The 121,896-nt window shown below is 42.5% G+C and overlaps 1 protein-coding gene and 1 long non-coding RNA gene across 7 annotated transcripts; both read left to right on the top strand.

The window, feature by feature from the left end:
- The first annotated feature begins 676 nt into the window (after positions 1–676).
- Positions 677–99,877, top strand: VCAN (versican). Of its 6 annotated transcripts, XM_064405738.1 has the most exons (16): positions 3,172–3,207; positions 8,858–8,933; positions 13,654–14,025; positions 24,664–24,838; positions 25,377–25,504; positions 34,660–34,953; positions 45,522–45,932; positions 47,439–48,437; positions 66,349–71,847; positions 73,979–74,092; positions 75,536–75,649; positions 82,858–83,016; positions 84,431–84,513; positions 96,925–97,069; positions 97,557–97,739; positions 98,583–99,877. In XM_064405738.1, the coding sequence occupies exons 2-16, from the start codon at positions 8,864–8,866 to the stop codon at positions 98,711–98,713; spliced, it is 8,877 nt and encodes a 2,958-aa protein (XP_064261808.1). In that variant the 5' UTR covers positions 3,172–3,207; positions 8,858–8,863; the 3' UTR covers positions 98,714–99,877. The 6 variants fall into 6 exon arrangements, with proteins under 6 accessions (XP_064261805.1, XP_064261804.1, XP_064261808.1 ...); XM_064405735.1 differs by lacking the exon at positions 3,172–3,207 and adding an exon at positions 677–1,003 and having other exon boundaries at positions 45,522–48,437; XM_064405734.1 differs by having other exon boundaries at positions 3,163–3,207; positions 45,522–48,437.
- Positions 99,878–105,947: 6,070 nt separating this feature from the next.
- LOC135290403 (uncharacterized) lies at positions 105,948–114,198 on the top strand. The gene is made up of 3 exons (XR_010353178.1): positions 105,948–106,108; positions 111,564–111,758; positions 112,697–114,198. It is a non-coding gene; the product is annotated as an uncharacterized LOC135290403 (long non-coding RNA).
- The last annotated feature ends 7,698 nt before the right edge of the window (positions 114,199–121,896 follow it).

The following is a 121,896-nucleotide window of genomic DNA, read 5'->3' as shown; positions in this document are numbered from 1 at the left end:
AGCACACCAGACCCTTTATTAACTGGTGAACATCCCTTGTAAAAGGGTGGTTTAGAGTTCCACTTATGACTTCATCTCTGAGAGGTTTGGACAGCAAATGCAGAGTCTAATCTTAAAAAAAAAAAAAAAAAAAGGCAGAAAAGGGAAAAAAAAGAAAAAGAAAGTGGCTGGAGATGCATGGGTGGAGAAGCTTGGCTCGGGCGGCTGCCGATGTGAGGCTGCCTGTGAATTGGCATCGGCGGGGGAAGTTTGGAACCAGCACCGATTTATTCTTTCATTGCAACCTCCGCTGAGACTGGGGAGGCAAAAGGGGGAAAAAAGGCATTTCGGTCCCAGTCACTTTCCCCATTTCAACCGGCCTCGGGAGCCAGGGGTGGAGGAGGTCCCTGCATTCTCTTCCCGGTTAATTGTCTAATTGGGGAACAATGCGCCTCTCGCACCCGCCTGCCCCTCTGCGGAGGGCTCCGGGCGAGCTCGCAGGGACCCGTCCCGCCGCACCGGGCTGCGGGTCCCCGCTCCGGGTCTGGGGGCCGCAGGGAGCCCCGAGGGGGCGGCCGGGGGCGGGGGGGCCCCGCTCGGCGGAGGCAGGCGCTGGGGGCTCTCCTGCGCCCAGCAGCTGCGGGAGCTTTGGAAATTGCAAGGAGGCTCTCGCAGAGCTTGTGAACCCTCCTCTCCCCGAGCCAGCGCCCCTCCTTCTGCAGCGCTGACGGTACAACGATATAATAATGATGGGTGGCTGAGGCTCGCATTTGAACTTGCAGGCTTCGCTGCCTTTGCCCACAGCTCGGTCCCGGCTCCGCCGCTCCGAGTCAGGTGCTCGCCGGCGGGAAGCGAGCGAAGGAGGGGACACGGAGCTCCGGCACAAGGGGACAGCCCGGAACCACCGGCTCCTTCCAGCACTAACGAGGGGATTTACTCTTTCATGCGGCCACTGGGATCTCTGGACTAGCCCAGCCACCACGTTGTGATTTTTTGCTATCTCTGCAATACGCTACCTTTTAAGGTAACTATAACTGTTTTATTGCGGGTTGGTTTGTAGTGATTTTTTTTTTTTTAATTCCCCTCCTTTTTTTTTCTGTGATATGACTGCCAGCAAACACCTAGTCTAAGATTTAAAACAATTGTTTCACTGCTTGCACCAACAAAGAGTTTGAACTGCAAATCTTAAGCGGGAGGGAGTAGCGATGATTGGTGAATTTAAACAACCTGGGGTAAGTTCAACGACACGCGGGGGAAGAGGAGAAGGAGGGATGCTCGGGCACCCACCAAAAAAGAAAAAAAAAAGAGAGAGAAGAAAAAAAAAACCGGTGCAAAGAGGAGAACAAAGAAAACTAGGGAATAGAAGACTTTGGGGTGGGAGCCCCGACAAGGGTGCTCGGTGCTGGTGGTTTGGATGGCTGGGAAGGCAGAGCCGCACCTTGGCGTGCGGCGGGGCTCCGCAGGGAGACCGGAGGACGCTGCTCCTCACGGGTGTGAAGTACACAAAGCGCCCGTGTGTGGCAGGAGCGACGCGAGCGGACCTTTCCCCCCGGCCACCAGTTTTCTAGCGCTGGGAAAAGCGTGAGCTCTGTGTCCTCCACTCCTGTGTGCTCCCCATATCCCCCTTTTTTTTTTTTTTTTTTTTTTTTTTTTCCCCTCCAATCCCTTCCCCTGATGTTCCTGGAAAGCTGCTCGCAGGGCAGAGCAGCTCTGAGGTGCTCAGCATCTCTCCGGAGGAGCCGGAGAGCAGCGTGCCCCGAACCACATTTTCTCTGCGGGAAAGGGGGGCAGTGGGTGAGGAGGAGGAGGATCGCAAGGTCAGTGGAGCAAAACGCCCCCTCATACACCCACGTCCACTTTCTGGGGCACGGGCTGTGCCTTCCCCCGCTCCGCTGCCAGGGCTTTCGCCTTTGTGTCACAAAGGAAAAGTGAGAGCGCGGTGGAGGGCGAGCGGCGAGTTCCGACGGCGGGAAGGAGCGGGGGCGTGTGTGGGGACGGCAGCGGGGCCGCGGGCAGCCTCGGCCGGGCCCGTCCCCACACAAAGGGGCGGCGGGCAGCGGGCGGGGGCCGGCCCCTCATTGTCCCCCTGGTCACGTCCTCCCGGCCACCCCCTTTCCCTCCCTCACTGCACCGGCTCTCGGGATTAAGCCCCCATTGCTTCTTCTTCTTCTTTTAAATTTTTTAATTTTTTTTTTCTTTTTTTCTTCTCCCTTCTTATCACCCGCTTCCCTCGGTTTTTCTCCCTTTCCCCCATTCCCTTCCTTCCTCCTTTTTCTTCATCTCCTTTCTCTTTCCTCCCCTCTCCCCCACCTTCCTTTTCCTTTCCCCCCTTTTCTTCTCTCTTTACCCGCTTTTCCTCTTTTCCCGTCTTTTTACTTCCTCCCCCCTCCTCTTTCTTCCTCTTCCCTACCCGTTTTTGCCTCCCTTTTTGCCCTGTCCCTCCCTTTTTCCTCCCTTCCTTTTTTTTTTTTCCTTTTCCCTCCCTTTTCCCCCTTTCCTTCCCCTTTCCCCCCTTTTTCTCCTCCTCCCTCCACCTTCCCCTCCCCTTTTCTTTCCCTTTTTTTTTTTTGGTTGAGGCGTGAGCGTCGAAACGCGGTGAAAAAAAAAAGGCAACCAAAAAACCAAAACCCCCCAAAAAACAGAAACCAAACCAAAAACCCATCCCGGGTGGCTTCAGGGATTGCCTTTATTTCCGTGCCTTTTAAAAAATTTAATCCTTTTCTCTTCTTTTTTGGCCTCTCGGTCTGAGCGAAAAGGGGAAGTTTCCTCCCCCACACGGAGCGAGCCCGGGACGGGGCGGGCGCGGTCCCGCGCTGCCGGGGCGGGGGGAGGCTGTGCCAGGGCTGGCCTTTGGGGGAATCTCCGTGTCCGCCGGGGGTCACGGGGGTGGAGTGCCGGTTTTGGGGCGGCGGGCTCGGCACCGTGTTGGTCCCGCGGGCTCGGTCCCGGTTCGGGGTCGTGGGCCCGGTGCTGGCCCGGGGGCGCGGCCGCTGTCGAGGAACGGGGCGGGCGCGGCGGCCCCGCGGCGCCCCCGGGCGGCGAGCGGCGGCATGGCGGCTCCCGCGGCCGCCGGTTTCCCGCCAGAGGGCTCCGGGCCCGTCAGCGTGAGGGGGGAAAAAAGGCCAAACCCCACAAACCACCGCCGTAATAAAATAATTTAAAACACGCAACACCCCCTCGATGAGAGCCGCTGTCGCCGCTGTTCCTCGCACTCCCCATCCTAGCCATGTGAGTCTTCTGCACAAGAAGTGGGTACAGAGGAGGCAGAGCACGGAGCAGCTCTGCTGGCAGCAAAGGCTGGCACAGCTGCCATTGCTCAGCCGGGCAGGAGAAGCTTTGGGCTGAGCTCAGGGCGGCCTTGCAGGGCCTGCAGGGGCTGCAGGGAAGATGGACACAGACAATTGCCAAGGGCTGCAGGGACAGCACCCAGGGAATGGCTGCCAGGGCCAGAGGGCAGGGCTGGCTGGCATCTTGGCAATGGGAATTGTTCCCTGGCAGGGTGGGCAGGGCTGGCACAGGGTGCCCAGAGCAGCTGGGGCTGCCCCTGGATCCCTGGCAGTGCCCAAGGCCAGGCTGGACACTGGGGCTGGAGCAGCCTGGCACAGGGGAAGGTGTCCCTGACATGGCTGGGGTGGCACTGGGTGATAATTAAGGCCTCTTCCAGCCCAAACCAGTCTGTGATTCTGTGGCACAGGAGCAGGCAGTGCCCGATGGGCAGTGCTGGACAGCACGGTGTGACTGGCACGTTTCCTTCTCTAGGCATCCCTCAGTGCCTGGGCTTGAGGTGGCACCAGGGCTGTGGGGATGGCAGAGCGAGCTGAGGGCACCCACAGCCACCCTTGTGCCCAGCAGCAGCACTGGGCTGAAGAACCCCTCTTGGAGCCCACAGGGCTGCCGTGGTGCCAAAACCCACAATGGCAGTGCGGGGTACCATAGTGACACCTTCAGATTGTTTCCACCTCTTGCTCCCTTCAGCAGTGCAGGTGCTTGAGAGAGTTGGGCACCAGAGATCCTCAGCTGGAATCAAGCCTGGCAGAGGTCAGTGTGGCTGGGCAATGCTCTCAGGCACGGGGTAGGATTGTCAGAGTATCCTGTGCAGGGCTAGCAGCTGGACTTGCTGATCCCTGCGTGTCCAGCTTGGGACATTCCATGTTTCTGGAAGGCAGGAGTGACAAGGTGGAGCTGGGATGATGCAGAAGGAGCAGGGTGTGCTCGCTGCTCCTCCACGGGCTGCCTCTGGCACTTTGCCACTGTGTCTCTGCGTGGCTGTCCCAGAGCCTGGAGCTGCTCCTGGCAGACAAGCACAGAGCTGTGAGGGATGTCCCGAGGCAGCAGAACACGCTGTGCTCTGGTCACTGCTCCTGTCTGTGCTCCAGCCTGGAAGATTTTCCCCCCACAGCTGCGGGAGGTGATGAGGAAGAGGTGATGCAGACACCCCAAAAACCTCCAAGGCCTTGGGGGGGGGAGGCCTTTCCAAGGGATTACGGGCCAAGCAAGGGCTTGGTGAGCTGGATGCAGGCTGATGTGCCATGTGTCGGCACAGTGTGCTAATTAATCACGTGGCAGGGAGGCGGTGGGGCTGGCAAAGTTAATTAGGCAGTGCTGATGGTGAGGTGGATGGGTGGCAGCAATTAACAGATCAAAGGACTGCAGAAGTAAAGCAAAGTGCAGAATGTGTGCCTTTGAGGAGGGATGGTACCTGTGAAGCTTTCAGAGCCTGGAAGGTAGCAAGGGATGTGCTGTGACTGGGACTGGTGATTTCCTCCTTTTTGGGGTTCCATTGGAAACTGTAATTTACTGTTTTACTACCCATTAGAATGAGCAGCCTTCCTTCTCTTCTCTAGTGCCTTGTTCTGTTTGGTCCCACCCTCTTTTTTTTTTTTTTTTTCCTTCTTTTAATCTTTTATGTCATTCTGACTGTCACTCTGAGGGTCAGATGAGCAGAGGCTGCTTTGTACGTGTTTAAGGAACACATCCAGATTTCACAATGCAGCTGTAGAGCATGTGCAGAACCAATCTCAGTGTGACCTGAGAAGTTGTAGGTTTTACAGACATTGCTACCTCTATGAAAATGACTAATATGGCAAATTCCTCATTGTCTCAGCTTCAGAGAAACCAGGAGTATTTTTGGATTGTAAGCTTTAGTCTCTTCCACACCAGAACAATTTGCTTTCTGAACCTGAAGTTTTAAACAGAAAGGGAGACATGATGTTCTCTCATCTGGTTAAATTAAAATAGCATTGGTGTGAGATCAAGCTTACAGTGCAAACTAAACACAAGCTGGAATTTGGTCAGAACTTACTGCTCCTATGAGTTTTTGCTGTATTGAGGGAAGGTAGCAGTGCCTGCAAAAATAGGAGAGTTCTCTCTTTCCCCACAGGGAGAACCCCAACTGCTAATTTTTAAAGAAGTGAAGCTTGCCCAGGAGTTTTGCATCTGTTGGTTAAAAGATGCTGCACTCAGGGCTGCATCCCATTTAGAAATGTAACACGAATTCCTACTGTAGATCCATCCGCCTGTAGTAGCTCCTAATGAAATGGATCAGCCCAGTTGGAAACCAGCCAAGCAGGCAGCCCAAGTTTGGTCACGTCAAGTGAGGTACTTTTTTAGCAGAAGGTGGAAATTAAACACTTACTCAAGTCTTGCAGCTTGAGTTGGCAAGATTTGCTCGCTGTGTTATGGATTTCTTTTACTATAGGTGTAGTGACACCAAGGGGGAAAAAAAAGATCTTGTGGAAAAAGGTAGAGTTAGATGGATTTTGGCTAATTGCAGTGGAGTTAGGGGCAGTACAGCAGCCAGACAGCAGACTTCTGTGAGCTGTAGGGTGCAGAAATGGTAAACACAAACGTGTTTTGGAGCAGGGATTAGCTCTGGGGACTACAGGAGAGCACAGTCCTCTGCAATCACATCCAAGAGCCTGGAAATGTGGGTGGGAATTGGGGCAAGGTGTAAGCAGAAACCTCTGTGGGTCCTGAGGAGGATTTTTGGCACTGGGTCTGCAGAGCTCTGTCTCCTCCTGAGCCAGGCTGCCCTGTGGGGCTGAGCAAGGTGCTGCTGCTATGGTCTGCTTGTTTGGAGAGGGTGGCAGGGGTAATTGCACATTTAATTCTGGCAGCTTGAGTGGAGCACCACTGGGCAACACTTGGGAACCCACCAAAGCCTGGAGCATAAAACCAACCCTCAGGTGTGGAGGGTTGTGTGGGAGTCACACTCCTGACCCTTAGGGCTGAAAATCAGACCATTCTCCCCAGGGTTTTCATTGCTTGAGTGAGCATTTCAGGATAAAGATTTATAAAAAGTCAGGAGGTGGTTTTCTGAGAGTCAGGTAGGGATTTTTGGTGAATGTGTCATATTAAGCTTTGTGCTCAAACAGTGCAGTTTTTTTGAGCTATCCAAGCCCTTGGTACAGCAGGTGTAATCCCTGCCCTACTCCTTAAAAGGCTAGGAGCCATCACATCCGGGAATGTTCTCTTCTGTTCCCATGGATACGTTGAAAATTGCCCTTCCACAGTTGCCTTTCTGTTTTCATCTGTCCCTGTGGGTGTGTGTGTTTTGTTTGGTGACTGGAAGCGTAGCAGCAGGGTTTGTGTTCTTACCAAACATGGAAGCACTTGTGTTATGACAGCAATTGCAGTGAACTTCCAAGGGCAACATGCTTCCACTGACACGTGCCAGGCACCCAGGTACGCCAGGTCAGAGCCAGGGAAGTGGGCCAGGTGCAAAATGCAACCAGCTCTGTTTAGGTGCAACACCCCCGTTGTCGGGAAAAAGAAAATACTTTGTTCATTCCCTTGTCAGGTTCCTTTGATTCCCTTGGTTCTGGTCCCAAAAGGCAAGGTTGCCTTCAGGGGAAGGAGGGAGATAAAACTTACGGGTAAACATGGGGAGCTGAACTTGTAAACATTCTGTTCTGGACCTTGGCTTCGCTGTGGATGCAGCCAGTGTGTGACGCAGGGGAGCACATGTGGGCAGAACATCTCAGAAGGTCTGGAGCCACTCAGCTCTCACAGGGGCCAGAACTTTGTCTGGCAGGCAGGTCCTTCACTCAGCACCTTGGAAGGTGGAGAATTCTTCCAGTCAGTCTTCTTTTCATGCTCTCCTCAGAGCTCTTGTGTTACCAAAGGAGCTTCATTGCAGTGGTTTTGGTTCTTGAGGCTTCCAGCATTCTTGGGATACAAGGGTTGCTTCAAGGTCCTTCTGCACATCTGTAGGCTCAGGCTGACATCACATTTCCTTTTAATTGTTGGGTAATAATGAGGATCATTTAAGTGTTTATCTAAGCAAGCATGTGACTGTATTCCAGAGCGAATCCATTGCATTCAGAGGTCTGGGGTGTCTGCAGCTCTGATCTTGTGCAACCTCCTCACTCATAACAGCCTTCTACAGAGAGTTTGCACCAGGGCACAGTATGGAATTTTAAAGTTAGCTAATAAATAGTCACCTCTGTTTTCTTCACGTGCAGCTTGGCTTGTGTAAATGTAGGAAGAGATAAAAGTCTGAGTGGTTTTGGGTGGAGGTGTTAGGGTCTTCCTAAGAAGTTTTATGGCATCTAGGGCTTAAATTGAATGAAGTCCTGGTTCCAGTTTGGGACTCAGTTGTGAAAAGTGAAAATTCCATGAAGTTCATGTTGCAAAATAAGTGATATCACACTCCACACTCAGCTGTCCTGAATGGCTGCAGCAGAGATGGGGCGTCCTTGGCAGCGCGCAGCCCACTCTGTGGAAAGCAGCTGCATTTCTCCCTCCACGCCCAGGGAATAGGTTGTAGCACATGTTTCCCTGTGCAACCAGCTGGCTCGGGCCATCCATGTAGAGGGAATGAAGGGCTCTGGGGTTTTCAGCCCTGTTGGGTGGGAATTCTTCGCTTGCCTCACTGGAAAGGCTTGGTTGGAGATGTTTTGCGTCTTTCCCGTGCTGCTCAGACGTTACAGGATGTGTGCCAGTTCACACAGACTCCTGTGGAGTTTGGGCTGCAGCTGTGAGCTGTGCAGAGAGCTGTCCTGAGGTTGAACACGTCACCAGGAGTTTTCTGAAGTTGCCTCTCTGTGTGTCTTTGCTGTCACGTTCAGTGCAGCCTGTGGAGTTTTTAACAGTGGAAATTTCAAATTGTACACGTATGGAGTGCAGGTTCCATGGTTATAACACAGGTACATATCTATTAAATCTCTCCTTCACTGATCCTTAAGGCAGTTCAACTGCAAGCTCTATTGAACAGGAGAAAAACGGTCAGCTTGGTTACTTGCCCTGGTGAAGAGCTCAGGCAGCAGATTTTGCAGCAATATCAGGAAAATACTGTTATTGAAAAAAAAGGTAGTGATAAAAATTTGTCAGCGTTTTGACAAACTGCTGCTGAAGGTAATTTATTATGTTGGGGTGTTCATAGCACATATATGTAACTGTATGGATGAGGGACTATTTGTAAACCCTTTGTAGTCATTGGTGTTTTTGTGTCTTGCAATGCTTTTGTAGCTTTGGGGATATTTACAGGTTCAGCATGTGTAACTATGAACGGAAATGAAAACTGAGAAATAATGTTGTGAACATGCAATTTATTATTGTGTATGTATGAAACATGTGAAGAACTTTTCCAGCTGTTGGAAGGTGGAGCCTGTAGAGGAAAGTGAGAGACAAACCCAAAGGGAACTGACATGTCAGAGAATCACTCAGATCTCAACAACCTGAAACCCATTACAGATCTGTATTCCATGGAGGGTCATGGTCATTATAACAACTCTCTACCATAAATTGCTAAATGAAGATGCCTTGAAAGCAGGAAGGACTGCTTCTGACACCAGTGGCAAATACTGATGTGCTAAGTTACATTTGCTAAGGACACAGTGCAATACTAACCACTTACTCTTTTGTTCTTCATTTCTAGGTCAAGATGTTGTTAAGTATAAAAAGTATCTTATGGATGTACTCTACGTTAGTTATAACATATATGCTACCTAAAGGTAAGTCTTCTGTACACAGAACATTTCATTAAAATGAATTTAGTGATCTAATTGGTAGGGCATTTCACAGGACTGAGGAAACAGCCCAAACTTGGGAAACTATCTTTGTCCCTGCAATGCTGCACCATGTCACCAATTTTATTTCTGTGTCTTCCTCAAGGCAATAATGATTTATTTCTTTTGTGCTTGGGCTGCCATGAGCTAAGCTGGGGCAGATCCCTTGGCTGCTGGGGTCTTTAGCAAAGAGGTGTTAGAGCAGCTGCAGGTTTGGGTGGAAAGGAAGGAGCCCTTACTACCTCTCTTGGTGATTGCATGCCAAGACTGAAGTATGTATCCATGTGTGGTTGCCCTGGTTATTTGAAAGTTTGGGTCATGTCTTCAGTATGGAAAATATCCCAACAGCTGCTGCAAGCTGAAAAAATTGGGAAAGCAGGTTTGCCAAGTCTCAAAGGAAGATTTTTTAAAATTTTCTTTCCCTCTTATTTCCAGGTACTCCTCAAACTGATTTTAGCCTTTGGGAAAATCGCATTTACTACCTTTTTTTTTTTTCCCACCTATCTGGAACACTATTGCTAGTAACATGTTTAGGTAGTCTTAATGATAATGACAAGGACTGGTTCATTAGTGGAACCAATTTAAAAAAAAAGGATAATAGATTTAGATTAGCTATGAGGAGGGAAGGTCTGGATCAAACCACAGACCTGACTCACTGCCTTGCACAAATGCAGAATTCAGGGATACAGGGATTGAGAGGGCAGCACTCTTAAGTGCGAGGAGTTGCATGGATCATTGGAGTTATAGAGTGTGGGATGGCATCTTTACATGTCCTCTCACTTACTCCACCTTTTATTGCACCATAAATGGCTCATTTATCTCCAGAGAGGAATTTTTGGTACTCGGGAGATTTTTATGAATGTCTCATTCTTTCGAATGTAGATCAGGCTCTGACCCATCCTTATTTGTCCAAATTTTTTCAAAGACATTCAGAAAGACCCTGATGTTGAACAAAAAAAGTAAACTTACGAAGTTCACATTGTTCACATTTAAGTCAGGGGCCATTCTTTTGGCCTACAGACTACTAACCATTTTCAAACTATGGCCATGGTGAGGAGGACAAGGATGAAAACATTTTCGTTTTTCATGAATTGATCTACTTCATGATCCCAAAGAATCTGTGGGATCAACTCATGTCCTTATCTTTTGTAGAAAAGACAGTTGGTGCAATAATATTTTTAAGAATGAGTGTTGGAAGACTACACACAATCTTTATAAGTACAGCTTTTATTTAAAAATACTCTAAAAATGCTGTATCTCAGCATTCTGAAAGATAGACATTTTCTTTTTCAATCCTTAGTTTGGATTTAAAATTAAATCTTTTGTGACACACCAATTCCCAAGTTATCACTGTTGTGGTTTACAAGCTGGGCTTTGTGGTTATAATCAACACTGGAGTTTTTCCTACCTGTTTTGGGTAGGAAACACATTTGTGGTGTTGAGCTCTGCAGCTGAGATTTACATTTGCCTGGCTCCTTGTGAGTGTCTTGTAGACTATAAAATTAATTCTTCATCACTCCATATGTCCTTCTCTTATTCTGCTTGCTCAGACCACAAACCACCTAGTAAAGGACTCAGGTTGTTGTTGGGTCTCAGTCCATTACCTTTCAGTGTTTCCTACAAGTTTCACTCATTTTAATTCATTATCTTCACTAAAAGAGTGGTTGATAATGGGAAAGCTTCTCCTAGGCTCAGTGCTAGCAGCTAGATTGACAAAACACACAATTTCAGTGATCCTTTCTATTTCTGCTGCTAGACAGGGCAATATACCATATGTCTCAGCAGGTTGTTGATGAACTGAAAAATGAGATGCAACATTTTTCTTTTTTTTTTTTTTTTCCCCTCATAAATTTAGCTAAAAATAAATAGAATATTTTATTCTTTAAGCATGTGGGATTTGTCTGCATAGTCACTAGCAACATTCTGTTCAGCTGAACTCAGTTATGTGGCAAATTCACTCCTCTAAGCAGTGCCACACCATGCAGGGCACTCTTTTCTTCAGACTCCTTGTCCACTGCAGACCTCTTGGCCTGGTCATTGTGGTTAATGTCATACAGAAGGGCAGAATTCTGCCCTTTTAAAAAATTATCTAGACTTCTGCTTTAAGGATTTTGTACACATTTGCCACAGAACAAGTGTACACATTTTGGAGAAAGAGACTTTGTTCTCAAGCAAGAATTCCTTTCTTCCCACCTCAAAAGGAAGACATCCAGCTGTCTTCCTTTGAAAACATCCCATTGATAGGGGCTGACATGGAATATGAGCTTAGCAAAAATGCTAAAGGGGATAAAAAAAGGGTTATATGGATTAATATGAGATACTGATAGCTTCTGCATTGGTCAGTAAATTCTGCTACACTAGCTAATTTGTTGTGCTGCAAGAAATCAAGCTTTTTGGACCTGTGCAGGAACATCACTTAATCTTGTATTTCAGATATTATGTCAGCCAAATATTGTCTTTTTCTGTAGGAAAAAACTTCCTCCTCCTCCTTTCTACTTCTCCTCTTCCTTTCCTTCTTCTTGTCTTCTCTTTCTTCCCTCACCTCGCCACAACAAAGTTTTTTATAAAGTGTGGTATAATGCTTTCTAAAGTTGGGCAGAACTGCAGCTCCACAGAATCTCCTGCTCTGGGAAGTAGCACAGTTTAAGCTGGATCTAGTTTTCATATCAGGATGAACTGTGTTGTTTGCCAAGGCTTCCAGCTGGCTGATGTGAAGACACAAATTTTAAAGGGAGGAAATTTCCTCGGGGTTCAGCGCTGATATTCCAGATCACTCTTAATCATAAAGAGTGTTCTTACAAAGTTTTTTAAAGTTCTGTCAGTCAGTATAATTATAATTTAGTCATTCTTCAATTAAGAAGAAAGTTCCTGTAAGGTGTATAGATGACGAGAGATCATAATAAATTCTAAATATTTTGAAACTGATTTTAATCTCCCACCTGTGCAATTTGGCAGTAATTCCATCACAACTGATAGAACTCAGAATTCATTCTATTTCTTTATCTCTAACCACTGTAGCTCTGTGAAGTTTCAACAAAATAAAGGTGATATAAAAGATCTCTGGTTTCATCAGCTTTGATACCATCATTTTGACTCTATTTGAATTGTGTGAACAAGGAATTCTAGTTGGTAGGTATGGATGAAAAGGACCCAAGAACTTAATTCAGAATTCTGTGTCTTCTCTGTCAGCCTATTTTTCTCTTTTTCTGGCTAGTACTTTATTATTAAAATGCTTGGGCATTAAGCTGATGACTCTTGTATTGAACCTGTTTAGATAATACCATTAAGACTTTGTTCTGTGGAAAATCATCTGCCTATTAAAAACAATCAGGTTAATGAGCAACTTTTGTTCTTCCTTCCACTTTCCTTTTTTCCCGTTTCCTTTTTCTGTTTCCTTTCTTCTTTTCTTCTTTTTTTTTTCTTTTTCTCCCTCCTCTTTTTTCTCTTCCCTTTTTGCTTCTCTTTAATTCTCTCCCTCTACTCACCCTTCCATCTTACCCTCCAATCTTCTACTCTTTATGGAGAGATCATACTTTTTATCATAGATAAACAGATAATTTTCATATGCTGGTGTTTCTTGTTTCATGTATCATTCTGTTGATGGCTATTATTAAGTTATTATGTTTTTAAACTTTATAAATCCCAGCTCCCTTCAAGATAATGACGACCATGCTCTACCTTTCAAAAATGTTAGAGAGGACTGTGAAAGAGGTAAAATACTGGCTGTTGAGCATCAGCTTTTAATCTTCATTGAGCCATTGCGTGTGATGAAATAACATCACATAAAAAAGGCAAATCCATCAGAAACCCTCTCTTCAGTCACAGTGTGCAGCTTGGATGAACAGTAGTCAATTTCCCCCTCAGGATATTGTCAGATGGAAGGATTTCACTCTGAAATATTTGCAGCTGGAGATGACATAAAAAATGATAAAAGTCCTGATCATGTCAAGTCTGAGCCAAGTAGGGACTTTCTGCCTGCTTTACTTCTTCCTTTGCTTTTACATCCTGAAATATTTCATTTCTGGGATGTGTTAAAGGCCCGGAGGCTACAAGGAAACAGCTTTGAAAGAGTGGCTATTTGGGAGACTCTCACTGGAAAGGCTTTTGTTTCAGCACGTGTGCAATAAAAAGATTTAACCCCTGAGAGAAGAGTGGGGTCAGGGGTGACAGGGGTGCAAAGCCATGGGCTGTGTTTCCCTCTGAGGACAGGAACAGCTGCCATCAGGAGAGGCAAGGTGTGAACTCCAGCAGCTCCCCTGCACTCAGGGTTTTGGCCAGTGAGGTAGCTCATAATTTTTCACTCAGAGTGGTCTTCCTCCTGTGAATTTAAGAAATAGCTCTTACAGTTCATCTGTCACCTAAAATTTCAGACCAGCTCCCAAAGGTTAATTACTTGGTGACCATAACAAATGGAGAAAATAAGTCAGAATGAAAGTTTTCCAAAGAGAAACGTCCCCCATCATCAGCCTAAGATGTACCAAGATTGATACAAACTGTTTTTCAGCTTGTACTCCCTAGTCCTGTTAGAAATCAAGTAAGGTTCATGGATTTTAGTATTTGGATTAGTGAATCGTTAATTAACAATGAAATATATCTGTTTCTGATTTTGCTGTTACACTAACGTGATTTCTCCTTGCTCTCTCCTCGCTCTCTCCCCTTTTTCTAGTTAAAGCAGAGAAAAAAACCCTGGTCAAGGGATCTCTCTCTGGAACTTCAGTCCTGCCATGCTTCTTCTCAACCACACCCACCATATCCTCCAGCTACGCCGCCGAGTACCTCCGGATCAAATGGTCCAAGGTGGAACTGGACAAAAGCGGCAAGGACGCCAAGGAAACCACGGTCCTGGTGGCCCAAAACGGCAACATCAAAATAGGCCAGAGCTACAAGGACAGGGTGTCTGTCCCCAGCCACTCCGAGGAGAGCGGGGACGCCTCGCTGACCTTCTCCAAGCTGCGCGCCAGCGACGCCGGGGTCTATCGCTGCGACGTCATGTACGGGGTGGAGGACACGCAGGGCATCGTCTCTCTGGCTGTTGAGGGTAAGGATTTGTCTCTGTGGTTCCTAGCCAGCAGTGGTTCCAGCTGAAGCAGCGAAACTTGGGTGATTAGCACAAAACCAGAGAGGATTTACAGCGGTAAATCTTTAGTGGTGCGCCCTTTGAGTGGGGTGAAAAGAGGCAGCTTATGATGGAAAGGATGAAAATTTAGGAGCCGAAGGCCAACCACCACTGAAGCTGTGGTTGGCCTATCTTGATGTCCCAAACTATGCCACCAAAAGTGGGAGCCGCTCTTTCTGGGAAAGGATCATCAAGCATGAAGATGTTTTTCTTTTCGCCCAGTAATAAATTTTGGATGGGCGAAAGAAAAACTCATCTGTGAGAAGCTGCAAGAAAAGAAGTAGGGGAGGTGTTTGCTAAATGTGGAGCAGGCAGTGATAACAGTTTGCTTGCCATCTCTGTTAGGAAATAGTCTCCAAAATTGTAAGAGGGAGAAGTCTATGTGTTGAGAGAGAGAAGAGGCAGGAGTTTCAGAAGAGTTCAGGTTGGAGAAGACATCTAAGATTATCAAGACCAAGCATTAACCCAGCACTGCCATGTTCACTACTAACCCAGGTCCCCAAATGCCACATTCATGCATTTTTGGAACTCTCTTAGGGCTGATGACGTCCCTACTTCCCTGGGAAGTGTATTTCAATGTCTGATCACCCTTTCAGTGAAGTTCATAAATTCCTGCTGTGCCCACCCTGAGCCTGCCCTGGCCCAGCCTGAGGCCGTTCCCTCTGCTCCTGTCCCTGTTCCTGGGAGCACAGCCCGACCCCCCGGCTGTCCCCTCCTGGCAGGAGCTGTGCAGAGCCACAAGGGCCCCCCTGAGCCTCCTTTGCTCCAGGCTCAGCCCCTTCCCAGCTCCCTCAGCCTCTCTTGGGGGCTCCAGCCTCTCAATTTGTTGCTGTGGGTGTCCCAGAGCTGCCCCTGGGATCTGAGATGCTCCCTCAGCAGGGCCAGCACAGGGACAGTCACTGCCCCGTGGCTGGCACAGCCCAGGGGCCACTGGCTCTTGGCCACCTGGGCACCCCTGGGCTCTGTCCCAGCCTCTCTGCTCCAGCCTGGAGTGCTCCATGAGTTTAAGCAAAGCCAAAGAGTGAGTGGCCAAAGCAGGATGTGATCTGTGGGTGTTTCTGCCCTTGGAACCTGCTCGTGGATGGTGGCACAGAGGCTGCTCCGGTGCCCGTCGGGCTGGCACTGAGCCTGACCCAACAGGCTGTGCTGAAAGGCAGGGCATTAACCCAGGCTCTGTGCCAAGCACAGGCACGTTCTGGACCCAGGCTTCTGCCTGTGCTTAGAACAGCACTGAGCTGTGTGGATGGATCTCCTCATAGGAGCCTTGCTTTGGGCCCTGCCTTGCTCACCCCTTTGCAGCTCGGTGTTTTTTGGCAGTTCAGTATTTACTCAGGTGAATGAATCCCAAAACAAACATTAATATCTGCTGCTGGAAATCATGGCTTTGTCTAGGGCTTTTTTGGTGAGCTTAATACTGTATTGTTCTTCCAATCTGCCTAACCTAATGTGAACAGTCTGTTGGCGTTGATTCAACAGAAGGATTTGAAGGTGTGGCCTTAACTTGGAAATGCAATAAATCAGTGTAGCCATTAATGTCTGCATAACTTCATAAACTGTTAGGTCCTAATGACAAAAGCAAAAGAAATCCTGGTTTGAACATTACTTTTCATAACGAGTGTACCTGGCATTCCTTACCCCTTTTCAAGTGTTCCCTTGACTACATATCTATATCCAGGAGCTGCAGATGTTTATGACAATAAAATATCAGATGATTTATGGTGATACTGTAGCTTTTGTAGTTGCTGCTCCTGCAAAAACACTGCAAAGTGTTGATCTGATTAGATTTATGATTTTACCTCAGTGAAAACTTCACAGGCTCCATTTACTTTCTGCAACTGTTCTTTTCCATGACTGCTTTAATGTCAGAATTTCAGGAGAGGAAAAAAGCTAAGTCTTGATCCAAGTGGAAAATTGGTTTGGTAGACTGTCATTTGTGCCATCCATTCTCAGTTTTCTCCATTATGTAAACAAATGGCATTTATTAGACTCATAAGAACTTCATGTGAATGTTGCTGCTCAAATCTTCTGCTCTATTCTTTATGGTTTCTTGTGATTTCAGCTTTTGTTAATAAACCAAAAAAATCCCATTAGTCCCAAACACAAATTATCTCTGCTGTTTCTTTTTGAACCTGCACCCCAGAGTGACACCACTTAAGGAGACTGTTCTCCCACTTTGTTCATCCTGTCCTGATTGGGGTGCAGGGAGATATTTCCATGTTAACTGAGCTGATTCCAGAGCTGAGGGATAGCCTGGTTCAGCACTGCGCTTTGGTCAGCTCTCCTGGGTGGAGCTGGGGCTGCTGAAGCTCTGGTAAAATTATCACCAGTTTTTTTATTCTTCTCATTTTATGCTCAAATTAAGTAGGCCAAAACTTTTTGGGAGAGTTCTAGTGAAGCAGGTGTAATTTCACTTTTGCCATTATGATAAATTTACGGTTTGATATTTTTTTATGCTTCTTTGGGTATTTTTAAACCAATTCAGGACTTTTGTTCTAGGTATTTTCAGGGTCTCTATTTGTTTTATGGACATTACCTAATTTTAAACTTTCAAACAAAAAAGCATAATGCAGCATCAATGAAGCCAGGAAGATAAGATTAGACAGCTGGCCTGCTTGTTTTTCAAATTAACCTTTGTAGTGTAATAGATAGCTGGGAAAGATAACTTGAATAAAATTACTGTAATTGCCATTTCTCTCCTTTAGGTATGCTGGGAATACAAAACTGCTATTCAACACACTGTGCATCAAATGTGAATGTATTTTACCAGTGATGGAATGTATTGTGAACAAAAAGTGGGATTTCTGAGAGAGGAAAATTTTCTCAGTAGCATACAGATTTCCCCAGGTTAAACTGAATAGTGAATATTCGTCATTGAAAGTAGAACTTCTAATGCCTAATTATTTCTTTTGGCTGGGTCTCAAGCCCAAGACTGTACAAAAGTTGTAACTGTGAACCTATTTTTTTTTTTTCTGTTTAGCTATCACAACAGACAAATTTGATAACTTGTGTACAAATATCCAGTTAATTTGCTATTTTAGATGCCAAATGAACTTCTGAAGTCAGATTCATATGTTATTAGCAACAAACTGTTCAGACAAAAGATCTGGCTGTCCCAGAGTCGTATTCCAATGAAAGTAGCTGATATCAAAGAGCAAACTGAAACACTCAACCCTGTTGCTGTCAGAGACACGTCACCCGTGGAATTACCCACACAGAGACTTTTGTTATTCTATGCTGAACAATATGGCTTTGGTTTTTCCCATTTGTTTTTTGAATGTCTGTAGATTTTCATTATCCATGGGTGGACTCCTGGTTAAGCCATGACTTAAGACATGGATATCTTAGTTATCCTTCATGGGAAGACACGTTTCATCACACACATTGCCTTTGTCTCTGCAGTGCATATTTCTGCTGCATCATTTTTTGACAGGTGAAAGTTTTCTAAACAATGACAGGATCTTGGGAATTGATGTAATTCTCTGGCCTTCCTGTGCCTTGGTTATAGGAATTAACGATGCCAGCTACTTGGGTATCAGCAGCTGCTTATATTTGGAAATAGATGATCTTTAAGGTTCCTTCCATCCCAAACCACTTCATGATTCTGTCTCAGAGACACCATCAAGACACTGTGAGTTCACATGGGATGTTTCATCTGCTGAGCAGTTCTTGGCTGTGTGTGCATCAAACAGAGATCAAATATTTTGATCTGAGTATCTGTTTAAATGTCTCATCTTAGATCAAAAAACCTGAATTGTCTCTTTTAATTCTAGGGGAGTGAGCAGTTGTGTTCTGGCTGGGGTGGCTCTGTGTGCACAGCCCTGGGGATCTGGGGAAGTCACAGCTAAGTGTAGGAGGAGCATGGCACGTTGGGTTACTTGATCCAGTTTTCCTTTGGCATTGCAAATCTCCACGTTAGGTGCTGAGCCTTGTGCCCAAACCCAGGAGAGGACACCCATCCACAGGGGCCAGGTGCTCTCCACACTTCACCCCTGAGATCAGGGTTACTGTTTGGCATTTTGCACTTGGTGAGGGTGTAAGAGGGAGGAGGGAAACAATTTTAGCCCACGCAGGAAGTTTGGGGCAGGCAGGTGCCTGCCTTACTCATTATTCAGGCCTGAAGGGCTGTCCTTGGGGCAGGCAGCTCTGCAGGATCACTGGAGGGGCACTTTCCTCACACTGGATACCCCCTTTCCTGTTATTAGTCATGGAGAATGCTTTCCTGACACCCTGGTTGGTGCTATAATTACACTGACCTCCCAGACAGGGATAGTTTGTGTTCAAAATGGATCTAACAACATGGCAGTAAAACATGCTTCAGTTTCTCACAAGGACAGGAATGAAGAATCTTAGAATGTTTTGACTTGGAAGGCATCCACTAGGATCATCCAAGTCCAATCCTGGATATGCAGAACAAATAATTCATACTCATTTTCAGTTCCATGTGTTTTCTTCTCTGCCTGCTGTGCATGTTCCTCCAAAATTTTCCCTTTATCTCAGAAGCAACTCTTCCTTTGTAAGATTCTGTAATTTCATCTCTCTATAGTGTTTCTTGCTTTTCTACTAACCTTCCTTGCTGTTACTAAGCCCACAATTCAGCCTGCCTCACACTGGGAGTCCTTGGCCTCTCAGCTTTTGGATATTCCTGGGTGAGGTAAGCTCTCTGCATTAAATATCCCTGGTCACCAGTTAGGGAGATTTATAGATGACTCTTTTAGACTCAACTTGTAACCTTTAGGCAAAGCTACCTTGGGTGAGATGAATTCCAGGAAGGATTTTAAAAAAAGTATTGCTGCACGTCTCAGTGTCCACATTTATTCCTTCTCTCTAGTTGCAATGAAGCCCACTTTTATAAAATGCCTTTGAGCTACCTTGTAAAAATCTGACCTAGAAATGAAATGACACAGTACTTTTCCTTCTGGAACATTTCTGAATATTCAGTGAAATACTTGTTCTGTGTGGTGCTATGGTATTGGGCAATTAAGAGGAACATGTATCACCCAATGTATCCAATATTAAGAAGTCAGAACAAACCACTCATTTGAGCTGATTTTTGCTCTCCTCCTTGGAGATAATTGGATTTAAAGGGATCAAAGTGGCAAACGGGATCCTTCTGGTTTACTTACTCTTTTGTTATAGTTCCTCAGTGAATATTTTTCTGCCAAAAGTGAGAACACTTTATTCTTTTCTAACTGATATTTTGGGAATTCATTCTTTTCATGGGCCTCATTTTCTCAGTTTCTGTTTGATTCTACTGCAAATCTGAAAGACTTCTTTTTTTCCCCCCGATTTTTTTTTTGTGTATTTTCTTTTTAAAGCCTGTAAAGACAATCCCAGGCTTAAGATACTGATCTTTTTAATGGAAAGAAACAAGAATTAGGGAGGCAGAAGTAGAGGGGAATTCACATTTTCATTTTTATGCAAACTTGTCTTTCCTGCAAGCATTATAATGATAATAAATGAAAGTTGTTTCTGAGTGGGAACGCTGCCACTCAGAGATTGTGTGCTGACAACCTAATTGATCCATTCTCTCTGCAGCAGAAATCCCCTTCTTTATCTCTTAAGTAGGCATTTGAAGAGGTGCTTTTACCTAATCTTTCAGACTTACCTGTCTAGGAACCTTACCACCTCTTGATGTTGAACTTCCGTGTAAATTATCATGGGCTGCTGCATTTTCCAGCTGTTTTTTTACTCTCCTGCCTGATGGATCCTGGGGAATCTTCATGGTAAGGGAAGAGCACAGTTGGTATGGGCCATCAAAGGATGGCAAAGGGAAATTTATTTCTGAGTGGTAAAGACCCAGGGTCTACATGCAGGGCGTGCCAGGAAGAGGGAAGGAAATGTTCCGGCCAAGCTGCTGTCATGTTTGGGATGCATGGCAGCCTCTGGATGGACAGGCTGGGGTGGTCCTGGATGCAGGAGCTGTGGTGGGAGAGAAATAAAGGCTAAAACCACAGGTGAAGTTCAACACTGATAATTTCTCTCGTTATCTGGAGCTGTTAAAGGAGTCCCTGTGCCCTGTGAGGATGGGCACAGACATCCTGCGCCTGTGAGCTGGTGCCTGATCCTGCAGAGCCCTGGCAGGGCGAGGGGAAGGCACTTTCTCTCTCCACCCTGAGTGCCCTGAGGCGTTTGGCAAGGCGAGCCTCTGCTTCTCAGGTTGCCAAAGCCCAAGACAGGCGTCAGAAGATGGGTGGAAAGCCTAGAGAGAGAGACACAAACGAATTGTTCATGCAGAGAACTGAAAATGCTGCCGTGTTCCCTCCTTTCATACAGTGCTCAGCCCTGTAACCCGTGTTTTTGGGGCGTGTTTGTAATGTAAATTGCCTTCTGCATTGAGCCCAGGGAGGATGTGAGATGTGATCTGAAATGTGTGGTAGCTCTGGCGCTGGGCTGGTTATTTCAGGGGTCTGCACCACAGTGCCCAAGGTCTGAAGACAAAAATTAACAGGATAACAAGCGCTGCCACCACAATCTTTTCCCTTTAGGTGTTTGCTGTGTGAGGCAGCTTCAGGGTTTGTGCTGCCACATCCAGCACTGCATGAGGCAGCAGCGTGAGCTCACTAGTGAAAGTGAACTATAATGTATTAGCCATACCAGGAGCTAATAAACTAGCTTCCCCTGCAGTTCCGCAGGGTTCTGATGCATGATACACAATAAAGCTGCAACCCAAAGGGGTGTAACCACGGAACCAGGCTCTTACCCATGGAAAATCCTTGTTTGATTAAATGCTTCACATTTTTATTTTCTGGCCTCAGACATGAGATAAACGAGTAAAGACGTTCACCCTTGCTCTGACAGAAGTGAATTTTGGATGCTACAAATTGCTTTCCTGTGAGTGCTCTTTCTTGCTGCTGCTCCTTCCTGTAATTACACTGACTTTGTTTGCCAGATGTTCAGTGACAACATTATACCGCTGTAGTCTGTTTTCCAGTTGCTTTATTTGTTCCAAGGACAACTCCTTTCTTGCCTTTTCTTTCGGGGAGGAAATAGACAAAGGGCGGGGGGGGAAAAAAAATCCTTTACAAATGTTTTAAAGTGCAAAGACCGGGACAATGGGTTTTCCCCCTCTCTCTGTCTAACTGAAACAATGAAAGTCCTGCACTTTAATCTTCTTAGCCCCAGGGGTCTTCTAATTATTGCAGCTGTTGCACAGGCTTATGCATAGTGAGTCCTCCTTCCCATTCATCTCGGAGGCTCTTTCATGTCCATTAGCTCCTCGCTGGAAATGGAGGAGCCTCCAGCTCTGAGAATAGGTGAAGTTTACCTTGTGGATCAGGGCGAGGAGAACAAAGCATTCCCCGAGTTCCTTTCCAGGATTTACAAATGACCAAAGGCTCTTCTTTGCCTCGGCGAAATCCACTTTAAATTGGCTGGGGTTTTAACTCTTTGGTCCTGCCTCGTTCAGGTGTCACACCGCCTCTACCAGGAAGGAATGAGAGGTGAAATAGCTCGTTGTGGAAAATGAACTCATATGTTTAAGCAGCAGGAAGCTTTAAAAAAAATACAGCTTTAGAGATATATGTTGCCATCCCCTCTAAGGTAACAAACCTTTTGGTGGCTGCACTGAGAAACAGAAACTCCTGTGCTGAGTTTAAAGTCATATACTGTCACTTAAGCAACTTTGAAAAACAATTATAAAAAAGACAATTAATCCAAATTCACACAAAATACAATTCAATTAGGATTAAAACAACAAACTGAACTAACAAATTTCTTCATGTAATTGGACATTTATGACTCGGCATCAAATATGCTTTATTACAGAAATGTCAATGTTATAAAAAAGAGTTTTAAAATGTTTGTATATGTTAAAAAAATAACAGAGTAGCCAGATGCAGAGCTTGTGACTATTATTATGGGTTCACAGTTGTGAAACAGGGTAAATATTCTATCTGCTTCTGTTGGGAGCTCTGTAAAAGTTGCCCATTTTTAAATTTTAGGTCCAGAACACCAAGCAGGCCTCCTGAAGTCCTGTCTTTATTTACTACTGTGCTACTAATATAGCAATCCTCATTTATACCAGCAGGTGTTCTGCTCACAGTTTCAACCACTGCTACTAAATTCCAAATATATTAAAATCAATATTTTTATGCATACTGCATGCTAAATATAAATATATTATTTATATATATATATTTATATATATAAATAATATATAATATATTTATATTATCTGTATATCTCCAGATGATACTTTTTGTGATTTTGAGGTTTAAATGCTGATGTTGGCCAACTCTTTGTGCTGGGGTGTGAGGCTGTGGGGGACAGGGTGTCCCCCATCCCCACTCAAGCACTCCTTTGGCTCCCAGCACAGGATGAGGATGCCCTTTGGAAGCTGTCCCTGTTCCCTTCTTGTTCTTGAAATCTGCCCAGGAATTGTTTGGAACGGTGTTGTGGGGCCTGAGCCAAATAATGCAGTGAAATAACCTAACAATTTAACACCCTTAATGACTGAGTTTCAGGCACCTGGAAAGTTTAATGTAATGATACAAACACAGACATAATTTCCCGGGGTGTATTCTTCACTTGTCACTGTTGCCAAACAACACTTGGATCCATTTGGAGCTGAAATTACACTGTTGCTTGGAAGAAGCTGTTTGTGATGGGTTTTGTCAGTTCTGAAAGGCATTTTATGGGGATGCTGGTGGTCTGCAGGCTTCCAGTTAGAGGCTGCAGCTGGTGTGTGACTCCCTATTAAATGATGAAATATGGGGATTCCCAGCCTTTCCACTTTTTGTTTCTCTGCGAGTGGCTTTTGCTAAAAAAAAAAAATGATGGCTGATGGCTGAGTAGTTTTCACATAATATTTTCTGTATTAATTTCTTAGTGAATCACGACAAGAAGAAAAATGGCCATATGGAGATTTTTGATCACTGGCAAGACTTTGTCCTCATGAGAAAAGGATTTCTAAATACATTGGCAATTCTTGCATCAACAATTTGCTAAGTGACCTGTATTTCTGTTTGCTTCTGAGCTAGCAGATTTTCTTTATCTTTCAACAATACTCTAACAGCAAAGACTTGTAAAATTGGTTATTGCTACAATATTACCATTTTCCCAAACTATATTACAGTATGCTGTTTCCTCATCACGAAGTACTCCAGTAAAACCATCAGAGAAAAGGGACATTTAATGGTTTTGGGTCTTGTTTTGTTATGTTTTGTTTCCATTCTCTGCATGTTTTATGGTGTTGAAATGCTTCTGAGGGTTTTAGAGTGCAATTAGGTATTGCAAGGGATGTGCCTTTGATGCTGAACTGTGAAAGACAGTGGTAATAGGGGGAAATGATTTTGTAAGGTGGGATGGCTGTTTTCTGCCACTTCAGTGCCCTTTGTGGTTTGTTCTGGCTGTTGTCAGATTCAGTGGGAATTGTGTGTGTGTAGAAAACAAAATGTGGCTTCTAGACAGATCCTGCTCTAAACAAAACCATCCTCACACCAGGCCTCCCTCTCCAAAGGCCTGACATGCTCCAGAAGCTGCTGAAATTGTCAAGGTCCTTTTCAGAACCAGAAAAAACCCAAATAAAATCATGCTTTGTTTTGTTTGTGCCTTTTGCGGAGTGTGCAGGAAAATATGGCTATGGAAAATTGACCAAAATCCATATAGTATTAAATGATATATTTGTAGTGATCTTTGATGTGTAGAAAGAGACACCAGGCCCATCATTGCTTAGAAAATCTGCTTCAAAAAACCAGATTTTTGGGGGTATTTTGTCATTACTGGTAGCAGCCACTAGAGGGGGAACATAATTTATACCGTAATATCTCAACTTTTTGTACTATATTTCATTCTGCCCATCTGTTTTCAGCATTGTGACAGCACCTAGGTGAGGAGATGGCTGCAGAAACAATCCAAAATGTGCCAGTGATGGCGTTTTTTGGGTTACAGAGTGGTGATGGTTGTGGAAATAGCCCAAAATGTGTCACTGATGGGGTTTTTGGGTTATAGAGTGGTGATGGCTTCAGAAACAACGAAAAATGTGCCACTGGCAAGGGTTTTTGGGTTTCAGAGTGGTGATGGTTGTGCAAACAACCCAAAAAGTGCCACTAACAGGTTTTTGGGTTTCAGAGTGGTGATGGCTGTGGAAACAACCCAAAATGTGCCACTAACAGGGGGTTTTGGGTTACAGAGTGGTGATGGCTGCAGAAACAACCCAAAATGTGTCACTGATGGGGTTTTTGGGTTACAGAGTGGTGATGGTTGTGGAAACAAACCAAAATATGCCACTAACTGGGGATTTTTGGGTTTTGGAGTGGTGATGACTGTAGAAAGAACCCAAAATGTGCCACTGATGGGGTTTTTTTAAGTTACAGAGTGGTGGTACCTGCAGAAACAACCCAAAATGTGTCACTGATGGGGTTTTTGGGTTATAGAGTGGTGATGGCTTCAGAAACAACCCAGAATGTGTCACTGATGGGCTTTTTGAGTTTCAGAGTGGTGATGGTTGTGGAAATAGCCCAAAAAGTGCCACTGACAGGGATTTTTTGAGTTACAGAGAGGTGGTAGCTGCAGAAACAACCCAAAATGTGCCACTGATGGGGTTTTTTTTTTGCCTTCCAGGTGTTGTGTTTCACTACCGGGCTGCCACGAGCAGGTACACCCTGAATTTCACACAGGCCCACCAGACCTGCCGGGACAACGGCGCCGTCATGGCCAGCCCAGAGCAGCTGAAAGCAGCCTACGAGGATGGCTTTGAGCAGTGTGATGCTGGATGGGTGTCTGACCAGACTGTCAGGTGAGGCTTTCAAAATGCCCCTTCGCGTTTTCACCCGAAATTTCTGTGCCTGGCCTGTGCAGACCTAAACTGTTGTTTTGACATAATTGATGCCTTGGAGAGGCTGCCGAGAGCAGAGGCTGGATAAGATTAAGAGGATAAAGTAGGAATTTATTAAAAGCCTTCAATAGGTGCAGCTTGGGCAGCCAGGAGCCTCCTAGAGGCTGCACCCAAAATGGACAATGGTCAAGAGTTTTTCACACAATTATAAGTTTGGTCCGTTTACATTTCAGGGGTTAATCCTCCAATTCCAGCTTTGGGTAATGAAGTCATTTACCTCCCGTTTGCTCCCCTCAATTCACTTTTGTTTATACTTCCAGGGCCTGAGGCTGTAGGGTGCCCTTGAGTTTCAGGGGATTGTGTTGTCTGACCCAAATGTGAAGACACTAACTAACACTCTATTTGGAGTTTAGAGTTATACCCTAAAGTTGTACAGGATTTGAAAAATAGAAAATATGAAATCCTAAGAGTCATAATGCTAAATTTTCTGCATTTCCAGGTATCCAATTAGACACCCAAGAGTTGGCTGCTTTGGAGATAAGATGGGAAAGAAAGGAGTCAGGACGTACGGGCGCCGCTTCCCTAACGAGACTTACGATGTTTACTGCTACGTGGAGCACATGGAAGGTGAGATGGGTCTGCAGAGCACTGCAAGGCTTAAAAAGTGACTTGGGAGCCTGATGTGGAAGAGCAGAGGGAGAAAATTCCATTTAAAATAGGTTTTGGCTGCTCTGGATCTGAAGGGAATTGCCAAGTGGAGGGAAACTACAGTTTGTGGTCTTGCAGGTCCTAATTAAAGGCTAGTGTGGAGTCTACAGAGAGGCAGTCAGGGTTCAAGCTGCCTATAATTAGAGAAGTAGATCTCACAAAAGTTGATGTTGAAGTGTCTTATTTTTTGAAAGTTATATAAAAGTATTTTCAAATAAATGTATTTAATGTTTGAGAAACTATCTATGCTATATATAAGTATATACAAAGATAGATGTAGGATATATGCTAACTGTATTACAGTTCATAAAATATGTAATTAAGTCTTTTTATATGTGTATGGCATAAAATTAGACAGATATCTTTTTAATAATGGGTCATCTCAGATTCAGAAAGAAACAGATCAGAAAAAACATTATAGTTTCTGGGCCTAGTTTAGTAAAATTATTACAGAGATACTTTGCAACCAGGACTAAAGTCTATTTTCCACTTACTACAGTGTCACAATGCTGTCTGACAGTTTTTTATTCCATGCCAGTTCCATGGTTCCTTTCTAAATAAATCCCTGATAATTCCTAACTAAACATCCTCAGGATGGTCCTTGGCTGTTACACATTTAATTTAGTGCTCTTAAAGTCAGCAAGCAGAACAGTGAATTAGCCTTGGCCCTGAGCAAGCCTGCCTTTGTAGGTGTACATATATTTTTTAAAAGCAACTGCAAAATGCAGGTGCTCAGTGCTTGTTTGTAATCTGTTTTAGATAAGACATAGATGAGGTCATGCAAATTTTTCTCCTGCTGGTGACTTACAGAGATTTTAGTTATTGAAATCAGTAAGTGTTTTATTTCTAGTAGCTGAAGTTCTATCCTAGACAACTTGGAGATTTATGCAATACAAGCAACACAGGTGTTGCAAAGCCTCCAGAAAATATATATGCTTGAGAATTTGTAACTTGAACTTGAAAATTAGGTGACAGAATTTTGGTAGTGCTTTTCATTGTCTTAATTTTAGTTATGTCCCGTTTACATCTGTCAGTGATCAGCACCTGTGGACATCTACAATTCATGACATTTGATCCTCCATCAGTCCTTGATGGGATTGGATTCTGAATCTCCTGGAAATCAATGCTTTTTAATTCAGTTTGTGTCTTTCCCAGCTTAAAAAAAGAAGGTTTAGTCAAAAACCTAATCTGTGTAATTCCTGGGTGAAGAACAATCTCTTGCTCTTTTCCCCCTTCTAGAACAGAGAAGTGTAATTAATACAGAGCAGATTGTCCTGGGTGCATGTGAGCCAGCAGTTTCTCAGGGTCAAAATATATCACTAAACTTTCAGGAATAGAACTTAAGTCAAAACTGAAGCATTTTTCACTGAGGCTGATGGTCTCTGCTTGGAACAACCTGGAACCAGACTGGTGTATGGTTCAAAGAAGCTGCAGTGACTTTGCAGTCCTCATGGACAAAAATGCACAGCTCCTCAATTTCTCATGGACATGAATTGGTTTTTTGTTATAAAATTTAATTTTCCAAGATTTATGACCTGGTTTCCCTCTCGGGATGCATCCACACTTCTGTCCTACTGTTATGGCCTCTCAGCTGGACTGTGGTGACATGATCTGCTTGTATATGAAAAACACCCAGATTTTAACAAATATATAAGGTAGAGCACAGTATTGTAGAGATTTTGGTTCATTATATTGCATTCATTACATTGAACAAGTTTTATGTGTGATTATTATAATAGCTAGCCAAACACACTCCCCAACTTTTCCTTTTTGTTGTTTTGGGTTTTTTTTTGTTTGGTTTGTTTGGGTTCCTTTTGTTTGTTTTGTTTGCTTTATTTCAGTTTGAGTATTTTTGGTTGGTTGTTTGGTTGTCTTGTTTGTTGGTTTTTGTGTGTGTGTGTGAGAGAAATTTTATTATTTTCTCATTCTCTCAGAAGTTTTTTAAATGATCAGGAGTGTGACAACAATTTCTACGACCTCCTGGAGGAGTTTATGGGTACAGGGCATAGAAACAGTGTGGGTAGGTTCTGCTGACATGCAGAGGAGTTAAATCACTCGTCTTGGATGAGTTAAATTACTCTGTTTTGATGATTACTCTGCACATGCTGAGGAAAACACACCGTGCCACATCCTGGTGTAGTGCAGGATAAACCTCAGTGCCTTCGCAGAAAACTCGAGCCTCTGAGCCAGACTCTCTTTTCCAGGTGGGGCCAAGGAGCCAAGGTGGCTTTGTCTGTGTAACAGGAGCAGTTTCTGTTAGGACAGAGGTTAATTTCGAGTGAGGAGGAGCTTGTTAGAAGATACACAGCATCTGTGAGTTTATACTTCAGAGCAACTCACCCGCAGAAATGAAAATTTAGAATGTCAGTGGAGCTATTGGAAAGTTGAACCAAACTAGATTGCTGTGTTGGTGTGAAACTTACAGGTTAAGAGCTAAAATTGTGCCAGATTTCTGAAGGCCCTGTTCACCAAAGGTTGATCCTGCAAGGTGTGACCTTCAGCTTAAGTCATGGCAAAATGAATCCATTTAGGGTGTGCTTAAATACAACTTTTTCCATGTGAATTTTAAATATCTGTGTACCCTGCCCTGCTTCAATGCCAAATCTATTAGACTTGCTTGCACTAAAGAGGTCCTTATTTGGAGGGTCTGTGTCAGTGGAATGACTATTCATGGCACAAGCCTGACTAATGATATCAAAATTTGGGCTATAATGAGGGTGTCACCATGGAAGTCATTGAACACTTATTGGTCTGCTGGCTGCTCTTGGTGTGTTACCCCAGAAGGCCATAAATGGTGGTGGGAATCCTTGCAATACATTTTAAAATAAATGTGCATTGAATTTGCAGTACTAATTTGGGTATTTGCACTGAGGATTTGTAGGAGCAGCTCCATCTCGATTTTATTCCTTTTTGGCTGTGTGGAACCAGGAAGTTAGCCAGAGACATGGATTTCTCCTTAAATCACAAACTATTAGCTTAAATTGAAACCAGTTATCTAGGCTAACTCTTGCCATTTCCTTGTTCTGAGGAAAGCCAGAGAGATTAAAGAGTGCACAATTCTAATTTAAATAGTATGAGTTTTGCTGCAATAGTCAGAAGAATAACTGTGGGAAGGATTGAAAATTTCTGAGCTCCTGGAGATAAAAATGAGAACCTGGAGTCAAACTATCATTAAAAAGGTACTAGGCATGGTGTTTTATTACAAACTGTTTTACATTCCTCATGTTTCATCACTTATTTCAGCGTACCAAGCACAAACAGAAACATTTGGGTACTTTTAGCTGCAGGAAGAGGTTTATGAGTAAAGATTTTAAAGTGATTGAGCGGCAAAGGTTTGGGTGAGGATCCCTTAACGCGTCTCCTGTGGTGTAATCCCTTGGATGGAGGCGGGTGGTGGGTGAGGAAGAGATTGAATTCTTCAGACAAGCAGTGTGTGGTTAATTTTGGCAGCGCTGTGGTGTCCGAGATGGAGATAGAGCCACCACCAAAGCCCAGTGGTGGAGTGAGTTTGTGCTGAGCCAAAGCACAAACCACCCCATCATGATTTTCTCCTGGCCAGAACCCATCACAGCCTTTGTATGCCTGACAAGCCCCCCTCATGTGCAGATGGGGCCCTCGTGCTAGCAGAGTTATTTCTGGGGTGTCTGTGGGGAAGATTGTACAGCCCTCCTTCCATGCACCACCTCCCCCCCACAGTGAGCGCAGGGAAGAAGGATAAAAACCAAAACCAGATGTTCTTGGAATACTTTCCACCTACTCTCATGCGGTTTTGCTGTTGTCATGGAAATTTCTGTGAGAATGATAGTCATAATTGGAGGAGTCTTAGTCTGAAATGTGGCCTCAGGTGAGAAGTTTCTTCTGTGTTTTGGGCAGCTAAATGTCTTCTCTGGGGTCTATTCTGATTCTGGAGCAAGTAGATTAGGTTTCAAAACTGGATATAGAGAAAATAATGTTTTTTCTCTAGTTTAGGGCCTGTGGTAGAATTATGAGCCTTTCCATTAAACTGGACTCTTATCCAGCCTTGGATTGTGTGATATCATGCAGGGTTAGGTTCTCAAGAGGATTCCTGTTCAGCCAAGGGGTCTGCACAGAATAGACTCAAGACATTCAGGAAAGTTTAGTTAAATCATTGCTGCTGTGCATCAAAAGGAGTCAACCAACTTGTTCTCACGTGCAAGAGAAAATGACTTCTTCATCTTGTCCAGCCTTCTGCTTTAAAGTTGAACCAAGCTGCTTAGATGTTTGTGGTTTTCCAGCCCTGCAGAGTGGTTTTGGTAATTAGTGACTTTGTTAAGGACTCCTCTTTATTACCCTGGTGTGTCAGAAAACCAGCCCTGAGCAGCAAAGAAAGAGAGGAAGGGCATGAGGATGTTTGTGGTCCTGAAGACACAAGGGTAAATGTTGTAGTCCTCAAAGTGGTCATGGTACTCCTGCTTCTTTGCACACTTGACCGTGTCCTAGGAATGAAGTTTTGAACAGATCCCACATTTTTGAGGAAAAGAAAGTTGTGGTGGCAGTGCCACATGGTTGCCTGGCTTTGACATGGTGAGGAATGCCACATGGCTGGCTGTGTCCAGGTGAGGAGCAGAAACCACAGGTTACAGGTGCAGGTGAGAAAATGCCCTCAGAATGCTCTTTATAGCATCAGAAAAAATGACATTTTGCCACTCTTAGCCAGCTTTTGTCTCTGACCCAGGGTTTTGCCTCTACCCAGCTGTAGTCACAGAATCCAGGAGATCTAACACTCCCAAAGGACACCTCTGCTTGATGAACTTGATTGGTTCTAACTCTCAGAAACAAATGAATAAATGAATAGGTTGGAGTTCACCACAGGCCCATTATGCTAAAAAAAAAGGAAAAAAAAAAAAAGAAAAAGTGAGCTCCCAAATTCTTAGTGGGAGATAGCGTTTCTTCTCAAACAAAACTACTAAAGAGGAGCTAAAATGAAAAGGCATTGGAAAGTTTTTTACTTGGCTGTATTTTTGTTTTCCAGAGGGTTTTTTGGAGGATTTTTTTTTAATTGTGAGAGTTAAGCATTTCCTTCTATGGGAATGATTAACTTTTCATACAATTAATGTCCCTCTGCATTTTCTAACGCCTGGCTTTGGATGACTGTGAAGGTTGTAGAATCTGAGCACCTGACCACAAGGTAAAGCTTGTGAGCACCAAATTCTGGATGGGACAGTAATGATTACAGAATCATAGAATCATTAAGGCTGGGTAAGAAGAATTTTGAGATCATTAAGTCCAAACAACAACCCAGCACCACTACTTTAGTCAACACAGGTTGTGTGTTGACCCCTGGCTTTGGTTCTAGCCTGCACTTCTTCCCACCTTGCTTTTAAGTTGTGTGATTCATGATATTCACATCCACCAGTGTGCCCAGCTCAACCAGACATCTCCTGAGGGGAGCAAGTGAATCAAAGCAATGAAACTTGCTATAAAACCAGCTGATAAGATTTAAAACACTGATTCTTGTGGAACTTAAACTTTTTCCTCAGGGACTGCAGGTGAGCCGGCTTTTGTCTTCAAGAGAAAAATCTGACTTTTTCATCTGCCCTGATATTTTGTAAAGAGATGGAAAAAGCCTGACTTTCATCAGGTATCTCTTTTGACCAAGCAAAACAAACACATGTAAGGGGAAAATCCTGGGGATTCTTGGAGTGCAGTGACCGCTGAGGCTGCTCCATCAGCCCGAGGCTTGGTTTGGAACAGGAGCCAGCAATAACACACATTACATTATTGTCTGCAGCCTAAACACTGTCACGTTCTCCACCCCACCCCCTGGTACTGCAGAACCAGTTTTTCTTCATCTGCTGGCCTAAGCCCTGGGCTTTGCCTCCACAGTATTGCTGAGTTACTCAGAGTGTGCTCCAGCTATAAAAACAGTGCATATGTGGCTGTTTAACACACACAGAATTGAATTTGCCCTGCCTGGTGTTGGTGGCTATGTCATTTGTTTGTCAAGCAGATGAGTTTTCCCTCTTAATTTCCTTGTTTCCAGGGTTTTGGCTGGGAAATTGAGGGGCTTCCAGTCATCTTAATAAAAACACTGTAAGAGTGTGGTGGGATCTGTCCTCCTGTAAAATATGGAAGCTGTTGTGCTTTCAAAAACAGGAGTTAATTGCGGAGACTGCATGGATAAATACATTTCATTAACTTCAGAATTACTTTTCTGGCTTTTTAGAAGAAGATTCTGTGCAAGGCTTGAGTCCTTTTTTCTTTGATACTTTGAAGGAGTCAGGATGTTTCAGCCACATGGTAGAAGTGAAGGAGATCAAGAAACCCCAGGAAAACCCCCATATTTTAACTTTTTTTGTAAGGCAGTTTGAGAAGCTTGCAGAAGCAGAACAGACTTTCAAGTGTTTCTGGATGCACATATCAAGCAAGACCTTTATTAAACTCTTTCTTTGTTTTTCACATTTCATCTCAAAAATTATTAAGCGCATTAAGTGCACATTTAATCACAGAGAATTTTAATCTATTTTCAAACTGGAGAGACCAATTGAGGAGTCATAGCTCCAAATTTACTGCTATTTGCAATATGACTTTTGCCCATTACTTGATTTTTTAAAAATAACAATTGTGGAATCATAGAAAAATGCTCTCTAACTAGAGCAGTTACAAGATGATATGTTTTAACATCTCTTCCCTTTATCTTATCACTAGCATTCCTGCAATAAATGCACATTTACTTGCTATATGATAGAATTTTGCTGGTTGCCCTGCTGCCTTTTTGCCCTCTTTGTGAGGTTATTGTCACAAATTCTTGAATATACCAATTAGGTGTCAAATACTTTTAATTTCACTTATTGAATTGTTTTGGTTAAAATGGGGTTTTCCTTAAATATGCGCTGGTTTTCTTTTCTTTTTTTTTTTTTTTAAATTGTGTTGGTTTGGTTTGGTTTTCTTTTGTAAAACAATCCTTGACAAAGATGGTGTTTTTTTGACTGCAGCTGATTTTAACAGATGAACAAAATAAGCCCATGTGGAGTTAGTAGAATATATTCAGTGCAGAGAAAGGTATGACACTCATCTTTTAAGTGTGCAGGATTATCACTGTTGCAGACACAGGCACACTCCAAGGCAAACTTGAGGCAGACTTCTGCCTAGAAAGTGCAGCTTGGGTAAGTCAGTTCTCTGCAAAGTGACCTCTCTTAAAGAAGAACCCTGCATGCTGAAATCTTACACCAAGACTTAACCCCTCACTAAGTTTCTCTGTCTTAACTTGAGTGCAGATGACAGCTCAGAGGAATACATAGCGCTAACTTTTAATGATGTGGTGTACAAGCTCCATTTGGAGTTAGTGATCCAAATCACCTGATGGAAAAATTGCATTTCTAGTAATCTTGCACTGTTTACCCATTTTCATTCTATAGTTTATCTCATAACAAGTGTTGTGGGGTTGTCTGCAATTATTTTTTTTTTAACAGAAGTCACACAAATTCATTGTTCCTCTTCACTTTTCTCACTCATCTAAATGGAATGATATCTGCTGTATAATTGCAATTAAATTGCATTTTAACTACAAATTTTCATATACATCATGGCTGCTGTGAGAGGATCAGTGAACAGCTCTCAGAGCAGAGAGGGCTGCTCTGGAGAGGCCTTTCTTTGCTCCCCTAATTCATCGTACTGCTTTTGGGACAGGACTGTGGGATAACTGCACCCATCACTGTGCAGGACATGGCAGCAGAACTGCCAGGCAGATGCAGAAGGATGTAACAGAAAAAATGCTCATTTTCTGTGTGGTCTGAGGAGCTGAATGAGCCATTCTGGACGAATGGCTTTTTGCTTCCCTTATCTGTCCCTCTACCTCCAAGGAGCTGCACACAAAGCAAGTTACACTATGGGATTGGTGCTACAGCTGTAATAACAAATCAGAGCCCCTACCTAGGAGGAAAGAGAAGGCTGGCACCTTGCCTCCTTTCACACTTGCATTCCTTTCAGGCCCCAAACAAGCGTAATATTGATGTGAATGAAACTGCTCGGGGTGATGTAGTTTCTGTCTGCATTTTTCTGTGCTCCCTTCAGACCTGTGCAAGGGTAAGACAGATTGGCTGGCGTGGAAAAGCAGTGCTTTTCTGCAACAGTGGCTGCTGTGTCCTGGCCTGCTGTGGCTGAGGGAGGCATTGCTGCCTTGCAACAAATATTTTGATTTTGCCCTGCCGGTTTGTACACCAGCATCTCATTTTAGGTCTGGCTGGTTTCATCTGAAGTGTAAGCAAAAACTGGAAAAGGGTCAGTTTATTGCTTCATTCCCAGGACATGAACATGAGAGGCTTGACTTTTCTTTAGAGTGTTTGTGTGAATGTGGCAACCAAGACAACTGCACGATGGTGGTTTACCTTGGAAGCACAATATTAGATGTGCTCTTTGCTTTGTTTTAGTGTCCAACTGGATGGCTGTTCCTTACAAACTGTTATTCCTTGGAAGCTGAACTATGCTATCAACATTGTAGACTAATTCAGCTTCTCCACACAAAGAGGGCTTTGTGCATGCAACATGTCTTGTGCATTTCCTCACCTTTGTTTCCAAATTTCCATCAGTCTTTCCTCTTGGACAAGAGGAAGACTGATGGAAATCCAACATTAGAGGCTGCTCTAGAGCAGCCAGTGAAGAATATTTCCTGTTTTTTGATTGTTTGAAGTGAGGTTCCAGCAATGCCTAAAAGTACCAGGTAGGAGGCTTGCAGAGATAGAATATTTGCTTTATGGGAAAAGTGAATTGTGATGGACTGGATTTAATTAACTCAGTTGAGCTGCAAATTCTACTCTAACAGGGTCACAGTAGAGCCTCAGGGCTTACTAGAGACCAAGGAAGGGACTCACTGTCCAGCCACAGTGTACTTCATGGCATAAAATTTGCTTATAAATGCTCATGCTTTGTGGCAGTTTAACTTTCAAATTCGGCCCTGGAACATTTGGTTTACAGATATCTGATTATTTTTCTCTTAAAGAAAAAACACTCATGTTTTGGGAAGAAATCCCCAGCCTTGCAGGACTCTGGAACTGACTGATGGTGGAACATGCTACTCAGCCTTTGCTCCTTTTTCTTTTTGTTTCCTCCTGCAGACGAAGTGGTCCACGTCTCATCCCCCCAGAAGTTCACCTTCGAGGAAGCCAGGGAGCTGTGTGAGGAGCGAGGCGGTGTCCTGGCTTCCGTGGGGAACCTCTATGTGGCCTGGAGGAACGGCTTTGACCAGTGTGACTACGGGTGGCTGGCGGACGGCAGCGTCCGCTACCCGGCCTCTGTGGCGCGGCCCCAGTGCGGTGGGGGTTTGCTTGGGGTGAGGACCCTGTATCGCTATGAGAACCAGACAGGCTTCCCTTACCCCGATAGCAAGTTTGATGCCTACTGCTATGAACGTAAGCATTTGTTGTTTTTCTTTTCTGGGGTGGTGGTTTGCAGCCTGCTTGCCGCAAGGAGCGGGTCCTTTATCGCGCGCTTTGTGTCGGTTCTTGCGGCGCACGCGGGTTTTTAGAAACTAAAACATTGTTGTCTTAAAGTAACATTGCCAGTGTCTTAAAGTAACATTGGCAGGTGAAGACAGGCAGAGTTTCAAGGTAAGATTTCAGCCTGAGCAGTGTTTTGACTGTGAGTCTGTGGGTGCTCTGTGTTTTGGTGCCTGAGCACACCTTGGTATCTTTGTGTCTTGTCAAGGACAGACATTCAAAGATCACCTGGGCATGTCACCTCCTCCAGGTGACTCTGCCTTGGCAGGGGGCTGGACTAGATGTTCTCCAGAGGTCCTTTCCAACTACATTTATTCTGTGGTTCTGTGATAAATGTCCTAAAGTTCAACAGTGGATATTCTCTGTCTGATGATTGGCAGCAAGAGAAGCTGTTCACGGGCTGTGAACAAGGCTGGCCACTTTCAGGTCTCTCAGGTGCCAGTAATTTGGGGGCTATCTCTGGATCCTAGGCACGTTGTCCCATCACTTTCTTTCTCTTTCTTACTCAGTGTTTCATGGGCCGGTGGGTGGTCTAAATCGCCTTTCTTACTGCTGCTTGTTTCCCTCCTGGTATTTTCACAGGCACTTCAAGCGCTTGCCACATTCACATGGTAGACTTCACCAATCTAAACCAGATGTCCTCCACACCCGTCAGCCTTCTTTTGGGGTCAAATATTGCCCTGTAAGCTCATCTATCTTCAGTGCCAGCCACTTGGCTGCGTTATGGTGCAACCTCTCCTTGAATAGGTTCCTGTTCCACCAAAAGGTTCTCCAGCTTCACAGCTGAATATCCTGCTTCCCTGAGACTTGCAGCCTCAGCACAAGGGGGTTGGACAGCTCAGCTGTTTCCCTGTAGGCCTCTCTGTCCAAGGAAGTTCCTTGTTGAAAATAGCATGACTGACATTAACGTTGTGTTGAGTTAAAAGTTCAGAACTTGGTCATTAACTATGAATATTTAGGTTTTTTGGACTCAGTCCAGTGACTGTAACTCAGAACTACTTGAAATGTGCAGTTTGTACTGTCCCCATTTTTGTGGATAATGAACTTACTGCAGCTGCAGCTCAGGCACTGAAGACCCATTTATGAGCAAATCTTACTCTTTGAGAACAAATCCCGACATCTGCTGCAACATTATGGTCTGGCTGTTCTCAGACACTGTTGGTTTGTTGTTTTAATTTTCCTTTATAGTTTGTGGGTATGATGTTCCAAAACTTTGCATGTGGAAATAGTCCTAATGGAACTGGTTACAGGAAAAAGGACTTAAGTTCAGGAGTCTGTGCTCTAATCTGCAGAGCAGCATTTTGTCATATCACTCCTTCTGTTCCTACTCCAAATTGTTTATGACCTGTTTAAAGTGTTGTGGATAAAAAAGACTTTAATGAGGGTGTATTTCATAAGTCCCTCTAAAAGACTGGGGTAAGAACTGAACATTTTGCCTGTAATCTAGTCTTTAGTTAGGACAAATTCCAACCTGCTGTTTGTTTTTGTGAATTTTGCCGCTTTCAAGCAAGATGTGCCTTTACAATGTTCTTTCCAGAAGTTTTAGTTAGCACAGTTTGTGGTAACATACCATTTGTTCTAAAAGTGACCTTGGTAGATATTGGGTTGTTGCCTTTTATATAAAAAGTTTTCCTGAGAAGTCTTGCCCTTGGTATATAAAGAATAAATATTTCATCACTTTGCAACCCAAGAATAGGCAGTTCAGGACTATCAAAGTTTTTACAAGAGAAAATAAGACTAAACAGAACCAAAACAATTTGGTAGAGACTGAACGGCTCTCCAGCACTTTTAATTACAAACAACAGAATATCAGAATTAATTAAACACTGCTGGCTGGAGGACTCAGGTTTTGCCAGATGCATCTGCCTTTGTGTAGGGAAATGCAGGGGTGTCATGCTCTACCCTCCTTCAGGGTGCCACAAATTTCAGAAGTTACTGAAAGCTCTCTCTCCCTCTCAGAAGGTGCTTGGGATCTCACAGGAACCAGCTGTGACTCCTCACTGCTTTTGCTAAAAGATTTATGCAAGTGGTGAGTAATGAGACTCCCTGCCCAGCATCTTGGTCCTCCACATCTCAAGCAGCTGCCTGGTGCAGTGGCTTTGGAGTGAGTCACTCTCTCCCACTGGGGCCTTGGAGCCAGTCCCTTCTTTGGGGCAGAAAAAGGGAGAGGATTAAAAAAAAAAATGCTCTGCATGAGAGCAGAAGGCTTGAATTTAAGCCTTTTGTTTCAATCTGTCCTTTGTCTGGAAGTTTCTTCCGACATTTCCCATTATCTCAGTTTCAGAGTTTCAGTCCACCACAAAATCTGTTGTCCCCCAGCTCTGCCTGTGCTGGGGTTGGCATTAAGCTCTCACACAGTGAATCCCACAGTGCCTGACAACAAAACTTTCCTGCCCAGGACCTGGGCTCTCAGTGTAACACAGCTCTCACTGTGTGTCTCCCTCCTCACCTGGACATGCAGCCACACCACAGCACCTCTGTGCTTATTCAAGCTTTTCCAGTCTTCACAAACTGTGCATTTGAGAAAGGAGAGATCTCCTCCTTCATCCTGCTCAGTCTCCCCATTCCTGTTTCGTGATTATGAGTCTCTCTGCTGGAAAGTCTCAAAATGTTAATTTTAATTTGTGGTTTTAAGAAACCTCAATCCGTATTTCGGGCATTTTGCTTGCTTTTAAAGAGGAATCATATTTATTGAAATACATGAAAAGCACAGGGAGTAAATTCAATTTTAAAATTATATTCACTAGTTTCAGTAGAGCAGCCAACCTGGACAGCTTTTAAAGTACAGTTAAGTTCAGGATTTTAACTTCATCAATGTTATGGGTACAAAATTACATTGTATGAAGTGTCTGACTTTATGAAAATAAGAGTGGCCCAGACTAATAATACATGATTTAAAATCTAAAAGCCTTGTTAAAAACCCTGAAACTTTCTCCCCTTTGATCACAAGTGCTTTTCACTCTTCAAAAACCACATGGGTCTAAGTTTCTGAAACATTATCTGTGTGTTTCATTTCATACCTCCAAGGCTTTTGCCAGACCTTTTCTTTCTTCTTCTTTTTTTTTTTTTTTTTCCTCTGAGAGATACCTAATCATGTATCTGATGGGCCTGAAAAGGTTTCAGGTTAGACACATGATTAAGTACTTGCAGCTCCTTGGAGGCCATCATCAGAGGGAAAGTTTTTCAACTGTTAACATATAGGACTTATATTAACATGTTTAAATAAAAAAAAAATAGAACAGCTGTTGTTGAACACTTATGCTAATTTGTAAGACATGAAAACATTTCATCATTAAGAAAATTGTAAGTATCATTTCAATAATTTAAAATATATCTTTTTAATAGATGTATATGTAATGATTAATTCTTTCAGAGAGCTATAGGGGATTTACTTAATCCTGTACTTCAGCCTCTCAGTCTCTCCAGGCCTAATTCACTGGAATTTGGTAGAAATACTGTCACAGACTTCAGCTGATTTTGGATGGGCCTTTTTATACCACAGCACCTGTAGAACAAATTGCATTCCAAAAATGCATTAATCAAAATGTATTCAGGTTTTTAGCTCTCATACCTGCAACAAAGCTGAACTTGATGAGCTCTGTACATAGAGGTAGTTGGATTTTTTGAAACATAAATCCCCTTTTTGCTGAGAAACATTGATTTATTAAAACTGAATTCTTTCATAGACCTGTATTGGTTTTGGCGAATCTTTCAGCAAAACATTTTTTACTTTGACTCAAAACATGTGTTGACTGTTTCACTCTGGATTTGCCCATTCTCTTTCCCATTTTCCTCTCTCATTTTAACTTTGTTTCATGCACCTTTATTGCTTCTCTTTTGTTACACCACTTTGGTTTGGCATCGCGGCTTAATTTTAGCTGGAGATTGGAAAATTCCAGTTCTGGGATGGTGTTGCTGTGTGTGTTCTTCAGGAATGGCTTTGATTGTTCCAATATAGCCCCGTCAAGAGCAGATCCAAGTCTGCCACTTGCTTTGATGCTTCATCCATCCACAGCTCAAAATCACAGCTCTGTTTTGTAGCAGAAATATAGGAAATTGTGGCCTCCACAGGGCTTTGAGGCATCCTCCAGCACGAGCCACCTCGATGGCAGGCTGAGCCTCAGGGAAGCATCCACAGTGCTCCTCTGTGGATAGGAAGGATAAAGGAAGGAGGAAGGATAAAGGCTGCTAAGCACGGCTCGAAAGCTGGCAGGAGAAACGCTGTCTTCCCCTTCTGCTGCATGTGACTTAGCTTGGAAAACCTCAAATAGCTGGGCAGCTCTGTCCTTCTCCACAGCAACCGCCGGTAGCTGCGTGTCCCAGCTATTTCCTGGATGAGGGAATTATTTCCAGCCTGATGTCAGGGGCTGTGCTATGGGAGATCTGTGGATTTCTGATCAGTTTGGGAGCGGACGCAGAATAAGGAAGACATCGGGCGTGGCGATGCACGAGGAGCAGAATTGCCAATCTGAAAGGGAAAAAAACCTCCAAAAAGGAATTTTTCTCTGAAGAAGCGCAGCACAGTGCTGGGCATAATAAACACAGTATGCTCCAACATTTCAGAGTCCAGTATCAGAATGGGGAAATGCCCTTGGGCAGAAGAGGATCCTGAAGTCAGGGCACTGACCACAGCCTGTGCAGGGTTTGCTGGCTCTGCTCAGGCTGCCTCTCTGTGAAGCTGTGCAAAGAGATTGCCCCCAGACAACCATTCTCCAGCCTTTTATTATTTTCCTAGGAAAGTGGATTTATGTTCTTCTCTCAGATGTGCCATTTATCAATTACCCTGGTAATTTCTTGGCCCAAGTGTGGCTGTAGTAAACCCCTGCCTCTCTCTGCTGGGCTCATGGTGAGCAACACACCAACAGCTCCTTGCAGCTTCCTCACCCCACTCTTCCTCAGGGGTTTGAGAGGTCAGTTGGACCATGCTGAAAACTGCAAGAAGACCTCAATTCACTCCAAACCAGCCTGTGCTGTTCATCTCAGCAGTGTCTCACCCTGAGAAGGAAGTGGTGGCTGGGTGCAGCTCAACCTTTTTAAATGCTGCATAAGGTGGGAACAGAGATTTATCAACCTGACTGATGTATGAGGAGCAGCTGTTTGGAGCACCAGGAGATGCTTCTTTTGCCTGAGCAAGTGAACTTGCATTTACCTGAGTGATTCAAAACTGGGTGCTCTAAGAACAACCTCTAAGTACAAACATTGTGGCCAGGAGGAGAGAAGAAAGAGAAGAAGAAACAGCTGGTGACGTTTTCTTTCATTGCCTCAGGTCACTGGATAGGTCAGGTAACAAGGATAGCATGAGGAGCAGCTATGTGAAGAAGGGAAGGTCCACTCCTTTAAGTGTCCAAGTGCAGAAAACATTAATTTATTTTGCTCTTTGTCACCTTTGCTCCACTACAGCTGTGGGGTCTGGGCATCACCCATGGCACACAGGGGTGATTTCCCTCCTTTCACACCAGGTGAGGGGAGCAGAGCACCAGGAATTCTGCTGTCAGTTCTTACCCAAATGACAACCTTGGCCCTTTTTGTTCTTCAATTGTTTTTTTGCGGTCGCAAAGCAAAGATTATTGCTTTTATTTGGTGCTGGGTTACAGATTTAATTAGGAAGAGCTGACTAAAGAGGCTTGCTGATTTTTTTTTTTTTTTTTGTCCTCTTTGGCAGTTTCATAATAAATAATGTGGAAAGAGAAATGCTTTCTGCTATTGTTCTTTTGTGGATAGATTGGCAGGTTATAATTTGCTCACAGAGCTACACTTGCATGTGGGGAAACCAGGAGATAACATATCTTTCCCCCTTCAACCATCTGACTTCAGAAGTTATGAAATAGCAAGTGGTTTTACTTAAGAGTGTTTGTGTTCACAGAGCTAAAAGAGCTGCTGCCTCTGCTGTTTTTTTAGCTGGAAGAAAAGACTTTGGGCAGTGGTGTGAAGAGGATGCAAAACTTTTCATTATAATTTTTTCTTGCAAATAAAACAGCCTGATAGCTTTAAAATTTCTGAGTATTTTTTAAGAATCCCACTAGTTTTCTCTGATATGGCACATGCTTTGTAAGCAGGACTGGATCCTGCACTTAAATTTTCATATTTTTCTCATTATATTTGACTTTTGATTTTGACGTCAAAACAGAATGTAGGTGAGTGGGAGTATACACCTGGAGCTGCAGAGAAATTCTCACAGCTGCACTGTCAGATTTTGAGTTCTGCTACCAAAAGTCTCATTATTTATGAACAAAATCCCATATGCCCTGTGCACCACTGCTTCTGGAAAAGTGTGAATGAGCAGGTGCTGGATCAGTGCCATGATCAGAGGCTTCTTGCTCAGTCTGTAACTCAGACCACCAATTTTTTTCCTTTCTTTTTTTTTTATTTTCTTTTTTATTCTCTTTTCTTTTTTTTTTTTTATTATCTGTTCTTAATCTTAGACTTGTTCAGCTTGGAAAGCTCTGCCAGTAATTTAAACTCCAGCTGGCAAAACTTTCGGACTCAGGGGAACATTCAAGGCTGTCCTCTCTGCCAGGGTTGGTAGCAGGGAAGGAAGAGACACCAAGAAGAAATGTAACAAATTAACATAAAAAATATGTAAAAATTAAGCAAGGCAGCTCTCTGCACTGGCATCATGCTCAAATTGGGCTCAAAGAATTCAAACGTTAATTTTGATTGTCTCAACATTATTTATATTTTGTAATAATTTATTTTGGCTGTAATTCACAGAAAGAATTCACTATTTCCAACTTTTGTTCCAACTTAAAGCAAATTTTTGTTGTTTTGGCTGTTAGCAATGACCTAAAACAATCTCTGTCTATAGGGTCTATGTCCTTCCAGGTTCTTAAGTACATACCTAAATGTAAACAGATAAACAGTATCTGTGAAAAATTTTTGCAGAAAAATTGCTCTAGTGGTTCCAGTTAGGTACATGGGTAGATCTGGTCATGTTGAAAAACTAAATATATAAATTATAATATATACCATTTTTAAAATTAGCATTTAACCCTCAATGAAGTAAACTAATACTAATCTCAAATTAAACAGCACAGAACATGATGAAATACTCATCTGGTAATTGCAAAGTTGAGCCATGTCTGAGGTTGTGCAGTTTGATTTCCTTGAAAAAATAGTAAGTTTCAATATGGCTCCATAATTTTGAATCCTTGTTTAAGTCATGGTGGAAAAGAAGAAGAAAATGCTGTACAGTAAAAACATAAAATAAATAAATAGAGTGAAAAAGTATAACATCTCTGCAGAGTCTTACAGCCCTTCCAAAATCAACTTCATGCATGTTGTTTAGTGTAGAAGGAATCGATTAAAACAAAACAAAACAAAAAATAGATAGTCTTTGATATGAGCAGCTGTTGGTGAGATAATTTGCTTTCTTGCTGCTAATATGTTCATGCATTTTATTAGGAAAATCTGTCTCATGTCCTGAACCAGAAGGAGGACAAAGGAGATAGCATATTGCATGCATGATGCAAGGAGTACAGTAATGCAAAACATCTGGGTGGAGTGGAGGACAGCTCAAACTGGTGTTGTCTATTAAAAAAGCAACCTTCCCTTTGTTTATTCTTTTTTTCTTTTCACACAGAGAAAAAAAAAAAACATGGATGTATTTCTCATTGAAGAAGCACTGTCAGGTTTTTTTTTAATCCACTCAAATAAGTTTGCACTCCTGCATGATGTGAGTGAAAAAACTTGCATATAATTGTTTAGATAAAGTGACTTTAGAGTCACTCTAGCTGATTTTAACCAGAGCTGAATTGCACACAATTTCCATGGAAGAAAATCTGTGTGTTTATTGATAAACTCTTAGAAAATATGGACTCCACTTATAACACTCTATAAAGGTAATATTTATTGATTCAGTTATTAATATAAGCAAACCAAATATGCTTGGTGTTTTTTCAGGTTGGCATAATAAATGTGTACCTATTCTGTCAAGTCATTAGCAGATAATAAGTCACGAATAATAAATATCTGCATCCCAGGCATAAATATGTGAACTCCTGGGACTTCCAAGCATTTCTTGGAAATCTGGGAGCTGCGTAAGTGGTTGTGAGTAAGTGTACACAACTTCCCAGCAGCGATGAAATAAACTTACCTTCTTTTTTTTCCACAGATTAAAAAAAAAATATCCACATTGCCCTCATTTTTGTCTAGCTGTGTTAGAGGGTATTAATGGTTTCATGTTTGTTCAGAGGGTGATCCTTATGGTCACTCAAAGTATGGCAGCTGGGGCCTGGGTGAGTGTTTTTGTTGGCTGCAAAACCAATTCCATCCACATTAAGGAAGCTGATCCTGTCATTAGAAGGGAGAGATTGAGATTTTGCTGCCTCCTTTCCGTTTTGCCATTAAAAAAAAAAATAGCTGTTGAGGAAAATTGATGAATTCTTTGGTAGAGATTCAACAGCTACACACTACTTTTGTGCATCCTTCATTTCCCAAGTCATGAAGCAAAACTTGTGTGGTTCAAACCATGCAAGCAGAGAGGGGAGGAAAAAACTTTTTCACTGAAAAGAAATAAATAAAAACCATTATATATATGTATACACACACATATATATGTGTGTATATATATATATATACACACATATATAATGTATATATGTGTATATATATACACATATATATCTACATGCATATATATGTATGTGTGTATATATATGTGTGTATGTATATATATGTAGCTAAATCTTCTTTGTAAAACCACAAAAAAAATTAATTTGTGGCAGGGAAAGGAATCTACTCCTTTTTTTCTGCTGGCAAAGGACACCACCACTTCTAAACACAGCGATGTCATATTTTCTTGCCCTCACAATTTCCTTTTCACTTTCACTTCTCGTTCAGGAGGGCTGAAATATCAACCCTTTTGCTTCATTTTCCTAGTCTGTAATTCCACATGTTCTTCTAGAAATTTTGAGCTGTCAACTTCTGGCCAGTCCCTCCTGCTTCAGGGTGAATCAAACAGGTCTTTTGCAAAGGTGGCGTTTTCAAAGCTGAGCATGTGAAACTGAACAAATATTTGTGTCACCCTGAGTTGCACATGCAGAATTCATGTCTGCAGCTATCAAAGGGGCATCCAATTAGCCATGGGTGTGTGAAAAAAAACATTATTTGTGCATGCACGTTGCTTATGCGTGAATATAAACTGTAAAATAATGTAACTGTTTTGGTTTCTGTGTGCAAGGGGAAGAGACTTATTTGATCTATTACATGCTAAGCAAGATTTTATTTTGCAAGAAGTTCTAGGTGTAGTCATGTCTGTCTGGTAAAGAGTGAGTCCTCATAAGCACAGACTGTTTAATGCATTCTTCATATGCTTAGTGTGATTTAAAAGCTGTATTTTGCTCTTTATTTGCATCCTTATAAGGCTTTTGACTCTCAGTCATGTAGCAGTTAACAGCATTGGTTTAAGACATTCACGTCTTCCACCCATCTGCTCCCATTGCCCTTCTGAAGATTACTGACCTGCAAAAACTAGCAGAAGGGAAGATGGCTCCAACCTGGGCTTTTCCTGAGGAAATGCTCTTTTCTGAGCACGCACTTTTCCCAGGAATTTAAAGTCTGCTGACACGCCTTGCAGTGCTGGCACACATTTCCTCCTCAGATGGCGTGGAAATGTGGGCTAAAGGGAGTAGACAAGCAGCAAGGCCACCAGGTTGTTTAAAATATTTAAAACAATTTGGTTCACTGGAAGGACTTTTCTTTGTGCCTCCTGTTCATCTAGGATAGCAACTCTCTCACCTTTTCCATCATCCAGAGGATTCAGCACTCTGCCTTTGCATGCTCAGCGCTGCCATGGAAGCATTTCTTGTGTGTGGAGGAGTTTCAGATGTGCATCTTTGAAGTGTTTTCAAAAGACCAACATAATTTTAGTAGCATTAAGTTTGTGATCTTATGGTTCAACATTCTCACCTTTCCCCACAATAAATTTCTCCCAGCATAATTTAAAGGCAGGGCAGCAGCAGCATTTTCTGGTGGCATGCTTGATCCTGCTGCTTGAGCACACTCTCACTGCAGTGAGGATTCTTTTTTTGCAGTTTGTAATTATGTGCTGAAAATAAACTAAAGCATTATTTCACTCCCTGCATACATCTGAGTTGGGCGCTGCAGCAAGCTTTGAAGAAAACCCACAGCTCTCCTCATTTGTCACATCTTGAAATAAACTTTTATGTCCCCAGATCAGTATCTGGCAGGCTGGTGGTCACTCATGTAACACAAGGAACTTCTGGGGGTAATTATATAAACCACAAATATGAAGAATATTGCTATTTTTTTCACTTCATCTGACTTTAAGTTAGGCATTCTTCAGCTTTACAGTGTTTTATTGCATGTCATTCAGTGCTCTAAAGAACTACCTAAGCCTTTGAACTTTACACTTATTTTTCAGTGTGGCATTTACTTTTTGTTTGGGACATTCAAACTAATGAGCTAAATTACCTTGTGTACTGACTGTAGCTTTTTTTTTTTGTTTTGCTTTTTTTTTAAAGCTAAAAAAGTCACAACCGAGCCTACAACCATTGAGCCTGTGACATCCCTGAGAACTGACAGCGTGAAATCGTCGCCGGCTGGAGCTCCTCTCGAACCTCCCATCTCTGAGACCCCGCTCACCGAAGTGCCTGCCACCCAAATGGTTTCTTTGGAGGAAACAACCCCAGAGTCTGAGGAAGACACAGACATGACTACTGAAGTGGCTGAGGAGAAAAGAGAGATGGAGGTGCTCATGGAGAATATTCCATTAACCACCCTTCTACCTCAGACTGTCACCGACGGCGAAACATTCACTTATGAGACACTGGGAAGGACTGAATACGATGTCTCACCCAGCCTAACAGACACCACGGCCCCAGATTTGGAGCTGGATCACACTTACTCTGAAGCAGAGCTGCCCGAGGAACAAGGTAGGTCTGAAAGCATTGAGGACGCTTTCTTGACCTCTGTAATTTTTCAGGATAGCACAGCTGTAGCTAAGAGTTCCACTGGTTTTTGGGAAGATGCTGAAACGGGAGATGCACAAAGGCATGATGCTGATAATCAGACTGAGCAAATAGAAGTGGGTCCTCTGAGGACAGCTACAGATAGCTTCTTACAGACTTCTCGGAGAGAGGCTGCCAGGACAGGGACTTCAGATTCACTAACAAAAGAGAATGTGTCTCGCGGTGCCCACCTCACAAATGCACCCACGGAAAAATCACTGGAGGCAAAATCCGATGAGAAACTTACAACTGTTGTAATCCCTAAGGCTTTGCTCACAGCTGAGTCTGCAGAGAGGGAGGGCAGTGAGAGCCTGCACACCGCTGTGTCTGGCACAGATTCTGGGCTGGCTACTGGCCATGCCCCAAGGTCACAAGTGCCTGCTGCATCAGAGACACTCCTAGATGAGCAAGCAGTAACCACTGGACAGTTTTCTGCAGTGAAAGAGTCAACTCCCTGGGTTAAATTTAGCTCTGCAACAGCATTTGACAGCGAGGCCTCTGCTCAAGGGAGCAGAGAGGACCTGAGGGATGCGCAGCCCACTGTGGCATCTGGAACACCTGTATCCTTTTCTGTGTCAGCTGCTGATCAAACAGAATCTGAGGCCATCTCAGGAAGCACCGATGCCCTGCCAGTCTTTGGAGAAGGCACCGTGTCTCTTATCCCCTCATCTCAGCAGACAGAAGCATCAGCTGTCCTAGAGGAGGAAACAAAACAGCCAGAAATGAGGACAACAGATGTGCAGGTCCCTCTTTCCACAGCTGCCATTCCTCCGTGTGTTGCAGCAGAATCTGAGGGATGTTCTGCAAGGGAGAAGATCACACAGGCCCCTGGGTGGCTGCCAACAGATAAAGAGGAGGGGTATATGACAGAAGAGTCATCTCACACTGGAAGGGTGATTGAGTTAGCTACAGAGGATGGCTTCTCTGGAATGGAGCCCACATCATCTCCAGGGCACATTGTGGAATCCACAGTGCATCCAGGAGCTCCAATTTCAGCAGCTACAGATGCAGCTGAGACAAGCAGGGAGCCAGCAGAGGCCACGAGGCATGAAGAAGTGGTATCAGCTGATTCTGGTCAGAGTAGAGACACTGCAAGTGTATCCCACACGAGCAGCTCCTTGGATTTGGAAGTGACCACAGTATCCAAAATACCAGTGGAAGAAAGTAGTGCAACCATAGGGTTTTTTAGCTCCCCAAGTGTAACTGTATTGCCAAGTGCTGTGCCCACAGCTGTGGGGGTAACTGAGCGTGAAGGAGATGAGACATCAGGGACAGAGGGAACTTTTAAATTTACAGGTGTAACAAAGGTAGATACTGCAGTTCCACAGAAGGAGTATGATGCTTCCCTAGTTCCAGTTACTGTAGAGAGTGAGGTCACTAGAGATGTGCCAATTACTGATCAGACTCCTTTTGATGATGTCTTTCATACAGAAGCAACAGAAACAACTGCAAAACATAGCAAGGTGTTCCCAGAGCTCTCCACACTGGACCAAGGTTTGGAACCAAGAACTGCCACGCTTTCTGTGACATCTGCCCACACACACGAGCCAGAGGTGTCACCAGGACCTGAGTGGCCTCAAACAGCAGTTCAGGAGACACAGGATGAGACAGGCTCAGCTTATGAGGAGATGTACCCAACCACAGAGGCACCTGTGCCTGCAGTGACATCCACAGACCACAGAGGGGTTCTGGCACCTGAGGAAACCAGCACCTGGTTGCACCTCACGGTGACTCCAGCAGCTGGAACTGGTCCTGACCAGGATGAGGAGGTCACTGAGGTGATGCCCATAACTGCTGGAACTGAAGCAAAGACACAGGACAGCCCAGGAACCCCCACCAGGGAGGGGGATGATGCAGTGAGCTGGGATTCTGTGCCACCCTCCCATACGATGCCAGCAACACGTTCCACTGTGGAAAGCATTACTGACCTGACTCTGGGAGCTTCTCCAAGCCTGGCTACGGAAGGCTCAGGAATGACTACAGAACCTGAGGAAACCAGGCCAGCTGTGTTTGCAGCTACTGCAACAGATAAGGCAACAACTCTCAGCAGCGTGACAACACCTTCCCTTGGTGCTGTGGACAAAATTCAGCCTACGTCTGCAACCAAGCCTTTTGTAACTCCAAAGTCTCCACGCATCATTCCTGAGGAAGAAGAGGAGGTAACAAGCCATGACATCATCATCATTGATGAATCTGTTTCTCCCAGCAAAGCCACCGCTGAGGATGACCTGCCAGGAAAGATGCTGGAGCCAGAAATCGATAAGGAATATTTCACAGCATCCACTGCCACAGCAGTGGCACGACCTACTGCTCCACCCCAAGTGAAGGAGGCCACAGAGGCCTTGCAACCTCAGGAGGTGTCTCCTTCTGCTTCACACCCTGATAAGGACATAAGATTGTATGTTATTCAAATCACAGGCAATGACACAGGTAAGATTTTGCCTTTTAGACCCGCAGTCCATCAGAGTGGACAGTTTGTCATGACAAACAGGTGTGCTTTAGGATATGCTGGAGATGGTTCTTGGATCACTGAAGGATGCAAAGTGCCACTTTTGTCTAGACAGCAACTTACTGAATATTGGTAGGTCTATTTTTCTGTCCATTAAAAGCCCCTCAGAAATGTATTTTATATTTCCTGTGTGGTAAGAATTATTTTTACGTAAGAATGAATATGAAACTATTTTATTTCTTTTTAAAAGTCATGATGGCTACAGTCCAGTTTTCTTTTTTAATGTTGTCAAGTCACCAATTTAACTCCAGCTGTCTGTGAAACAAGCATTTTAATTTCACAGCTTCCATTCCATGCATTACTAGTCCTAAACGAAGCACTAGATTAATTTAACATTCCATTGGTCTGTAGCAATTAACAATGCCATGTACAGTGTAGTCAGCTAAAAAATGGTTAAAGCACTCTACTGCCTCCTGTGGTTTGGAGGAATGGGCTTTTTTTCTTTTTTTTTAAATACCATCTCATAGCATTTTTTAAATCCATCTTAGGGAATATGTGGTGCAAATTGATGCAATGTTTAATTCTGCCACATTTTTTAGCTGACGGTTCTGTACATGTGTATGTAGCTTCAATTCCATGGGTATCCAGAACAGAAACTTCTAAAGTAGCAATGAGCTGTTGGGGTTGATGATGAATATGTCTCCATAATGCAAATGTTGAAGGGTGTGCAGTTTTATATCAAAGAATCCTGTCAACTGAGTATTATTTAGGATGTCATAGTAAAACATTATCTTTTAAAACAAAAGGTAAAGGAACTGACAAGCAGTACAAAGCACAGAATTTCTGTTAGGTTCAATGTTTTATTGTGTTTAATTGTCTTATGGTTGTATAATAATTATTTTATTTTTTTGAAGGAACACAGTCAAAATGGATTTTTTTTTGGTCATATATACCTTAACTACATGCATGTCTTTTGAATAGTTGTGTCAGAAACTGTTTTCTCTTTGGTTCTTGGCCATAACCTCCGTGCCTCTGAAGAACTCATCCAGCAGAATTCATAATTTATGGATTATGGTTTTGGATGGTTTTTTCAGGTTTGTTCTTGGTAGGGTTCCATTCAAAAATCAAAAACCAGTAGTGGTTTTTTCCTTGAGATGTTCCATATCCTGTTTGGACATGTAATACCTTGGCTTGGTATGTTTTTACACATTGTGCTTATTATCCTACTTTATGTTTACAGGGTGCAAATCTGCACAAGTTATAGCAATAGTAGCTTAGCCTTCTATTTCAGAAAATGATAGTTCTGAAACGTTTGTTTCTGTGGTATATTATCATTATTTTGTCTTTATATGTTGCCAGTGCCTTGAGAGTCTCCATTAAATGATACAAGTCCAGTAAGTCAGAGCAGAAGGGTAATTTCTGAAGACAAGATTTAACCCACATACTAAGTCCTTTTGTACCTGTGGAAATTCACTTAATTTCCTTAATAATTAGTAGCTGGACTAAGTAATAGTGACCTTTTTTTTCCTGTTAGATTTTTGAGTTGTGCTGCAGTTTATTTCCTACAGGAGAGTGGGTTGTGCTGCGTGTTCCAGGTGATGGAAAGATGTAGGATGGTTTGGAAGGGTGTGGGTGTAGGATTCCTCTGCATCTACATCAAGAAGAGCCTCATTTTTTTTTTCTTTTCAGAATAGTGTGGGTACTGTGTTTCATTACATTAGGATTTGGTTCGAAGTGGATTATCTGAAGGACAAAGTGTGCAGATGCTCTTCACAGCTGCTCTTTCTCACTCTGCCTTGGGTGATCAGGTCTTTAGGATAAACTTTCTTCAGGGCTTGTCTTCTTCATCTTCACAACCTTTCAAAGCTGTGCATGCATTTCCCAGGTATAGATGTGCATATGTGTCAGGGTGTCTGTAAGCAGACATAAAGTTATAAATCCTTAAAAACCTGCCTTTAAGAATTATTTAGTCTGTGATGAGAGGAAAAAGTTTATTTTCTTAAAATAGTATTAAATTCTTCATATGGCACTGTCTGTGCTCTCTTTGAACACAGAGAGCCTCATCATGTGTCTAGTGCAAGGTTAAAAAGGAGTTTTCTTCATTTTTCTGTTTCCAGGCCCTGGCAGTAGGAATTCCTCCACTTAGCTGTCCACAGACTAAAAGCACCCTCTACCTACTGACCCCAAATTCAGTTAGAACTGCCAAAGATTTATTCTCTCTGAGGGTTTGGATTGGTTTCTTTTATTGCTACAGAAATGAAAGACTACATCTGAAAAATCCTGTCAGGCCCAGTTTCCCTTCATTGTTTCTCAGTCCATAAACTTTTCTTTGTGCTGAAGAAAATGCGTATAGGGAGTAATGAAGAGGAATGAATTTGGCAAATACTACCAGCATATGCCTTTCACTAGGATGTAGTTTAACTTCTTATTCTATCACTCCTTATTTGAGAATTTATCCACTATCATAAAGAACTACATAAACTGTACTTCTGGCTTTTTATTCTTAGCTGATCGGAAGCTGTAAATGCAGTTTACATCATTACATCTCTGATAAAACAAAGGTTTTTCCTCCACTGGCATGTTTTCAAGGTAATGCAGTTTAGCATTTTTAGATAAAGTTAATCTGTGAGGGTTATAAACAAAGGCCTTCACTGATTTTCAAGTCAAGAGTCCAAAAGTGCCTCCTAAGAAAGGACAGCTTGCTTACCAAAGCCCTTCAAGAAATAACTGTTTCAAACAGGAATTATAATGAGAGGTTATATATAGATGGCATTGTCTATAAACGAATATATTTTCCTTTTTGTGTTTGCAGAAGTGCTGGAACTATTTATGAGATTATTCTTTCCCCCTCATTCTTCACCTCCTTGTTATTCAGCTTTTGCCAGAAGCAACAGTTTAACAGCGAGGCAGGGCTCAGCAGAAATTCAGCACCATGTTTTGTTTCCTATCACTCAATTACAATAAAAACCTTGCTATTACACAGCTGAATATTGCTCCCTGCAGCTCCATTTGCCATCCACAGCGTGGGCACACTAATATTTAAGTGCTCCATGGAGGTGCCATTAGGCTTTGTTAGGCAGGAGCAGTCTTTTACATTCCACGTGGAAGAGGAAGGCTGTGCTAAATGTGTGAATTCTTGAGATTTTGAGATATTTCTAGCAGTTTCCATCAAGCAGGGCAGAGAGCCTGTGGTGGTGAGCTCACCTGTGGCCAAGCACAGGTGGAAGGAGAGGCAGGAAGGATTCCTTGTGCCTTTCTCCTCCTTCTCAAACCCTCACCAGATTGGCACCAACTTCTCTGAAGAGCTTTGAAGTCTTTGGGCTGGAATGTGCTGTTGATGTATGGAATTTCAGGGGATATTATTCTTCATTATTATTGCAGGCTGAAGCTGCACTCGAAAGGTGTGGAGTTAAATTCAGTTAAATGAAGTGGCAAGGATATTTTTCTGTCTCATGCACACATTCCCCCTTAATATGAAGTAGTACAGTAACTGGAAGTTGATATTAAATATTGTAATTTCTAAGACTTTACATTTATTAGACCAGAAGAAGGTTCTCCTAGAGGACTTCTTTTCTTATCCTAGAGATAAATAGCTTTACTCCTAGCTTTTAAAATGCATACTTACAGTCAATGAAAACTCTCACAAAGGAAGTTTACTTTTAGATTGAAAAAAAAACCCCAAAACAAGGCATGGAAACAGAGGTAATTTGGAGGCCTGGTGGAAGGTCAAGCTCAATTTGAATCCTGGAGGACGTGTTCTAGGGCTGATAAGAAAGAACACAGAGCTGAACAGATAAAGCTGTTCATTTGTGTAGGAATACAGCAGTTTTCATTGGGAAAATGTACAAACAATCCACACACTCCTGTGTGGGCAAACATGGGGCAGGTGCAGAAATTAATCCGGGTAGTAAGGCTTGTTTTTTCTCACAGCCCATGGGCAGATCTCAGGGAGGTATTGCAATTAATGAGGAAAATATCCTTGCACACCAGGAAGCATCCCTTTTTATGCTACAAAAAGGGCCACACACATTTTTCAGAATGGAAGGAGCCTGGGACCTTCATCCACTGGAGTGGAACCAGGAGCTTTTCCCCAGGAATCACGAGAGTGAGGAAGCCAAATACACCTGCAGTGTGGGGTGTTACCATGTGCACAGCTTCCCATGGCATCAGATGGGACACAGGATTTTGTCTTTCTCTATGAGGATGCAGAATTTGCCAGCTTGTGCCTTGTTGTGTCCTCACAGCTCTGATGTTTCCTGGTGGTGAGGGCTGGTGCTGGAAGGTCATGGATAAGCAGCTGGGAAAAAAAACAAAAAACAAAAAAAAAAAACAAAAAAAAAACAAACAAAAAAAAAAAAAACACCTAAACCTGAAGGAACTTTTCAGCTCATAAAGCTTTTATGAGCTGAAAAATGCTTGTGGGGGTGTTGTTTAACAGTGGTTGAGGGGATGCTGGAAACATAACTCCTGCCTGAATCAGGAGTAATTTGCACACCTGCGTTTTTTGGAGACATTTAAAAGTCTTTATTTAGTGAATATGTTTCAAAGTGTTTGTTGGACCCTGGGACTCGCACCAGCTCTGTCTGGTTTCTTGTCCCCTCCAGCTTTGAAGAGAGCAAAATTGCAGGAACTTGTGCTTTGTGGATGTGGATTTTTATGGCGGGAGGTTGCAAACCTTTGTGTTTCAACATGTAATTCTCTGACATGCATATTTCTGCCTTAGCAGTGTGAGAGGGCAAGTGAAATTTGAATGAAATGCAGGATGGTAATGAGTCATAGTCATAAACCTTAACAAAGGAGGCAGAATAGAGTCTTTTCAGGTCCATCTTAGGCCTTGCCTTAAGATTCATTTAATCTTCTTGTCTTCACAGCTCCTTCTGGAGGGCTGTCAAAGATCGTCATGGCTCTGTTTAAGCCTGATTCTAATATCTAGCCTGAATTGCTCCTTGGCCAGTTTATACCCATGTTTATTCTTGCCAGCATTGTCTTTAGCCTGAATAGGTCTTTTTTCTTCCTGACACTTATCCCCTGATACTTTTTATTTCTCTGCTGAGTCTCAGAGAATGACCACGTCCCCTTGTTCAGCCCCCGATTTTGGCGACTCCTGAGGGGGGTGAGTGTGTGGGAGAGTGGGAACGTGCTGGTGCTCTGCAGAGAGGGAAGATGCTGCCTCTGCCCCAGGGGCTGGGGGTGTTGGGGTGACCAGAGCAGAGGAGGGAAGCCTCACACTGCCTCTTCCAGGCATTGCAAGAGGCAGCCTAAAAGTTTGCAGCGTCCAGGTTTGCGTCTCCCTTCATCTGTACCCACGCTGTTCTCCTTTAAGAAGTTTTATTTGTGCTCGCTGGCAAATAATCTCTCTGGACACCATTATTTGTGTCATACACACATGAGCTAGATGCAATTTTTTGCTAATTACTGTGTTAGAGAAACTTCTGCTGAAGGGGAAGAGACTTTGTCTTTTGTGTGCTGAAATCACCATTTGGTTTTTCCCCAAATGAAGGGAATATGCTACTGAAAGCCATGGTTTCTGTACAGGACCCATTTCAAACCAAGGTTTACTGTAAGGAAAGCTGCTGTCTTGCAGCTAGGCTGACCTGAATTAATTTCTGGGATCTTGAAGCAACAGCAAAAGTGGCCTCACATGGGCAGGACCAATTTCCCACCTTATTAAACGCAAAATCTCCTTTTATTTATTTAATTTTTTTTTCCTTAATGGAGGGCTGGGCTCAGCTCTTTATCAATTGTCATGTTCTAAACTTCATTTCCCAGGGAGGCAGGTCTGACTGGAGTAATTTTCACTGAATTTTGGTCATCCTGAATGACCAAACTCTCTGTTTTATTCATAAAACCTGCTGTAGAGTTGGCCACGTTCTTCCTGTGCCTGGAGTAACTGAAGTGTTAAATGCTGAGCAACGTGGCCAGATCCTGATATCATCTTCCCCAGTGTAATTACACCACAGCAATTCCAATGAGGTGATTGAGAGCAGAACTGTGGTGGGGATGTGAGGATAGTAGGTATCACAATGTTCTTCATAACACTTTGCAGATTCTGGGTCATTGTATAATTAGGTGATTATTTTTCTTCAGAACACGTTTGAGTTCAAACTGGTAGATCTGTTGTTAACTAAACCAGTTGGGTTTTTTCTATATTCAAATAGTCTTTTTTTAAAAAAGATATGGATATCACCTCCTGGTGATATGGAGGGCATTTTAAAATAGGTTGTACACTATCCCATATAAATTGTATTTTACACAGAACAGCAGTGATGCCTTGTATGAAAGCAAAAATAATAGCCAAGTAATTTTAAGAAATTCAGGCTTTTTTGTGCACTTCTCCTTTTCTCAAAACAAAGGAAAAACAAAAACAGACCAATCCCACCAGCCCCATATCCAGCAGAGCTGAAACTTGATATTTTTTCACAGGAAGCCGAAACTGAATTAACAAGTGGTCTTCATGCCACTACTGCTGGCTCTTCCTGAAGAAAGACTTATTATAGAACAATAATTTCTCTTTCCACATTCCTTTCTAGACTTCCATAGATACAAGGAACACTGCCCTCACACTAAATACTGTGCAGAGGATGCCTACACATTCCCTGCTGTTTTTGCATTGTATCCAAGGAGACGTCTCAGATCTAGACATAGGGATTACACATTTCCAGCTTTCTTATAGCTCTTTGTTTATTCATGAGAGAAATGAAGGAATTTTATTCATAGGTACAATGTAGTTTTTCATACTTCTGTTGTGAAGAACAGGAATCCTTTTAGAGGTTTTGTTTACATGTGGAGAAAGCCTTAAGTCCTACTGCAGAAAAGATGAGCTTTATTTACATCAAAAGTGATGCAATATGACTTAATTCTTTTTTTTGAGGAAAGTGTTTTTCTGCACCAAATTTTGCTGAATGTGTCCAGATTGTAACTTTTTTTGGTATGGAATATGCAATGGTCTTTTTTTGCAGTTGTTTTTGCACATTTTCAATTTAATCACTGGATTAATCCTTGCTAATCCAGTCTTTTAAATCATCCTCATTTTTTGAAGTGATTAAGTGATAAATTTGATCAATAATATACAAAATACCCACTGGTGTCTTTCAGAATGTTTTCCTGCCACAAGTGAGGATGTGTGCAGAGTGGCTGGTGCATATTTTATGTTTTCTTTGGGAGCATGTTGCTGGAGTTATCATTCTTTCTTTATAATTTTTTCCCCCAAGCTGCTCAGCTCATTAGGAATTTTCTGACAAGCCTTGTATTACTGCTTTTCTTAAATGAGGAGAATTCAGTATGAAAACTTTCTACTTCCTGAGGAGGAGAAAAGCAGTTGGGATTTCATTCCTGGTCAGGAGTGTCTCCCAGTAGTCCCTGCCTAGGTATTACCTCTGCTATACTTCATTACCTTTTTGTTACCCATCATTAGCTCAAAGAGTGCACAAGAAATATTAGTTTTAACTTTAAACCGTACTCTTGGATTTTACTTGTAGCACCTCATCAAGCAGGAATCCCATAGTTTCAGTAGGAGGTTTCTTGGCATTAGAAAAGGAATTTCCACATATTTGATGTAATTTTTTTGTCGCTTTTTGCCAAAATAGCAGCAAAGAATGTGCCTATATGTATACAGAGTAGCACTGAGATTTTGATTGCATTTCATTGTGGGATTTTTTCCTAAACCTTTGCTTTTTTTGTGAAAGTGGTGAGTGAAATGATTCTGGGCTTATATTTTCACTACACTGGCTTGTAGTGAGTTTCCAGTCACAATATTGAATTGTTAAATTCATGAGTCTTTGGAAAATGCTGTGGACACTTGGTCCAACTGACAGGACCAAGGATTAACCCAAAATGTTCTTCAGCTCACACTTTAATTGAATTGTTTGTCTTCTTGACCTATATATAATATTTTTTCCAGTTTATTCTGACCACATACAGAGCCTGCCAGGTGTGAGCTAATTATACAGCAATATTACCATGCTAGCACAGGATGGGGTTTGTGGAAGTACCTTATAGTCAAAAATATGTCTCCCTCTGCTGATTTTTAGTGGTGCAGTAAGATTACCACAGCAAGGCATCTATTTTTAGCTGCAGTAGGTTTAAAACCTTTGTTCTCAAGTGCTGTCCAACAGAAGTGTCTTTTCCAAAAAACCCCCAAGTGTTTCTGAAAACAAATTAATATTTTTCCAGAGCAAATGATCCAGTTTAGCCAGGGAAAAACAAAACAAAGCAGAAAAGAAAGCTGAGATGAAAAAAAGTTGCTGAAAGAAAAAAATGTGTGATTCTATGGTTAAACAAACACTCATGTTCTGTATGCACTGTTTGAAATTGTGTCTGGTAGAGAGACTCATTTGTGTCACTCCAGCTGCAGCAGACTTATGCTGATTTAACTGAGAACCTCTGGTTTATCCCTAGGCTGCTTCAGGTGCTTCATAACCAAAACAATTTCATTAACACCTGTAGATAAATTTATAAAATTTTCACCTTTTTTTTTTCAGAAGTAGAGGGGTGATACTGAGAATAATCAATTAAAGTTTTGCAGAATCCACTCTCTATCTCCTGGGTAATATTTGCAAAGTAAAAGACTCAGATCTATAAGCAAAAATCCTTGTGTCACACATGTCAATATCTACTTATGTAATCACTCTAATTATGTATTCTAAAACTCACTTGCATTTAAGAAGTTTTGAAGATACTGCAGTACCTTGAGCTATCACTGCCACTTCTGTAGCAACTCAATTACTTCTGCACATGCAGAAGGGTCCAGAACAAACTGATTTTCCCCAAACAAAATTTTAGTCATATTTCAATAGAGAAAAATGAAACTTAAAAAATATATTTGCCATGGGAAAAAGATTGTGCATTGCCATATGACTAATAGCTCAAAATAATGCCCCAAAAGAGCAGGGACTGCAGCTAAAAAATGTGATTTTGGATCACATTCTACATGACCAGTTGGCTTGTGCAGGCATTAAATTAAAAGTGTGCTTATGAGGTACTTGAGAAATAGTAGGAGATAAAATGCCAGGAAATCATCATGATAAGTGGAATAAACTTCTCCAGATAGCTGTAAAAAGAGCATTTTGGGTTAGAGCAGGTGGGGTAATTGTCATCACAGCTTCAGTTCTTAGAAAAAAAGATATTCTGTAACTTCCTTCCTTCCTTCCTTCCTTCCTTCCTTCCTTCCTTCCTTCCTTCCTTCCTTCCTTCCTTCCTTCCTTCCTTCCTTCCTTCCTTCCTTCCTTCCTTCCTTCCTTCCTTCCTTCCTTCCTTCCTTCCTTCCTTCCTTCCTTCCTTCCTTCCTTCCTTCCTTCCTTCCTTCCTTCCTTCCTTCCTTCCTTCCTTCCTTCCTTCCTTCCTTCCTTCCTTCCTTCCTTCCTTCCTTCCTTCCTTCCTTCCTTCCTTCCTTCCTTCCTTCCTTCCTTCCTTCCTTCCTTCCTTCCTTCCTTCCTTCCTTCCTTCCTTCCTTCCTTCCTTCCTTCCTTCCTTCCTTCCTTCCTTCCTTCCTTCCTTCCTTCCTTCCTCCCTTCCTCCCTCCCTCCCTCCCTCCCTCCCTCCCTCCCTCCCTCCCTCCCTCCCTCCCTCCCTCCCTCCCTCCCTCCCTCCCTCCCTCCCTCCCTCCCTCTCTTCCTTCTGCTTTTCTTGCTGTTTTCCTATCTTTCTCCTCTCATACACTCACATGTGCAAACACCACTGTCTGTTTTAGAGCTTGAACTGTAAAATAATCTCTGGCTTTATTTTTGCCACATAAAATTCCTCTCGTGAGACAAATCAAGAAAGAAAAATTCAATACATGCCTTGTACATAAACCAACCTTTATTGCTCCTAAAATAATATGATGTCAATCTATTTTTTCCCCCAAACTGTCACATTAAGGAGTATACTGTAAATTTTTTTATTTCCTAATGCCAAGTATTTCGGTATTACTGGAAAAAGGAAGAGGGGAAAGAATATTCCTTTCAGCCCTGAGCAGCCACAGGTGCAGCCAAAGGGTGGGCAAAATGCTTTTTGATTCTGAGCGTAGTATTCTGACTTTTGCTCAAATTTATGTTGTGCTAAGGCAATTTTTGATTCTTCTTGGAGGGGACACTCTCTCCCCATACTGGTAGGGCCAGAACTGGCTCTTTCTTGTGCCAGCTGTGTCATGGCAGAAGCATTTGAGGCTCTCCCAATTAGCAGGATGTAAATGTAACGAAGGGATGGTGGTGAAGTGGGACAGGAAAGCCCAAAATTCATTGATACCTCAGTCATGGAATATCACGCATGAAATAATGGATGAAGTAATTCTGGTGAGCAGTTGCTCTTTCCCAGCTTTTCCTGCAGAGCTGGACTTCCCTTTGCACACACCCAGACACGCCAGCTAAATCAGATACAGTCTGACTCCTCGCTTTGTTTTGGGTTCCATCTGGAGAAAAATGCTTTATTGCACGGCAGCTGTTTGGGTTTGGGTTGTTTAGCCCTGCAGAGCTTTAGAATTGTCTTCTCTGTGGGCAGTGAGAGAAATGTTGTCATTGGAAGGATGCTCACGCCCAGCACGGCTCAGGAGGAGGCTCCACGGGCTGGAGTCGTGTTTTGTTAGTGACACACTGGAGCGGAAAGGAAGTGGGAATGACTGCCCTCGGAATGCTGCGTGACAAACATCCAGGAATGATCCAGGGAGCTGCACCCTGCCCGTGCTGGGGCTCGGCCTCGGCACGGCAAAGCTGCCGTTTTTAACAACTTGACATTTCACTCAGTCTGCTGCTTTTTAACAAATTTATTGTCGGGTGGGGGAGAAGAACAAAGTAAACGCCAGGAACTGCCAGAGGGCTCCGTGATATGCTTTTATAATAAAACAGTTCCTTTCTTTCTGACATGGGTTCTGCATCATCCTGTCTGCTGCTTTGGAGTTTGGCAGGGCTGAGCAAGCCCAGAGCCCTGTGCAGAGCAGATGTCCACGTAAGTGACATCCCCTTTCCACAGGTGCCTCTGGCTCCGGCCAGCAGCTCCAGCCTGGGGTCCTGCTGTAAAAAGGCTGCAGGGCAGGAACATGCCAGAAAGTGATACTCATGGATTTTACATGAAAAACCCCCCAAAATGGTAAAGCAGACAGACTGGATAAGTGAATTTCAGTAGGCAAGACTGACCACCCACCTTGAATTGCTTTCAACTCCTACCCAGCCAGCTGTGCAGAAGTCACTCCTTACAATTGCTTTCTCCCAGGAGTTTACCTGAATCATTCAGACTTTTATGCAAGGTAAATTTATATATAGGTGTGTAATGTAATAATCTCTTTTGACTCTAACAGCAATAACAAAACGTAAATTTTGATAAAATTTAGAAGGTTAAAAAAAAACAAACCACAAAACAATCCAAACCTCAAATTATTGAAACCTGCCCTACCTCCTTGAGGATTTCTAAAGGGAGCCAAAGTTAACAAAATTTTAGAAATGTATATGTCCAGCTGGGAAACATTTTAAAGTGAACTAAATGAAACCTTTTGTTTACTTAGAGAAAACAGTAATCAAGACCTGGATTTTACTAGACCTCATCATGTGTAGTAGTTATGTTAATGTGAGGTAGAAGGATTAAAAGCATCAAACATTTAATTATTTCTGGATTTTTTTTTTAACTTTTTTGGCTTAGGTGTGTGTAATAGTAACCATGTTTCTTTAATGCTTCAGACCAGTTCCTTGGCATTATTCCTACTTTTTCCTGAAGACGAGAAGGGGTATGCCTGGAGCACTGTTGCTCTTTGACCATGCTTAGGTGGGATAATGATACTACAAGATGGCACAGGTTAGAGAAATTGCCTATTCCAAAGGCTGACACTTGGAATTTTGGTTCACCAGGAAATATCTGTATTTCAAAATATTTTATTTATTTTTAAAAAAAATATATTAAAAGAACAATGTACATTTTAAAAAAACCAACACAACCAAACTTCTTCTGTGAAGCAAAACAGCCCAAAATATGTTATCAGATTGATTTATTTCTGTGAAATTGAATGGTTTTGTTCCATTTTAATGTAATATCTAAAAGGGAAAGAACACCCTACTCAATAGAAAGGTTTTGATTTTTTTTTTTTTTTTTTGTACTGGGGACAGCTTTTCAAATCCCTTTTTTATTTCCTCACCATGCTTTTAAAACAGAATATATTCAATGAAACTGACACATTCCTGTGGAATTGGCTGAGGTTTTGGATTTTTTCTTGCTGGAAGAGTTTCAGCAAGCCATGGTCATAAAGCTGCTCCAATCCACGCAGACTGTGGATCAGGTTCCTGGCAGAGCTGAGCTTCAGGGGAGTAGGGCATGACATAAAGGTGGATTAAGTCTTTCCTCTTCTTAGAGCCTCTCCCAAGCCTGGGTGTGAGGCTTCCCTGGTTTTTCAGAGGGCTTGAACCATCTCCACTCTCTCATGCTTTGAGGACTCCTCGTTGTTTTCCAGGTAGAGCACAGTGTGGATTTTCCACAGCCTTTCTCTGGTGGGTATCCTTTGTGATCCCACCATGAGCATCCCAAAAATGTGCAGGGGTTTTGAAACAGCTCATTAAAGCCATTTACATCCATGCATGTGTTTTATCAATGTCTTCATAGAACTACAGAAAATGGACTGGTTTGGGATGGAGTTAAATCCCACCCAGAGCCACCCCAGCCATGGCAGGGACACCTTCCCCTGTGCCAGGCTGCTCCAGCCCCAGTGTCCAGCCTGGCCTTGGGCACTGCCAGGGATCCAGGGGCAGCCCCAGCTGCTCTGGGCACCCTGTGCCAGCCCTGCCCACCCTGCCAGGGAACAATTCCCATTGCCAAGATGCCAGCCAGCCCTGCCCTCTGGCCCTGGCAGCCATTCCCTGGGTGCTGTCCCTGCAGCCCTTGGCAATTGTCTGTGTCCATCTTCCCTGCAGCCCCTGCAGGCCCTGCAAGGCCGCCCTGAGCTCAGCCCAAAGCTTCTCCTGCCCGGCTGAGCAATGGCAGCTGTGCCAGCCTTTGCTGCCAGCGGAGCTGCTCCGTGCTCTGCCCAGCCTGGAGCCTCCTCTGGGCTCCCTCCAACAATAACTAACAACATTTTAATCTTGATATAACTCCATTGAAGCCAATCCCAAAAAAATTATGATTATAAAGTGCAGGAAATAATTCGATTAAATGCAAACTCTTTTTATTTTTCATGCAAACCTGTCTTGCGGTTATGAGCTCTTGATGGTGAACATTAAGGATTTTCTGTTAGTGTCACATTATGCAATGAAATACTTGCAAAACAAAGGGTCCAAAATGGTTTCAGACTTCTAGCTAAAATATATTTTTTTTGTTTCCTGTTTAGTTGTATTCTTGTCAAAATATAGGGCCTGATTTAAAATCCACAGAACATTTTATGTGAATCTCATGGCTTTATTAGACCTCTAGTCCTTCTACAAAAGACTGAATTCTACTACTGCTCACAAATAATTGAGCCTGTGGATCTGAAGAAATAAGTGGACAAATTGCAGAAGTGATAAATTCCATTATCTGCAGGATGCCAGATTAGATGTTAAGAGTCCCATTTTGAAAGGATCTTCACAAAACCAGAAGTCTTCTGAATTAAATATTTTGTGTTTCGAAAGTTGGGAAACATCATAATATGTTTTCTATTTAATTCCCTGTTAATTCTTCTTCACATGCTTATCTGATGGATTTTGAGACAGCAAATGCTTTTTTATTGCCTGCCCCCTCAAAGATGGTTTTGGAAAATCTCTTTGTAGAATATTAAAAGTCTTCTCAAGAAAATAAATATTGCTGCACGTTACACATTTTTGGATGTGTGCAGTTGTTATCTCGTGCACCACTAACAGGGAGGAAACTTTTCTATGTGATCCACTGAAAAACTGACGTGGGCTTGGAACCAGCCACGATGGATTGGAAGGGTTGTAACGAGAATTAATGACACCTTGTTCCGTGGCTCTGTGGTTAGGTGCAGTAGCAGGCTGAAATCACCCTGTAGCCAGAGGGATTTCCATTTCTTACACACAGGAGCTGTTACTGAGATAGATGCCTGCTCCTTGCAGGTCATTTAGAACATCTAGATGTATTAAATGGATTAAGAAACACTCCAGGCTGGATATACCTATCCTTTCCATCTCCATTCCAGTGCATACTTCATCACTTCCCTCCAAGTGAGGCTTTGCTGATAAATCTCTCCCAGGACTTGTTTGGGTTGGCACTCTGAGCTGACAACCCTTGGCTTTCTCTCCTTTTTAGCTACTTGTTTTCACTTTCCTTCACTCGGAGCCAGAACAACAAAGCACCTCTTTGAAAAAGGGCTCCTTTTGGCTTGTTTTCCATGAGCTGTTGATAAGCATATTTGATAGCCAGACTCCTTTCTTTTAAAGTCCTGGTTTCATCTTTTTTTTAGTAGTCTTTGGTCTGCTGCAGGAATAGGTGTGAAATAAACAGGAGCCTGCCCTCAGGGTCTAACAAACCAGTTCAACAGATTAATATTTCTTCTATTTTGATATTTCTTCTATATTAATATTCTATGGTAGGTTTTCATCCCAGTGTCCTAAACCCAGTTGACAAGGATGTATGAGCCACACAATCATGTGGAATATTTGCCAGCTCAGGAGTTGTAGAGCATTTTTCATTGCTCTTAACCCTGAGCAACCTGAATGCTAACACAGAATAATCAAATCTGGATTTGGAAGGAAAATACTTTCTAATTAAAAAAAAATTTAAAAAATCAAGTACATTCCTTACTATCTCCTGAGAAGCTTGTTATTTTTTCTTTGGAAAAAAACAAAACATGAGAAAAAACAAACCCCAAAGATTCTTATTATTTGATGAAAGAGCCTCCTGAAAGTTCATTATCAGAAATATCATACCTTTTGCTAAGGTTCTTTTATGTGGATTGTTCTGGCATGCAAGATCTTGAAAAAGCTAACAAAGTAAAAACTGGGGTCTGATAGAGATCTCTGCATGTGTAAGAATTTGTATTTGTCTTCTAGGTGAATTTGGAACAGATGTTGTTCACTAAATTTATTGCCTACCATAAATGACTTAGTGTGAGCTACTAATTTGAGGGACTCCCAGGTGTGCTGTGCTGCAAAAATTCTGCACTGTTGGTCAGAACTTGTTAGTCATGGTGCCCTCCTACAAATTACAGCCCATCCAGTCCCATCCAGGCTTTATAATTTACTTTTTTTTAATGTACAATTTCTGTGCAAAGCTGCATGCTTTGTTTCATGGTCTAAATTGCTGCGTGTGAAATCATAATTAATCTTTATGGCAGTAAAGAAGAAAGATTGTTGCACATTCCTCCTACAGCTGTTCTCACAGCACAGGACATCTTTCCTGGCCATTCAAATTTCTGTCTGTGGGAACAGTTATTTTATAGGGAATCTACCAAAAATCAGAGACTCTCAGAGCTCCCTATCAGCTCTGCCTTGCCATTCCTCTCTCACTGACTGAATTCCCATCGGTTTTTGCATGCACAGTTTTGAAAGGAAGGTGTGAAATTCTGTCTCAATTGAAAATTCTGCTTCTATAAAGACATGAATTCTCAGTGTGTCCAGGGTGAAATTCATGGATTCTGAAAGGGTTGTTATTAGACATGCTCCTCAAAGTCATGCTGCCAGTCCTGGAGAGATTACCAAATTCCTGCTTTTCACAAAATTTGAAAGGGAGATCTGGGAGAGCTCAAGTAAATGGCTGCAGAAAATTTATTCCTCTGTGGCATTGGGCAGCCTTTCTAAATATTTCTAATTTACTGGAGAAAAGCATTCATTCTTTACAAGCATTGCATAAAATAACTCCCAACAAGCACATGTGAGGGTGAGAGAAGAAATCTCAGTTTTGTAGCCACCTAATAGAGCTGTCACAGCACATGGTAAACACCAGGCTTCTCTGGGCAATGTACAACAGCCAAGCAGGCACAAGGGTAAAAACCAACTTTTTTTGGTTGCACTGGGAGCCCTGAGCTTAGTGTTGTACAGACTTGATGTTGTAGTTGAAATAAACAATGCTGAAGGTGATTTATTCTCTGTATTCTTCAGCTGGAGCTTCAGCAAAGCTGAGATCCAGTAATACTTCATGAGTTTAGCCGTAAACACAGCATGAAGTATTAGAACATTAATTCTCAATGGAGTTGCAGTGACCTTTTCAAAAGCAAATTGAAGTCAATTTGCACACACAAGCCAGCCCAGGCCAAAGAATCACAACCCTTTCGTAGTGCTCTGTGTCAGTTTAACTTGATTGAACACATTCTTTTCCAGAATGATCACCTGATGACTCTGTCTCTGAGGACTCACTAGTCACAGAGGTTAAATGATCTTCATAGGTAGGGGAATTACTTCAAGTTGATGAAGTGCTTTACCTCAAGTTCTCATTGTTTTACGACTTGTAGATAGTTTTAGTGAGGAAGATTTGATTTAAGACTTGAGCTGTGTCACGTACTGCGGATAATTTCTCAGGGAGCAATGGTTGCTGACAGTGCTCTGAGGCAGGAATCCTGTTAATTGGTTCAGAACTTCTCCTGGCAGATATGGGCAAAGCTCCATTGGCCATTCCAGTTTGTACCAGCAAGAAAGTAATCCCCTCCAGCCAAAATGGTTATAAACATAGATCCAGAAGAAAGAAACACTCATGCAATAGGATTTCAGCCCAAGGTTTCTAATTTCAAGTCAATTGGCCAAGCTTGAAATATTGGGCTTGTTTCTGAGTCTGTTGTGTCCTTTTTTTTTCTTTCTTTCTTTCTTTCTTTCTTTCTTTCTTTCTTTCTTTCTTTCTTTCTTTCTTTCTTTCTTTCTTTCTTTCTTTCTTTCTTTCTTTCTTTCTTTCTTTCTTTCTTTCTTTCTTTCTTTCTTTCTTTCTTTCTTTCTTTCTTTCTTTCTTTCTTTCTTTCTTTCTTTCTTTCTTTCTTTCTTTCTTTCTTTCTTTCTTTCTTTCTTTCTTTCTTTCTTTCTTATTTTCTTCTTTTTTTTCTCTCCTGTCTTTTTTTCTTCTTTCATTTTAACTAGGATAGCTTCCATTGTCTGGAACAGAAGGTTTGAAGCAATGTTTGTGCTGAAAGGGCAAGTTTAAAAAGTGTCTATGGAATTTGGGATCATAAATCTTGGAGGAATTCATGAGGCTTTCTGCAGCTAAAATCTTGCCTTCTTAATCTTCTTTCTTCCTCTTTATCTGCCTGGACAACTATACAAAAAACTGTGAGAGGTTTGCAACCTGTAGGAGTATGTAAATAATTCAAAGTTACTGGTAAACAAAAGAAAATTGCTGGACTTCAGTCATGTTACCCTCTGAGTGGGAGTTGACCTTTGAATCTGTGATATTTTTTCTTATTTGCTGCATAATGCTTTAAAATTCCAAATAGCAACAACTTTGTAAAGCAAGACTTTATTCACTTTAGAGTGCAAGTCTAGTGAAGAGTGATTGATGCAGATGTTATGGTGTTCCTAGTATTTTGAATTACTCTCTGCTCAAAGGAAAAGGGAGATGCATAGGGAACTTTTTGGTGTCTTATTTTATTTTAGACTTTGCCTTGCTTGGCTTTGCCTAGGTTCAGTTATTGGTAGAGGTTAGTTAGTGTCTAAGTCCCTGGAAGCAGTTGCAGCAGGTTGGTCTGAAAAGTGGTTTTTATCTTGTCCATTCCACATCTTTACTGAAAATGTAGGAGCAGGTAAATCAGGCATGGGTTTGGGACCAAGGGCATGTGGCAATCAACAGTACTGAATAATCAATGTGTTCAATATTCAGAGAGGCTCCAGCTAAAAAGTCACACCCCATGGCAGAGTTTAACTTTGTGTCAACAGGAGAACACACTGAATTTACAACAAACTGTAGAATTTCAGACTTTTTTGGTTTTGGTTTTTGTTTTTGTTTTTTTTTTTTTTGTCCAGTGGATTGCTTGTACTTCGTGTGCCTGCTGTTACCTAAGGATTATGAAAAGCTCTCTTTTTCTTGCAGATCACCCCGTGAATGAATTTTTGGATCTGTTCAATCGCCACATGCTTCCTCATGCAATAGATGAAACCCACATTGATGCAGAGTCAGCTCAGACTGAACCCTGTACCTCAGACTCTGTGCAGGATTCGTCTGAATATATAATACTGGATCCTTTCTTTCCAAACTATCCAGAGTTTGAAGAAGACGAAGACTGTGAAAATACTACTGATGTTACAACCCCTCCAGCTTTGCAGTTCATCAATGGGAAGCAACAGGTTACCAGTGCACCTAAGAGCACAAAAGCTGAGGAAGCGAGGAGTGACCAAATCGAAAGCGTTGCCCATTCCAAAAATGTAACCTTTTCTCAAATCAACGAGACAAACACATTTATAATTAATGAATCTGAAGCTTCTGGTACTATGCAACCAAGCAAAGCTGGAGAAGTAATAGGGGCGTTTGAGGTCACACAACCAACCTCAGGGGCTGCAATGTTAGAGCCTGTCTATAGTGGGGAGTCTGAAGTTGTTACAACAGATAAATCAATAGCCACCACTTCTTCACACGAGCAGTCTCTGCAAAATAATAGAGAGACCATGACATGGCAGGGAACTGAGGAGAGCTCTACTAAAGATAGCAAAAACCTGCTTTTGATTTCTGGTGAATCCTCTGGAGATGGCTCCACTGAATCCGATCTGTCCACTTCGGTCTTAGAAGTCATGACAGGGTCGAGAAAGGAAGATGATGAAAAAGATTCTGGTATAACATCTTCTCCTGATGCTTCTACTGTGGAAAGTTCTGCTGTAACTGCTTCTCTGGAGGCAGTTTTTATTCCTGTTACAGTAGACAATGTTGTAACTGACCTTAATTCAGAAAAGGCAACCCCTGCTCCAGGAAACCACTATAAAACAACTATTAAACTTAATGCAAATTCCCCTGTTGAAAACATTCTGGAAACAAGTCATACAGCAAAGCCTGAGATGAGTGCTGCTTCTTTTATGGTTCTGGAAGGCTCTGGAGATGTGAAAGATAGCATCACTGTACCTTCAGCTGTGACAGAGGAAACAGCAGTAACAGAAACACTTTCAGTGCAAGACATTTCTTTGGGCTCCGGCACAGCACTGCTGACAGAATTTTCTGTAACTGATTCAGGAATCACCTCTGCTTTGCCCAGAGCTATAAGTACTCCTTATTCTGATTTTGATCAAAGTCCTCAAGTAACTGTTGCCACCGACTCTGTGTCTGAGCTAATTACGGAAAAAGTGTTTGCCAGTTCTCTTGTAACTGAAAAGAGTATTGATGATGAAAAAGAAATACACGCCACTGTTTATGCAGGTCCCCAAAATTCAGCTACTGCTACAGAGGAAAGTTTGGATTTGAATGAACTTGGGAGCACTACAAGTGAAGTCAGAACTGTAAGTCAAGAGCCACTCAGAAAAACAGTACCAAGCACCACAAATTCTGAAACCAAAAAGGTCACCACCATTCCTCTCTTGAGGGAGAAGAAGCTTTTTGTAAGTGAAGGATCAGCAGAAGAGCCTGCAGACATATTTTCAGGGGGTTCCACAAGCAGAGTGGTAAGTATTGGCTCCCCATTTACTGATCCAGGTTCTGGAGACATAGATTTTGTTGTTGAGTCTGCTACTTTGACTTCGGTCCCGTTAAGGCCTGTCACTGAAACACAAACAGAAATTTATGAAGGAAAAATTTACAGCACAGATGATGCTTCACCAAAGGACGCAACAACAGAATATGAGAAACATGCAAGAACAGAGGAGCCTGCAGTAACAGTTTTGAGTACTTGGTCAGAGAGCTTCACAGAGGGGTCTGGAGTAGAAAGTCAGATGTCCCTGGATATATTTAGTACCAAAAACCCAGGAGAACCAAACATTGAAACAAAACCAACCTACACAGCTCCTTCTGACATAAAATCTGGTTCCACAAAAGAGATAACATCTCACATTGCACCAGGAGTTGAAACTGGAGATTCAGAAACGGGTGAGGCCACATCATCTCCAGGATCTGTGGTCAGTAACAACCCTCATGAGGGCTTGGTGACACATGGTACTGGCAGTATAAAAGCAGTAGCTGAATCTACAGAAAGCAAAGGTGCAAAAGTTGGTTCTTCAACTGTCTCCTTGGGCAAGATCTTCCTGATTGAGCATGGCTCTGGGGAAGAATTCAAAGATGACAGCAGCACCACAAAACTTATGTCTAATGGACCTACAGAAGAAATACTTGGAGGCCATTTCTCAATTACTGACCAGGGATCTGGAGAACCAGACTCATCCACTGGATCATTTGCAGGAACAGCAGTTTCCCCTACTGGGAGACCAGAAACATGGGAAAAGGATGACAGACAGGCTGTCAGCAGCACATCACCTCTGGATCCTGCCTTCACTACAGATCCTGATGAGCAGGTCACAAGTTCTGACCATGAGTCCTCCATGGGGACTACAGGGGATGTGAGAACTGAGGAGAAAACTGTTGATGAGATGACAGTGAGACCTTTCTCTACGAAAATTCCTTTGATGGAAGAGATACATTCTGGGGAAGAGATGCCAAGTGAAATTTCACCAAAAGCTACGGAATCTTCTGAAGAAACAACAGCAGACCCATTGTTTAAAAGTACACAGACTAGCCATGAACATCTGGGATTTTTAAATGTTCCAACTCTCAGTCCTTATCTGGAAGAAAAGGAATTAGAAACTGAACCTGTTAAGGAAATACTTTTGCCATTTAATGATGACAGAGTAACAGAGCCTGTAACAACTGAAAGGAAATACATAAGCTCTCCAGTCACAGTTATAGAGCAAGAGCAAGAGCTGGTACAAAACATTTTCCCTACAAAAGATATTCCCAGAACATTCCTGACACCTGAGGAAGAAAAGCTGCCAAATCACGAGCTCATTGGTGATCCTCTGTTTTCAGGACAGGGGTCAGGAGATGACCTTGCTGTTCTTCCTTCTGTAGTGCCATTTGTTGTCCAAAGGATCAAGAGCACCTCAAGCCCTGAAACTTCTCACCCTGCACATATGGGACCTGGACTTTCCACTGACATGACACAAGACTTTGAGCGAGGAAGCACTCCAGGAAATGTTGAAGTTAATGAAGAAGTCACAAGTGCTGTAGCTGAGCTGCTGCCAGAAACTGGAGACCCATTCCCCACCTCCACATTCCCCAGTTCTTCAGCTTTAGCAGAAGACAGCTCCAAGACCTTCATCTCTAAAGAGGTTGAGGACACCACACATTATTTTGTTGCAAATGAAGAACCACAGGAAAAGGAAACTGACTATAGGAGAGGAGAAAATGAAACAGATAACACAACACCCACTTCTAAAGCTGTTTCTCCAGAGGAAAATTCACATTTTCTGATTAAAGGTGGCACAACTCCTGTATCTGTTATACTGAATGGAACTCCCAGTCCTGAAACAGAGGAATCTCTTGTAACATCAGCAACAAAAGCCATGGGCAGAATACTACCTGAGGGCTCTGGTGAAGGATCTGGCTGGGTTGGTGTTTCAGAGTCATCTTCCCCTGATATGTTAACCCATTTCTCAATACCCACCGTATCCAAAGTGGAACTAAATGTTTCATCTAGTGTTCCTGGACATGTTTATTCCAAAGTTATGACCACAGAGGCACCAGGAGATGGATCAGAGACTGCAGTCACTGGACTAGTCTCCCTCTTTACAGAAGAAACAGAGGTGTTAGGAAATCCATCTGCTGCTCATCCAAAGACAGCTTCATCAGAGGAACTAACAAGTGACACTGGGTTATATGAAAAAATAATTCCCATGATTGATGACAGAAGAAGTGTTATATTGAATGTTTCTGTTTATGGTGATATCACCCTGATTGAAGAACGGCTGCAAACCCCACCAGAAGAAACAACCATTATAGACATGGATCACTCTAAATCAATGCCTGAGGATATAATTAGTGTGCAGACAATGCCAAATCCTGTTACACAGTCAACATATGGCTATGATGATAGCACAACAGCTGAAGGGGAGAAATATTATTCCACTCCCAGGTTTTCCATAGTCAAAGAAAAGACACTTGGATCTGGTGATAATCTTCCTCTGACTACTTCCAGTCCACCAAGTAGAGAGTTGGTGACTTCTGGACACAGACAAACCTCAGGTGACACGGATTTGGGTTCAGGGAATGACATGAATTTTGCAACAGAAACTCTCACCACCACGGAACCCTCTGAACTGGGCATTTTCCTTCCTACAGTGCCATCTCTGGCAAGCCCTCAGGTGCCTCACGAGTCCAAACCTGTTGTAACCAGCCCCACAGAAGACACCCCTGAGCCAAGCACTTCAGCAAACAACCAAGCAATAGCAGATCAAAGTGAAACAATCTCTGGCTTTTCTGGGATGGGCCAAGAAGAGCTGGCTGATAATCAGCCTGTGGTTCCTTCTCTTACACCAGTTGTAACTGGTGAGCCAGAAAAGGCTTTGACAGCCGGTGAGCTTGAGTTAAGTGTTGTCACCACACAGCCTACATCCCAGCTGACAACTGTGTCACCTACCCAGGGTGCAGGGAATCATCCCACGGTGTACACAGAGTCAAAATCAGCAGAGTATGAGGAAACAGATGCAGTGAGTTTTTATTCTGTTCCTCAAACTCCTAAATCCTCAGTAACTGTTCATTTAGTAAACAGAGTGTCTGAGTACCCTGAGGTAATCATTACAAGCACATCATCATCACCATCATCATCATCAAGGGGTTCACATCAGTCCAATCACTCATCAGGAGGAATCTTCAAAGAGGTTAGTTCTGATGTTACAGCAACATATAAACCACCCACTAGTGACCTTCTTGACACAACAGAGTCCTCTCTGCTGGAGCTTTCTCCTGAGCCTGTTTCAGACAGCACAAGCACAGAAAGCCCTCCTCAGTCTGGCAGGCTTCTAACAGGTGGGACAGAAGAGACAGAAACCCCTGCAACTGATTTAGCTGGTGAGGAAGAAGCTGCTGTTTCTGGAGATTCTCCATCAATACATGTCTTGCCTACTGCTTTTCTGAATTTTGGAGAAAGAGTGAGCACAGATGTTCCAAAAGTCAGCACAGCAAAAGTCGAAGCTTCCTCAGGGAGAGTCAATAATCCCCTCCAAGAGGAAGACAGGACTGCTGAGAGACAAAACCCCTGGCTCGTGTCCACAACTGTTTCAGACTCACCCAACAGCATCGAAAGTGAAGGATTTAAACCTGGCCAGGAAGCAGTTACAATTCTAACCTCGCCTTCCCAGCTTTTGCATGGAGGCACAGAAACACAGGCGGCTTTGTTTGGTCAGGGGGAGATCACAACCATCTCTTCTAACATTGCAACAAACAGCATTGCCCCTGGAAACAGTCCCTACCAAAACCAGCCATCAACACTGAGCTCTGAGGAGCCAAACACTGTGGAAACTGTAACTCCATCATTTTCCCTTCCGGAGGTCACGAACGGATCAGATTTCGTGATTGGCACCAGTGTGGGTTCAGTTGAAGGCACAGCAGTGCAAATTCCAGGTAACTTCCCAAATGTGATCCCTGTCGTGTTGTGTGTGTTGTGGTACTTGTGAAGGTGTTGCCTGGGCTCTGGTGAGGGGTGTGACAATCAGAGCTCTGCGTGAAATGACAGCGGACCTCGTCACCCTCCGGCTGAGAAATCAGCCTGGCTGTGGCTCCCACAAGTGGAACAGGATGGTGGGGGTGCCAAAAAACCCCAGCCCAGTGGCTTTCCATTGGTGTTTGCATCGTGGAGCTCTGGATCAGACTGGAGGTAACCAGCCAGTTCTAAAAGACAGGAAGGTAATGTGGGTTGTGGTAGGGAGATCAGCTGGAGTGATTTCATTTGCCAATTTCCAACAGGTGATTTTATCTGATGGCTTTTCTTGTGAGCGTGGTGTTGGCTCTTACACAATTGATTGCCATGAAGGGTTGTTTCTAACATCTTGCAGCTGGCCTAGAAAGCAACAGTGCACGTTTTAGGATCAGAATTTTCTATAAAATTGAACTTCTCTTGACCTACAAGACAGCTTTCCACACAAGAGAAAACCAAGACCTTCTTTTCAGCCTGTCTGTAGCTTTAGGTGGTTGATGCAGTGTCAGTCTCCTAAAAATAACAGAACTTTTTGTTAGTCATCATTTGCCACAGTATAATGGTACTGGGAACCATTTCATCAAAAACATGGGTGATGCCAGTGGCATCACTTCAATTCATATTTTGTCTAGATACAGCTGAGGAAAGAACTGGAGTGCTCTGATTTTATAGGTTTACTGCTATCTTTTTCTCAAATAACCCAGGTAGCTGGCAATTTGAAAGCGTTTGCTGTGGAAGTATCCAGTCTGTAGAAGGATAAACAGACAGCAAACACACAAAAAACACTATTAAGGTGCCTAACAGAGCCCTATATTTGTGACTTTCAGTGAAGCAGTCCTAAAACCAGCACCCTGTTGAATGGATGGGATCAGATCCTTTCCAAAACCTCCAAGGTGAAAACCTTAATTACTTAATTACAACTCTAAACTTTTGTACATAGGATTTTCTTCTGGAGGCTTTCAGCTGGACCTTCTGCATTCCCATGCCTAGACAGGGAATTTGGTACTTAAAAAGGCTTTGAATCTCTAATTTGCAAGAGTAAAGTATATATTATTACTTTTTTTTTTTTTTTTTTTTTAATTTTTTTGGCCATAAATCCTTGTCAGATTGTTTTGGGAAAACATGACCAAAAAAATCTTAATTTTTCTCATGCCTCTGATTTACAGAACTCTCTTATCCATTTTGTAAGTTTGCAAAGCCAGGGCTTTATTTTTGCGTATCAGAAGGGCTGTCTCCAGGATTTCCCTCTCACTGTGAGAAACTAACTCTCAGAAATGGTTTAGTGTGGACTTGTCTGTGTGAGTGAGTGCTCCTAGGCATGAAATCCAATGCAAATACCCAGGTATCTAAACTCAGTGGAAATAAACATCACTGGAAGGCATAAAGCTCTTCAAGGAAATGAAATTTAAATGCTAACTCCTGTAACAACTGAGGATTTCACAGCAGGTAAGTTTTTATCTTAATGTTCAGTTCAGAGTCAAATGTATTCAGAGCCTTTGTTTGTATACTTTAAATGTATTTTTAAGAAAGGCAGGTGGGAAGCACACTTGTGAGAAAACAAGTAAGACTTTGTGGGGATTGATTGATTGAATATAAGCAGCCAGTCAGTATGTTCTGTGTACCCTGTCATTCTGCATAAACTAACCCTGTTCAAGACAAAAAGCATTTCCATTCATTTTGCATATGTTTAACTGTTTTCAGCTATAATTAATTGTCATGTCATGCAAACTAAATCCTCAACAGAGTATCATGACTGCCAAACATAGTACAAATTGCTGTGGAAAAAAAAAAGTAATTCCAAGAGTAATTTACATTGGTTCATAGTAAATGCCATGTTGTTGTTAAAGTTGAAAGTAGTGATGCCTGAAGGCCAGCTTTACTGTTCTATAAATCTTATTTTGAGTAGCTGAGTATGTTAATAGATTTTCTGTAACTACAGTAAAGCTTGCACCACCAATGAAGCACTGAAGAAAGGTTTGTTTTTTCCCCCTGAAAACCAAAAATACACCACTTCCTTGAAACTAGGGAGTCAAATTCCTTTTTCTCCTTCTTTAACAGGCCAAGATCCATGCAAGAGCAGCCCCTGCCTCAACGGTGGCACCTGCTACCCACGTGGTTCCTTCTACATCTGCACCTGCCTGCCAGGTTTCAGTGGGGAGCAGTGTGAATTAGGTAAACTGCTGCCATCTGGGTGCTGATTAACTCCAGTTTAAAGACCTCGAACGTGAAATCTGGTGTGCTTTACAGCTGAAGGCTGCATGGACGTTTGAAAAATTTTATACCGAGGCCTTACTTTGGGATGATTAAATGGAGAGTTCCCCCTTGTCTCTCCCTTTTCCCCCTCCCCATAATGTGCACAGATTTGTGCACACCCACAGGGGTTAAGGGAACTGTAAATGAACTGCAGGAGCTGGAATTCACAGCATTGACTTGAAAACCACACCAAATAAAGTAAAAAAAATAGGCCTTAATATTGGGGATAGTTCCCTAAGAGCTTCCCCTAGTTATTCAAAGGGTTGGTAAGATAAAATATTCCCAAATGTGAATGGGAAGATGAAAACTGAACACAAACTTCAAAATTTTTGCAGGAAATTTTAGTTATTATCATAATCATATGCATCTTTGGCACAAATTAGTATTTTGATAACAGTTTCAGCTGAGGAACCCCTTACAGTTGCCTGTGACATCTTTGCACCTCCTGTGACTGTAGATTTCAAGAGACTCACCTATGCGCTTTAGAATAACCAATTTTCCTTCCAGAAAGTCAGCCAAAGTATGATAAATGACTGGAACAAGTAAGACCTAGCATAAAATTTGACCAGAGCATATCTTAAAACAGAAATACATATTTTTTTAAGCCTTCTACATGATGCAGCAATTATTCCTAGCTGTTTGTAGATATGTCAGCTTTTCTTTTACATTTTAATAAATGAACCACAACCAGCAGTTCATTTTTGAATGGAGGTGTTTGCAAAGTCTGTGTTGAAGTCTACACTGTGGTTGTTTCAGAGGAACAACATTCATTACTAAACTTCATATGATCTTCATGAGGAAACACACTTGCTTACAACCTGTGCAAAAGCAACCTGTGCTGGAAATAATTACATAAAATGAATTTGTGCTCCAAATTAAAAGGTGAAGACAAGGTATTTTAGCAGCTAGAGGAGGCAGGGATAGACATGTTATTTGTTTACTGTGCAAGACCATGAGTTCTATAATGTTTTGTCCTTATCTCAATAAGATTAGACAAGTAAGAAATGAGAAATGCAAACCAATGTGATTCCATTCTGCTGCTCTGCAGACTGAAATTAGCAGTCTGTTTAGTGCTACATGATAAGATTTCCAATATTTGAGTTTCATGAAGACATTCGAGGTCCCTGGTGGTTAATGGGAATTTTTGTTGTGCCAGGGTCACACACACAAGCCACATTTTCCACCAGGAGAAGGCTGCATGGCATTCCTCTTTCTCATCCACGCAGCCACCACTGGGAGCTTTTGCAACACTGAATTTTTCTGCTCTGAACTGGTCCCAGTCACCAGCCTGACTAAGGCTGCAGAGCATTTCCCTCCTGGGGGCTGGGTGGGTGATGAAACCAGTTTTGTTTTCTTCTGCAGATATTGATGAGTGCCAGTCCAACCCGTGCCGGAACGGAGCCACGTGCATTGACAGCCTCAACACCTTCACCTGCCTGTGCCTGCCCAGCTACGTTGGGGCTCTCTGTGAGCAAGGTAAGGGCTGTTCCCTCACCTCTGCTGCTGGACACTCATTTCCAGCCCGAAATCCTTCTGGAGTTACAGGGCTAAGCCTCCTAAAAACGAGAAGGTGGAGTAATCCAACAAAAATCTGCGGAGTCACTCATGGTGAGAAGAGCTCCTAATTTTTGTTAGACTTTCCTGACTTGTGGTTCAGGGCTTTTTCCCATCTCTCACTTTGCACAAGCCCTATCCACATGCTAACCTGAGTGGAAGCCATGTACAGAATATAAACTGATATATGGGGCAATTTCTGTGTCAAAACAACAGCTCTCAGGTGCTGCTTTTCAGCAGCAATTTTCAGGTGGCTCCAAGCCTGGTGCTTATGCTGCCTTGCAAACTGCTGGCAAGACCAAAACAAGGCTCTCTCATTACTGCAATGATGCTTAATGAGTGGGAGCAGGGTTACTTTGTGGCTGAGTTTCTCTCTTAAAAAATTACATGTGGTGTGAAAGGCGTATCAGAAACCATCACCTCCAAAAAGCATCAGTGAGATGTAGGAATAGTTTAGTGAATAAGACAGATTATATATTCATCCACTGGGGACCACAGCTTTGACAACTTCATCCTACAATTTTTGAAATTATTTCTTCTGAGATTATTTCAGGAAATGTAGGTGCAGCATTATCATTACAAGGAGATTGTAAAAGGCTTTCTAAGCTGCACAGCTGAAATAAGATTGAATATCCAAGTACCTGTAGTTGTTAGAAAATTGCCTGCAAGAAACCCACAGCATTTACAGGAAACATTTGCAGTGCAAGATGCTTACTCAATATGTGGGAGGAGGAATAGGGTAGCAACATTTGTTCTGTCAATAAAATTAATGAAGGCATTTCCGTGGGAAAAATAAATGGTGCTCGCTAAACTTATGAAAATATTTTTTTCCTTTTCCTTCAGCTTAATGATTTTGGTCACAGGTGAATGAACTAAACCTTTGGATTTGTTTAATTAATATTGTGTATTTTCATGTTTGTTTCTCAGCTTCAGTGAAGAGTGATTTGCAAACTCTTTCAGCTCACCTTGTAGAGATCTGTTTGTTAAAGAGGAAAAATCTCAGAGCTGATCAGCTCCAGCATTTTTACTGTTTAACCTTTTCAGCAGTCTGGCTAACCTTGTTACTTGAGAAGGCTTTCTGAATCTTGCCTCCCAAATTAAAAACTGACAGTGTTTTCACACCAAAAGAAATAAATGTTCTCACTCCCTTCCTCCTCCCCTTCATTCCAGCAAATCCATAGCAGTGAATGGCTCTGAGTGCCATGGTAGCTTTAAGCTGCTTTTTATGACCAACCTGAGAGTGCATTTTAGGTGGTTAATAGGAACATTTCCTAGTTTGTCAATCAGAACCAGAGCTGTGCTCTCTCAGCTTTGGAATTTAAATTTCCTCCACTTAAAGTCCTGCAGTGGTTTGGGACTTGGGAAAAGGTTTTAGTGCCAAATTTCCACTCCACCAGACAAAATAAAACTGTGTTGGCGATTCAGACATGGTTGTCTGGCAAGCAGGCTTTATTTCAAGGCATCAGTCCTGACCTCACTAGATTTAAAGACCAGCCAGGACGACAGAATGTGCACCTCAGTGCCACAGGAAAGGTGGAGCTCAGCACACCGAGATTATATTTCATTACTTATTTTTTTTTACTTCAATTTCAAATATACTATTCATTTTAGAAAGCTTGAAAAAAAAAATCAGGCTGAAGGGATTTCTTAGGCACAGTGCTGAGCATTCAAAATGCTGTGGGAGGGAATGGGAGCAGGGAGCATGCACTGCCCTTGGAAATGAAGCTCAGAGTAGGAGGTCACCACTACACTGGTCTGCAGAAGGACAAACAGAGCTCAGAATTTCACCCAAATGCCTCCGTGGGACTGCTCTGGACTAAGGGATCTTGGACGGGGGTATCCTGCTTGTGTCAGCATTTGGAGGGGATGTGACCGGGGGACAGCACAGCTGCACGCCAGAGAGCTCTGGCAGGTGCTGAAGTTAAAGGAACCTTCTGGGTGATCTAATCCAGGCTGAGGCAAATCAGTCCTGAGACTCAGGGAGCTGGGACTGGCTCCCTGACAGCCCTTCCTCTTGCCAGGTGGAAAGAGTTCAGCAGTCTGAGCCCAGGAACATCTTCCTGAAGCGAGCTGAATTTGTCAGATGTTAGAAATAGTGCAGCTGAAAGTTCCCTCTAAAGTTTGCCTTTAGACTAAATTGTTAGCTCAGTGAAGACAGCATCACTTCTGGTGCAGGTGAGACTAAAAGGGACAACAGCCTCTTTTGCCCACCACCTGTATCTTTTCAAAGGAAAAATGCATGTTCTGCTTGTCACTTATTGATATTTGAACATTGTCCCTTAAAATTGATAAATATCCCCCAAACACTTTCCCAAAGAGTGACAGGAGATTACAGTAAATCTTGGTGTGAGTTTTATGCTGGGAGAGCCATCAGTCTTTCCATTGTCATCCCTCTGTGAAAAACCCCTATGACAACTGTCAGGAAATGGTAAAGACTTGCAATTTGAACCTAAATTTTAAGGGTGAGTTCTCTTTACGAGAACAGGATGAACACCTCTGTGGATTTTCCTCTTCCTTCCTTGGCTGCCTAGAGTTTCCTTTTCTTTTTCTCCTTTTTCTGCTGTAGCTGGTGTCTACCTGCTCTCAAGGAATGTTTTAAGCCTAAGGTTTGGCTTGCCTGCAGCTGGACTTGAGTGCAAAAATGGCACATGTGTGCTTGTAACAGAATGAGCCTCCTTGGGATAATTCAACCAGCTGCTCTCTTCCAGGTTCTGAAAACAAAACAACTGTGGGTTTTAACCGCCCTATCAGGAATCATGTGTTCTTACAACCCAAGTTCATTGTTTCTTTGTCTGTGATTACTCCAGTCTAATTTAATTCACTTTGTTCCCAGGGCTTGGTTGGTTGGGGTTGAAGTATTTGAGAAGGGCTCAGGGAAAAGGTACTTTCTGAAAACAGATGGTCTCTTACTGATGTCTGTCAGCTGAAAAGAGGTTATTTTGGATATTTACTAGAGAAATGGGTTTCTCCTCGAGATGTGTGGGCTAAGTGGCTTCCAGTATATTCTCATTAGCTGAAGGCAGAGAGTCACTGATAAAATTCACAGCTGAGTAAGACTCATTATGTTCTGGTACCTGTGTCAGTCTTTATTTCCTTTAAGCCTCTTCTGGAATTTCTTTAAAGACAATGGACCTATTGACAGCAGCAGTTGAAAAAAACAGTCCCTATTTATGTATCAAACCCACTCAGAACATTTTTAATGCAGTGTTAAGGGATGTGGTTACACATTTTCAGTTGCGGTTACAGAGAACAGAAGTTGAGAGTAACTCCTTGCACACACCACTGAAAACCTCTGTAAATTGTCATAAACCCTAGATGAGTTTTAAAACACCACAAATATGGTGAGCAGTGTTTCAGTCCTTCCATCACATGCTGGAGTAATGTTACAGAAGTCTGTGGCTGGGTACACAATGAATGTGAAGTATTGCATTCAATAAGTGCTTGCACCTACTCTGCTCACTGTGGTTGGGTCAGAAAAGTTACCTGCAAGTAACTTTTAACCAGTATCTACTGGTTCAGTAGATACGAATTTAGTGGTTCAGTAAGGGCACTGAAAACTTAACCCATATTTTGTCACCCCTTTCAGCTTTCATCATTGAGTAAGGGTTGCACACTGAGGACAAAACTCTGCAGAGATTAAATTGTCCCCATGGTTTTACTTGCCTGGTTTGCATTTTTCATCCTCTACCATCTTGAGTCTTCCTTTCCCTATCAATTTTTTCCCTCTTCTTGTCAACCTCTCCTCTATAAAAAAACCCAAACCAACCCCTAAAAATGCCAACAGCAACAAACACCAAAAGCAAAATCCCTCAAACCCACCCCCCCCAGAATCTCCAACCACTCCCCCAACCCCAACCAAAAAAATCCTCTTTTCCAGCATCTAAAAACATCATTTTATAGCCATCCGTTCTGGTTTGTTCTATTTTGGGTTTGGTTTTTTGATTTTTTTTTTAAGATTTGGGATATACACAGGTGCAGAAAGTTACTTAACTTTTTGCCAGTGCTTGACACCTTTGTCTTAAGAAGAGAAACTGTGTGATTTTTTTGTAAGAGGAGAAATTTTGTCATAATTCATGCTCTCACTCAGGCCATTATATCTAACTTAGTAAGCACAGTCCTCTCAGTTTTGTATTTTCAAGCCCCTTTGCCTCCCCAGTGTGCCTCCTCTCAAATCCTTCACTTCTTCCCTAGCAGAGGCCAGGGAAGTTTTGATTAGAATAGCCTGGAAATCCTCTCTGGCCATGTTTTTCTCAGCTCCTTGTTATTATCTGACTTGTTTCCTGTGGGACAAAGGAGTCCCTGAACAAGATAAATAATAAAATCTTAAGTGCCTTCGCAAAGGACATAGGTCTGTTAGTCAGCTTGGTGTGGTCAAACAAATGTTGTAGAAAGCCCAAGGCAGACTAAACTTTAAAAATTACCTAGATGCCAGAGATTAAAGCTGTGTCTGCAGCCTGCACCTCACACAGAATTATAAAGAGGGAAAAGATAAAAAACTAACAATTTGGTTATGTAGATTACATTCCTTTTTTCATAGCTGGGATGACTCAAGGCACAAGCAGTTTTCTACAGTTTAGTTTCCTGGAAATAGAAGGGACATAATCAGTGTAAGCTTGATTATGTCTTTGCATTTGGTACATTTATGTCAATACTGATGACTTTTGGGAAACTATTTTGATATCAGACTCCTAAGACAATGACTACATTATTAGTGTCAGAGAAATTCTGATAAGCCTCTGACATGGCTTTGCCACATTTTGTTTGCACTTTAAAATCCATTTACGTACATGTAAAATCTAGTTTGTGTCATGGGGAATTTAAACCCTTTTTTTTTTCTGAAAATAAACAATTTGGTGTGTCAGGATAGAAATGGCCCCTTCCTGCTGTGAATTGAGAGCCTGTGCTGTGAAAAACTGTTTTTTAGGTGGTGGTAGCAGCTCAAACCTAAGTAATCCCTTAGTTAAGGTATTTCCAGCCATCATCCTTTGGCATGTACTGCAATATTTGGTTGTTTCTGTACTCAGGCAAAAAGAGCCCCTTTGGCCAAAGCGTTTTATTGACCACTGTCTGCCTTGACTTACTGAGAATGAGAAATCCAGTTTCCAGCCCAGACCATCTCCATAACTCTGGAGAGGCTGGAACAGTTGGCTCCAGACACCATTTTGCCCAAGGGCCTGATAAAATTTGATGGGAAGTGGCCGATTCCTGGTGGGTGGGTGGGATGGGGAAGGCCAGGCCTTGTGTTTCTGTTCCTCAGCATCCTGAGGCCCCTCAGGGTGAGCCATCCCATGCTGAGACAGCTGTGGCTGAAACACGCTGTAATCTGGTGCTGAAATGTCCTTCATGATGCCATTGCATCTGTCATGGCTCAAAACTCCCTGCCTTTCCCCTGTTGCTTCTCCCACTCCTCCCTAAAACTCCCTCTTTATCACTGGCAGGCCCGTCCCATCCTCAAGCACAGCTCAGATGTCACACGTTCAGACATCACACTTGTTTTGCCCATCTTATTAATGCTGATTTTTCCTGTGATTCATCCCTGCAGAAGCAAACTTGGAACTGAAACTCTTGGGGTTTTTTTGCCATCTATACTGTTTACAGCTTGACAACATAATTAATGTCAAATCCATGGGTTGTTGCTGTTCCAAGGCCTGTGTTTATTTCTCTTTGAGCTGAAAGGATATAGTGGCTGGTGTGAATCCTCTCTGTGATGTGTTCTTATCAGCACCATGCCTCATGCAAGCACAGACAACGTGCAATTTCATTACTTTGTATTTCAGCTCTGCAAACCTCCTAACAAATTGATGGCTGAAGTTGCCTTCATCAAGAAAGATGGGTTTTGGGGGAGGATTTGGAGGCGTGAGCTCAGAAAGATAATATTGCAGCTTTGCTTCTGCAGACTAAACAATTACAATAATTTCCCTTCATATAATTTTCAGTTATCAGTTTATTCCAAACTTAAGTTAGTGCAGTGACCTGAAGAACCATTTGTCCTTGCAAGTAAAAATTTCCATCCCCATGTACAGGCTCAGAAAACTGATGAAATGAAGGTTCCCTGCAGTCCAGCATCCAGGCATTTTATCCGTCCAGGGTTACACATGAAGATATCATCCTGAAATTGCCCAGATTCAGCTTAATTCAATCAGTGGCAACCCACAAAGTTTCCAATTGCAATTATATGCCTTAGATAAGTAATAATCTTGTAGTTTGTGCTGAAAGTGGGTAAACAGAACTGCCTGAAAGTGAGGTTTCAAGGATGGGTGTACTGAGCCTGTGTAAGCAGAAGTACCTGAAAATGAGGTTCAGGTGATGAGTGTTTGAGTTTGCATGCCTTGGCAGATGGGTTTTTCTTGAAGCTTTGTCCCACAGAAAATCCATTGGTGTGGAAAAGATTTTAATGCACTGACCAAATGTGCCTCATTTTGGTGCATTGAGCAAAAGTTCCTGGTTTTGGTTGATTGACCAAATGTGCCTGGTTTTGGTGCATTGATCAAATGTGTCTCATTTTCTTCCATTGACCAAGTGTGCCTGGTTTTGGTTGATTGATCAAACATGTCGGGTTTTTGGTGCATTGGCCAAATGTGCCTGGTTTTGGTCCATTGATCAAATGTTCCTGGTTTTGGTTGATTGATCAAACGTGCCTGGTTTTGGTGCGTTGAAGAAATGTGCCTGATTTAGTTGCATTGACCAAATGTGCCTCATTTTTGTCCATTGACCAAATGTGCCTCATTTTGGTCCATTGATCAAATGTGCCTGGTTTTGGTCCGTTGACCAAAGGTTCCTGGTTTTGATGCACTGACCAAATGTGCCTCATTTTTGTCCATTGATCAAAGGTGTTTCATTTTGGTCCATTAATCAAATCTGCCTGGTTTTGTTGCATTGATCCAACATGCCTGTTTTTTCACATTGACGAAATATGCCTGATTTGCTGCATAGACAAAAGTTCCTGATTTTGGTGCATTGACCAAAAGTGCCTGGTTTTGACGCATTGATCAAATGTGCCTGATTTTGGTGTGTTGACCAAACGTACCTCATTTTGTTGTGTTGACCAAACACGCCTGGTTTTGGTTGATTGACCAAACGTGCCTGGTTTTGGTGCACTGACAGGGATGTGCTTTGTCTGTCTGCTGCAGACACGGAGACCTGTGACTACGGCTGGCACAAGTTCCAGGGCCAGTGCTACAAGTACTTCGCGCACCGGCGCACATGGGACACGGCGGAGCGGGAATGCCGCCTGCAGGGAGCACACCTGACCAGCATCCTGTCCCACGAGGAGCAGATCTTCGTCAACCGTGCGTACCCACGGGCTTCCTCTGCCTCACACCTCGGGTGCCACCACACCAGGGACATCTGGAGGTGTCAGGGAGTGTCCAGAGGAGGGGCGTGGAGATGGGGAAGGGTCTAGACAGCAGCTGAGGTCACTTGGGTGGTTTGGATGGGGAAGAGGAGGCTGAGGTCAGGCCTCAGTGTGGTCTCCAGCATCCTCTGAGGGGCCTCTCTGATCTCTGCTCCCTGTGACAGGGTCAGAACCTCAGGGAGTGGCCTGAAGTTGTGTCAGGGAAGGTTTAGGTTGGACTTTAGGGAAAGGTTCTTATCCCAGAGGGTGCTGGGCACTGCTCAGGCTCCTCAGGGAATGGGCATGGCCCTGAGGCTCTAATTTTTTTATTAAAATGAAATGTTTTTCCTTTAATTTTGCCTGTGTGGTGTTGGAAAAATGTCTGATGATTGGTGGATTCAGTTCTGCAAAAGAGCTATTAAAAAAATTTAAAACATACACCACTTTGTTCAAGTGCATTTGAGGTAAAGCCTTTGCTCCAGGAAGCAAAGACAAAGCCTTTGCTGCCAGAACTCCAGGAGCATTTAGAAAATTCTCCCAGGGATGCCCAGGGTGGGATTGTTGGGGTGTCTGCAGGGACAGGGGCTGGACTGATGGCCCCAGTGGGTCCCACCCAGCTCAGCTTATTCTGTGACTCTAAACAAGAGAGTTCGCTCTAAATTCTGAGAGTTCAGAGCTGGTGAGATCTCCTACTCACCACTCAGCTTTTGTATCTCCAACTTAAGACATACTTTAAAATGTTAAATAAAAGGCACACTTTGTGTTGTAAATGTTTACTTCTGCAGTTAATACAAGTTCTCTATCACTATGAAGTTATTATTTGTTTAATAGAAAACACTTTTTGGGGGGAGGGGTGAGAACAAGAACTTTTGTTTTAACATTGAAACTGTTTGAGAATTTTGTTTTTTGGAGACTCATATTTTGTGCATATGACATCAAGCCAAAGCCACCATAATAAGGCATAAAAAAATAGCTACTGTGTTGTATTGTAAAATTTAGACAACAATGGTCACAGACTAACCAGACCTTGAAAAATGTGGATTAGAATATGTGATTTTAATTTTTTTTCTCTTCTTTTCTTCCTGTCATATGTGCTCAGATAGGAAATGAATTCTCTTTGCCTTGGTAGACATCACTGGGAGTGAAAAGAGAGGATCATTTAAAACTCTTAGATGAGAATCTGTATTTTCATACACATCCCAAATTAAAACCAAAAAGCTGAAAAAGAGCCTCTAAACCAGCCTTTAGCACAAAGAGCAGAATAATCCTAAGAACAGGATATCTGATTCATTCTGCACAAAATTATTTTCTTTGGTGAAACCTCTTCCATTTATGGGAAAGTTAATGAAAATACCCCTCTGGTTCCCTAGGTATTGGCCATGACTACCAGTGGATTGGCCTCAATGACAAGATGTTTGAGCGTGACTTCCGCTGGACTGATGGCAGCCCACTGGTAAGATGCCTTCAAGCTGAAATCACTCGTTTCTTTTTGTGGTGGCTTATCAAATTCCCACTAGCAAGGAGGGAAGCTGCATTGAAAAAAAAGCAACAAAAAACCTCAAAAAAAAAAAAAGCCAAAAAATCCCCCTGTCGCTAAATATGGACCCAAGGAAACAGCCAGTAAATTCATTTTGGGATACCTAATATTTTGTGGTTTAGCTCTAAGGTCTTGTTCTTAGTTCCTGTTATTGTATGTGTGGGAACTCTCTAAGGTTTCAAATAGAAATGCTCAAAAATCTGAGACTGTGGTAATGCAAGGGTCTCTGCTGGAGCTGGTTTGTGATCTTCTTGCCTTGTGCAAGGCAGTGTGTGGCAATTTCCTCACTCACCAGGATGCATTTTTGGGTGATGATCTGGCACTCAAGCCCTTGCCTTTGCTGGGTCTCTGGGGTGCACAGAGGAGCCTCACAAGTATTTCTGGAGCCTGCTCTGTGGGGCAGCTCTGCAGCAGCCATCCCTAGCTGGTTCAGCAGGCCTGTAACCCGTAATTCAGCCATAAAATTTTAAGATGCTGTTGGTACCTCCTGACTTAAAACAAAAAGGAAAATCAGCAGGAGGAGAGGGAAAACATCTTCACCCACCTTCAATGAACCTAAATCAAAGAACTGATGGACATAGGAAATTATCAAACTCTTCCCCATCCAAAATAATCTCTTCTGTAGGAGGAACAGGTGATTTATTTGCTGTTGAGTACCCAGTGAAGAACATTACATTAAGAAAAAGCCCAAACAGGTTATTATTTTGCCTTCCAGTAGTGATCTGTTAAATCAGAGAGCATCTGGACACACCTGTTGTTGCTGCAAACCATGTGGCTGCAGCTGGTGTAGAAAGACACCTGGGGGAAGGCAGGCTTCACTTATTGCTGCTTCATGCAAATAACCAGAGCCTAAAAGTGCTCTGAAATGGCTTATAAATGAGACATTTCTTGGGGACACGGCTGGTTGTGGCAGGTGACAGCAAAGAGGGGTGGGAAATGGTGGTGAAGATTTCTGTTGCCTCACTGGTGGCTCAGGGTGGTACCAAGGCACCCCTTGGTGATTCCAGACCCCAGGCAGAAAATAAGATAAATATATGTAAGATAATATATAATGCTTATATATTCCAAAACCAGAGTTGTTGTGACACTGATTAATCACCCTGGTCTAGTGGAAGGTGTCCCTGCCCATGGTCCCTTCCAATCCAAACCCTTCTATGATCCTATGAATTTGAGGAAATTAAAATTGGAGCTGAGATCCTCTTTTTAAATTCAGGCTACTGACCGAATGGGCATTATATTTTTACTATAATTTTAAATTTTAAGGAATTAAGATATTCTAGGAACAGAGTGGTACCATCTGTCCAACAGATTTCTGCTTTGATTGATCTTTTTTCCCACCTTATTTTTCTTTCATTTTTAACAACTTCCCTCTGTCTCTTCCTTCGGAAACAATTTAGGTGTCTCTTGAAATCATTTATGTTCATTGCTTCAATAGATTTTCCTCATAACTTATTCCATATGGTTTCTGGATCCCATGGTTCTGAGCAGCTGCTTCATTTGCTCCTTTTTCTCTGGCTTTTGACTTATTTCTCATACTTTCTAACCACTCTTGTTGTTACAGCGATTTATTACTTCTCTAGTAATTAATAATTAAATATATGCATCCAATCTATTTCCCTGATGCTGTTCTACAATTGCAGTGAATTTAAACACTATGAAGGTAGAAAATTTGCCTCTTTCATGGGTGTGCAGGTGAGCAAGATTCATGATGGCTTTAAATGCAGGAGCATGATTTGTGATCCTAACAATCAGCATTATTACACCAACACTCAGGCTCTAAATTGAATTTCTGAGTTTAGAAGTGACTCTTGCCTATAGCCAAAATTTAAATAGCCTTGATGTGTTTTATATATCAGGGTGTATGTGTATTCAGCTGTTTCTAAATTTGTTTCTCAGCTCTGTTCACTCTCCAAAAAATATTGTCTATCCACAATTCTATTCAACACTTCTTGCATGAGGGAAAATTTGTCAAGTGTGCTGGGGATCCCCCTGATACCAGTTTTCTTGGAGATACTATCAGAAGAGTGATTGTGCAGCTACAAGTGGTGCACATTCATCTTTATCTTGATACTTCTTTGAGTTTTCTCCAATAACAGCTTGGTCCAATCCAAAAAATCATGCTTGCATGACTTTATGAGGTTTTATGGATTAAAAATTAGCTCCTAACAGTTCTGCTGCTTTGTGCACTTAAAAAAAAGGAAATTAACAGCACCAACAAGAACAAGAAGACCTGTTGTGGGTGACAAGTTTCTCTTTCACACAAATTTTCCTTCTGAACCAAAAGAAACCCCTAGAATTGGGAACTGGGAATGCTTGAAACACAGGTTCCACTACTGGGGACACAGAAAAAGGTTTATGTTACTTTGGTACTCATTTCCCTCCAACACAAGGAAACCAACAGAAATATGCAGCACACTGACAGCAACTGTTTTGCCAGATATTTTATTGGCAATTTTGGGAAATGGGATAAAATACCTTTTTTTTCCCCCTTTCTTTGCACCTAAAATGTTTTCCAACCAATGGGTTCAATGGAAGGAAATCATTAATTTTTTTACATTTCAACCCCTGTCAAGTTGTGTTTTTCCAGATTTTTTTTTAACTGAGGCCAAGAGCCAGCCACCATTACACATGATATTTGGGCAAAGCGTGTAAATGAGAATATAGAATTAAGGTTCTTACTGGGAAACCTACACTGAACTGAAAGTGGCCTTGACAGGTCCTCAGCCCTTCTGAAAAAGACTGTTTAGTTGCCTAATAGTATAGCCAGCCACTTTTGATACTTTGGAATTCTTCCTTTTTCACCCCTACAGAAAATCAAAACCCCCTGTATTCCCAGGCACATTTTTTGTCCTTCAAGTAGAATTTATGTTGAACTTGGAAAAATAGTGCCAGTAAGCAAGTTTTCAAAAGATGAAAGGTGATCCTCTAAATTCATGCTCTGGCTCTCAGAGTTCCTGGAGGAAAATGTTGGTGTCTTGAAAAATGAAGTGAAAACAATCAAATTCAGTGAGAAAGCAATAAATAGTATTTAAATATTCTCCGTCCATGTGACTTTTGTCCATATTTGCATTGAGTCTGCCTGTTTTCCACTAAAAAAAGACAATATTGGGGACAAGAAAAACTATCCTAATAAAATAGAAACAGGCCCACTCCTAAGTCAGAGTATTGGAGGTTCTGCTCCTGAATAGAGACCTTGAGGAAGCTTTTTGATTTTCCTCACTGAAATGTCTGATGCATCATTATCTGTGAGATTTCAGAGGGATTTGGCAAGTTTATTCCTTAACTGTAAAGTGGTTTTAATTCAAAACTAGTTAGCAGTTTCCTGCCTTTCAGGCAAAATGGCACAATCTTGTGCAGATAAAGCCTCACCATCTGCTGGTAAAACACACATTTTCAGCAACCCAAACACAGACTAGGCTTGAGAGAAGCAAAATTACTTGAATCAAGTGGTTGTGTCCCACCTCTCTTGCCCTAAAGTTTAATTGTCAGCTCAGGTGGCACTTTGCATTAAAAAAAAAAATTGGTTTTCAGGTAACTGGTCTATCATTACAGGGTTGGGTTTTTTTGGCCAAAGGATTTGTATTTTCTTTTCTTTTTTTAATTTTCTTTTAAAAAGAAGTGGGGATCTTCTTGGCTAAAGCCAGAACTTATCTTCAAAGTGCTCCTTGGCTAAGCTTAGGGCACATTGTCCAATAAGCAGAATAAAATAGGCTTTAATTACAGTAAGTTGTGGGATCCAATGGCTGCTCTCATGTATCTGCTTTTTTCTGATTTGCTGTGCTGTATCTGGGTGGCAGGGACCAATCTTTTCTCATCTACATCATGTCCCTGCCCTCGGTTTTTTGTTTGGTTTTTTTTTTTTTTTTTTAAATTCCTCTTATTTATTTATTTTTCTGTTTTTGAAAGAAATAACTTTTCAGTTGTTCTCTTGGTTGGGAGAGGTGGAATTCGTGTTCTGGAGCTGGTGAGCCACACAACAAAACAATTTCTTGGGCAAAAAAACAGCACCTTTTTTTTTTTATATGAAGGGCAAGGAGTTGTTGGCAGCTGTGTTAGTGCAGCACAAAAAGTGGGTGTCCTCACAGAAAACCCAGATCCTCACACGTGGGGCAAGGTCAGTGAGAGCTGAGGCTGCTGACACTGGGCTGGGAGCATCACCTGGGGTTGTTTGGACCAGCAGGAAGCTGCAAACTTTGGCAAATCTGAAAATGTGTCCCAAAAAGTGAAGGTGGTGAGAGCAGCCCCTGAGGTGTGTTCAGAGAACTTGCAGCACCCCAGCTCTTTTGGAGCTTTGTTAGTCATTACTTCCTAAAAAAATCAAAGACGTTTCAGGTATGATTTCACTGATAGATTCAAGAGGCAGGAGAGAAAAATGTAGTGGTTTTTAGAGAAAGTTTTGCTAGCTCTGCTTTTCTTCTGTTCAGGGTACTTGTAGGGCTGTTCAGGTGGCTTTGGTATGGGACATCATTATTTTTCCCTCTGATATACATTCTACAGTGCAATGAAAATGACTATAAGTAGTATTTATTTGCATTTAGGAAATTACAGAATCTAAATTGTTCTTGCCCTTTACTGCAGACTTTCCTCCCAGCATTTCTGCAGCAGTGAACAACACTTTTAAGTATGTATCAAGGACAATCTTCAATAATCTGTGAGGCTCAAAGCAATGAAAGCAAACACATTTGGGAAAAAACCCACAGTGTTGCAGGAGAAGGAAGCAGGGCCCAAACACACACACAACTGTGTGAGCATAGGAATTTGCCTACTTGGATCTTTTTGTACTTTAAATGTGATGCAATACAAACTATAGAACAACAAAACTTACATTATCAGCTGGGGCATTTAATAATTGATCAAAGGGAGAGGGGACACAACGGGAAGCTTGAAAATACACCAGCGAAATCTAATTTAAATAATTCACTTAGCTCTGTGAATGGCAACTTTTACAGCTGTAAAGCACACCCATCCAAACAGAAAAAAAAAAAAATTAGAAATAAAAAAAATCTGGTGTTGCTTTTGGCAGCTCCCCCTTTGTGTTTGCTAAGGACCCTTGTGAGCAGGCAGAGCAGACAAGGAGCCCTTTGGAGCTATTCATGCTATGGATTAAGCACATACAGCAACTTGGGGCTGTGCCCAGGGCCCCCCGCCCCACGAGGGGAGGTTTTTCACATCCCCTGGAAAACGCTGCTGATAATTAGTGCTTTGTAGGGCGGTGAGCTCACTGCCATTACATAAGATTAGTGCTGTAATGAGGAGCTGGCCAGCGTCTGTGGCCAGATTGTCTGTCACTGGGAGAATGCTGCCAGCCAGGAAAGGGATGGGGAATATTGCCACTTTTAAAGCTGCACGGAGACCCTGCCTTGGTTTTTGCTCCCCTTCAGCACAGAGGTGTTTATGCTTTGTGTTCTGCAAAGCTGGTTCCTCAGGTTGGCACTGTTAGCTACATTAAAATTAAAATTAAAAAAAAAATAAGAAAAAGAAGGAAAACAACCCAGAAACTTAATTCTGGCAAAAAACAAAGCCCTCTCTTTTCCTTCCTTTATTGGTCGGTGAATCAGAAGGCTTTAACTTGAGCAAATCTGTAACTGCACCCCTCTCAGAAAGAGTAACTTCATTGAACACACACACACAAAACCCAAAACCTCCAAAAAGCATGGAGTATTGTAGTGAAGGAGCCTGCCTCTGAGGGTTAAGTAAAGCAAACAAACTAAAAAAGTGCTGTAGTCAGCTGCAAACAAAAAGCTCATTGTGCCCATGTCCCACAGGATCCTTGGAGAAGGAGATTTTAAACCTACCAAATGTTTTGGTTCTGTGCTGCAGTCAGTCATTACGGCCTCTTTTTAAGATGCTCATTTGACCCACGTGTAAATGGAGGAGAACTATATAATGTTATTAATGACAGGTATATTTTGGGTCCAGGATGTCGTAATAGGGCCTCTTGGACAAAGTGGGGTTTTGTCTTGTTTTTACCAGGGGGGTCAGCAGTTACTTCAGAGACTTGTTACTGCTGGGCTGAAATTACTCGTTACTCTGGGCTAAAATTCTTGGACAGCTTCAAACCTGCAGTAATTGTTGACAAAGTGCAGGATTTTCCTTCTTTTTTTTTTTTTTTTTTACCTCTCCTGGTAGCTGTGCACAAAAAGATTAAATCACACCCCGCACAATTTGCATTGTGCTGCTAATATATATTCATGTCAGTGTGACTCCAAAGCAAACATGAATTACACCAAGCCAGCACTTACCACCCTACTTTCTTTGCCACTCATTTTTAAAGTGATTTCTCAGCTGCTAAAGTGACTTCTGAGAGCCCATCACACACAGCATACCCTAAAAATTGAACTTACAGTGTGTGATGAAAGCTATTATTCTGAAAACAACACATGGTAAAGAGCAGGTAAAAGTCCACGTCTTTATTTAGCTTTGAAAGAGTTAATGAAAGTTATAATTCTGAATAATTATAATTTTGGAGCAACTCTGGGTTTTGGAGCAGGCAGACAGCGTCACCTAGTGGGGTTTCACTGCCCCCTCACCGTGTTCTGCTTCTCGTGGAAAAATCATCATTCCATAGCATTGCTTTAAAAACATCCCAGAGCTAGCCATCTGCTCCACTACACAAACATTTCTTCCCAAAACTATAGGACTGACGGCGCTTTTATGTTTCAATTTCCTCAGGTAGCCTTTTTTTCCCACTGGTTGAATTTCAATTCATTAGATTTCTTTCCCAAATTATTTCTTTTTGCAGAGCTCTTCCTGCTTATTCAATCTGCAATCACTTCTTGTGGGTAGACATACATGAATGAATGTTTTGTAGAGTCCCTTTCTTTTCTTGCAAGCTGCTGCATGGGACTAAAAAAGTTTTCCAATACATTCCATCTTTCTGTTACCATAAAACCCAACCCCTGCAAGTGAAATCTTTTGCAGAAGTATTTAGCAAAGCTCCTCCTGGGAGTTTGTCTTGCTCACAGTGTGACTCAGTCATGGGGAGTGTTGGGTTCCTGCCTGGTCCAAACCCTGCCAGTTTCTCAAATCCTATGCAAATAAAACTCAGATTAGGAGCTAAAGGGAAGCCATTCAAGCAGAACCTAAAAAAAAAAATAAAAAATACCAGGATCATGACATGTGATTTTTGTGCTTACTTGTAGATAGATTTAAATATAGGAGCTGTCTTCAAATTGACTTGAGTTTCTCCCAGCAAAGACTTGTGCACATTCTTGGTCCCTCCTTCAGGCAATTATTTTAGCATCTGTCTGAATCTGCATGTGATCTTCCCTGTGATCATCCCCCTTAAGGCATGACCCATGCCTTTAAATCAAGGTTTGTGCTGAAACTCTCACTGAATGGAGTTTTTAATCTCAAGAATGTTTTTGGTGAGTTCTGTCAGTTTGCTTCCTTTCTTACAATTAAACAGAAAAATCCTCTGCAGGACTGGAGGGAATTTTCCTGGAACAGAGCCTGCACTCTAAGATAGCTTATAGTCTTTCCCATGTAAAAATGCATTTAAATACTAGGTCACCTTAATGGAAGTATCTCATACATTGCCAAATCTTCACAGAAATCTGGTTGGTTTCTTTCCTATGCAAAAGAAACACAATCCTGTTTAAACTTCCCAAGTGTCTCCTGTAACAGCATCAGTGCAGTTACACAGTCACAAATTAGGGTTTCCTGGACTGATGCATGTGCTCATTGTAACCTCGTGCTGATCTTGTTGAAGTTCAGCCACCAAGTAATTCCCGAGACTCACTGAAAGTGAGATGTAATTTTTACTTAAGCTGTCCAATTATAGCAACCCCCACAGTGAGGGATTCATTCAGGGCCTTTCCTGATAAAGATTTTTAAAGCTTTGTCTGCTATTGTGTTGAAAAAAAATAAAGATAATTGTATTCCTGTTCTTATCAGAGCTATGGCAGGAGAAGAAAATGGTGACAGTAAGGTTTGTAGTGGTGGTTTCAGCTTAGTGATAAATACTAGGCAGGAAATGTTGCTTCACTTTCAGATGAAATGCTACAGAAAGTATCCAATCAGCCAGTCCCTACCTCTTCCATTGTTGATTTTTCTCCAATTTGCCTCATTAGTCTTGCACTAAGGAGGAATCAGATAAGAAAGTAGCCAGAAGGAAAGAAAATAAAAATCACAACAGCAAGCTCCAAAAAGTGCCAAGACAGATTTGTTAAGACAGCTTAGTTAAACATGCTGAAAACATGTTTCCTTTCCCCAGAAGGAAAAGCCTTAACCTGTAAATCTAAATAGATGTATTTCAAGTCAATGATTTCCTAGATTCAGTCCTATACAGAAGATTATTGGCCTTTACACAATACCGAGGTCAGGCAGTAAAGTTTTTTTTGGCACCAGTGCTTTTTTATTGTGCTTCCTTAAACTCAATGCTTGCTGGCTATTTTGGAATGCAAAATCCAAGTGATTGATCTCAGGCACTTGATGAGCCTTTTGGAGATAAGGGCTGAAATTTCCAAAGGAGTGTCTCAAAGCTAAGATACTCCTGGATCCACCCGGGCAGTGCAAGCACCTGAAAGAGCTGAGTGGATTACCCATTAGTAAGGAAATGAGCCCGTCAAGAAAGGCTGCTTATCTGAGATTTTAAATAACAAATCTCCCACCAGGTGGGACCTTGTCCATGATGGGAAGATTATACCCCTTCTGTTTAATTAACAGCCATCTGAATGTGAATAGATAGTGACTGGCTAGTAAAGTTTTCTGCTTTACAGCTCTTGCTGTAGTCCTGGCCTTTTTAGCTCATTTCATGTGACAAGCCAGCCTGCCACCCAACAGGACTGTGAGTTTATGCAGTGCCATATTAGGAAATCCTTCCCAAAAATGTGGAACTTAATAAAACGTCCTCATGGGCTTTTGAAGCCATCATATCCAAACTCCTCCTGTGAGGCAAGAGAATAGATTTTTTCCCCTGTTTTATGGGCTGTGAGTGGCCAGCCAAGTGCATTATCTAGTGCCACGTAGGAAGCCTGAAGAGCTGAATCCCAACTCAGCTCCAGCTCTAAGTCATGGACCATCCACACTCTGCAGGAAAATTTGCAAGGCCTTTTAGCAGAGAAGGCCAGAACAAATAAATCCAGTGTGACAGAGAAGGCTTTGATTTCAACAATAAAACCAAAAAAGTACAAGTAAGATCAACTAATTACTACAGTATAATTAAAAGCAGAAAGAATTTAAACTCAACTTCTCATCCCAAAGTGATGGTCAAGGACCAAAGGAAGGTACAGGGACCAAATCCCTGTCCCTGGGACCAGGTCCTGGCTATACAGGAATCAGGTTTTTCAGGAAAAGTCCCAACCACCCTGCCATCGAGGATGTTGAGAGCTTTGCAGAGTGGGTGGTGCAGCGGTGTCTGCCTGAGCCTGAGGTCAGTGCTTGATCAAAGATGGGTTGTGGTAAAGAACACAGAGAATAAAAAAATTTCAGCCCATTTTGGTATCAGTTGGACAGGACTTGGAACAACCTGCTCTGATGGAAGGTGTCCCTGCCCATGGCAGGGGGTGGCACTGGATGATTTTAAAGGTTCCTTTCAACCCAAACCATGCTGAGATTCTCTGGTTGCTCTGGACCTCCCTCTCCACAGCCACCTCAGCTGCAGGAGAAGTGTGGCCAGACAAACCTCCTCTGAGGGACATTTTGTGCCTTGTACATAATTAAGATTTTAGTCCAGAAGTGTGCATTCTGGAAGTGCTTTGCATTTTAATACAGAGAAAAAATTCATGTCTGTTTCAGTAATGTTGCTTAAAAAACAGAGTAGTGATGGTTTTTAGGTCACTCTGTGCAATTATCCAGTGTCAATATTTCTGATAAGGACTAAACACCTCACAACAACTCATCTTCCATGTATTCATCAAGTATTTGATGCTATTTAGGTTTTGTCTTATGAATGATACAGCCAAGAGCATTGCCAAAGGTCTTTTCCCATTAATTTTTTGCTGATATGTGTTTACTGGAGATGGTGCAATCACCCAGATCTACACCAGTGGAAACCAGATTCATGCCTATGCTCATGCAAATATCCATTCCATAAGAGAAATGCAAAATATTAACTTTATTTGTCGAGTAGTCTATTCCATTCAAACTGTGAGAATCTCCTTGTATCATTGCCCCATTATCAGTGTCTAAATAAGGAACTGGAAAACTACAGAAGGGCTGGGTGGGGACCTAAGAAAGCAATTCAGCAGTCTGGAACTTCCTCTGCTAAGCAATTCTGGCACCAGACCCAGGCCAAATCAGAGCTCCTCAGCCAAAATAAATCTGTGCAATGACGATATCAGATGTGAGGTAACAGCAAGTCATGCTGGAGGATATCAGACATTCCTGAACAAACCGCAGGGCCTAGATGTAACACTTTGCCACTACACTGCAGCCCTGCCAGCTAAGCAAACATGAATTTTGGAGTCATTTTGGCAAGGCAAGAGCATATGGAGTCTGTGTGCTGAGGGTGGGAGCTGGCAGGCTGCTGAGCACCTCCAGCTCACACGCCCCCAATAGCCACTAAATATCCTTCATTCCCACACTCTCATCCCTGTGGAAGCAAGCAGCCCTGCAGTATTATTTCCACAAGAAACAGCTGCAAGGCTTGCTGAAATCTTTCCTTGGCTCTCAGGACGTTATTGATGAAACTTTCTGCCACTAGCCTTACAGTTTTCTTTAATTTTTGTCTCTATGCACGTGTTGTTGAAAGCAAATGGATCCTAAACTTGAGTAAATTAGTTGGTGTGCACTGTAATTTAGGACTGTTAAACACTGAAAAGTTGAGATGGAGTTAATTTAGTTCCAGCTGAAAAGGGGGATGTTTTATTAGAGGTAATAAATTCAGTGCAGAACAAATGTATTCAGACTGTGCTGGTTAAATTGCCTGGTTAATTAAAACCTATGATGGGTAAGATGACATGTGGCAGGCAAAGGTTAAGCATTTAACTCATTTTCCTTTCATAGTTTGATTCATTGTAAGGTAAATACTACTTGTGTGGGGTATGTTAACTTTATTTCTAAAATGTGTTCACCCAGGCAGTGAATAGGGGTTATTTCACAAAGTTAAGAAAATAGAAAACTAAACTTTTATGACATTTGTACAGGCCAGCTCTAGTCAGAAAGATGTAAGCACTGAGGACAATATAAGCACTGCAGAAACTGTGTCATTTTGCCCATACAAGGGGCTAGCTGCCTGGTTAATGTCTGGCATTTATGTGAATTCCAGTTCTTACAGATAGCTATTTTTGTCCTTCCTTAAATTCTCCCTGGAGTGACACAACAGAAATCCCAGCGAAAATCGAAAATAGTTAGGAGTGGTTTCCAAATATTCTCTCACTTTTCTTGCCATAACATTATGCAAATTCAGATTCCTGTGCTTTGTTTGGGGTCAAAGTGAGGGATTATCCCACCTCTACTGGCTGCCAGGACAGGAGGCTAAATGTCCCCTGACAAAAACTGCTGCACGAGTTTCAATCAGTCTGACAAAAGTGTTGCTACTTTTCCTGATGGTTGATTGTAAGAACAGACGAATCCTCGCGAATTTTCACCCAAAAATGGCACTGTGCTGGTATTTCACAGCCATTTGAAGGTTATTTTGTGAGTTTTTGTTTGTTTGCCTGTTTTGCACACACCAAACTCATATTTCTACTTCTAAATGTACTGCATTTTGAAGAAACACTTTCTGCTGTTATTCATATATTCTCATAGATGTCTGAGGCTGGTTTTTCAACAGAGGGCAGAATTTGAATCAGCATTTCTAAAATTGAGAAGCTGCAGTCTGGGCTCAGACTGCCACCTAGCATTTGTAGTTGAAACACCGATCTCCAGTGGTTTTGGGGGGCCACATCCTGACTCTTTCACTCATGTTGCACCTAATTCTGCATGTCATCCCTGTGGAATGACTTCGTTAACTGAATGAAATCATCCAGTGCCATAAATAATCCAAGTCTGGGAAGTTAGTCTGTAATTTCTCACTTGGTAGATGTGCTCTAATGAGGGTCATGGCATATTTACTCTATTTTCTTGCATCATAACTTCATGATATTTATGTAGGAAAGAGTATTTTTGACACACTTAAGATCCAGTTTTTCTTCTGTCGCTTTGTTTTCTTCACCTGACATTAGTTTACAGTAAATAAGAAATTAGGCCAGAATACTTTTCCCCTTGAGATAATCTTCAAAATAGTGGGAAGATATTATAAATCTACCTTTGTTTAGCCCACTCTTAGCAGCCTGAATCAAACAGCTGAGATTGCTTTTCGCCACAGGAGGTATCATGTGCTCTTTTGTTAATGTGAATATTCTGCAGCACTGGGAATGATGGTTTTGCTTCTCTTTTCTGCAGCAATATGAGAACTGGAGACCAAACCAGCCAGACAGCTTCTTTTCTGCTGGAGAAGACTGTGTTGTTATAATCTGGCATGAGAACGGGCAGTGGAATGATGTCCCGTGCAATTACCACCTCACTTATACCTGCAAGAAAGGAACAGGTACAAACTGCGCAGTGACAAAAACATAATTTGCTAAATTGCCATTCAGCACTTTTTACCATCAAGGTTCTATGGACCTTGATGGATCCATCAGTTTTCAGTCCCTTTGAACATGTCATTGAGGATGACATGAAGAGTCCTGAAAAAGTGACTTTTTCCTTAAATGCTTGTAGCAACTTCACTGGTTTTCAGGTTTCTTTGTGTGAGTATCCCAAATTTTGGCTTGAATTTACATTTAAAATTTAAACCAAAAAGGCAGTACTGACCACAATATCTGCCATTTTCCAATTTACAACACTATTAATTTTGGTTTACAATACTAGGGATCTACAGGACAGACTGATGCCCCTGTCCTTGTCTGGATGTTCCTTTGGGAGTCCAGCTGAGCTCCCTTGTCACGTTCCCTTAGCCAGGGCTCAGAGGTCACTCCCAGCTCAAATTGGGCTCACAAACCAAAGTTTTGGGTCATGCTCTCTCTTCCTTCCAGTGGCTTGTGGCCAGCCTCCTGTCGTGGAAAATGCAAAGACCTTTGGGAAGATGAAGCCTCGTTATGAGATCAACTCCCTCATCAGATACCACTGCAAGGATGGCTTCATCCAGCGCCACATCCCGACCATCCGCTGCCAGGGGAACGGACGATGGGATATGCCCAAAATTACTTGCATGAATCGTGAGTTCTCTGGAAGAAAACCACTGGCAAATCAGAAACAGCGGGCTAGTTTAAGATTAATAAGTAATGAATGTGTATTTTAAGAGAGGAGCAAGTCTGGCAGGACAGATTGTGGTGAAAAAACACCAAGCATCCAAAACTAATGGAAATTTTCCTCCTCTCTGTCTACTGATGCCTTGGAGTGGATGCCAAGAGCAGAGGCTGGATAAGATTAAGAGAATAAAGTGGGTATTGATTAAAGACCTTCAATAGGTACACTTGGGCTGTCAGAAGCCTCCCAGACACTACACCCAAAATGGACAATGGTCATGAATTTTTCAGGCAATTATAAGTTTGGTCCATTTGCATTTCAGGGGTTAATCCTCCAATTCCAGCTTTGGGTAATGAAGTCATTTACCTCCAGTTTGCTCCCCTCAATTCACTTTTGTTTATACTTTTGGGGCCTGAGGCAGTCCTCAGGCCTACAGGAGTTGTGTTGTCTGTCCAAAATGTGAAGACAGTAACTAAGACTCTCTATGGAGTTTAGAGTTATGCCCTAGAGCAGTGCAGGATTTGAAAAACACAGAGGCTGAAATCTGAAGGCATCATTCCAGAAGGCATTAAGATTATTTTAAAGTCAGAAGAAAATCCTGGAATCAACAGGTTCCTAATAATGCTAATGACTCTTTCTGCAGCTGTGTGGGTATGCCTGCAACACTGCCACAGCTCCAGTTAATCATTTGTTTACCCTCTAATTAACCAAGAACAAACACAACTGTGTTGTGAAGTGTAGCCAGCCCATTCACAGTTCAATTTTAAACGAATTTCCCTTTTTTTTTCCCTCCTTCTCCCTTCTCTCTGCAGCCTCCACATACCAAAGGACTTACTCTAAGAAATACTACTACAAACACTCCTCATCGGGCAAGGGGACGTCGTTAAACTCCTCCAAGCACTACCACCGCTGGATCAGGACGTGGCAGGACTCGAGGCGCTGAGAGCTAAATGGTGAATTGGGGATTTCCACCATTTCAGCCAAAGTCATAACTTTCTGTGCCTTTTTCTATCACTTATAGGAGTATTATCGAAATCGTTTTGAAACTACGGACTGCAGTATTCACGGCGCGTTTTGCAAAAAAAAAAAAAAGGAAAAAAATAAAAAATTACGGTGTTTATCAGAAAATTTAAGAAATAAATAAAAAAAGAGGAGAAGTGCTTATGGGGATAAAAGGAAACCATTTCCAGCCTATAAAGATTATTAGTTTTCTATATGCCATCGGTGTGGACCATTTTATGATATGTACCAGCCTTCTGCAATATTTAAACAGCTCAATTTTAGCACCAATGAAAATGTAAATAAGATGATTTTAATGTTGTTTGACTGTGTGTTGTTTTTAAAATCCTGTATATAAAATGAAAAGTCACACTAATTTCAGGCATATTTATGGTTAGAACGGCCTCAGAGGTCTTCAGTCATTTATGACGTTGTTTCTGTGTTGTTTACCTAGGCTGGAAATGGTTGAAATAAAGACTTCACTGACTGAAATTTGCAATTATCAGGTGAAGATAAACACACAAGTGACATGACTTTTTTTTTTTTTTTTTTCTAATGGGAGCTGTGCCAATTCCCACCCACCCAAGGTACAGTTTGTGTCCCAGGAGATGAAAAGTTTAGACAGAGCACATAAAAGTGGCACGAAGCATGAATTAGGGACTGCAATATGGAACGTTTTTTCTGCTCTCCATTCCAGCTTCAGCACATGTGAGAAAGGACTGTGTGGAGGAGTTGTGTATGACAAGGAGAGCCTTGTAAAATTCCAAGTGCTAATACATTAACTTTATCAACCAGGGCCACTTTTTTTTTTGTTTTGTTTTGGTTTTTTTTGTTTGTTTGTTTTTTCAAGAAGAGAAAAAAAGGAAACAAGGAAAAAAATTACTTTCATGATATTAACCACAAGGTCTATATTACAGGTCTCTGCATTCTAAAATGGAGGTAGACCTGGTGTTTGGGGGATTTTTTTTTTTGTAGAAAACAAACAAAAATCAAAAAAGTAAATAATTTTGTATATATAACCATTTTTTAATCTTTTTATAAAGTAATGAATGTTTGTGTATGAATGCTGCAGCTGTGAAGCGTACATAAATAAATGAAGTAAGCCATACTGATTTAATTTATTGGATGTTATTTTACCCACTCAAAAAAGATTCCAAGAGCTCACCAGTGCAGTATTAGCCCCTGAGCTCCACTTTTGGAACCATCTTTCAGTTCAGCTTGCTCTTCTTCTCCCGGAGAACAAAAATTCCTGCTAAACAGGATAATTTGTTGGCGGCTAGATGGGTGAGAGCTGTGCGCGACCCACAGAAGAATCAGGATCTTGGCTTTCTCTAAAGAAGTGTGTGCACAGATTGGTTCTAGGTTGTAGTTTGGTGCAGTGTGTGTACGTAGGAGTTGTCTGTTATGATTTCTTGCCCTGGGTCAGTGCCACCACTGACCTGGATGTGTACAGTGAGTGTAGGAGGTGGCGTTTGAAACGGCCTCTCCGCGGAAAGGACTGTTGTTCCTGCAAAGTGCCTTGCACACCTTTGGGCACAGGACAAAAGAAAATAGTGGAAAAAAAAAAGTTTAAAAAAAAGTTTAAAAAAAGGGAAAAAAAACTAATAACAGTTAAAAAAAACCCCGCGAAGATAAAGTTCCTTAGGATGTACCTTTTAAAGTAACTTGGAAAACACACAAGGCGCGAGGTTTACGCCTCTGTGTTCACATGGGGTTGTGATGGGGACAAAAAAACTGAGAGGGAAAGGAGAAAAATTGAAACCCAGCCACCAGGGCAGAGCTGCCCGTGGAGTGACCTTGCCACAGCTGAAACCAGAGTTCAGACAGCATCCCCTGGCCCTGAGGAATGGCAGAGGCTGCTCCCCAGCCTTGTGGCAGGACCTCCTTGTGTTGGCTGGTCTGTTCCCCACCCCTCACCCCCAAACAATGCACATAATACTTTTCTCTATTTATATTATTATCTTGTATAGTGTATAATGTGAATGTCTGGGGTTTGTTTTTTTGGTTTTTTTTTTTTTGTGAATGAAAGTCTAAAATCTTTGTAACTTTTATATCTGCTTCTGTTTCACCAAAGAAACAAGGTTTTGCTATACTGTGACTTGTCTTGTTATTGCATGTCTTCCTGTTTAAATCTATGCAATGTGATTTTTTTCATATGAATACAACTAGACTGTCAGGTACTTCACAATTACCATGGGCTTGATCAAGTGCCCACTGGAGTCAAAGAGTCAGCTGGCTGAACTTTAGTAGGTGCTGGATTTGACTTTATATGAGCAGCTTTAGGGGATATTTTAAGATATACATTGTATGTTTTGAAGTTGATTATTGCTTGTAAAAGTCAAGGTTCTGTTCATAAATATACACGAATCTACACATCACTTCCTTGTACCAGAAACACATAGAGCAGAAAATATATTTTAACACTTTGCAAACTTTCTCACCATATGTATAAAAAAACCCTGCATAGATTTGTTGTTTTCTTGTCTACTTGTTGGATTTAACAATGTTGTAAGACATTCAGATAACATTGTGATTGTAGTTTTAATTAGGTTAGATTCAGTGCTTATATTGATTTTTTTTCACCTCCTTCTATTACGCATAATAAAATAGGTCTGACATTCCTTATTAAAAAAAAAAAAAAACAACAAAAAAAACCACTTAAAAAACCTGTCACCCATGCTTGTTTATTTAGATAGGAATGACAAAGTTATTCAGCTGTGGAGAATTGTTATAATACTGATGCAAACCCCAAAATGTTTCTGTACCAACACCTTGCAAAATGCACATACCTGTGTCACAGGTGCTCTGCTGTGAGGCCAAGGTGCTTCCATGGCAAATGCCATCATTCCTTCACCTGGAGCATCCCTGATCTCCAGTCTGGGGAACAATGCTGGGGCTGAAGTGGAGGGATAGAAGACAAAACCAGAGATGTCACAAGGGCCTGGAGTGCCAGGACAAAAGGAGATGGCTAAAAAACTGAGAGAGGGCAGGGCTGGCTGGGATCTTGGCAATGGGAATTGTTCCCTGGCAGGGTGGACAGGGCTGGCCCAGGGTGCCCAGAGCAGCTGGGGCTGCCCCTGGATCCCTGGCAGTGCCCAAGGCCAGGCTGGACACTGGGGCTGGAGCAGCCTGGCACAGGGGAAGGTGTCCCTGCCATGGCTGGGGTGGCTCTGGGTGATATTTAAGGCCCTTTTCAACCCCAACTATTCTATGGTTCTGTGATCTCAATGCAGGTTTTGCATTTTTCCTGCCCATGACAGTCTCTGCAGAGTACCCAGTGCTGCTCTGAACATCCTCCTGTCCCTTCAGGTACCAACAGAATTCCTGGGGTGCAGCCCACAGGGCAGAGATCAGCCAGGACAACTCCTTTGGGACACCTCAAACAGCAGGAGAAGGTGCTGGCTGGGGCACAAATTCAGGTTTTGCAGCTACACTCTAACAGATGCACAACTTCAGGAAATTAGATGGAGACATCCCCATGATGGCAGAACTTTTTAATGGGATCTCCAGCCTGAGACATCCCAACTCATCAGAGGCTGGGGATGGAGGAGCCCTGCAGGAGGAAACACAAGTCCTGGAATTGCAGCAGTGGGGCCAGCAGGATGCAGGCAAGCTGGCTGCCAGTGGAAAGGATTGCTGCCAAGAGGGCTTTGGCATCAGGAATTGCTTTGCCAGGGCAGTGGCTGGAGGAACATTGAGGATCACCACGTGGGTATGGTTAAGGTCACAGTCAAACCTTTTTCCAAGAAAAAAAATTCTTTGTTTTTGTAGGTGACAACTCTGCCCTGAGCACAAGCAGAGAGCGTCCCTGGGCCATGGGAGTTGAAACAGCTGGTGCAGAAAGAAAAATCCATTCTTTTCCAGAGAAAACACACAACTTGCGTTATTGATTTTAAGCAGTGATATGTGCAGGACTCCATGAGCACATTGTTCTTCCTGATGAATGATGAAAAACACACAAACAATGCTTGGAGGAAACATGGACAAGGGCTTGAAGGCCACATAAAGCTGTTAGCACAGAAAAGAAGTAAGGACAGAAACATCATCCAGAAAAAGGTGTATCATTTCAGCCCTCCAGCAGCAGACCTGGAAGGAAGCTTAAGGGCTTGCACAGTGCAATGTTATGGCAAATTTTTTATTCCATAGCAAATAAATATTTCCATGTGGGGAAGCCATCAGCTGTTGGTGCAGTAGAGGCTCAGTCGCTGTGTAAATGCTGATAGAACAGAGAAGCAGAACCTTGAGTCCTACAAGTGAGGAATTTACTGCTGGGGCAGGAATGGATTGGTGACAGTACCAAGATGCCTCCAGATTTGCAGATTCCAAAAGGTGGGACAAATGAAATGAAGCTGAAAATTGGCCCAGCAGCCATTTCTTCAGCCAATTTCTGTGGTGGTTGGAGGAGAAAGTAAAAGGCAGACAAACACTGTTGGTGGTCCTGCATGGATGCAGCAGTGTAAGGAGCAAGGCTGCTGGGATTAAGCTCTGGAAGTTGCATCATGCAGTGGTGAGCAGCCCCCTGGCAGTAAAACTCCTTTTTGAGACAGGAGAGCAATCAGTTTAGGGAAGGGAATAAATGGTGTGGTTGTCTCTGGTAGCAGGAGAATGGCAGGAATTTGGGTCCTGTGTTTTTTACAGTCTTCGAGGTGATAATTGCACGTAATGTTCCTACTTGGTAGGGAAAAAGAGCAAAGCAGAGGTTTGGCACAGGTCACACAAAAAGATCTGTGGCAGACCTGAGCGTTCACTAAAGGCCCTGTTCTTCCACAGGTTTGAAAAAAATCAAAAGAGGAAAAAGAAAAAAATTTACTTTTCTAAGCAGGTGATGGAAGATTTAATTGCAAAAGGCATCAGGATGCCAGTTTACTCTTTTCAGAGTTAGAACAAACATTGGGCTCACCCAAGTACCATGACTTTGTCAAAATAAATATGCTTAATAAGCTTGGGGAAGGAGGAAGAAGCACCAGATATTGCTGATGGTGCTGTTTGCTTGCTGGATGAGGAATCCCTTTGGTTCCCCCTGATGGGAACTTCTTCCACCTCTGCTTAAACCAGGGCAGCTTCCAGATGTACTGGAATCCTTAGCAAGGATCCAAAATCCAGGAATTGAAAGGATCTTGGTTTACCAAAGATCAAAAAATCTGACCAAGGACCAAAAATTCCAAAATAGAAGGACTTTTTTAGTACACAGCAAGGTAACATCCCCTGTGCCTACCAAAAGTGCATTTCCACAGGAACATGTGCTCTGCTAACAAAAAATGTGGATTTTGGTGAATTTCAAACCATGCTGCAGCTAGACTGATATTTGCAGCTTGAAAACAGCTGTTGGCAAAAGGCTGAAATGCCAGAACTTCCCCTTTGCTTTTGGGAGAAATGAAGATACTTTCCTCTCATCAGCCTGAACAGGTTGTAGTGGTTTTCTCATCCTTTCAGTTTATAAAGAGAACCTGTCTCCCTTATCCCTGCAAGAGGATCTGGTGCAAAGTTCTGTCCCCTTGCACTGTGCCATCACCCACATATCAGGGGATGAGGATTTAAGGGAAAAGATTTGGAATACTCATTTTCTCCCCCATGTTTTTCCCATGCCCTCAGCCTGGCTCACTCCCTGTGGAAAACCTTTCCATGCTGATGTTTTCTGAGGCAGAGTAACAAAGGTGAAAATCATCAGAAAATAATGCTTTTGTGAAAGGGAATTCTGATGGCAGAGATGAAAATGCAGGAAGGGGGATGGGAGGAAAAGTTTGTGGCTATGGATTTGGAAATGGAAAATCAATCTGGGCAAGTTTTGTATTAGGCAGGAATTTGAATTTATGCCAATGAATTTAGACCAAGCAGACAGTGACATCCCCAGGAAATGCACATCAGTAGAGCATCTATATATGGCAAAAAGCATATGCTATTTTAATTTTTGAAAAACTGGCCTAAATGTGTTTGTTTTTAGTGGTAGTTTTTGTTTGCATTCCATAGGGATAGGAGTTTTTTTGAGAAGAAGCTGCTTCAATCCTTCAGGACATTTTCTTTAAGACGAGACCTTTTGGCCCATGTTTGCTCAAGTGGGCAACACTTCCTGTCACTCTCTAGTCCTTGAAAATTGTTAGGAGCAGATGTTTGCCCTTGTAAATTCAGACATTTGAGTTTAAAATGAGAGGCTGTGTGAACACAGGGATTGCCAAGTTGAAGTGGCATTAACTAATCATTAATAAGCGATATTGCTGCAGTGAAGTGTCTTCTAAAGACAAAAGCTTTGGACATCCAGCATCACTTAATGCTGCTCGTGGGAGTGGAGTGGGAGATTCTCCCTGAAGAAGAGAACCCAGATGTGAAAGTCAAGGAGAAATTTGGGGTTTAGACTACTTTTGAGATTGGCAATGTGCTGGATACTGGCTAGCTGGATTGGCCCCAAACCAGGAGACAGATACCCACTTGATTTGGGATGTGAAATGCCCAGTTTCACACCTCTGAGCTGTTTCATGGCAAGCACAGCTAACAGTCTGATCTACCTGCACAGCTTGTGGAGGGTTTTGGGGTCACGTTGGGAGCTATTCCTGTGTTCCTTAACCTTGGGCCACAGCAGCACCAAGGTCTAATGCAAACCTCTTCTACCCCTCTTCCTCAAACCCAGTGCTGGCACTTTTTAGTGAGGGAAAATAATTTTTTCTGCATTCTTTGCTTCTTTTCTGCCAAGGTTAGGATTAAATCACAAGATGATATTTTGTGCTCAGATTCAGATGTTTATTAGTTCTTATCTCTGTTACAGTCTCACAGACTGAGTTCTATAGCACTTCACTCCAACAAACTAAAAACAGAGCCCCATCTCTCTCTCTACAAGGCCTTTTGAGGATAAACTGTCCAAATAAGAAATGACACCTAAATTATTTTTACTTTTAACCCAATAAACAACCACCCATGGGCTGCAATGTGGACTTTTTATCCAATTACACAAAACCACCCAAACCCATGGAGAAGAAGGAGAAAAAGAAGGTGAGGAAGGAGAAGAAGGAGGTGAAGAAGAAGGTGAAGAAGAAGGAGAAGAAGGAGGTGAAGAAGAAGGTGAAGAAGAAAGCCCAGCCTTTGCCCTAAAACCTCCATCTTGCCTTATAGATGTCATTATATTCTGAAACCTTAAACTCTGAGTTTCCCACCACGTGGTTTCACACACTTCTGTCCCAACTCCACACCCACGATCCCAGATCTATTATTCCATTTTGGAACCCTTCTCCACAGCCTCAGGTCAATGCAGTGTTCTCCTGGGGGTCAGTGCCTGGCAGCACAGAAAGTCTGGAACTCTCAGCACCCAGGGTTCCAACACCCTACATCACTCAGAGAAGGTTTACATCAGGTATTAGTAACAATTTCTACACCGAAAGGATTGTCCAACCCCATGGAGCACTCCAGGCTGGGCAGAGGGGCTGGGAAGCTGGGACAGGCCCTGGGGTGCTGTGACAGCAGCCGGACAGAGCCCAGGGGTGCCCAGGCGGCCAAGAGCCGATGGCCCCTGGGCTGTGCCAGCCGTGGGTGGCAGCGGGAGCGGGGCAGTGCCCGGCCCTGTGCTGGCCCTGCTGAGGCCACAGCTCCAGTGCTGGGTCACCTCTGGGCCCTCACACGGGGAATGGAGGGGCTGGAGCGGGGCCAGGGAAGGGAACGGAGCTGGGAAGGGAATGGAGCCCAGGAGAGGCTGAGGGAGCTGGGAAGGGAATGGAGCCCCAGGAGAGGCTGAGGGAGCTGGGAAGGGAATGGAGCCCCAGGAGAGGCTGAGGGAGCTGGGAAGGGGCTGAGCCTGGAGCAAAGGAGGCTCAGGGGGGCCCTTGTGGCTCTGCACAGCTCCTGCCAGGAGGGGACAGCCGGGGGGTCGGGCTGTGCTCCCAGGAACAGGGACAGGAGCAGAGGGAACGGCCTCAGGCTGGGCCAGGGCAGGCTCAGGGTGGGCACAGCAGGAATTTCCCTATGGAAAGAGGGCTCAGGAACTGCCCTGGCACTGCCCAGGGGGTCTGGAGTGCCCATCCCTGGAGGTGTCACCTGGAGGTGGCACTCAGAGCCCTGGGCTGGGGACAAGGTGGGGATGGGGCCCAGCTGGGACTCCATGGGCAGGGAGGGATTTTCCAACATCTCTGGCTCTGTGAAATCACAGAATTCAAGCACAAGGAGGTGTTGTATACAGCCTTTCCTTGAAAATGGGGAAAACCATCAAATTTAGCACAAACTTCAGAAACAGGTTAGACACATCCATTAATGTGTTGCATATCTGATTCATGAGTAGGTGAGGAGGAGCTGGAGACTAGAGAGATATTATGAAAAGCTCATTTTCTGGGGTTAAGTTGTGGCGGATGTTAGGGAGTGCCCTTCCAAGATCAGCCTCTCCACATTCAAGAATGAGATAAACTCCAGGAAGAATTGAACAACAGGGATTTTATTCACAATTACAACATCTTTGACTTCACACATGAGGGAAAATTAATCCCATACAGCTGTGCCCAAGGGCAAAACATCTCTGGGTGAAACAGCCAGTGGGGTGACAGCAGCAGAATGGAAATTTTGGCATTTTAAGGGGCTGTATCTCTCTGTTTTGTATCCTTCCTGCAGCTGCCTAACATCTGAGAGACTCTCACTCAGAGAGCTGAAGGTGAAAAATCTTTCTTTGCTTCCCTGTATTATTTATTTAAAAAATAAAACTACTTCCTGAAAACTCAGAAGTGAGACAAAAACCTCAGGAATAAAGGGAAACTAATCAGTATTGTTTTCCCCCAAAATCTCAAGATGGAGAAAATACCTGAACAGAAGAAATATTTTATATCTTTACAGAGAAATCACTGCCTTAAATATCATTCCTGTTGATGACAGATTCCCAAGTGACTAAGGGAATTTTAATTCCTGGGAATTTTTCAAGATGTGGTTGAGTCTTGCAAGCCTGTAGCATATATTCTTGTTCACTGATAATTAATATTGCTGTTCAGCTGTTGAAAGGAATGCTTTGGCTGCCTGCAATGCCAGTTTTATATCATTACCAGTTTTATATGATCTGATCTGACGTGGATCAGGGCCAGGAAGGAAAAAATACAATAGATTAAAGAATGATTGTACTAATTGCTAATCAGTGTACAAGCAATGGCAAAAAGCCATATTTTCTAAAGCATCATCCTGCAGGTAAATACCTACACCCAAGGATCCTGAGGAAATGCATCAATATAAAGAACTTGGTCTTACAAGATTCTAAACATCCACACCCCTTGTTCTTCATTTGGATCTGGGCTTGTGCAAGCAAATTTCCAACACAAAATGTTTCAGCACACCTGAGATTTCAGGCTTTGCTCCAGCACTCCTTGTTGTCACAGAGTGTGTGATTTTGCAGTGTGATTAACATTAGGCCCAGAGGCAACGTTTACCAATGAGAAGTCAAAAACAAATGGTGGGATTTCCATGGCTCCCCTCATTGTGTGTTCAGCAGCAAGCTCAGAATGGCAGGGTTGAAGCTCTGAACACCAACATCAGCAATACCAAACACTCAGACAGAAAATGTGTTGTGAGGAAACTGTTTGCCATGAGCACAGACCAATTTTTGGGTTCTAAATCTTCCTTTTAAGCCTGTGGAAGTGGCCCTGGGGGCTCCTGTGCCCATCCTTGCCTTTCAGCCCCCACCAGTGCCAGGAGCATCTTGAAATCCTCCCTCCCCTCATGGCTGCAGGTCAGGCTTTTCCCAGTTCTCCTCCCATGGTAACAACCACTCCTTTAATCTGTCAACACAAGGAAATGCTGGAATGTTACTGATTTAAAACTTTTTTTTTTTAAGGTTTTGCTAGGAAACCTTAAAAAAGGGTTTTTTTTAGTTTTTTTAAAGGTTTTTTCAGGTTTCTTTCCTCCTAGGAAACTACTAAGCCAAGCATTTCTGCTTTTTAACAGTCTGCATAGCCGAGTGTTTTGGAAAATCAATAAACCCCCCCCGAATATTACAGGGCCTGTGGTGTAAGAGTTGAATCTGATGCCTTCATAATACACTGGAAAAAAAACATCTTCTGTGGTGATAGGCAGACACAGGCACATTCAAAAGTCAAATTTGAGGCATAAAGGTTTGCAACAACTGTGGTGTGCATTTTACTAATAACTTTATAATGATAATAAAAACATCATCATACTAAAAAGAATAAAATAATAAAATATAATAATGATAATAATGATGTGATAATAACAATGATAATTATACATATAATGATGATAATAACAATAACAATAACAATAATAATAATAATAATAATAATAATAATAATAATAATAATAATAAGTAGTAGTAGTAGTAGTAGTAGTAATAGTAGTAGTAATACTACTAGTAATACTAGTAATGTATTTTCATTAATAATTTTATCATTAACTGACGTGGGAAACTCCAGTGCCTTTAAATACATTTTTTCATTGTGGCCCCTGTTAAAATTTCTTGAACTGAAAGGAAAAAAAAGGATATCATTTGCCTACACTCTTTGAATGTTCATGGTGACATTGTGTATCCTTTATTAAAGCAGAGGACACTGATAAAAGTGTTAAAAAGTGTATCTTCAGAGAAAATGCTGCTTGGGTTTTTACTGTCCTCATACATTTGTTACCTCAAGAGGAAATTGGACTTTGTGACCCGGTCAGGACCTGTTTTCGTATTTAACCTCAAAGCAGAATTTTTGCCTCCTGTGTTCATCAGCCACACCAGAAGCTCTCAGCTCCCAGCCTGTCCTCACACAGCAGCAGTCCTGAAATATCAGGTTGTTTTCCCTTCCTCTCTGTGTATTTTTCTGAAGTGACACAAGGCCCATTTAAGGACCAGTTGCTCCAGCTCAAGCACACAGAGAGAACACAAAAAATTGTTCCACTTCAGCATAAAAAATGTGTGTGTGGTTAAGGATTTGTGCAGGTGAATTAAGGGAGAAAAAGGAAAACCAAATTGCTGTGGTGTGTCAACTGAGAGAGATTCACAGAGATTTGTAATTTAAGAGATTCTACCTAAGGATTAGTGCCCAAAGACTTTGGGGTTATTATTTTAGCTTTTTAAATTTTAATCCTATGCATCCAGCTAAGGGCTGTGATAGGGGTGTTGAGTTAAATATCAGTGTTTTATCAGCCAAGACTTTCTAAATTAGTTTTCCAGGCATCTGATTCCCTGCTGCTCCTCTGGAGCTTTATTTCCTGCAAGTAGCTGGGTTTGGGCAGAGTTATTTTTATTAGCCCTGTGATTAGTCACAGCCCCCCTGCAACATGAGGTGCCTCTCTCAGAATCTGATTTGGCTTCTGGCAGAGACAGGCCAAAGCAAAAATCTCAAATTCTCCATCTGTTGGTGTTTCCAGCTCGTGACAAAAAGTGACCTCAGGTGGCCTGTGAATTCTTGGTGTTTTCTGCCTTTTTTTACAAGGAAAAATGTGCCACGTGTTTTATCCTGCATGGATGAGGAATATCCTTGGATCTTACCACAATGATCTGCAGGCACAGTGGACTGCAAGTATGGATGGGACACAAAAAATTTGGTGATATGCAGATTCAAGTCACAGCTCTGCAGTTAGACCAAAATCTCTTCTGTGTTGAGGAGAAAAAAAGAAAGCACTGCACTCCCAGAAGCTGTTAGGTTTTGTGTTAAAACAGAGGACTGAAAGGGTTTCATTTCCCTGTAAAATTTTTTTTTTTTTTTTGTAAATTAGATCAGTTAAAGGGATGAAAAATCCTCTACCATCCTACAACTTTTCCCTTTTTTTTTATTTTTTTATTTTTTTTTTTATCCCTAGACAGCCTGGGCTAAAATAGCAAATTTAACCTTAAGCCAGAAATACCATTTCACATGGAAACTAAAACCCACGTGCTTAAAAGCATATTCTTCTTCCTGTCAGCCAGTCAACAAGAAAGGCTCCTGAGGAAGTTGTATTTTTGTATTTTTTTTTTCAATTCTGTGAATTTTCCCCTGGCAATAACTGATAAAGGCGGGATTCCAAAGAAAGTGCAGATCTGAGGGTAGGTTCACAGCAGTACCCAGGGGATTGAGGGACACAAGAATTGTTTGCTTTCCGTTCAGCTTTTTTTTTTTTTTTTTTTAAATATTATAGTTTCAGGATGTTCTGAAAAATCTCTCCTCTGCACTGTTATTTATTGGACCTCTCCACTGACAAGGGCTGCAACTGCAAATGTCAACAGCTCTTGGTGGCAGTGGTCATTACATTCGTATCCAATTAAGGATCTGAAATACAACTCAGGCATTCCTGGCAATTTGTATGGAAATTAAAGCACTAAAGTTCCCTCAGTGAAGTTCCTTTCCTTAACTGATTTCTGGTTATGAACCGACCTCGTCTGCACTACCCAGAGAACACCTGTGAACCCTCCTTTTATTCACTCTTTAAATGAAATAAACTCGGTTAATTCAGGTTTATTACTAACAATAGCCTTGCTGGGCTGGATAAAAGCAATTTCATGCCTGTTATCAAATAATTGTGTCACAATTATGCACTTTTCCCCCCACCCTGTGGCTTGGGTGGGATGACCTGGATAAGCCCAGGACTCCAGGCTCTTTTCCCCTTTTTTTCCATTAGGGAGAGTGACAGGGCCAAACCCCTCAGCACACAATGGGGGACAGCAGTGCCACCCAAATGTCCCCTCCTTCCTCCCCTTTCCTGCACAGCAGCACTCTCAGGGCTCTCAGAGCCTTGTGCTTTGAGCAAGCCAACGCTAGATGTCACACACAGGAGGGTGATTGCAAGGGGAAACAGCCTGCCAGGAGAAATTTCACTTTATTTTAATTTTTTTCCCCCCTGTTTTACTTTATTTTCGCTTCTTTCAGGTTAACTCGTGAGACACCAGCAGACCCGTGAAGGCTGGTTGCTATAAACAATGAAAATTGTGCATTCCATGAGTTATCCAAAGGGGAAAATAATCCCTGACTGCTGTCACAGGACCTGGGCTCTTTGTCTCAAGACCTCTAGACTTCAGCACGACTGTGTCCTAATTAAGGCTTGCTTAATTTCTCTTGAAAATGGTAGGCTGCCATTTGAAGGTGAATATTACTTTAAAAAGTAGGTTTTTATTACTTAAAATTGTGTTTTCAGATATTGGAGACTGTTGGTGGAAGCTGCTACAGAAGTTACAGCTCTTGCTGCAATTACAGTGGCAATGTGGGAAATTCAAATGAAGCCAAATCTGCACTAGATGCTTCTGATGAACCACAAATATCCTCTGCACACAGAGTGTTTCTTTGGACAGTTCATCTTTTCATTAATATCCTCAGTTTTTATTCTTAAGCAATGCCTAGAGGACTGAAAAATTGGCTTTATACAGAGATTTTCTTAAGGTGTTTTTTTTTTTTTTCTGGTTGTAAGTTCAGTAGTTTAATTAGTTAAAGCCTGAGCTTTAAAGTAGGAGCCTCAAATTTCCCCCAAAGTATGCAGAATTCCACAAATCATATCTTCAATTCTTAAATTACTTCATCTTGTGAATTACTTAAATTAATTAAAGACAGTGGGGCAGGGGAACAGTTATGTCTTATCATGTGTATTAACAGATGTACAGATATGTCTCTTATTTCTATTAAAATCACCACCTTTGCCCAGCTCCCACTACAGTTTCATTTGCAGGCTGGTTGCTTTTATTACTGAGTAATCATTTTAAATAATTAATTGATGCCTGGAATACAGAACCTCTAACTTGAATTTTGTGTGCTTTGCTACTTGAATCATCAACAGACAGATATATTTGTGATGTGGAAGAAGCTGATAAAAAAATGTATATTTTCTGGTCAAAGTGTGCTAACTTGAAAATGTAAGAGAAAATATCCTATGGTGTAAAATCAGGTGTAAAGTCCTCTCCATTTTCAGGCTTCTAAAATCTTTGTGGTTTACTCCAGGCATTTAAAACTTCTTTATTTTGCTTCTCAGACCTGTGCAGCAGCTCATGTTCTTTCCCTTTCACTCTCCCCAGCCCAGGGTGTGGATCAGCTTGTGAAAAATGCAAGTTTACAGTATCTTTGGAATATATCTTCATCTATTTTATGCTGAAATAAGCCAGGAAGGAGGAAAAAAGCTCCATTTATTCTGGTTTGGTCACTGTTAGAAGGAATGGGCAATCACCAGTGCTGGAGTAAGACCAAAAAAATAAAGAAAATGTTTTTTCCATTGTCTCTACAATTGCCACAGGGAACTTTTGGGTTTTTTAATAACCAAGATAAGACTGGACACCCTTCTGGAAGGGAAATACTGGGCAGGAGTGTGTGGCACCTGGTAAAGATGGGATGTCTCAGGGTAGCAGAATTTCAGTCTCCACCAGGGCTGGCTGCACATTCATCTCCCAGATAATGTCCTAGGGTCATGAATTATGTAGGAAATGCTGACTGGAATAGCTGAAACCTTAAATTATTGAGACTTTTTGCAATTAGTTGGTTGCTGGGGGAAGAAGGAGGTGTTGACTTACAGACAGCGTGGTTTAATTACTCCAAGAAAAACAGAGGAGGATAAAAAGCAAACCAGAAGAGTTTGTATTCAAACCTCATGTGACATTATTGCAATGTCTCACTGAAAATGTGGCACTGTCACACCTTCATTTAGTTGGAATTGCAACATCTGGGGATGGGGATGACACCTCTGGAGTCACCCTGTGCAGTCCTCCTTGCTTGAGGATGGGTCAGCCAGACCAAGCTGACTGGGAGTTTTGATTATTTCCATTTATGGAGACTTTATAACCTCTCTGAACATCGTCTCCCAGTGTTTGACCACCTTCACAATTAAAAATAATTTTTTTTCTTGTGCTGAGTTTGTGCCCTTTGCTTCCTCTCCTGTTACTAAGCATAAAGAGGAGCTGAGCTCTACTTCCTTTACTCCAGGACTCAGTGACCAGGCATTACAAAGGTCATTCCTAAGTTATGATGTCTTGTGGAAGGACCAGGCAGTAATGCCTTTTGCCTGAGTGCCCTGCTGATGTATTTATCTGCCAAGAAATGTCAGCCTTTTAATCAAATAAATAATTCATGGCCGGCGTGTGATGATACCAGCGCCTGGGAATTGTGCACTGGATGGAGTGAAATAAAGCTGTCAGTGTGAAAGGGCAGCGTTGGAGCCCGGGATGGATCAATGGAAGCAGAAGAACATTTCTATTTGGTTTATAACTAAGTGATCTTTTTTGGAAGGTCTCATTTTACAGCGCTGTACTCCGGTGATTGCCTTCTTCCATCATCAGCCAAGATCCAAGGCATTTTGAGTAACCTGAACATTTTTATTTTATTTTAAATCTTAGTTAAACAACAAATTCACTGTTTTTAGTAAATTCAATGACATTTCAAATGGATTTGATTTGGGTAGACATACAGCCATGAAACAACTCATATTTAACTCCACAACTGACGGAAAACGCCCTTGGGGCAAATGGCCCATTTGGCTACTCACGACTCTCTGCAGGATTTGCCAGTTATTCCTCACCCAAAATACTGCGTCTAGACCTGGTTGAGACCTGGGTTGCTCCTCCTGAGGCAGCTAGGGATGAGCACTTTCCCTCCTGGAGCACAACATCCCACAGAGCCGCGGCCAGCGGCACCGCGACGCGGTGGCTCAGGGCAAACACCAGCCAGGGCAGGGCTCTTCCTTCTTGTGGTCCCAAGAAGAATCCAATCACGCTCACAGAATGAGAAGATATTGCTGAGTGGGGAGAGAAACAACCTTTTCATGGTCTGCTGACAGCTGGCCAGAGCTCTGATTAAGTTTGGGTTAAATTTATGTTTGTGGTCAAGTGGCCGCGTTCGTGTGGGACCACCTGAGGATCAGTTTGAAAATCCAGTGCTCAGCAAATCTAACCCTCAGTGATAATCACAGCTTGGCTGTGCTTTGTTTTTTCCCATTTGTAGTGGTTTTGGTTTGTTAATTTGACATTTTTTTAAATTTTGAGATTTTTTTGTTAACGTATTAATGAATGTAATGGCCTTAAATTTGGTTAATTATTAGTGTCTTTATTTCTTTGATGTGAGGTAGGATTAGAAGAAAGGTAAAGTAGGTTTAAAATTTTACGAGGTATAAAGAAAAATTTATTAATAGCAATTAAAAGAAAGAGTAACAAGAATTAGAACAAAATTTTTGCAACACTTTTCCTCTCCTCACAAGCTGTGTTTTCCTTATTGACAAAGAAATAAAATCTAAAATTTTAGTTAGCTTTCTATTTTTAGAATAGTTTTTATTTAGTTTATTTTGGGAGAAAAGTCTTTTTTGTTAATGTTATGGAGACATTTTTTACAAAAAAGGATAGTTTTTTGTGGTTTTTTATGAATAGTAATTGTTTTATTTCTTCTTTAGATGAAGAAATGAAATTAATCTTCTTATTTATTTATTGTTGTAAAAACTCTTTCCTTGTATCTAGAATTTCCAAAAAAAAAAACCCCCAAAAACTGAATACTCTTGTTTGGTGAAGTGTCTGGTCACATGATTGAAACCCCATTGCAGCTTGAATGCAACCTACTATTAATGAGTAACAAAAAATTACCTAACATGAGGAAATATAGCAATTATTTTCTCTTCTTGTTCTTTTCTTCTTGTTAGTCTTGTTCTTGTTCTTCTTCTTCTTCTTCTTCTTTCTTCTTCTTCCTCTTCTTCTTCTTCTTCTTCTTCTTCTTCTTCTTCTCCTCCTTCTTCCTTCTTCTTCTTCTCCTTCTTTCTTCTTCTCCTCCACCATTAGGTTTCAATTGTTTTTCTTTACCGTGATCCATACAATTATTTTTGTTTAAAAGATGTATTTTTCCTTTCCTGTTCTCCTCATGTCTTCTTCTTTGCACACTTATCCCCCCTCCTTTGCCCCAGACTTTGATAAAACCTTGATATTGAATTTTTTATTAGCATGGCACCCAACCAGCCAAGCTGGACACAAACCCTAAATTTAGAAATATTGCAACGTTTTACCCAATTAAAGTGGCATGCAGGCAGCTTGGAGCAGAAATTATCAGCAATGGCATCTGCACAGTTTCTTCTGTCAGTGACACAGACCTCTGCAACTTTCACATGGGTTCTTATTTCTTCTAAAAACAGGTCTCCAAAAAAAAATCTCCAAAGGCAGCACTTGTGTAGAGCAAAGGATTTCTGTGGAAGGTGATTCAGTGTTCTTCCCTTAGTAATGGGGTCTGCTGCTATAAAAAAATTTTTCAGTTTTAACTTGCAGGAGAAATGAAATTGTGAATCTGTGCTGCATTTCCACTGTGCAGCACCCTTGCAATCTCCACTCAAAAATTGTCAAATAGACAAAGAGTGGGAAGTGTACAATTATTTGCACATTGCCTGCAGGAGGAATGTATTCAGTGCATCCCAAGTCAGCTTTGCATTTACTTTTCGTTGACTGAAGGGCTGGAATTGAGCTGAGGATCAAGCCCAACATCTGGGTGTGCCAAACACATAAGTCTCTCCCAGAGACAAAGGTTACTTTTGCTAGCTAAAATCTCCTCCAGAGTGAAATTTGTTTATCTAAACTTTGTTTACTGTGAAGTGCCTGGAAGCTATTTTAATTAGATTTGTGCCTTTTTTTTATTTATTTATTTTTAATATGTGTGTGTGTGTGTGTCTGTTGCTGGTTGTTTTTGTTTTCTTTTGCAATCTGATTAACATGATCTCAACTCCTTACTCAGCCACGGAGCTGGTGGGTGAAGGAGGAAAACTTCAGCAGGGCTCAGACAGCAAAGAGGTGCATTTATGACTGCTCAAAATGAATGTCATTGTGCAGGTACATGCAAAAGAAAACCAAAGCAATGAGGAGCACTGGATATTTCTGGTGGAAAACTGGGGCAGGGCAGTGCTGAGGGGTGGAATTCTCTCCCTGAGCCCCACTGACATTTGTTCTATGCTGGAAACAGCAGCTCTCACCATCAATTAGGAGAGCCCTGGGCACAGCACAGGCTCTCAGACCATTTCCAAGACCTCTTAGGGAGAAATCCAGCTGCTCCTGAAGGTCTGTGGTGTTTCCCCAGACTCTGAGGAGCAGATCCCAGCATCCTGCTGTGCCCACAGCTCCTTCCAGTCCCATCAGGCAGTGAAGCACGATGTGAAACATTGAGAACGTTTGCATATTCCGGAATTTTCTGGAATATACAGCCCTGGACACTGCATGGCAATGGTGTGGAGCAGGGGAGATGTAGCTGCAGAGGCCTGGCAGCAAAGGGGGCCATCCAGCACTGCACAACGTGCTAAATTATGAGACAAAAACTTGGATTAAGACATTTCTGTGACTCCTGTGGCCACAGCTGTGAACTCCAGCTGAGATGCAGACAAAACTGGCTGATTTCTTGGCAAGGAGCAGTGAGCAGCAGGGCTGTCTCTTCAAAAGAGGCCTGGCAGTTTATCTTGAGGTGTCCAGTCAACGAGGCTAAGTCAACATTTAAGATGAAGGGGTTAGTGATCCCTCTTTTCTCCCCTCTGCGGGCCCAAAGTCCTCTCCTGTCTGATTTATGAGTTCCTGCTGGTTTCCAAATGGCCCCTGATCCTCCCTCTGAAATCTGAGATCCAAAGGGCCCTCCAGAATTTCTCCCTCACGCTCAAGTAAGAAAAGTAGAAAAGTAAGAAAAGAAAAGTAAGAAAAAAAAAAAATCAGTCTCCAAGATTCCTAGGGCATATTTTGTGCCCACCACCCTTCCATCCCATCCCCATCCCTGTCAGCAGAGGAGAGTGGCTGTGGATTATTACATATATATGTTATTACACCTATATATATCTGAGAGCAGCCCACATGGAGCAAGGCAAAGTTATCTCCATTTAAAGTGACACACAAGAAAGTCAGAGAAGTGAGCTGTGCACAGCAAAATCCCTGAATCCAGCCCTGCACAGAATCCAGCTTCTACCAATCCCTTCCCATTCAACCTTGGAATGGAGAGACCTCATTCCAAGAAGGAGGAAGATTTGTTGGTCCAGTGAGAGGCAATCACAAAAAACAAATCAATCCAAAGTGAAGTGCTCATCCTGTGCCTTCCAATGAAATTTATTGCTTGCCATCTTGCTGACAGGTTCCTTCAGAATGCTCAGACCTTGAGGGAGATTGGGGGCGTTTGAAATTTGAATTTGGAAGCGTGATCTGTTTTGGGGGTATTTACTGTGTTTTTGTTGCACGCTGGTCCTTGTTATTCCTTCCAGTATCTTTGTGCAGATTGGAGCAGGATGCTGTGAGCTAACATGCAAATATTTGGCAGCTGAGCAATGAAGCCTGATGTTTTTGGCAGGGGGAAATGGGTGCCATAGCAGTGCTGGACTAAGTGCTGTGCTGGAGACATCCCTCAGCTTCTAAAGAGGTCTTTTCCCTGGGTTTTAAATGCAATGTCTCAGTTCTTGGTCATTATTTTAAATGCATGTGCCTTCCCCATGGGTCAGGTGAGGTGTCTGACTAGGGCAGGACCTAGAGTCCTCTAAAATCCATGGCCATAAAATGAAAAAAAACCAAAAAAACACCCCAGGACTGTGTTGCTTTCAGAAAATGCTTGGTCAAATGCCATTGAATCTTGGGGATATTTGTAATTAACACAGCAACCTTGCTGGAAACTCTGACTTGTGACTCCTAAGGAGTTTAGAGGGCTTAGGCAAAAAACATCTTGTTTTTGTCCATCAGGACAAACACAGGGGATGTGTCAGGAACCTGGTGTTCCCTGTCCCCTGTGCTGCACATCACTGCCTGGAGCAGCTGGACCTGTCCATTGTGGTGCTGTTACTGCGGAAAAAGGGCAGGTGACACCTGGAGGTGTGACTGGCTGGAGATCTGATCAAAACAAATGCCCCTTTCTGCCCCAGAGGTCTTGAATTTAGTTTGCTGAAGTGAATGTATCCAGGGCTAACACAGTATAAAGCAGAAAAGTTTGAAAACCAGATTCCACTCTTGCCATGGAGGTGGTTGCTTTGTTTCCCAAACTCTTGGTGCTGTGTTGATCACAAGGAGAACTCTGATTTCTTTATTTTGCTCTGCAGTCGCCTGATACAAGATAAGATATCTGCAGGCTCCAGATTTGATGGTGTGAGTAACAGGAATTCGCTGTCTTTCCAAATTTCCTCCCACCAGTGGGTGGCCCTTGCTATCTTCCCTGGATACATTCCCCATTCCTGAACGCTGCCACATTTTCCTGGGTGGCACCTCACCAGCTGCTCCTTCAGAATCAAGATCCCCGTGGCTTTCAACAAAAAGATGGGAAAAGTGCTGCGCACCTTGGCTTTCCCTCCTCATTTTCGTCACCCCAATCAGTCTGTGAGGAGACTTGCCACTGTTCTTTTTCATTAAATAATCCACGGAGCCAAAACGTTATTGAGCCAGGCACAGGTGCCAACGAAAACTGAGTCACACACACAGAGCCATGAATCATTTGGGGCTCAGCTGAGACCTTGGCACACGTGTGGCTGTCCCACACAGGGACATGTTTTTGCTGTGGGTTGTGCCCAGGGGTCCTCACACTCTGTGTCAGACACCTGACAGGGAAACACGCCCCACTCGACATCTAAATAAAAATATTCAGAGGACTCTCACTGCTCTGTGGGAGGTAAAGCCACACTATCACAGGTTTTGGTGCTGGTTTTCGGTCTGCTGTGTGTAGCATTCACAAGTCTACCCTGGAAATGGGTAGGACTGGGAAGGACTTCCATTGGTTCAAAAGGAAAGTCAAGTTTTTGGGGTGGATGCATTGGGAAGCTCTGCTTTGCTCTGCTGAGCTTGCCTGTAAGGATGGTGTCATGCTGCAAACTGCTGACAAGCTGCCCTGCACTGTTTTGTTTAAGGTTTTGTGTTTGTTTTTTTTCACCGTGCCTGGAAAAAGGAGAGGCCAGACAGGCTGATGCACTTGAGCAGAGATGACAAAGCCTGGCTGTACCCTGCACCACTTTTTTTTCTTTGTGCAAGACACCAAAAAAGTGAGTGAGAGTGGGGTGGTGGGCCCTTAGAGCCAGGGACACAGCTCGTTTTGGATCTGCTTAATTAGCAGCTTGCTTCATTAGGGCTGACTATTCCTCCCTTTCTCTCTCCAGAGAGAGAAATTCATCCAGGACCAGCCTGCTTAGCAGGAGGATTTGCTGCTCCACAAGGCTATTTCCTCACAAAAATGTGCAGCAAAATCCACCCCTCAGCAGCCACGTGGAAATATCTGTCTGCATTTGCTGCTGACTGCAGGTAAAATTCAGAGGTTGGGAGCAGCCTGTCAGGGATGGCCCCTAAAATGTGATGTGAGTGCTGTGAAATGGGATGTAAAATCTAAATCTTCCCTCCTCCCTCTCCTCCTTGGCACGGGGCTGGGGATTGCTCAACCCCTGGAGATGTCTGGAGCACAAACCTCTGCAGGAGCACGGAGTGAGGGGGATCATCTGCAGCCCAGGAGAGATAAGGATGTGCACAAGTCCTGGGACTGTGTGAGAGTCAGCACAACAAATCTGGAGACACCACGAAACAGATGAGCTTGCAGTAAACATGTGCCCTTCCAAAGGGGCTGGAAAAGAAGCTATGGGCAGCCTTCCTCCCCCTCAGGATGAATTCCCTAAATTGGCAGGAAGGGAGTGAGAAAGCTGGAGTTTGAAAAGTTCAATTGTTCCTGGAAACAAGAATAGCTTTGTGGGGTTTTTTTCCTTTTTTTTTTTTTTTAATAAAACAAACTGACTCATGAACCTTCATCCCCATTTCTACCTGTCCCTTTTTCTTTCCATTTTGGGCTGTGCCAGCTCAGGTTTTCTCTGTGTTTCAGGATGCACGAAGCAGGTTGGGGAAAAAATAAAAAAGTCATTGCAAAGAAATAGCTATTCTCCAATTGCCTGTAGCAGATATGGCAACATGGATCCAGATTGAATGAATTAAGCTTTTATTTTGGAACTTTTAGGGCAGGAAAGCAGCTACATTGTCTGTTCTAATGAGGCCAATGTTCCCTGCAGACTTCACTTGTCATTCAGGCCCTTTCTTTTGTCCCAGTCCTGATAGATTTCCAGTGTATTTTTCACTTAGCCCTTATGAATACATGATAGGGCTGGAGAAACCCAGAGTTGGTCAGAAAAATGCCAACTGAGAATGTCTGGGGCCTTCATAAATTTCATTTATTTTATTTACAGGGCACTTTGCAATTCAGAATGGGCAATTTCCATTACATTTCATGAAGAATTTGGACTCCACAGAACTGTAAATTTCACCCAGTGGCTTTCAGTTCTATCCCAATTATTTGCTAAGTGCTGTTTGTTAAGAAGTCATCTGGTCTTTATTTAAAGGCTAGGAAATTAATTGAAACTGATGGAGGGCTTCCACAAATGACAAACTCCATCAAACTCATGGGTTTCAACCTGATTGAAACAATACTTCAGAATTTTTTTGGCCTAATGTTTGTTTTTATGGATAAGTTAGGGAGGAATGAATGGCCTCTTTTGTCAAGACTTGCCTTGAGACTGTGGTGCTGTACAGCCAGGTTTTCATTATAATTACTTTTTATGCTGCAAGTCGGTCACTAATTCAATATAAACTTAACATAACAGGAGTTTCAAATGTGTCCAAAGCGAGCTCTTAAATACTGATCTAAACTCATTACAAGCATGAACTGGCATAGAGTTTTAGCCGTATAAGTTCAAAAATAAATTAAGCCAATAAATGAGGTGGGGGAATTAAATGGCACATCCTGACTCAGTTTTCATTCACTCTTTTGCTCATTAGCCTCAGTGCGTGTGTTTTTCCCTCTCTCTGTGAGGGAAAAATGTTGGGCAGGCCTGGCAGGAGAAATCAGAGCAGCAGCTGTGACTCTGCTGTCCTTCAGGAAGGTCACAGGGCTAAATCATGGCTCTGCTCAGTCAGAATCTGGCTGTCTCAGATCCTGTGTCCCACCAAATTTATGTTTCAGCCGCAGATTCCGAGCATCAGTAACTCAAACTCATCCTGTGCAGGGCAAATGTGGCAACAGAAAACACAGGGCTTCAGAGACACCTGGGTGGTGTCGTCTGGCAACCACAATTAGCAGGTTTCTTCCCAAATTCCCCTTCTATAAATAAAAAAAAAAGCAATTTCAAGGAGGAGGGTGTCAGAGTGTTGGGGTCAGCAGTGACCTTGCTTTGAAGGGTGCCCAGAGCAGCTGGGGCTGCCCCTGGATCCCTGGCAGTGCCCAAGGCCAGGCTGGACACTGGGGCTGGGAGCAGCCTGGGACAGTGGGAGCTGTCCCTGCCATGGCAGGGGGT

This window comes from Passer domesticus, chromosome Z (genome assembly GCF_036417665.1).
Source record: "Passer domesticus isolate bPasDom1 chromosome Z, bPasDom1.hap1, whole genome shotgun sequence".
Taxonomy (NCBI): domain Eukaryota; kingdom Metazoa; phylum Chordata; class Aves; order Passeriformes; family Passeridae; genus Passer; species Passer domesticus.
The sequence above is the reverse complement of the archived record's forward strand: the minus strand, read 5'-3'. Positions and strand labels throughout refer to the sequence as shown.

Excerpts from the sequence above, each read along its gene's own strand:
- VCAN (XM_064405735.1), top strand. The coding sequence starts at position 8,864 with ATGTTGTTAAGTATAAAAAGTATCTTATGGATGTACTCTACGTTAGTT. Across the intron at positions 34,954-45,521 it reads TGATGCCTACTGCTATGAAC|CTAAAAAAGTCACAACCGAG; the intron begins GTAAGCATTTGT and ends TTTTTTTTAAAG. Across the intron at positions 71,848-73,978 it reads CACAGCAGTGCAAATTCCAG|GCCAAGATCCATGCAAGAGC; the intron begins GTAACTTCCCAA and ends CTTCTTTAACAG.